This window comes from Momordica charantia, assembly GCF_013281855.1.
Source record: "Momordica charantia cultivar OHB3-1 chromosome 6 unlocalized genomic scaffold, Mcharantia_2.0 BLBB01000006.1, whole genome shotgun sequence".
Lineage (NCBI taxonomy): Eukaryota > Viridiplantae > Streptophyta > Magnoliopsida > Cucurbitales > Cucurbitaceae > Momordica > Momordica charantia.
The window spans coordinates 25515762-25654623 of record NW_028275164.1 but is presented as its reverse complement, the minus strand read 5'-3'; the positions used below and the strand labels follow the sequence as shown (position 1 = coordinate 25654623).

Genomic DNA, 138862 nt, shown 5'->3' with positions numbered 1-138862 from the left:
GCTGCCATCACCACCACGCACACAAGAAACACTGCGACTAATTTGTTGGCCATTTTCTCTTAATTCGTTGTTTGCGTCGCACTGCTTGCCTTGCTTCCTTCCTGTTTTGTGTCGCGGTGTTTCTCTCTGTGTGTGTGTGGATTGCCTTGGTGAAGGAGATGGATGGAGGAGGGTTTTATAGGGATTTGGATGCTAATTTTGGACGCCACCGCTCCTCAAAACCTGGGGGACCCTTTCAACTGCAACGCTACCATTGGCCGCCCTTGCCTGTTGAACTGTTCAAATTTACCCTTTTTTTTTCTCGATTTTTCTGTTTTGTTTATTTGTTTGCTGTAAATATTTTTACCTTGTTCGTCGTCTATTTAAACATTACATGTCATAGTTTTGTTGCGAATCACGGTGATTTTAAAATCTTTTCTACTGTTTGGTTAATAAATAAAATATGAAGGAGTTTAAAATCATGTTAAAAGAAAATTTTCATTTCCAAATAGGTTGGATTTGGAATAATTTGGAATTAAAATGTAACATATTCTAAATTTATCCAAAGAAAAAATAGATCTCGTTTTTTAAATAAATTTACTCACACCACCCTCCACCTTTGTTTTTTTTGGTAAATTGCATATTAGGTTGGTTTTCGATTTTTACCTCCCTTCTTTTACTAACATCTTTTTTGTCATCATTTAATTAAAATATGGTTGATTTTCTATTTTGATTGGTATGTCTTCCATCCTTTTTTCTTTTTATTTCAATTTTTATAACACTAATTTGAGTAAAAAAAAATTTAGTTTCAAATGGATTTGAAAATAGATGGGTAGTTTGGTACATTAAAATTTCTTCATAGTTTTTTTTTTTAACTATATATGGCTTTTTTTTTCTCATTTTTAGTTGAAGGATTGTTTTGCAAAAATAATACTAATTATAATAAATAAGGAAGCAAAGGGCACCACAATAAAAAAGAGACCAAATGGAAAAAAATGAAAAAAAAATTTAGATTATGATTTAAGTTTGTTTAGTTATCTTGTCAAAAAAAAAAAAGGTTTGTTTAGTTATAGGTCTTATTTTGGTTTAGATTTAAAATAATTAATTTTAAATTTTTAAAAAATATATATTTTCAAGAAACATTTACAAGTTATTTTTTGTCTTTTGTTTGTTCAAATTTCATCGGCAAGTTTTACTTTATTAAGTTAATTTGGTTAAATACTATTTCATATTAAAACATTATATTATTATTATTATTTATACAATATTAGGCAAATGGTATAACATTAAAATGTTATTATTTATTTTTATTTATCTCCAAATAATAAATTTTAATTTCAACCATGTTAGATTCGTCGCTTCTAAACCCAGGAATTTGAAATCATTTCTATATTTTAAAATCTTCAAATTTGCTCACATTTTGATGATTATACTGCTATCGTTGCATCGCATCTCGAGCTTCTAATTCAAAATAGATGAGTAAATTTGAGGAGTGACATCAAAGCTAGAATGAACGTGTAATTCGTGAATTTACAGAGTGACTCGAGGGAAACAAATGGGGATATATTAAGCACGCACAATTAAAAGAGGAACGGAAGCAGAAAGGTTCTCAATTGGAACTGAAAACCATTAGGGCTATGGATACGAGGAAGAGAAATGGTGGGCGGAAACAAGATGGAGCAGATGCGGATGGAGCTAAAACGGGTCGGATCCGGTGATGGGTTGCGGTTGGAGCTTGCGACGATTCCACAGGAGGATATGCCGGTGTCAGTTGCGGCGGCTGCGCCTGAGGCTGACTACTTTCCGCCGCCGGAGCCACCACTACTGCTTTGGAAACTGCCCAAACGAAGGACAATTTTGTATGTGCAAGTTGAAATTTCAAGACAAGTATCAATGCCTTGTTGGGTTAATTATCAGCTTTTTAAGAAGTTAATTTGTTGGGAATAGATCACCCATGTTCTAGGTTTTTCAACAAATTCTTGAGTAGAATATTTTTTATAGTGACTGTGAATAGTGTGTGAAAAGGAATCTTGATAGCCATTGTTATGGTACTTAGAAGTTGATATCTTCGTATTGTAATATTTCCAACAAGAGTAGAACTTGCTTTTTTTGTATAAGACTATAGTCTGAACCAATATAATATCCTTGTGTGTTAAGTTTTTCTATCCCTATATCTTATTCCTTATTACTTGCTTAAAGCTCGTTGGAGGAGAAAACCAAATAGTTCGAACTTATATATTTTTTCCGTCATAATTAAGGTTGATTTTGATGACATGGTTATCATGCAAAAGTACTAGAGACTGTTTCATGGAGTTTTCAAGCAAAATTACAGGTTACCTTGTGGGCTTAAAGGAGAAGCAGCGGCTGTAGGAGGCAGAGCAGTTGGTCCAAGAGAAATAGGTCCTGTCAAGTGTCAAGTACAAAAGGGTAAAATTTTAATTACTCTTAGCGGTGTTTAAGAATTTTGAGTTCGATCCTATCAAATGTCAAGTATAAAAGTGAGCATCGCTCAGTAGCAATTGATATATATCTCCAGACAAGAGGTTGGGAGTTTGATGCTCTACCCCACACGTTATACTAAAAAAAGAATTTTGAAGAGAACTAGAGAAGAGCAATCATACCTGGGGATGGCAGAGGAGAACCAGAAGCTGCAAGATATGATCAAAATCAACGCTACAACTCATAGAATCTAAGAGATTGTCAACAAAATGATCACAAATACGAAAAGAATGAGATGAGATATTTTACCTTTGCATTGAGCAGGCAAGTTGGTGATGTTACAAGAAGTTGGAAGGATGAGTGCGAGGGCTGCATTGATGGGCAGAGGAACAGGGACATTGGCAGTGAGTAAAAGACAGGCGCAGTCCATGCTTATACCTGAGAGAGATCTCAGAGTGGTGCAGCAACTTTCTTTTTGTGAAGAACCATTGTTGCTACTTCCAGTGATGACGTTGAAACATGGGGTGAAATTGTTGATCATTGAGGCAGTGCATGGAGAACGAATCTGTCCTTTAACTGAAGAACTGCCTAAAATAGTTGCTGCAACTGAGATGAATGCTAAAGCCTTGAAAGTCTCCATCATATCAGTAAGAAATGGGGTGCACAATGAAACAGAATTCACTCACTGCCATCTTTCATTGGGAGGTTGTTGTAGTTTATATAAGTTTGAGAATTTTGAGGAAAAGTCTGGTAGATTTGAAACTGGGTTTTGGAGTTCAACCAACTTGATAAACCAACATATAATTTACCATTGCAAGAGAAATTTTGGTTTCCATCTATCTCTTCCCCTTTAATGTGTTTGGACTTGGAGTTCTCATTGGGTGGTGTTTGGCATGTTGGTTATACCAAGAGTTGTATTAATGGATTTTTTCTTCCAAAACAAGAAACAGACAAACAGCTTCTAATACTCAGGAGGGTTTGTGTTAGGATCAAGTTTACAAACAGATGGAAGCTCTCATTGCAGAGGCAGACGAGCCAATTTGTTGTTGTCATTGTCAGTGACTTTCCTCATCAATTGTCATTAAAACAAAGGGAAGCTCGTTTGCCGTGATTCAGATGCGGAGTTAGGGGCACAAAGGACCGTGGAATGGAAAACTACTGGGCCAAACAATATTCTCGTTGTCACATAATATACTATATTCTATTTAATTAAAGTCCAGGGGCACGTGCCCGTGGTCCCCACGTGGATCCGCCCCTAATGGTTGGTTTTCATATTAAAAGAACTGAAACTCTACCCAACTGCAGGCTCAACGGTTGCTCTCGTACCTCCATGGACTGCCTTGTTTGCCGACTTTTCTTTGTCTAGATCACAAACCCACAATCAAAATGAAGGTGTTTTGCCATGCTGAAATGTGGTTTACTACACAAGTCATTGGGTCACACCTGTAGAGAAAATTTGGTCACCCACTACGACCAACTTGCGCATGTATTAATTCTTCTTCTTCATTCAGGTTTAACCTGTAAAACCCCCAAATTTCTCTCCTATGGAATAATGTAAATGTTTCATGCAAAACAGCAGCAAAATTGGCCCTGAAGGGATTCTGATAAGTGGCTCTGCAACATGTCAAGAGTTTCAGATAATAGAACACTGCTTACCAAAAAGCTCAAGTAAATTTAATTTTCTAAATTGAATAGTTGCATTAATGCACTCCACGTCTTTCTAAAAGCAAGAAGGGAAAAGTTAAACATGCCCTCTGGATTCATTGATTATCTCTGCTATCTATTTCCAGAAGATTTAGTTGATGTATGCTTTTTCAGAAACTAATATAATAATTGACAATATTAAGGAGGATAAAGAAAGACTGCCAAATGAAACCACCCGAAAAGGCTTTAACACCATTAGTTTGATCAGTAGGAGCATCACAAATAATTGAGTTCGATTGAGTCTCACATATATATATGTAACTTATAAAGTTTCAAAATCTTATAGTTTCATACCATTTAAGGTAATAGATGATCAGTATGATAAATTTAATTGTAATTTTCTTCTTTTAAGGACAGTTTTCAAAGTTAGAGGTAATTAATTTGTTCAGAGAAATTTGCATGTATGTATAAATGTATGGATATCAAAATATATGCAAATTTGTCAAAATTTTTGGGCACAAATCAAGTGACATTCTATGGGTGAGTGAACCACCATGAAAAATTGAACAATAAGGTTCCTCAAAGTGATGTAAGCTCATCTAGAATAGTGCTTAATATTAGCATTTTGCTGAAGAAATTAAATCAGCAAGTATCATAACTAAAATTTTGAGCAATAATGTAACCCCACTTCACAATTCAAAATTGAGAATTACCAAAAACCGTCTCCCATGCCTATTGTCTGCTTTAATTTAGGCATAAACTTCACAGTTTTGCTTTTGGTTTCATCCAAAGCCTCGTATCAATGAAGATAATTGTCCTCATTTATATACTATGAATCATGTTCTTTCCTAACCAATGTGAGACTTTTTTTGCCTTCACCTTACCAGAGATTGTAGTGTATGTTGAATGATGAAATTTTGAGGTGTTCATTTGGTCCCATTAATAAACTGAATATGAAGATTGAATATTCGCGATTTGTATTTGAAACATCATGACACATACATGTTTATGTATAGAGATAAAGAAACAAATATATGATAGATGATTATATGGCTTGATCCAATTGAAACCAATATATAAAATGTAGTTTTCTTTTAAGTTGATCTAATTTTTGGATTTGGATTAATTCTGGTTTGTTTAGATTTGGACATGTGTCCCTAGGTAGCTTCAGATTGAAGAGGTGTTTTGCTGTGAAATATATATTCTACCAAATAAGGAAGGTTTGGCCACCCACTTAAAGCTAGCTAAGATATGAACTTCTGTGCAAAATTATTCATAAAATTGAGTTGAATTAATTTGGATATAAAATGGGACATGGGGTATGGTATTTTTGTAAAGAAACCCAAAAGAAGTAGAAATTAGAAATGGGTATTATTGGATCAGTGGTAGTGGTAATTGTGGCGTTGAATATTCGGCATCAGAGCTTGGGTCAGTCACTTGGTTGCACCACGGCGTTGATAAGCTTATCTCCGTGCTTGAACTTCGTTACTGGAAGCTCTTCTAATTCTTCCACTCCATCTTCCTCTTGCTGCTCACGCCTTGCCAACGTGGTCCAATCGCAGCCACAGTGCCTTTGCTCAGCGCTTAACGGAGGCGCCGCCGGTGGCGGTGTCACCATCAACCCCACTCGAGCTCTTGCGCTTCCCGCTGCTTGCCATCTTCAAACGCCGCCGCCTAGCCGTTGTAACGGTAACCACGCTTTCTTCTCTTTTCTCTTGCATCAACATTGATCACAGCATTTGGCTAATGGTAACTACGTGATGTTAAATTAGTATTGAAAAATACTAACATCATAACTTTGTTAATCTCGTTTCTTGTTTCTCATTTGTAAATTTCATAAGAAAAGTAAACATTTTGTAACAAACTATATTTCTTGTTTTTCATTTTAGAACATTCTTAAAATGGTATAGAAACTTTTGTTTTTCATTAATTTGTTCTAAAATATAAATAACAAAATTGTTTTATCAAATTCTGGTTATAGTTAGATCATGCAATTCATTTTTCTTTATTAAAAATGAAAGAAATATAAATAAGAAATGGTAACTTTACCAAATGAGATCTTAACGACCCAATCTTATCTTCACCACCGTTGAAAATTTAATAACTAATTAATTTTTACAAAAAGTCTTTATTCTTGCATTTTATTTCTTAGTTATCAAACATAGTATTGACAAGATTTTTTCTCATTAGTATTTACAAGGTTGTCTTTAAATGACGTTATTCTTTGCTGCATATTCTAACTTCATTTTAAATATTATTATATCACCAATAAACTAAAAAATCTAAGTCAAATATTCCCGGTATAATATTGTCTGCTTTGGACACATAGCCCTCCACTTTTATTTTTAGCTTCATCCAAAATACTTAATAAGATAATTGTTCTCACCGATCAGGCTATTCTTTAACGAATATGAAACTTTTGTTTGCATTCTCTTCGCAAACCCAACGCTAGCGAGGGATACCGAACCAACACACTAACTTTTAACTTGATACAATGTGAGACACAGATGTTAGTGGATCTATGGCGCGCACGACATCTCCGGTGAGTTCGCCGGAAAGTTCCCCAACTGAATCTTTCGACGACAAAGAAGTTGTTGAAACTCCAACGACGACGACATGGGAAGGCAGTAATTTTGGTTCAGCAACAGCCTCTAGTAGCGTTCCCACAACAGAAGGAAACCCATCTAACAACGGTCTGAGCTTAATCAGCACGCCTTTCTATCTCATCATCAATGGCGGTGTTCTTCTCACAGCTCTGTTAATCTAAATTACCTACCAATGTTTATATGTGTACGTTTGATTTAGCACATGCATTATCCAACCATTTTAGTTTATAACCACATGGTAATATAATTAATATAATTGGAACGTACAGTTTCAGAAATCTTAATTCAACTCCTCTACAGATTATACGAGTTTGAATTTGTCTCTGAATTTCAAAATCGTGCAATCGTAAACTATTCTGTTTCGTCCCTGATTGAAGGTTGTCATTAACTCGAGAAATTGACTCAATTGACTTGAAAAAGTTTCTATTTTGCTCCAACGACCTAAATTATAAAAATTGACTTAACTGACCCAATTTTAACTTTTCTGACATTTCAGAGAGTCTGTAATTACGAATATACCTCAAATGAATTGAACTACAACAAATCTAGCACGGAATCACGTAGGTTGGTGTAATTAAAATCATGGGCGAGTTCCACCTGATTCATGACCATGGATTTATTATAGAGTCACCAACTTAATAATTCTCCACCAAATTTTTGTACTATCATTTATTATATACCCACACATTCTCACCGATTGCAGAGAATAAAAGTATGTTTTAGTCCGTATTGTCCAGAAGCACATCTTTCACGTGGTTTTGAAGAATTTCCATACCTTTTTCAACATTTTTCACATCTTGAATCCATTAAAGGAAGTCAATTTTTCATCTCTGACACCTTGAACGAGGTTAGTTTTTTATTGGTTCATAATATTGTTTTCGATTCGTCTAGAATATGATGTATTTAGTTGGAGTAAATGGAATTTCTGAATTTTTATCAGTATTTTTGTGGGTAAAAGAAGTTACGTAAGTCAATGATTCATGGCCGTGTTTATTCGTTTAATAGTCGTGGTCAATGGTTTTATGATTAATGGCCGTGGTTTTAGGTCGATTGCATACAGATAACCTTGATCGGCTCACGACCATGGTCCATTTTGTCGATTCGTGACCGGGGTGTTTAGGTAGGACCACGGCCGTGGTTGTGTGATTAATGGTCGTGGTAACATGCTACATCGGCCGTGATTCTTAATTGTTTGATTCATGGCTGTGGTTGCAAATTCCCTCGGCCGTGGTGTTTATCGTGTGATTAATGGCCATGGTAGCATGTTCCTTCGCCGTGGTCCTTTATTGTTTGATTCATGGCCGTGGTTGCAAATTCTCTCGGCCGTGGTGTTTATCGTCTGATTAATGGTCGTGGTAGCATGTTCCTTCGCCGTGGTCCTTTATTGTTTGATTCATGGCCGTGGTTGCAAATTCTCTCGACCGTGGTGCTTATCGTCTGTTTCATGGCCGTTGTGACATGTTCTCGGGGTCGTGGCCCTCTAATGTTCGATTATGTGCCTCCACTCGTGTTTGTGCTTTATATTATGGTCGTGTCTTGAAACTAACACGGTCGTGGTGACTTTGATTACTTATTACTTGTGTGTTATTATTATTCTCCATGCAGGATGCGTCGACTATTTGTGATCTATGGTGGCAAGTGGAACGAGGCTGGTACGATGTACGAAGGTGGCGTCATGGGTGGGTTAGATGTTGATTCTGTCAAATTTAAAGGTCACGACCATGGCCGTGGTACGACCGTGAATTTAGACAGAACCAATGTCGTGGTACTCTTTTTCATGGCCGTGGTCAAGCAATCATTTTAACCACGGCCAAAAACCACGGCCATGAAATTTGCGTTGAACCACGGCCGTTAACGCGCCCATTAATTTGCCCAAAACCAATGCATCGTTCAAAAACCACTGTTGCGTTAACGGCCGTGGTTCAACACAAATTTCTAAACCCTTAAACCTTCCATGTAGAAAACCCACACAACGATAACAAACGCAGCAGAAAACATCAACCCACACAAACCCACGCAAACACAACCGAAAACAAAACCCTGAAGCCCTAAATCAAAATTTCAACCACAAAAGCAAATCATAAACAAAAAACGCCGATTTCGAGCCCTACAAGTACCGAAAATACTAAATAGGCTGCCATGGAAGGAATGAATGGACGAATAACGAAAAAAATCGCAAATATAAGTAAACAAAAACTTATTTTCTTGCCATAAAAGGGACGCAAATACGAAATAAAATGTTCTAACCTCGAAGTTTCGGATATGGGAAGCGATTCGGAGCACGATATTGACTAGTAGAGAGTGAAACAGAGGAAATTGAGGGAGCGTAAATCGAATGGGCGAAAACGAAAACGAAAACGGAAGAACATAAAAGAAGATGGAATGAGAGATACGAACAGTTTGAATTTGAACTGAGGGGTATAATGGTCATTAAATTAACGGCCGTGGTACTCTTTTTCATGGCCGTGGTCAAGCAAACAATTTAAACACGGTCCAACCTAGCCCATTAGTTGTCTTTCATGAACACCACGGTCGTGGTACTAGTTTTCACGGCCGTGGTCAAGCATTCATTTTAACCACGGTCCAAATGAACACCACGGCCGAGGTCCTATAGTTCACGGCTGTGGTGAAGCAAAAAATTCGTGTTACTCTTCTACTAACCAAGGTCAAACTAACAATAACCACGGTCAAAACCACGGTCTAACCCTGCCCATTAATTTCCTTTCGTGTTAATTCGTTTGCGACTTCACTTGCATTCCAGATTGAGGCTAAAATAGTAATTTAATCCTTCAATATTCTATTCAAAATATTAAATTGGGTCAGTTGAGTCAAATTTTTTAATTGAGGTCAGTTGAGCAAACAACAAACTTTTTTAGGTTATCTATGTCAATTTCCCAAATTCACTAGCGGAAGAGACAGCTGCTGACTGGACATTTTAAAATGGAATGACATGGCATCACTAATCCGACTAGACACTTTTTATATTTGACTTGGATTCAAATTGATTTTCTTAGAAAAAAGTTCAAATTAAAATTAAAAAATAAATAAACAAACCAACCAATGTCAAGTTCTCATGGAAATATCGATAAAAAATGTGAATGTCGATGGATACTTTAATAAAAAATAAAAATAAATAAAAAATCATAAAAAATATTTAAATCAACAAATAAACATTTTTTATTTATATATAAGTTATAAATGATTAAGTTAATATTATGTATATTAGGATGGAAATAACAATTTATTCTCGTGTCGATGTCGAACTCATTGATATATCATTGATATATTAATATGTACATGGATCAATACATATTTAATATTATACACTCTACCTCTCCACCCACCTCCTTTGCCTTCGTCCAATGTCGCCTGTCACTCGCTACCATTAGACACGGTGGTAAGGCAATAGGCCATGTCAGAGAGTAGGGGCTGGCAAAGACACACCAAGCTCTTAGGAATGAGGAGGTAAGTAGGGTAGATAGAGAGGGGAGTAGATAAGCTATTTTTATTATTAAATATACCACATCATTTTTTTAGTTGGCTAGGGAAAAATCTAACGCTGGAGATTAAAATGAAGTATTTTTCTAAATTATCGAGGTAAAAGTATACAATTTTGAAATCTAACCCATGACCAAATAGCATACTACCTTCACCCAATTCTATTTCATATGGTTGCAAAGATTTTTTATTTTATTATTATTATTATTTGCAAAGATCAGTTGTAGAGGTCAAAACTTGTATGATTTTTTTAATACAATATGTGAGAGAGATGATTCGAATTCATGATCTTTATAACGAAAACGAAGATGAACAATAGAAAGGAAACAAGATAAATGTTTACGAAGGAAGGATTTGATTCATAAATGAGAACTAGTTACACGTATAGTGAACTAATAAAACCGATCACTAAGTCACTACCCTTGAATTTCTCCCGAATCAACACCATCATGCCACTAAACCATTATGCCCAAACTTTCTCCTCAATTTTACATCCACTCACCACTACTTCTAATAGGTAGGAAAGTAACTCCCCACTAATCCATCAACTCCTAAAAATTCTCAAGCACTAGCATAAATTTGCACTAATTTTTAACACTCTCCCTTAGTGCAAATGTACAGTCAATAACGCCAAGTGAACTTCTAAGTTCTTCAAACTTGTGTTTGCCAAGTGTCTTAGTAAATGTTGATGCAGAAATTTGGCCTCTTGGGATTCCGTCAAATTCGCATCAATCTTCTAGAATAAAAGAGATCGATGAGACCTGTAAAATATAATAGCATTAAAGACCGGTGTGACTCTTGCCACACGGGCTCCGATGCTTAAGTGAAAATCGGAGTAGTTGAATATAAAGTGTGGGGTGTTGTGAGCAATAGCAAAGAGTAGAGATTTGTAGCATACATTCATTATGAGTATTTACCTTTTATTTATAGAAGGAAAATCCTAAGGCCATCAGGATACTTATAGGATATATTCTCCTGAATCTAGGAGAAATCGTAAGGCTATCAGGATATCGTCTCTTTTCGTATATATGATATATTCTCTTGAATTTAGGAGAAATATTAATACCATCAGGATTGAATTGCTTAAATAAGGGGAATCCGAATAGTGGAAAATAGATATTTTCTCATTCATAACAGTAAATATATCTGCAACTTGCTCCTTGGAATGTATCTTCTGCAGTTGAATGTCTTGTGTCAAAATTTTCTCTCGAACAAAGTGAAAATGTGTTTCAATATGCTTTGTACAAGCATGAAACACGAGATTCCTTGCAAGCTTGATTGCACTTTCATTGTCACAAAAAATGGTCACTGGATAGTCCAAAATAGAGAATATTTCTCCCATAAGTCTTTTCAGCCAAATACACTATTGAGTAGCCATACTAGCAGCTACATATTCTGCTTCACAGCTTGAAAGAGCAACAAATGTTTGCTTTTTACTGCACCATGATATAGCCCCTGAACTTGTATAAAAACAGTACCCGATTGTGGAACGTCTGTCATTGACATTACCGGGACAATTAGCATCAACAAAACCACTCAACACAAAAGATGTAGCTTGTTTATACAATAAGCCAAAACTTAAAGTGCTCTTCACATATCAAAGAATCCTCTTTGCTGCAATTAAATGAGCTTCATATGGTTTCTCCTTAAACTGAGCAACGACACATATAAAGCAAGAGATGTCAGACCTTGTGATAGTCAAATAAATTAAACTACCAACAAGTTGTCGAAAATTTGTTGCATCTGCCAATAATTTATCTTCTTCGTTAATCAATTTCAAGGATGGCTCCATAAAAGTAGTCATTGGCTTTGACTCTTTCACACCAAAACGATTCAATAAACTTGCTGCATATCCTTTTCTGTGAGATGAAATATTCGTCTGGCCTTTCAACCTCCAAACTAAGGAAACACCTAGCTTTGTCCAAACTCTTCATTTCAAAACGAATAGATAAAACATCTCGAAGACTGTTAATTTCAACATTACCATCACCGGTTATGATCATATCATCAACATAGAGTAGAAGCATTGTACATACCGAGGTTGTCTTCTTAACAAACAAACTTGAATAAGCATTTGAAGACCTGAACCCACAAAACTCAAGATATTGAACCATCTTACGTACAATACCAAGCACGTGGAGTTACTTAAGGCCATACAAAGCCTTCTTGAGTAAGACACACATAATTTGGAAACTCTTTAGAAACAAAACACGAGGTTGATCCATAAAAATATCTCAATCCAACTCTCCATAAAGGAAAGCATTTTTCAAATCCAATTGCCATAATTTCCAATCATTGCAAGCAGCTAATGAAATAATAGTTCGGATGGTTACCATTTTAGCAACAGGACTGAATGTCTCCTCATAGTCTAGACCATATTATTGTGAAAAGCCACAAGCAACCAGACGAGCTTTATATCGGTCAATAGTACCATCAGGCCTTTTCTTCAACTTGTAAACACATTTACAAGTAACTAATTCTACATTGTTTGTTTGGCCTTGGAACAAGTTCCCATATGACGTTCTTGTTTAGAGTCGAAATTTCATCCTACATTGCCTCTTCCCATTCAAGAATACCTTTGGCTTCATTGTAAGATTAAGGTTCTTCTTCACAAACATCACCCATTAAAAAACAAGATACAAACGAATAGATATTTAACTGTACCTCATAATTAGATAAATAACTAGGTCGAGTTCTTTCTCTAGAAGAACTTCGAGCTACACTTTCTGTAGCTTAATCTATTCGAACATTCTCTCCAGAACTACCATTAAAATCCTTCTCATTTGACGCATCATCACTAAAGAAAGGTGATAGAGCATCACCGCTTTTCTTTGTACTCGTGTCCATTTGATGTGATCAAACCTCGTCAAACACCACATCTCGAGAAACAACAATTTCTCTTGTATTTGGATCCATACATCTCCATCCTTTCCTGTGAGTATCATATCTAACAAAAATACAACATCTTGCCTTTGTGTTAAGTTTAGTATGCTTACTCTTTGAAACATGAACATAATAAATTGACCCAAAAAACTTGAAGATAACTCACATTGGGTTCACGATGATATAGTACCTCAAATAGAGATTGATCTGACCCCGACCATGGAGGTAGGCGATTTATGACATGACAAGCTGTCTGAATAGCAGCTACCCAAAGCTCTCTTGGAAGGTTGTTTGCATGCAGCCAATACAAACACATAGATGTGAGATGTGCCAATTTACGTTCAGCAATCTCATTTACTGTGGAGTGTCAGGATACGTCATTTGGCGCTGAATGCCATACTCCTTGCAATACTCTTGAAATTCATCGGACATATATTCTCCCCCATTATCAGTGCGCAAACACTTTATTGGCAACATAAATTCCTTCTCCACCTGCTCCTTAAATTGAATAAATTTGGAGAAAGTCTCACTTTTAGCCTCCAAGAAATACACCCAAGTGAACCGATAAAAATCGTCCACAATAACCATTACATAACAACAACAAGAATAACTTGGTGTTCTAGTTGGCTCCATCAAGTCTGAATTAACTAACTGCAATGCAACAATAGCTCTATTGTCTGAATTTGGGAAAGGGAAATGATGTGATTTTCCAAATTGGCAACCAGGACAAACCACATCAAGGTGAATTTCTTTAAGTAGAGGAATGCCACCCAAAAGCTTCTTTGTTAAAATTCGCTGTAACTGTTGATAACTAATATGATCCAACCGAGCATGCCAAAGTGCTGCATTATCATTCTGACCTGTCTTTTCAACATATGCATCACTTGTAGATAAAAACATAGAGGGAATCTTTCCTCTTTCCAGTTAACAAAGTATCAGTTGAAAATTGCTTAATATTATAAACAATTTTCACATCATCTGGACTAAAAAGAACATACCTCCAAGAGTCGGTAATCTGAGACACCGAAACCAAATTCTTCTTCAAGCCTGGAACACGATAAGCATCTTCAAGAGAAACACCACCAACATTTGGAGCACCATTCTCAACATTAACTCGTCCTTCATCAACAACATGATGTAAAGAATTATCAGTCGTCGCAATGACTCTTCTTCCATGATGTGTACGTACCTCAGAGAGAAGAGGAACATTTCCAGTAGCATGATGAGAACAACTAGAGTCAATAATTCAATCCCCACTATAATATATAGAAGTATTGGCATGCATATTAATAGGTTGGTCGACAGATTCAATCGACAAACATTGATCCCAAGTATGTTGTTCAGGTTTGTTACTCTCCCGTACAACATTTGCTTCCGCTTCTTTGAGATTCACCCGACAATTTGGTCTAATATGATCTGACCTCCCATAATGATGACACAACATCTTCGCTCGACGATCACGTTTGATGTGTCCTGACTTGCCGCACCTAAAACATCTTTTTATATTACCTTTAGACTACCCTTCAGTCTTAGAGTCCTTGCCGTCATCTGAAGAACGTCTGGAATAAGAATTGTCTTTTCCTTTGCCTTTTGCATAAAGAACATCTTCCACCTGTGAAGTTTTCTTGTTGTTGCCAAGCATTTACTTCACAAAGCCTTCTTGATTTAAAAGCAACTTTTCCAACTCAATGATAGAAGGTTGATTTACCCAACCTTATATCGAAGAAAGAAATGGCATAAATTCCTTTCGCAGTCCATGAATGAGATAACGATGCGAACGAGCATCACTAATGGGCTCCTCCTCATCCAGTTCTGAATTTCATAACACAAAGATTTAATTTTTAGAAAGTACTCTGAAACTGACAAATTACCTTGATTTGTTCCAGAAAGTTCGTTCTCCAAATATTGCAATCTCATCATGTTCTTTTAAGTGAACAACCTTTCAAGTGTACCCCACACTTGTTTTGGAGACTTCTCGTCACGAACATACTCGATATACTCTTTGTTAATAGAAGTTTGTAAAGCAAATAACGTTTTGCCACACTTATCTTCCACTTCCTTCGCGCCTCAACATTCTCCAGAATATCTTTTGGAATTTCGGCATCATCACCAGAAACAAGATTCCACAGATCTTGACCTTGTAGAAAAGCTTCCATACATAACCTCCAATAGCTATAGTTGTCACTGGTAAGTTTGTGTACACAAAATTGCTTTCACCATTCATCTTCACTGAATACTAAACTCAAACACTGAGCACTAAACTCAATCAACGAGCACTAGACTCAAACAATGAACACTAAACTCAAGCACAAGAAAAAGAACTTGGCTCTAATACCATGTAACGAAAACGAAGATGAACAATAGAAAAGAAGCAAGATAAATGTTTACGAAGGAAGGATTTGATTCATAAATGAGAACTAGTACACATATTTATCGTGAACTAATAAAACCGACCACTAAGTCACTACCTTTGAATTTCTCTCCAATCAACACCATCATGCCACTAAACCATTATGCCCAAACTTTCTCCTCAAGTTTACATCCACTCACCACTACTTCTAACATGTATGAAAGCAACTACCCACTAATCCATTAACTAATTAAAAATTCTCAAGCACTAACATAAATTTGCACTAATTTTTAACAATCTTTTGATTGGAGATAAGTGTCAAATGACTTAACCAATTGAGTTATATTCACGTTGATAATTGAATATGAATATAACTAAAAAGCATAAACATGGAACATTTTTTTCTTTTTAACACAAGATGTGTTTTGAAGAGTATTCTTGCCTAATTTTACCTTAAACAAATCTATATCTATAGTATATATAAAAGCCACTATTAGGAGAAACTTTGTGTTCCATTTTTACCCTCTCATTTTAACTCTTTTCACTATTCTTTTGATTGTAATTGTGTAATTTAAATACAAATTTTCTCTCTCTCCATTTCTCTCTTCTCTCTCTCACGATCCCACCCCTCTAAATTCCCCTCTCCCTTCATTTATGCCATAATATCTTTTAGTGTTTCATCTTCCTATTTCAATTTTGCCGTATACTATGAATCAAGACTATAATTAGAAGATCATTAATGCTCTATTATCTTTATTCCATTTAACTTCTAAAAACTCTTTCATCTTCTTCATCTTTTCGAGAGATATATATATACATAGTGGGTGAGATAAATACAAAATGCAAAGGGGAGAGCACTAAAAAACTTGCGAGTGAGATTTTCGTTCTCACCATACTTAACCAAAGGGCATAGTAGAAGTCGTTACAGGGAAGACAGAGGGCATAACAGTTGTAGTCGAGGTCGCAAAATGTTGTTGCTTTAAACTTGTATGCTAGGGGTGCGATCGAGAGAGGGAATGGTAGTGGCGAGCCAGAAGGAGAAAGCTGTTGAGACAGTAGCAGTACTGGATAGAAGAAGACGACATATAGTGAAAGGCGATACACGCGTGAAGGGAGAGGAGAGAAAAATAGGATTCTATAATTTGTGCATTTAGGTTTAGAAATACAAAATCCTTGTAGTCGGGCTTTGTTATTAGCTGAAGTTTATGGTTGAGCTACATATGATAATATGGGTCGGTATAGGTAAAAATAGGTGAGAACTATAGTAGGTAATTATTAAGTAACTTTCCCACTTCTAATTTAGAAATAAAGTCCAATGTATTGTATTATATAAAACAATTATTAATTTCATTAACATGTTTAAATTGAGTTTCAATTTTGTTGAATAATTAATTATCCTTTATTTTTAAATTATAATTACAAAAAAAATTGTAAGTAAATAATATATTATGATATTTTCTGACGATAAATGAAGAATTGTAATTAATCCCGATAAAATATTTTTTATAAAAAATCATGATAAAATATAATACGTAGTTCAGCATTCATGCAACATCGTATGTATTGATTTAAATTTCAATAGAAAAATATTCATATGAAAAAAAAAGAATTATCTAAAATATTCACATAAATAAATAATTAGGAATCGTAAAAGGTACCATAAATAAATGAACATAAGACATGTTTAAATCAATATTTTGTATTAATTAAAATTAATATAATATAATACGAATACCTAAAATATTCATATAATAATAATAAAATGTTGAAACCAACCTCTTCAATTTTATAAAATTAGGTTATGTTATAATTTATCACTTTTTTTAATTAATTTTTTTGTACTTGAAAATAAAACTTTTGAGTTCCACGTGCATCACACGTGCTTCTTGCTAGTTTCTATAAGGGACGAGAAATATTCATACAAATATAGAAATTCAATATCAATATGATGCAAGTAGAGATCATAACTCATAAAATTACAGGCTATCTCATATATAAAGTTAATTTTATTTTGAGGTTGGAGGATCAAATTTTTATATTCACATTCATCGTTGTACAAAAATTTCGGAATTTTCATGTATCTATAAATTTGACATGAACATGATCAAGAGTACATCGACATTATTTCATACTATTCCAAAAAAAAATTGACAAAATACAAAAAATATCAACAAAATATCAAGGTTATAGACGTAATAATATTAATCATGTACAACTTATTCAAAAACCTTGAGAGGCTTATTTGTTAATTTAAATATTTTTTATGATTTTATTTTTATTTTTATGACATTTTCAGAAATATTCATTGATATCGACATTTACATTCTATCGATATTTTCATCGATAATTCCATGAAATTGAGACATCGATATCTCTATCGACATCAATATTTAAAATCCTGACTAGAGTTACCAAATTGTAATATTAAGTTTGAGAACAAAAACAATTTAAAATTGTACTATTTGTTGTATAGGCGCAAGATCCCGATTTGAAAAGTCTGGGACCATTTTAAATCTAACAGAACAATCTCAAACTTGTGGTTAAAGAAAATATTTGATTATTAAAATTTTTGAAATTAACAATTTAATTCTTAAATTTTAGTTTGTAACAATAGTCATTATACTTTTAAATTGACAACAATTTAATCCCTATATTTTATTACGTAACAATTTAGTCCATATAATTTAAAATTTGAAATAATCTAGTTCCTACCGTAAAAAATCTCATCAAAATTAAGTGTTGATTTTTATGATATAACGATTTGGTCTTTGTAATTTATATATACATTTAGTTTTTCATCAGTTTATTAGTCTACATATATAATACTTGACAAACAAATTTTACAATAGAGACTAAATTATTACAAATTCTAAACTATTAAATTGTTACAAACTAAAGTTCAGAGATTAAATTACTACCAATATAAAAGTACGAGGACTAAATCGTTATAAACTAAAATGTAGGGATTAAATCGTTACTTCAATAAAAGTACAGGGATAAAAAATATTTTCTAACTCAAATTTTTTTAGTACAACATATAGGAGTAAATATTCAAATTCACGGTCTTTTAGTCAGAAATAAGTGCCTTAATCGATTGAATTATTTTCAGATCTGCAACCATCTCAAGTTTACCTTGTTTTTATATTAAAAACTGATTTCACATAGTTTGCATCAACACTTTTATTGACATATATAAGTTTTTTTTATTATTAAAAATAATTTTGATCATGATGTTTGTTTTTCATAGATTCAAAGCATATATTTCCTACTCAATAATTAGAATGGAAGTAGTACTTAAAAAAAAAAAGAGTGAAAGTAGAATAAAAAAGCTATTGACATGTTAAAAAGATCGGTAACATAACAACTAAAACTCAAATTAGTTAAGTATAGCTCGACACCTATTTTCAAGCAAAACATCGTGAGTTTGAATCTCCACCTCGATATGTTGCATTAGAAAGAAAACAACTGAAATTATATAATTCTAATGAGAGACAATGAAACAAATCCATGAATTATATGTATTGCATAAATGAAAATGAATAATATTATTTATTTAGGAGGTTAAGGCCAGGTTTGGTGCATAGTATGTGTCAACTTGGATAGGAAGAAATGAAATTGGAAGAATTGGGGAATATCCGAATTCTCCAAGCGCCCATTCTGTTTAGGGTAAGCGTAAGTTGAATGTAATTGAAAATTCCAAAACCTGGATTCAATTTTCCAATCTCCCAACGCTCCTACGACTTACGACTTACAACTTACAACTTACCTTGAACACACACCATCATAAGCATCCGTTTCTTTTCTTCTTCCCTTTTGTTTTTCTGACTCCGCTTTTTCTTTCACCCTCCCAGGGCTTATAGCAATCCAACGCTACCCTTTTATGTCCTTCTCTTTAAATGCAATCTGAGCAACAGAGCACAAATTTCTCCTTCTTTCGTGGGTTATTTCTCCCAGGTATAATTACTATTTCTTTTTCTTTCTTTCTTGTTCGTGTACAATGCTGACTCAATACAATTTAGACCCATTTTGCAAAATTTCCTTTTTACTCGACAATTCTTGAATTTTCTTGTTTGAATCACGGCGTTCTTTATAACCCACTTTTCTTCTGTTGAATTTGAGACCGGTTTAACTTCGAATGCAAATTTCTGATGTATTTTATTCTCGTCTTCCCCCTTTCTGCCTTGGTTTCCGGATGTTTGAGTGAATAATACGATTTAGAGTTCAGTTGGGGTTTTCTCTTTTTCCCCCTCCATAAATCTCAGGTTTTGGAAGAATTTGTGATTATATAGGGATTAGATGATGGGTATGAATTGATTTGCATACGTTAGGTTGTTGGCTAGAATTTCCTTGATTTTCGAGTTGGAACAGTTAAATTCATGCGGATATAGCCTTGAAGTTTGAAGCTATTGAGGCAGTTTAGGTGCAGGGAACCAGGATCATGCACAATAGACGGGGCTCGTAACCGCATTATCAATACGAGTCATTTAAGTGAATACTTTATTCTGTTTTTGAGTTCTAATCTTAGATTGAGTATGAGAGTTTTTATCAGAAATCTCCTGCCTTGAGTGGCATCAGGACCAGCCCAATGAGCTCCCCTATTAATCCGATGGTCAGTTCCTAGCCGGCAAATCCAAGCTTGATTCTCTAGTCGATATTGAAGACCTGAGGTTTTATTTAGTCCTCTTCTTTTTCCTTTTCTTATATATTTATTTATTTCAGCACGAAGGCCAAGGGTTTGTACATTGATTTTCCTGGAACCTTCAAACAGACTTTCTGGAAAACTGTGGATTTCCTAACATCCCAAGTAATAATTTCATAATCATGTCGTGTTGAGTGATTGTATCCAGGTTTTCTCTTCTATAGGAGTTGCCATGTTTTGGAACGTTATACTATTTTTCTTCATACATTATTGAAGTAGACTAACAAAAGCTGACAAAAATATTTCAATTACATTGAAGAAACAGAAATTCTTGCTCCCGTTGTTCGAAATAAGTAGGAGAGTAGGTGAAGTCTTCTTCATTCAATTTGCCTCAATCTTCATTAGTTTTCTTAGTCATACAAAGGCAACTTTGGTCTCATCGTGGCCTTTACGCGTGTACAGTATGCTTGATTTGAAGGGTTCTTTGAAGTTCTTTTATTTGTAAAATGTGTATCTTTTAGTTTCAACCGTGAACTGGGAACTCCAATATAATTACACCATTGAGGATTCTGATTCCGTTCCTAGAATCAAAGAAACCTTCCATCTTGGAAGAGTTTGGCGGGGGGGTAGTGGATACAAGTTGCTAGAATGATATCATCTGATAAAGAAACATTTTTCAACTTCCATTAAGATGTAAGGTCTCAAAGATACATCCCTTTATAGTTTTTCTTATGTCCAGTTCTTTATCATTTTTCCACATTTGGGAATGTTTATTGACTTGAAATACGAACGATAAAAACCTTATGGGGCTAGAGCTATTGATGGAAGTGTTAGAGAATTAGGGTATAAAATCCTATGCTCATTACAGCTTCTAAATTGCGAATTCAACACCTTGTCCTTTGTTAAATTTGGTCTTTCATGTCTTCACACTAATCTCTTATTATTCTGGTCCGTAGCCTTACATTTTGTTTTCACAATTCTAATCTTATTGACTTAACTAATCTTTGTCAGTACAGACATTCATTAATTGAAGTACCATAGATTATATTTATTCTATGGACTTGGTAGCTAAAACATGTGGACAAGTTTAGTTTTTCTGCAGATTTTTTGTGTAGCTTTTACAGGTTAAGAGGTAAACGTGAGTACTAGGAACTCTGTACCATGTATTTCCTTGGGAATCTTCTTGTGTCTTTTCTCCTTATTTTTCCGAATGTCTTTAATCAGGAAAAGGAACGCCCCATTGTAACTGGGATTGCTTTTCTCTGATTGTTGGCGGTTTATTGGTTAATTCTATAATATTAGAAATGGAGTTTTCATTTGAGATTTGAATATTGATTGTATCATTTATCATTACTATCCACCTTTTCCCCCATATGCTTGTTGATTCAAACAGTTTTGCCTTTTTCTGGATGGTTAAGACTTACCTTTTTAGTTTTTGAATTTATATCCAACTATTATTTACAATCTGAACTAATTGCCTCTCATAATAACTCTGTTCATAGAAACCATATCGTAAGAGTACATCCATCACTGTGCTGTATCATGAATGTCATTTATGAGTTTAAAATTCAAATATTAGTTTTTGGATATCATTTTATCAGAAAGGACTTTCTGGTTATCAGGAAGGATGGAGATTTCTCTCTAATCAGTTACATGTATGCATGAGATAACATGCAGTAATTTTTCTCCTAGAGCATGCGATGGTTTGGTTATGTTTGGCGCTGCTGTTTGTATCCATATTGTCATTGTGTATGCTAAAAGATGCTTTCTTTTCATCTTCTAAAATGTTACCTAATGTTGGATAGTGATTCTTTCATTTTGCTCAGTCTAAGAGAATGTAATAATTGGTTCTCTAAACATTGTTCTTGTCATCTCAGATTACTTGCTGCCTGAATAAGAAACAGTCTGTCCTGGATAATCATCTGAAACGAATGAAAATTGATTATTATGTCTGAATTGATTGACGGTCTCCCAGACGCTGTTGCCCTCAGGTGCCTTGCACGTGTCCCCTTCCATCTATATCAGACGTTGGAGCTTGTTTCTCACTCCTGGAAAGCTGCCATTCGTAGTGCTGAACTGTTTAGAGTTCGACGGGAGATTGGATCATCAGAAAATCTATTATGTGTGTGCGCATTTGAACCTGAGAATCTATGGCAGCTCTATGACCCCCTCAGAGACCTTTGGATAACTCTTCCTGTATTTCCATCAAAGATTAGGCATCTTGCACACTTTGGTGCTGTCTCCACTGCTGGAAAGTTGTTTGTGGTCGGTGGTGGAAGTGATGCTGTTGATCCATTAACTGGTGATCAAGATAGGAACTTCGCAACCAATGAGGTGTGGTCATATGATCCTGTAATACATAAGTGGTCGCAACGAGCACCGATGCTTGTAGCACGTGCCATGTTTGCATGCTGTGTTTTGGGTGGAAAGATTGTTGTTGCAGGTGGTTTCACAAGCTGCAGAAAATCGATTTCTCAGGCAGAAGTGTACGATCCTGATAAAGATGTTTGGATTCCACTGCCTGATTTACACCATACTCACAATTCTGCTTGCACAGGGGCAGTGATTGGAGGGAAGTTGCACGTCTTGCACAAGGGATTGTCGACAGTGCAAATTTTCGACAATGTGCGGCCTGGATGGAGAGTTGAGGATTATGGTTGGCTCCAAGGTCCAATGGTTGTTGTCCAGGACTCACTTTATGTGATGAGTCATGGACTAATATTCAAGCATGACAAAGAAGTGAGGAAAGTGGTTATTTCAGCATCCGAGTTTCGTCAACGAATTGGGTTTGCGATGATCGGTTTGAGAGATGAAATTTATGTGATTGGAGGGGATATCGGTCCCGACCGTTTGAATTGGGACATCAAACCAACGTCTGATGTTGACATATTGACAACAGCAGGTGAGAGGCCTACATGGCGACATGCAGCTCCAATGACAAGATGCCGTGGGGCGATTCGGGGATGTGCTGAGTTGAGAATTTAGGACCCCATTCGTTATTGTGTTGCTTGCTGCCTTGTCATTGAATTGTGTTTGGCTGTTGAATCCCTCGTATTGGCATTTCTGGTGGCTGCCTCTTTTTGTAATCTTTGGTCTTTGATGTTTATTCTGGGAGTAGGAATATTTTATGTCTAATATTTATATCTTCAACAAGTGAACTTTTTTTCTATATGCCTAAGAAAACTGATAGAAAACAAACCCGTTGTGGAGTGGAGTTGAGGGGAGAGTGATATAAGAACCAAGGGTGGTGTTCTTATCCTTTCTGAAGTTTATAAAAAGAAGAAAGAGGATGACGTGTCACAGGATTAGTAGTGAGGTGGACTAATTGAATTACTTAAAAAGAAGGAAGAGGCCACGTGGATCGGAATGGTCTTAAAAAGAAGATAACCATTGTTTGATTGTTCCCTCAGAAGATGAGAAAAACCACTACAATAACAATATTTTTGGTTATGCAAAAAAAATCACTCCTACGTGTCTTGGAAGATCACAATGTACAAGCTTATCTACAGAAAACGACATCGTTCTTTTCACTTTGTACTTTGTTTGCCAAAAACTTCCCTCTGCACCTCCACGTATCGTGGCAACTTGTAAATAAAAACAACTTACAACTTAAGCCATTGATTAAAAAAATTAAACGGTAATCAAACAATGACGTGATTGGATTACATTTATTTGCAATCACTAATCAAATATTATATTGATATCTATACTAAGTCATCGCATTGCAATGTAACTATCAAAGGCACGTACAGATAGGCACAAACAAAGATTTTCTTTTGTTTATCAAGTTAAGAACACCGTCACTTTGTTCAAACATAAAAATTTATGGTTGAAGTTCTGACTACATCAGGAAAATCGATATTATAAATATCATAAAACACAGGTTGGCTTAAGGCAGTATAAAACTTGATTTTGTAATATTCCAATCATATTCTTTTCTTTATATAATTGGGAGTCGGAGCTTTCAACTCAAGACTTCTAGGTCATAGATCCCAAGACATCAACAATTTTTGTAATATTTCAATCATAATAATGTTTAAATAGCAGAAATTTCCTGAGGTCTCTCAACAACTAGCAGAAAACGTATGTGAGTGTGACAAATCTTGCACAAAATCCTATAGAATTTCACTTCCGTGCTACACAAACCATTCATACACAATCAAACATAGCCAACAGAATGAAATAACATTACTACTACAATATTGCTTCACTTTCCGGAAATGCAATAAATATTGCCCTTCAAAACAGAAAGTGAAAGCAATTACCATCCAAACTGATACGAAAAAGAAACTCCAACGACCAACAGCAGGACTCTGGGAGTGTACAGCTTTCAATACAAGGATAAACAAACAAACTGGACCAGGCCGAGAAGACTTCTCTGGTGACAAACTACGTCCACAACAAACCAACCAATACCAACCATACCACGACACCATCACTTGAACTGTTGTCCCCCAGGTTTTCTGCTCCATGCAAGATAACCAAAATGAACAACAAAATAATCATGTATACTGTTTTTTTTTTAAAAAAAGACCAAATAAGTTGACAATATAAAATGATTACCTCATATACCGCTTCATGGGTCAATGATCTCCTTGAAGGATGATGAACATTTCAAAAACCAATAAGAAAGTTCTATGCTACACGGGCACACATATGACAGAACCAAGAGGTACTGGAAACAGAAAATGCTACATGGAGTAATCCCAAAGAAGAGAAGCAAACTATAAGTCAAACTATCACTATCCCATCCCACCTTTTCATAAAAAAAAAAACTGAAAAGGCAGTGAAGAAGGAATATATCCCTCATAGTGTGCAGGCAAAGGAGAGAAGCTATAAGATGATTAGATGAGGTATGAGAAAGAGAAAAGGATTGAGGATATTAGAGAGCATTTAACTGTCGAATAACCAATTCATCAGGGATAAAGAACCCAATCAATAAGTCATCAGACTATCTATGCAAGAAGGGTAGCAGCTAGAACCGAGGATATGCAAGGAATGGAAGCAAAGAATGAAACAGAAACCTACAGTACTTAAGTGAAGGATTAGTTCAGCTGTTCAGGATCCTACAGTATGATACAAATTACATGACTACCTAAAAGTTAAAACTCTAGAATGGAATGGAGATTAAGGATATGATGGCCAGAACTAGTACTTGTCACAATGTCCATATCAAACTAGATAGACTATAGCCAGAAGATTAATGCAGTGCCCGTATGCAGGTTCCAGTCACTACAACATTAAAGTTCTCCAACAGCCAACTTCTTCCTTCTGAATATCTCAACTTAATCCGTGTTTAACAAAACCAAACCCAGTTCTGCATCCAAGCACAGATTCAAGGTGCAACATCTGAATATTAGTTGAAAGCATAAGAGCCCATAGCTGCGATCGAAGGATGTAAACCACTGAAAACTAAGGATACTCGTGACTTTCATCACTAACCAATTTATTAACTCTATATACAACCTGACACTAACCCAGCTCACAGAGTAAGCCTATTTACAGGAGCTTGATGCTCCCTGGAGTTCATTCATTGTCAACATCAAGGTTAAGAATGCGACGCAGAGTCTTGGTCGCAGAGTCAGCACTATGAAAGAAAAATCTGGAGGAAAAGTTTTGGTCCCTAGTTGGGGATGGTGGTGCAGACTTAGCAGATGGATGCATTTCAAATTCAGGGGCAGATCGAGGCAACTCCAGTGATGTGGTTCTTTTCGCAACTGAAAATTTGGGAATAGGTAATGAACTTGGAGGCGGGGAGTTTGAGTAAGTGGGTCCAGCCCAAAGCTCAGAGAATGAGAAACTCCGGTCATAGAATTCTTCATTTACAGCACCGTTCTTGTTTGAAAATTTGACTTTGATAGGAATTGGAGCACTCCGCATAGTAGCAAGTTGTTTTCCATTTCCGGAGATGGAACTTAAACAAGTTGGTGGTGTTTTGGGTGAAGAAGGGTAGCCCTGTTTAGGTTCAGACGTACAAGCCTTCAAGGGAGTTGGGAGTATACCAGCTCCAGATTGGAAACTCCTACAGTTCATCCCACTAAAGTCTCGGGACGGGAGTGACCCAAATCGAGCTGGCCCATGTGGCTTGACCCGACCATAATATTGGTTCCTATGCTGCTCAACAACGACCACTGCTTCCATAGCAAAAGAACTTCCAAGCCAAAAAGTCTGTATCCAGTTTTGAGTTAGATACGATTTCAGTTTCTCCCAGTAGATCCAACTTCTACAACTCAACACAGGGGCTGATAACTATACTAAAAGTCACAACTTTTCAGACAAGCCTAGTTTATCTCTTCCACTTTAGATCCAAGCCGAACCTCGACAAGTTAAACTAAAGAGAACTCCGGAAACCAACGATTCAACCAGCGTATCTGAAAAACAAAAAAGAAAAAGATAAAACAAAGATGATTTTATCCTTATCAACCAGATCTAAGAACAAAAGTTAACTAATTGTAGGGAAGGACTTGTTGAATCGCCACCAAAAAAAAGAAAAAAAAAAGTTAAAAATGAAACAACAGTAACGAGATCCAGAAACGGCCGAGGCCAAGCAAAAAGAAAAAACCAAGCCCTAACTCGAACACACATATAGTTAAAGCGTCGGCCATTTAAAGGAGGCAGTAAGAGATTAACGCACCGGAATAATTGATGAAGTTCTTCAGTAGGATTAAGATCTATAGAAGATAAAGATGAACGGTAAAGAAGGTCTGGACTGAGATTCTACGTCAACGAGCTCTCGCACTCGCAGTACTATTTTTTCCCTCTTTTTTCTTTTTTTGTTTTTTGTTTTTGAAGATTTTCTCCCGTTTGGATTAGAGTGCTGCCATGGAGATTGAGCCCCCAGCGAGGGTTTGAACCAGAATACACGGATCTGAAATGATTTCAGAGTTGTATTTAAATATCGTAGCCAAGGGTGCTGGCGTGCTCTCCTCTGGCTCCAGTACTGAGATTTAGCCCTATATTTCATCAAAATTACGGTAATGCTATTCTCGATTCCCAACTGGCAAGGCATCATAAATTGTAATCTGAACGAATGATTAATAATATTCTGTTTTCTTTTCTTCTTTAGAGGTTTGACAGAAGCAAATATTAATTACTATTAAATTAATCTCAATGTTGGCTATTAATAAAATTATGTTGTTGTCAAATATAGTTCTGCGATAATTGACATATACTTCAAACTAAAAGGTCTCACAAAAAATTAATTTTTATCTAAAAATTTATAATGACATGTGGATATGAAAACCACATCCAGTTGAAAGTTTGTGCTTACATAGTCTCATGCACGTTCTAATATTTGTAAAGCTATGAATTATGAAAGGTTGTATTATTGTAGAGAATATTTAAATGAAAATAATGGAGAAAATTGATGATTATAGTGGGCTCCACCAGGCCCAAATGGAAGATGGGTGGAGCCCTTTATTGCTGTGCATTGGGCCCAGTTAGACATGGAGGTTGGTTTGGTGGTTTCACCATCTGTGGATTAATACACTTACACGTTCACTTCCTCAGCCCAATAAATCTTTCATTCTCAATGTTACTGTAAAAATAATGTATAAAAAATATAAAAAATGGAAAAAAGTGGCGTCGCCCGGACTCGAACCGGAGACCTTCAGTGTGTTAGACTGACGTGATAACCAACTACACCACGACACCAGATGTTACACTTCAATTAGCTTGTTTTATATAAAGTAAAATTAAACGCCAAGCCTTTCATTCCCGTCTTTGCTTGGAAAGTATTCATTAGTTAATGGGCATGGAGTCTCGATCTTGAAAGAGACTTCCTAACTTGGCTACATATTTCTGATATCGACCTAATTTAGAATTCTTCTTTTTGGTTGAGATTATAAGACATGGGGAGGTCATCAGAAGCCCTGGAAAGAAGAAAGGATAGTTTGAACTGAAAATAGAGAGACATAGCAATAGCACAAATCAACACAATTATGAAAAATATTCCTGTTTCTTTCTTATTCTCCTTTAGATGAAACAGAGTTACCAAAACCCTGAAAAGTTACAAAAAGAGAAAAAATAAAAGCATGCACAAAGTAGGAGAGAAGCAGGTGGTAAATACATCTATTCTCTACATTAATCACTGAGTCTTTCTCACACCAAATGTGTCTTCGTCTCCATCTGTAACCTTTTTTCTTCGCTCCGCAATCATTTCAGAATAAGCCTGCAGGGCAAACACACAGAAACGTCTTATATATAACATATTCTTTCTTCCGCTAATTCGTTTCTTGGCAGTAAAAATACCATCAGCATCCGAACCATATCCACTTTTTAAATGGTTTTAAGTCATCTTCCATTAATAACATATGCAGAGTCCCATTTCTAATTCTATAAAAGGCAATTCTGTGTTTAATACTGACATCAAAATTAACCAAAGATGGGAAATAAAAGACAGTGATTTGATGCACAAACCTTCGGATATGAGTAAAGAAAGATGTACCACCATAAGATTATTACGGACAGTATTACTGCAGTCACTGCTATCGACTTTATAACAAACCAGCTAGAGGCAGTCAGTAATAGTCCTGTCAGTGTTATCGTCCATGGTTGACACCTAGTGACAAAAACATGGGTGACATCGAGATCATAAAGTAATAACAAAACTAAACTATGCTGCAACTAAAAACTTTAATGGCACTACAGAGAAAGTAGCCCATTTCTTCATCAAACAGATCCAGACTACAAAAGCCTGGATGTTACGGACAACAGCGAGTTCTCATTTCCCTTTTCCTTTTTCTATTTTGCCAGATTCAACGAGATGGGGATTGGGAGAAGCAACCGTTTGATTGTGCCCCTGAGCATGTATATAAACAGGTATATGGATCTACACTGAACAAATTTCTGGTCCATAATCATAATCGAGTCCCAGTTGTCTGTTTAGCACTGATCCATTTACTTTCTTTCTAAAAGCTACAAATCAATCAGTTCAGTTAATTTTTTATTCATTGGAAGTCAATGTGGAGTATACTATAATAGGACCAAATACGAAAAGCTTATCCAATTGCTTCATTCCATTACATTAGCCTTTAGGAATTATTCTAGGTGAACGTTCATGGAAGGAAAAGAAATTCTTTAATGAAAAGCTGTAGTTATAGAAATTGGAATAATTGCAAGCACAGTTCATAGATAGGAGGAGGATCATGTAGAGAAATATAATAATTTTTCTTAGCAGGATAGGATTCTCTACAGAAACATATTAATCATAACCAGATTTGTCAAGAGAAGGACATCAATGTCATAAACTATATCAGCATATGTTAGCGGATAGAAACAGAAGGCAATGGGTGATATTCCCTACAATACATTCTAGTTAAGCAATAAATTCATCATTAATCAATAGACTTTGCAACTAGAGTCCAAATGTACCTGACCCACCATGTCAAAAAAAGAAAAAAAATAAAGAAAGAAAGGCTTCCATTATTTCATATTGGAGAACACACAATTTCCTCTGTAATACCAACCAAATATATTCAGAATCCAAGATAGAAAATAATGCAAAAAACAGTTGCAGAAGTTCATAATTCCTTGATTCGTTAGCAACAATTCACAATATTGGGGTTTCCTAAAAACCTCAAGATCCGCAATTTGAGAAATGAGGAATTCTACACATAAGGAAAAAGATGCAATTTTAGACAGTTGCTCAAAATGAATGACGAAAAACAGGATAATAAAGCATGAAGAGTAGAAAGCGGGAATTAAAATGATGGAAAAAGAAAACCCCAAAATGGAAAGCTAACCATGAAGGTTTCGTATCCCAAACGGAGTCATATTCGAGAGAGAGATAATTTAAATATCCATCCATATCATCGACGACGCCATTTTCGTCTAAAAACTGAGACTCGTTCGCGTTGTTTGATTGCTTCCCAAAAACGACATTTTTCCTGCGGAATTTTGTACATCTGGGAGTCAAGGAAACGACTTGTGACGTAGCAACGAAGTTCGCGAGAAGAGTCTGTGTTGAAATTGAAGGAAAATGGTGGGAACGTAAAGAAGTTGCAAGGAACAGAGGGACAAGAGAAAGAGCTCCCATGGCCATGGGTTTGGGTTTTTGTACTCCAAATTCCAAGTAACTCGCCGAGATGATGATGGCCGAAGTTGGGGGACTCCAGTTAGCCTAACAGAAGACAGTTGGCCTAATTTGGATTTCTGACCCAAAGTTTATAAGTTTGGAATTTTTACCCATTTTATAAAAATTTGTATTTGTTATTTGTGACCCCTGATCGTTTTTTTTTTGACAAAATACATTTTTGGTCTCTGAAATTTGAGGTAGGTGTCAACGGATCAAGTAGTTAATTAACACTAAAAAAAATCAGTGACCATTTAAAACTATTTCTCAAATTTCAGGAAACAAAAGTGTATTTTAAAACTTTAAGGACCAAGTTGACACCTACTTTAAACCTCAATGACCAAACATATTCATTTTGAAACTCCAGGGACCAAATAGATAGACACCTACCTCAAACCTCAAAGACTAAAAATATTCATTTTAAAACTGTAGAGACCAAATAAACAACTACTTCAAACCTCAAAGACCAGAAATATATTTTGTCATATTTTTTTCTTACCACTTTTAAATTTTTGGTATTTGTGAAAATTCATCTTTGCCCTCGATTTCAAGAAATACTAATTTTTCCGAGATTGAGAATACCCTGTCTCCCACACATTCAATTTACTTCTATTCCTCTTCAATCTCAATCTCGAACTTCCACTTTACTTTTATTCCTCTTCAATCTCAGTCTCGCACTCCATCTCTCACTTCGATTTTGAACCCCCTGCTATCTCACTATCTTCCCCTTCAATCGCAATCTATCTTGGAACCCCGCAATCGGAAAATTGGGATTTTTTATCCCAACAATTTTTGAGATTGGACTTTTGACCCTTGTGTAAAAACTAAAATACCGTCATGTAAAAATAATCACCCCGTTCAATCTCAATCTCGGATCCCTATATCTCCTTCTTCAATCTCGACCAACCATCATAATTTATTGTTATTTGTTTTAATATATGTTAAGAGATTCGAATTTACAACATCTTGACGGGAGATATATACCAATTAGCATAAAATTATAATCGCTTTTGGTCAATCATCATAATTGAAATCAAATATTGCAAAAAAATTTTGTACTACATATGCCGGCAATGCCCCATTTTTTGTTTCACTTTACAAAAAAATTAATGGCCATAATTGAAATCAAATATTGCAAAAAACTTCTGTAATAAATATGCCGACAATTAAACTTATGCCCCACTTTTTTGCTTCGCCATACTAAAAAATTAATGGCCGTAGTCTCCATCTTTGCTCTTTGAGCTTAGGAAAAAAAAATATCGCTAAAAATTTTGGCCGAGCAAAATCCTGGCTCACGATTATTCAAATCTTTATTGAAATGGCATAATCCCAAATGGCATAATCCCATGTTTAATCCCGATTCGAGATTATGCAATCTCTGATGAAATTGCATAATACTAGGCACAATCCTGGCTTGAGATTATACAGTCTCGATTGAAATAGTATAATCTCAAAGTATAATCCCAATTCAATATTTGAAATTATGTTCACAGAGAGCTCAAACTAAATGCATTTTAGCTAGGAGTTTTAGCCACGATTTTTCAAATTAACCATAACACGATTTTTGTTATGTATATTTGATAACCATAACAAGTGCAACCCACCTCATAAAATTAAAATTAAAAATAAAGTTCCGACAATGACAACAACCGACACAGAAGGAGAGAGGAAATAGAAAGAGAGGCTAAAAATTGATTTTCATATTTTTCAAGGGAATGATTGCTTGTTTCTTTTGACTGACATAGGCAAAAGGATAGAAAACTTTATTTTTCAAAAGTTGGGCAAAAATTAAGTGACTCTTCGATATCCCGATGAAATTACCTAATGAAATGAAGTTAAGAATATGTAATTTTATCTAAAGTGAAAAACAATAAAGTTAAAATTAGGTTGGTTGCTAAACTCCAATCCATAAAAATCAAATTTATTCAAGGTTAACCCAAGCCAAATAAATTTATAACCCAACCACATACGGTATAGAGTTGATTGAATTTTCTAAGGTGAAAGTAGGATGAACAAATAAATTCCAAGGTGAAATTAGTAATTCTTTGTGTTTTCCAGCACCAAATATTGAAGGGTCAAACGATTGTCCCGTAAAATTAGTCGAGGTGTACGTAAACTGATGCGAAGACTCACAAATATTAAAAAAATAAAAAAACAAAAAAAAAACAGACGTAGTCCATCGATTTAGACCGAAATTCAGTTGGGATCGGCATTTAAAATAAAACCAACTCGTTGGTTGACTAGAGCGGTTAGAAAGTATCATTCTAATCGACCCACCAATTATTAAATCTAGGAAAAAGCTCCCTAACCTTTTCATGAATCACGAGAGAAATATAGAGCAGAAAGAAGAGGGAGGGAGGGAGAGGGGACAGTTCCCCTCCCATGACCCATTCTCTCTCTTTTTCTTTTCCTCCCCCTCCCCCTCCTCTTTTCTCTTTCCCTTCAACCCATCTCCCTTTCTTATTTTTCTTTCCATTTTATCCTTCACTCATTTCTTCAATTTTTCTTTCTCCATTTTCCCTCTCTTCTAAGTCTCTCTCATCTCAAGCTTTCCTGTGTGATCCGCACAGTGGCATCTCTTCCTCTCGACGTTCACAAAAACAACCGCCGGTTTTAGTACAAAGCTTATTTTTAGTTTCCGACTAAAACTGAATGGCTGGTTTTAGTCAATTTTGGCACAAAACCAATACTGATCAATGTTAGGTGGAAGCTGAAAGGATGTATATAACTAATCAATCATCTACACAAGGAAAGAGCTATTCTCATCCGATCATAAATCTAGAATGTAACAAGTACCTGGCACAGCATGTTTAAACTTTCTTCAGTCTAATCCAAATCTATTCACAAACAAACTGAATACATCAATCTTTTTGTTGCTAATACCACTGAATAGTGAAAATTTATGGGTATTTGGAAAATGGTACTCGAGCATAAGGCAAAGGAGTTTGGGACTTATAAGGAGAAAACTTGTCTAAACATAAACTAGAGACCTAATAATGCATTGTCAAGCTAATTTAGATCATGTGAGAGTCCTATTAGGGTTAGTTTGAGAATAGTATTAGTATATTAGTTAGGGACGTTATGATAATGAGTTAGAGGTAAGTTAGATATAACTAGAGGCAGTGGAGATTGGAGAAGGTATCTTTGGAAATAGTCTAAACTCTAAAGTGAAGAAATTAGTATAGTTATTTGAGGGAGAGATAGCCCTCTCGAAAGGCTATTGATACTTTAGCTATCTCTTGATATTGCAATATAGTTATCTTGTTTCGTTTAGTGTATTTGAGATCCTAATAGATTCATATACAGGGATGCATTACTGATGTGATAAAATATCCAACAATAAGGAGGAAACAGTTTAGATGCAGTTTTCCTGACCTGCTTTGTAGGCGCATCATATTTGTTAATCTGAATCGGCCAGTTCAAATTCCAAGATCAAAACTCGGGCATGCATCTATTTTTCTTTTACATGTGTTCTCCTCATAGATTTTCACTTCATCACTGACAAGGTCACAAGCCGCAGAGTCCATCAAACCTTGAATCCCAGCAGTTGAATTTCTGAGAGATCTACTTTCATTCTCCACGTTGTCTGACTGAAGAAGCTATGCAAACATTTCGGAGGGGAATAGAACCAGAGCCCATAAATGAGAAACTTAATAGAGATCTTAAATGATAAGTATCTAATTCAAAGGATACCAAATAGAAATATGACCACACCTGGCTGGAGTGTTCAATTTCAACATCTTCAGCCAATGTTCTGCCAGGATCAGTGAATGTTGCTGCAGGACAAAGTTGAATTAAAACTGTGATTTGACACGACAAGCTCATAGTGAAATTACAAAAATTATGAATAAAATTGAGTTGTCAGTGCATTAGATCACATTGAGTAAGAACAATGGATTGGTTGGTTTCTGCATTCTTAATTGAATCCCTCATGTCCACGTTTCCACTTGGTTCGTAATGAGATCGATCATCTAGTGAAACATTCGGTACGTCCAAATTGGAAAGTTCAGGAGCCTTGTATGACGAAACCGATACACTAATGCTTTCATCAGTATGACCTGAAGAAAGGTTGACTCTTGCCTTTGGCCTTTGAAGAATGGACAATATTTCATGGGCTTCATGATATAAAACAGACAAACATTTTAGTTCAGAAGGAATTAAGCATAAACAACTAGAGACTTCAGACAGAATTCATCAAATAACCATTTACAAACCATCCCGTAAAGGCTTTTTAATAGTCTCTCTGCCCAATCCTTGTTCATATTTGCCAGGAATGTAAAAGCTTGCGTCTTTTCTTGAATCATAATTTCTGTTGCTGAGCTCTACTGGTACCATAGGACCAAAGGATCCATAGCAAAGCCAGAGAAAATGTTAGATATCCACCATACGAGCATCGGTTAAAATCTTAAATAAGCATCGGTTAAAATCTTAAATAAGCATCGGACCAGACCTTTAACACTTTCACATGCCTCACCAACCTCAACCAAGTATTTTGGCAGCTCAAGTATATTACCCATCATCAAATCTTTAGATAAACTAATGTGTTTGCTGCTTAATATAATTCTATCTTCATTTAGTAAAGTAACCTGAAATAAATGTGAGAGTTAGACTCATAAAAAGGTAATAAGAAACTCCTGCACCTCGTTGAATCGCAATAGTAACAGACAGAAACCATGGTGGATATGATTAATATCCTACCCTAAACACTTCCATTTTTCTTGTATAGCTGCTATATAATCTAAGCTTGAAGATCATAGTCATCAACTCAAGAAATTTAGATCTTGATGGTCAATACCTATAAGATTTTGTTTTCCTTGATGCAATTAGAAAGCTACTCATTTGCCAATAAAGGATAATGATTAGCATGTCCCAGTAGCGATCAATCAATTGATAAAAGCTGAAAAAATCAGGTAGACTGCCTATTGTTATAACAAGTCATGTATCTCTGCATCCATGGCATCAAAAACATTTTGCTTCTGCAAACAGTTGAAACATAAAACTCATACGGTGTATTAAAATTTACACTCTTCTGGGGCAACTGCAAAATAGAGAGCATGTAACATGGTGTCTAATTCAAAGTAAAAATTAACCTGAATATGGTGAGAACCAGAGGAAGAAATTCTGATGATTCCATTCTGATATTTCTTAGACTTTTGAGTTATCTGACTAGTGTACAGAACATGCCATTCTGCAGTAAAAGACAGCAGACACTAAAGCAAACTTATTACATAGTAAGGCTGAAAACACTACTCATGCGTAGAAGCACAACAAGACCTTGCACCAAAAATATACGTACTTGATCACACAATCTAAGCCTATAAGGAGGAAAAATATGAATAATGCTGACAAATTTCCACTATGATCCTTATATGGTGGCAATCAATTAGCAAAAGCAGCTGACCTTTTCCAGTAGATATTTCATTTTCGTTATTTTTTTTTTTCTGTCCATGCGGTATCCTGGTTCCCCCATCTCCAGAATTGCTGCCTTGATTTAAAGCAATTTTAGGAGGCTTCTGGTCTCTTTCACATTCTCCAATTTCTACTAAATGAGCATTAAAGGCTACTGATTCTCCAGATTTTACTATTTCATCTTTCTTAATAAATCTGCTATCCAGTAATTTCCTGTTTTCATCAAAGAGCATGACCTGTAGAAAGACCAAGAGTGGTGTAAGCAGAAACTTTACCTTTAAATTGAATTATCATCACGATGAAATATGGTAATAATAATCACTGAACGGTTAAATAATAATAATCAAGAAATATGGTAGGCTTGGAAAACCGGATAATTTAAGTAGCAACCAACTTAACCTGCCTCCCAAGGGATCCACAAACAGAAAGTTTCAAGAAACCGTCATGATACTTCTTAGCTTTCTGAGTAATATTTGTGGTGTAAAGGACCTGCCACTCTACGGCCATCATAAGGTTAATCATGTGAATAAAGACAACAGACGAAACAGATAAAGGCAGAATGTAAGAAATTGGTAGGAGATATTTCTCTTCTTCTTTAGTTAATGTTTGTTACTATTTAGATGTGATTTAGTTACGCTCTATAGTTGTCTATTTTAAAATATTGTGTACCATAATGAACATTGATATAAGTGAACATATGACTATATGAGCACTCTTACATATTCCGAATACATTGTTTTTTCAACATGGTATCAGAGTGACGAAGGATTGCACATTTGAACATATGGGACTGCACATGCTGGTCTTTTCAAATTCATTCTCAGTCGAAGCAACATCATCTAATTATAGTGCAAAATGCTTTTGTTTCTAATTCTAGTTCGACTCATTTTCCAAAGTCCAAATAGATCCTTGTCTATATTTTATGCATGGCACAAAAAAGCTATGTCATCCTACCTCAAGTATCATAAAGATAGTTTTAAATTCTTGTAGCACTCTCTTTTCACATGATAAATTGTCCCCTGTTTTCCACAATTGTCAACTTGGGAAGTGTCACAAATTACCTTTTCTTCCCCACAATCTTTACATGGCTCCTCTTGATGTTGTGTAATCTGAGTTGTGGGGTCCAACTCATATCTCCCCCAGCAATGGCTCTCTTTAATATATAAGCTCTGTTTTCCATATGTTTACATTATCTTTTTAAGTCTAGATCCGAAGCCTTCCCAACTTCTTAAATCTCATATTGAATTATTCTTGAATGGTAGAATCAAACTTTTCTAAAACAATTGGGGAGGTAAACTTCACCCCTTCATCTCCTATCTTGACTCTCAAGGCATCAGTCATCACTTGGCCTGACTCCACAGTTCAAACAAGAACTGAGCAGTAGAGTGCAAACATAGTGTACATTGAAATAGATACGATCCTCCTATCCCACTCTTTCATTTCCTTTGCTCATGTTTTTTTAATATAGATTGGATCTTTTACCTATGGTAGGAAGTTTACCCTTGGCTTCTGTCATTCTGTATATTACAGGTAGGAACTTTAGTTATTTGGAGTTCACAGAAACAAAACCCTATTTCTACATCTAGCACTGAGGTTGAGTATAGGAGCTTTGCACAACTTCTAAAGTTATTTGGTACAATCTTTGGTATTGAGCTGTGTATTCCTTTACTTTGTTCACCTACTCTTTGGACTGATAACCTCAGAGTTGTTCATCTTTGCAAATCCAGTTCATTACTCATGATCCAAACACTTCAAATTTGATATTTTCTTTCTCATAGCTCAGGTGCTTGTTCTTAAGCTCTGACTTCTCATCTTCTACCTTCAGCACAGCTGCAGATATCCTTACAAGGTGCTAGAGCAGTACATTTTGATGTCTGAAGTCCGAGCTTATTGTTTTTCCATAATTTATATTGGAATGACAAAAGTGAAAATATACAGCATTTTTTTCATATTTCAAACATATTGTCTTCTCAAGAAGGCCAAACTCATATGCATCAACATTATACGCTAACCATTGCACATTTTCCCCCTCCTAAAGAAAATAAAATTTCATGAAGATTCAACAATCCAGGAAATAAGTCAATAACTAACCTGTCTCCTCGGTTTTTCTTGTGTCTGGACTACTTTGTGGCGATCCATAGCACTTTAATCTGCTCTTCTTAAATTCTGGAATGTAAATGGAATGACAGTGTTACAAAATACAATCTAATTCAAAAGCACATTGGTACATGCATGCTCACAGTAGCAAGTACGAATAACTAGTAATAACCAGTAAAACAATACCTATAGCCCCATGCCAGCCAAATCACGTTAAAATAAGTGGAAGAGAAACAATAGTAATAGATAAGGAGTATTAGTCAAAGAAAGCATGTTACCTCTGATTATTTTATGTGAAGGGCTGAGAGTCGTCCGAGTTTTATTCTTCTCCGCACTTGCTTTATTTTTTAAGTCAAGAACAAGAGAATAATAATAAACATAAACCAACCAATAAAAAAAATGAACTAGAGCATGGTTACATCAATTATGGCGAATAAAAATTAGGCCAATTACCAAAGCAACCAGAGTTCTTTCGGAAGTTTTTTCCTGGCAACACACCAGGTTTCTCGGATATCTCATCATCACCTGCTTGGGTGTTCAGACCAGACTCGGGCTTATGATCTCCCTGAGGAGTGTCGATGTCAACAAGGTAACTGTTGAATATAAGCGTTTCGCCGGAGCAAATTACTTCATCTTGCTTTAATAGCCTGCATTCAAGGAGCTTCTCGCATTCATCATAGAGCAACGCCTGTTTGCCAATCTAACCATTAGAGCAAATCGACTAGGCTAACTATTAGAATGCGACAATCCAATTTTTAAAGCATTCAACCAAGCTAGCACATGCACAAACCCTACTCCGAATCGAAATCAGAGCCAAACAATCCACTACTCCACAATCACCACTCAGCAATTCAAAGAAGCTTCTAAAACTCTACATGCAATTCCAGGATTTAGCGCCAATAATGCTAGTAATTTCATACTTTCAGTTCAAAATCGCAGAAATTCGACACGTCCTACTGAATTACATATCTACGAGCTCAAACAAAATACGTGGAGTGGAAAAAAGTGAGAAGAAATAGAGACCTTATTGGTGGAGCGGTGGATGTCTAAGAAACCGTCGTGATAAACTTTGCGCTTCTGCTTGAGGTGCTTCGTAAAGGTCACCTTCCATCGATTCACTTCGCCCATGGAGTCGAATTTCGTCGAGCAATTTCTTATGGCGGGAAATCCTCGCGTACGAAAATTAAGCTAGTGACCCGCTCTTGCGATTTCATGACAAGAAATCGCATCAGTTTGATAAATATATATAGACGCAAATTTTTTTATTTAATATAATTACAGTTTTTAATTACAGCCGAAGCATATATTTTTATGTAAAGTTTAATATCAAACTACAAATTAAATATTGAAAATACCATTCATTTTGTCTACATAGAAAGCATATGAGCGTTAGGAGCTAAATTAAATAAAGATGTTTAAGCTCTCACACTTGAATTAGCAAAATCGATGCGCGTGTTTGCAAGCAGACATACTAGCTAGGCCACTAGTATTTGATGAGTTGATAGCGTCGGATCCTCTGATTTCTATCCTGATCAAGTTTGTGTAGATAGATATATTACTTGGTAGGGTCGATAGTAGTACAATGTGTGGGACGGAATAGTAAGAGTCCTTCCCACCTCCTAAGAATATAATAGACTACAAAAATGTTCTATTATATTGTTTATTGTTATCCTAAATTAGGATGCCTTCTAATCACAAGTCTTAATTGTATGGAATGCTCATTAGTCAACAACTATATAAAGGAATATTTTAAAACAAAAGAAAGAGAAAAAAGCTACAGCAATATGGGAGGGAGAAAGTAATGTTATTTCTTCTCAAACTCTAAAAATTACAGCATTAGTTCAAAGTATTTATAGCTAAGCTTGTCAACACTCGTAAAAGCTTGCCACTAAAACAACTTAATGCTAAAATTAGAATAGAAAAAATCATTTCCATGTAATAAGAAACAAAACTTTGACTAGTAAACAATACTAAGAATAGTATGCACTAAATTTTAACAACCCTTTAGTGCATACTTACAACTAACAACACCAAGTGCAGTTCTAAATTCTTCAAACTTAGGCTTCTCCAATGCATTTTTGAAAATGTCAGCCACTTGGTTATTTGTAGAGATACCTTGCAGCTCAATTTCTTGGTTCAGGACCTTCTCTCGAATGTAGTGATGTCGCACTTTCATTATCATACTTAATTTGTACAGCATACTCAACTTTGCACGATATATCTTTCATCAAACTTCTCAACCACATACATTCTTGTGCAGCCATGGTTGCTGCCACATATTCAGCTTCGGTGCTAGATAGAGAAACCACACTTTGCTTTTTGCTGCACCAGGATATCATAGCTCAACCCACACTAAAACAATAGCCTGAAGTAGAGCATCTATCATTTGTGTCTCCCGCCCTATCTGCATTAGTAAATCCACTTAGGACAAAATTCGCACATCTACCGTACATTAAACCATAATCAACAGAGCCTTTTACATATCGCATTCTCTTAGCTACATCTACGTAACTACTCCTGGGACATTGCATAAATTGTGAGACCACTCCAACAGAATAAGCTATATCTGGTCTTGTGATAGTTAAATAAATTAGACTACCAACAAGTTGTCGAGACTTCGTAACATCTTGAGTAACTTTCTTTCATCTTTCATCAACTTGAGATGTGGCTCCATTGGAGTTGCTTTTTCCTTTGACTCACCCCATGTCAAAGCGTTGCAAAAGCTTCTTTGCATAAGTCTTTTGGGAAATGAAATACTCATCATCTAATTTTTCAATTTCTAGACCAAGGAAACAACCAACTTCTCCCAAACTTTTCATCTCAAACCGAACTGATAAATTACTTTTCAGCTTAGAAATCTCAACTTCATTATTTCCAGTAATAATCATATCATCCACGTACAACAGTACTAATAAGTGCAAATCTGACTCTAATTTAACAAATAAACTAGAATCAGCATCTGAGACTTTAAAACTACAAAAGATGAAGTATGAGCCACTTTACCATACCAAGCACGTGGTGCTTGCTTAAGGCCGTATAATGCCTTATGGAGCCTGCAAACGTGGTTGGGATAATTTTCAGAAACATAGCCTTTGGGTTGCTCCATAACTACTTCACGATCAAGATCTCCGTAAAGAAATGCATTCTTTACATCAAGCTGCCATAACTTCCATCTTCTAAAGGGTGCCAGAGAAAAAATTGTCCTTAGCGTTACCATTTTCGCAACTGGACTAAAAGTCTCCTCATAATCTAACCCATAGCTTTGTGAAAATCCACGAGCGACAAACCGAGCCTTGTATTTATCAACAGTCCCATCTAGTTTTCTTTTCAAGTGATAGACCCACTTGCAAGTAATTGGCTCACAATTCTTTGGTTTTGGCACCAACTCCCAAGTTTGGTTTCTATCTAAAGCTTTAATTTCTTCCATCATGGTTGCTCGCCACTCTGGTTGAGCTTTATCTTCCTCATAGCTGGTTGGTTATTCCTCATATATTGCTCCAATAAAGAAGTATGAAGTAGTGGAACAGTTGTTGATATTTACCTCATAGTCATTGAGGTGTTGTGGTTGTCTCTTCTCCCTTGTGGACCTTCTCTGGGTTTCTTGCTCATCACCTTTTACATCTGAGATATTGGATGTTGGAAGTTCATCATTAGTTAAAGCTTCCATGTATTCAGGTAGCAATTGTAGGCTTCTTTGCTCACCATCACGTACAACTTCTTGACAGTAAGATGACACTTCATCAAATACAACATCTCTAGAGGTAACAAATTTCTTTGTTTTTGTATCCATACATCTTCATCCTTTCCTACAGGGATCGTAGCCAACAAAGACACACTTCTTTGTTTTTGGATCAAGCTTGGTTCTGTTAGATTTTGGAATATGGACATAACAAATTGAACCAAAAACCCGAAAGTAATTTACATTTGGCTTGACATTATATGAAATTTCAAAAGGAGGCTTCCCTTTACCTGGCCATAGAGGTAAACGGTTGATTACATGACATGCGCACTGCATAGCTTCAGCCCAAAACTTTCGAGGGAGATTTTTGTCATGCAACCATGAGAGGCTCATAGAGACTAGATGAGCCAACTTCCTTTCTGAAACACTATTTTGTTGGGGCGTATTTGGACACGTCATTTGTTGTAAAATGTCATTGTCACTGCAATATTGGAAGAAGTCTTCGGACATATATTCTCCGCCATTATCACTTCGAAGACATTTAATCTTCTTCCCAAATTCATTTTCTACAGCATCTTTGAGTTCAGCAAACTTTGTCAGTGCTTCACTCTTCTCTTTTAGGAATTTCACCCAAGTGTACCTTGAGAAATCATCTACAAACACCATGGCATAGCGACACCCACTGAAACTTGATGTTTTTTTTAGTCTCATCAAATCTGTATGGATCAATTCAAGCATGGAGGATTTATGATTTGATGACTTCAAGAATGGAAGATGATGTGACTTGCCAAACTGACATCCTTGACAAATTACATCTTCACGAACATTTCGCAAGGATGGCATACCATCCACCAACCTATTTGATGAAATCTTTTGCAGCAATTGATAGCCTAAATGACCCAACCGAGCATGCCAAATTTCTGCACTTTTAATCTGACTGGTCTTCTTTACATAGGCTTCTCCTGTTGTCATGACAAATAAGGAATCTTTCTTCTGGCCAGAGGTAACAACATCACCAAAAATATTTTTCACATTATCAAGAACTTTTACATCTTTTGGCCCAAACAAAACATATTTTCCCGAATCTGTAATTGAGAAATAGAAATTAATTCTCTCTTTAAACCTGGAACATGGAAGACATCATTCAACTTGACTATGCTCTTGTCATCTGTTCCAATCTTCACAACCCCTTCTTTTGCTACTGGATAAGCTGAATTATCTGCTGTAAAAATAATCCCGTCTCCTTTGTGTTGTCACAGTTCTAAGAGCAGCTCATCATTTCCAGTTACATGATGAGAGCAACCTGAATCAATTATCCACTCCTCTTTGCAACTTTTCATGGCTCAGAAGAGCTTGGGTGGGTGGAGATTTTTTGTTACTACCTTCAGCAACTTCTACAGTGAAACAATGCTCCCATTTAACTACATCTTGCCTATCATTTTCGCTTGCAACATTTGCTTTGAAGAGCTTGACTCTACAATTCTTCTTGATATGCCCAACTTTACCGCACCTGTAGCACTTTATAGGGTTGTTATTTTGAGAGCCCGTGATAAGCCTTGATTAAAGGCTAAAAAAGGGTAGGTTTGCATCTTAAGTAACTTATATTTGGGATGAAAATGTATGTTCATGCATATAATTTAGGAAAAATGTGCATAATTTGTGATTAGGGACTTTGGAATTCAATTATAGGTAAATGAAGACTAATTTGTGTAAATATGCTTATTTTGTAAGGAAAAATGAAGATTTATGATCACAATGCGTTAGATACATTGTAAGGCCAGAATTTCTAGCTTACTAGAGGAATGAGCCAGCCAAGTTACTTTGAAAGTTTCAACTTCACAATGCTTCAGCCACATTCGATGTCTAGATTGTCAAAACGGGAATAACCACTTTTGACCAAGTAATTGGTCCAAGATTTGGTTTTACTCCTAATAGCTCTACAACAAGTGGTTGTCAACTTCCCTTGAATTTGTCAAATTCTTGTTACTTCCATGGCCTATAAAAGGAGCCTCCAAGCATCACTTATTCACACCTCATTTCCATGCTTTTGCTTTTCCTTTCTAAATTCTTGTCAACTTTAGCTTTTAAGTTTTAATTTCAGCTTTAAGTTTTGTTCTTCCTTTATTGTTTTTACAATTTTTCCTTGCTTATTTTATTGCAACTCTAGTTATTCTAATTTATGTTCTTCTTTCCTGATTCAATGAAAATGAATGCTTTTGTTATCTTCTTTTGCTATTGCATTTATTTTAATTTCATGAGTAGCTAAATTAATTTTTCAACCCTCCTACGAATGGTTTAGTTCCCATCATTTTAATTACTGGTCACTTGTTTAAATCACAACAGTTGAGTTTAATTCTGAAAAGGTTAGAGTCAACGAAGTTCATCAAGGTAAAACGGGAAGTTACTTAGAAATAAGAACTAAAACAAGATCCTAGACATAGGCTCTCTTACCCGTTAAACGTAGGTTGGAACTTGATTTATTTAGGATTCTAGAGTTGCATAGACATATGTAAACACTAGCCTAAACTTCTAAACAAACCAAAAGCGGTACGGAATAGGAGTTGAACCAGTTTGCATAAATTGAGCGTCATTACGGGCACATTTGGTAGGTGTAATTCATCATTTTAAAACTAAACAGAAGTAGGGGGTTGGCCTTTTAAATTCTATAACTTCCGTGTGTTTTTCATTTTCAACCAATCTCACCAATTTTCCTCACAAACCTAATTGCTCATTCTAACAGTTTTCAAATTCAGTTTCAAAAGAAAAGCTAGTCCCTGTGGAGACGAACTTGGAATATTTCCAGATTATTACTTGTGACAGTGTGCACTTGCACTTATCCTCTAGCCATTAAGCAGAGGCGCAACAGTCAGCATCAAAAAAATTTCCAGTACCTGACCGCTTTTCATTATTTTAAATCCATGCAAATGTATTTTTCTTGTAATGTTTCCCCTTTGAGAAAAGAGCATAATATGCATTTGAACTCTTAGCCATTTGCTTTGCCAAGGCCTCTTGATAAGAAAGCAAACTTTCTAACTCTTCAGCAGAAGGTTGTGTCGCCCACCCTTGAATGGAGGTTACAAAAGGAATAAACTCCTTCAACCCTCGAGTGAGATATCGCCGCAACCTTGCCTCACTGATCTTCTCATTCGCCTCTAGTTCTGAAATTTCAGCACAAAGACTTTTAACTCGAAAAAAATATTTAGAAATAGACATACCCCTTACGTTGACGAAGCCAACTCATTCTCCAACAATTGCAGCCTCGTTGTATTCTTTTTGGAAAATAGTCTTTCAAGAGTCTTCCACACTTCTTTTGGCAAGCTAATGTCCCGAACATGATCAATGAACTCTTTGCTCTAATTGAAGTTCTCAAAGCTGCAAAGAAAGCTTTTCCACATTTGATCTTCCATTTTCTACATGGTTCTAAATTTTCTGGAGTGTTTGCAGGAATTTCAGTACTATCTCCTGTAATTAAATCCCACAAGTCTTGGCCTTGAAGATATGCTTCCATACACATCTTCCAATACTTGTAGTTTGTCCCTACAAACTTATCAACACCGTCGTAGTATGTGTTCTAACTACCTCCTCCATTTGCTAGCTCCATCTCTTTCCACGGCTTTCAATCTCCTCCAACAAGACAAATAACACATTTGATAGACAAGAAGAAAGAAGGTATGAGTTTCAATCTCAAGAATAACAACACTTGATAGACTAGAAGAAAGAAAGAAAAGAGCTTCAACTTGGCTCTGATACCATAAAACAAAAGAAAGATAACAGAGCTACAACAATACGAAGGAGAGAAAGTAATTATGTTATTTCTTCTCACACTCTGAAAATTACAACATTAATTCAAAGTATTTATAGTTAAGCTTGTCACTAAAACAACCTAATGCTAAAATTAAAATAGAAAAATTCATTTCCATGAAATAAGGAAAAAAAAAGTAAACAATACTATTCTTAGTATGCACTAAATTTTAACATATTTAAATTATAGAGACTAAGGCATACAAAAAGGTTCAGAGTCCAAAACCAAAACCTTCCCGAAAAACATTCGACTAGCAAACTAAATTAACAACCAAACAAGATAGAGATTTGTGAGAGTCCCTACTCTGAGAACATTAAAAAATTACACAAATTTGAAAAAATTGGTAAATTATGATTGTCATTAATGACGATAATAAAGAAAAATACACTACAAGAAAATTGTTGTTCAACGACATTTTTTAGGGACAAAAATATAACTCGTCGTTAAAACTATTATACGTCGTTTTTTAAGTGACGAAATTATTGAATGACAAAAATTTATAAGATTGAGATCGTTGGTTTAAAAATATTTATTTACGTGATATGTCATGGAGAGACGATGAGTGACGTATGATTTTGTCATTTTACACAATCCTAGCTACTTGAAATTTTCATGTAGAGGGAGTCTCATTTTTTTCGATATTAAGTGAATCGTATGATTATTGCATATCAAGGTCAGCTCAAAGTGATCTACCACATGTACCACGATTCGAATGGTCTGGATTGATTGCTTTTTCGCTTGGACGGTTAGTTAGCGTTGCTCTTTTGGTATTACTATAAAGATATCTAATCCGATTAATTTCACTCGTGACAGAAAAAAAAATTATGGTTGTCTTTTGTCATTTTAGTTTTCTATTTGTATAAACTAAGGTTAGGTTAATGTAAGAATTTCTATTTTATTTTATTTATCTTTCTTGTCTTTTCTCTATTTTATTAAAGTTATGAAGTTAGGTTTGGATGATTTGCTTTTTTAAGCATGTTTGATGACGTTATTTTATGTTTACGAAAAAATAACAAATGCCACAGTAATGTATCATTTTTTGTCTTTTTCCTTTTAATGGCAAATTCTTTCTATTATTTTTAAGTTTTAATTTGTGTTGTTATTCATTCTACTTGTAAATCATGAGAGAAGCAATGGATGTCTTTATCTCATATTAAACTACGTTTAGATTGATATAACTTGTAAAATAATCTATTATATTAGTCAATTGATTATATTTTAACTTAAACTTTTGTCGGAGCGAGCAGTAATTTACATATATCTCCAACCAATAGGTTGTGAGTTCGATCTTCAACCGATGTATCGTACTAAAAAAATTAAATTTTCAAAAATACTAAATTAAATCTAATCAATTTTAAATATACCTACTATAATTAATCTCTAAACTATTAATTAAGTACGTAAACATAGGAACCATATATTCGTGTCCCCTGTTTGCTTCACGCACAAATATGTCACTGCCACCTGAATTCAAATTCTCATATATATATATATATATATATATATATATAATTCCTAGTTTTTAAAGTTTCTTATGTTCTAACCTCAACTTTCAAAAATTCAAACTTTCACATATATTTATTTGAGTCACCTCAAAGTTAAAAAATCTCATAAAAAACAACATATCATTTTTATTTTATGTTTCTTAATATGGTTAAAAAATCTGTTCTCCCCAAATCAATTTTGCACCAAACATAATTGTTTTTATGCTGCCAACGTTAAAAAATTTTCTACCGCAGAGATTGTTGGACTTTAAAAAACTTCCAAACTAGCTCCCTCCCCTGCAAAGAAAAAAGTTAAACAACTTTATTCTCATAAAATATTAGTTTTCTATTTTCCGAACAGACATTTCACCCTCCAAAGAAAAAGTTAAACCACTTAACACATACAAATATATAAACACTCTATTTTAGTAACCACAGCTCAAGTCCACAATATAATTAATAACTTACTAAAAAAGATAAATCATTCCAAATCTGAACAATTTAAAATTCCATTATATTGAGAGGTCCAAAATGGTAAAAACCAAAAGCGCCTTTTTCCTTCCTTTCTTTTCTTAAGGAGAAAAAAGACAAAAAAAAAAAAAGGCTACAATGTCTTTAATACCCTTGAGAAGAAAAAAAAGGAAAAACCATAATTATCATTACCTAGACAAAAAGTAACAATAATTATAGGTTTATTCATGTAAACCCATATAATTCCCCAAATCATGACAGTTAGCCACGTTTTCAACTCCCCAAAAAGTTATAAAATATTAATTGGGTTCCGTTCGGTTCGGGTACGGGTACGGGTTCGGGTTTACACATCCAACCCGTCGTCGGGCGATCAAGCCTTCTGGGTCGTCGTCGTGTCGGAAGCTCGGGCAATTTCAACTCCGGCGGCGGCGGCGGCGGCCATCTTCTCCGGCCGGCGGCCGCCGTTGACGACCACCTCGGAGAGACAAATTTGGCCTTTTCTTTCAGCTATCTGCCGCTGAGTGGACTTGTAGAAGGTGGCGTAGAGAATAAGCTGAATTAGGGCCGACAATGTCCCCAACCCATTTGGAACCTGAAACGCCATTAATACAACTCCGAGCTCAGTATTTTGTACAAAATATTTGATGATGATAATAATAATAATAATAATAATACTTGATTTCTTAAGAGCAGAGAGAGATAAGTGGGAAGTTTTACTGTGATGAAGGGATCGAAACGGATGCAAGCATAAGCAGTCCAAACGACGCCGTTGGCGAACGAAGCAAAGGAAAGAAAGAAGGGCATATATTCCACGCTTTTTGTCTTGATCACCAGTTTCTGCAACACGCACCACAACATCCATAAATTATTTACCTTTAAAATATATATTTCTAATTTCTAAACTTTAATAAACACAACTATTTTCATTATAAACTTTCAAAAAAAGAAAATAATTTTAGTCTCTATTATTAAAATAATAATTTCATATCGCATTTTAGTCTCACATTTCATTTGTTCAAAAACTACCATTTCTAAAGCTTTTGACCAATAAAAGAAATAAATCAGGCAAAAAGAGAGAGAGATCATTTTACTTTTTAAAACAAAATAATGAAATTATTTTGACCCCACCTAAAATTTGACAACTATTATCCTCACCAATACAAAGCGGAAAAGTAAATGAAATATATTCTCTTTTGAGATGTCCATAAAAAAAAAATTTTAAAAAAAATCCTCTTCCTCTTTTCGAAATTACCAATTTACCCCAACATCCATTTCAAAAACCTAAAATGATTATTCAATAAAATAAAAAGAAAAAATTAGTTGGAGATTTAAAGAGAGAGAATACCGGTAATTTCTTTTTTCTTTAATAATACCTACCGTGTCAACACTCACCATTAAATTATTTGTGCTTTTTGACTAGTTTTTTTTTTTTTTAAATACTTGACTATTAAGTTATTAACGGTAAGATCCTCGTTACATACTTGACAATTAAAACAGAGGGTGTACTAAAAAAAATTTAAAACGAGAAATGCAAAAGTAAATAATTATTTTAAACAATAAGAAAGAAAAACTGCGATACGCTGTAGTTTAGTACGGACGCATTTAAGTATTATTGGGAGGGAGACTAACCATGACGGTCAACGGGGAAGCATACATCATGATGTTAAAGAGGATGCAAATGGTGCCGACGATGGCAGAGCGGAGGCGGAAGGTGTGAGCCAAGGTGAGGACGAGGAGGGTCAAGAGAGCCACAAATATGAGCTCAAGCAGCAGCACCATCAGCACCTTCATCCGCTTCTTCTTGCCGTCGGAGTAGACCAAGAACAGTATTATGTAGACCAGCTCGATGGCGATCCCGGTCCCGTTTATGGTCACCACCAGCAGGCTGCCCGGGTGCACCATGGGCAGCCCGTACAGCGTCCACACCATGCAGTTTATCAGCGTCGCCAGGTACGGCACCGCCGAGTACTGCTCCACCGACCCCTTCTTCCATATTTGGATGAACGTCGGCCTGTAAAACAATTCGCAACCGCCCTAATTCAATAATCCACGTCATTTTTAATCTTTTTTTTTCCTGATCGGTCATAAAAGCGGCATGCAAGGTTTATCCATAAGGGAGCGTTAAAAGAACAAAACGGAACGGCGAAACTGACGAAGGGAGGGATCGGAGGAGATAAACTAAAGAAATAATATTGATAAAATTAAAACACTCATTTTCTAATTTGTCTTCTTTCAAAATTCTTAAAAGTGAAAGATTATATATAAAAAATGGTACATAGTAGTGAGTACAGATAGGGTGCGCTAACTTCTAAAAAATACTTATCAAAATCTTATTTTTATTACCATTAAATATTTCACAATCATAAAAGTAAACTTTACTTTATGTTATTAAGAGAGAAATGTGAAAGTAAACTTTTCTAGAGTGACAATTTACATAGAAAAATGTAAAAGTAAACTTTTTTTTATTTTTAATAGAATGAGCTGTAAATTTTTTGTAGGGAAGAGAAAAAAGAGAGACAACTTTTATTTATTTATTTATTTTTTTTAAGAATAAGTCACTGTAAAAAAATTAGTGGCCGCCTTACCAATTAGCAGAAGAAAATTTGCTTCTAGAAATAGGAGAGAGAAATATACCGAGAAGGAAAAAGAGACTATTAATTAATTTTATCCTATGAAGAACACAGGCTCTGTAAAAAAAAAGGGGCAGAAAATGAGATATTTTTCTATTTTACAAAAAAATAAAAAGTCAAATTTTCATTGGTAGTGGAATTGTGAGTCTGGCTCGGGCGACCAGTATTTGAAAATTGAAACCATTTTTTTGAAGGAAAAAAGAAATGGGAAGAAAATTAGATAGGTGTGTACTTACAGTGGGGAGAGAAACAAGATGAGAGATATAACATTTCCTGTAAACAAGAAATTAACAATTCAATATCAACGAACAGCTGACGAAAATTAAAGAGAGAAGGAAAAAAGAAAACGGACCCATGATTCCCATGACCGTACGAATGGCATCTGCAGAAACCATGGCCGAAACTGAAACAAAGAAGAAGAAGAGAAATTCAAATGAAGAATTCGGATAAGAGAGAGAGAGAGAGAGAGAGAGAGAGAGATGGTATTTTAAATTTTGCGAGGGCGTGTGGGGGTAGTGAATGAAGAGGGGGTTCTATATATAGAACTTAAAAGAAGAGAAATTAATTTACAAAAAAAAAAAAAAAAGTTTCATAATTTTTACTTGTAAGCAAGAAGGGTTGGTCACTTGTATGCCATGTAGTGGCCACAGTCACTTAAATTAATTTTAATTTTAAATTTACCCAACACAAGGACCAAATTACCCATGAATAACCAGTCACTCACAGATAAGAGAGAGGGGTTGGCACTGTCTTCGACATTATTATTCTCTCTCTAGCGTTACAGAGGAGAGAGAGAAAACAGATGGCGGAAGTGCATGCAGCAGGATAAAGATTCCCAGTACTGAATTTAAGTCCAGCTTATCCGAAACCTGGTTTTCGAAAGATGGGAAGTTGTTTGTTAAGTATTCTCTCTCTTTTGAGTTTTTTTTTTTTTTTTCTTTTCTGGCTTAAGTCAACGTGAAATGCCAAAAATTTTTCATTTCTCAGTGTTGACCGAATACCCATCTTCTCTTTAAATAAAGCTACGTTTATTTATGGGGCCCTTACATGCTATGACAATACTTTCTATTCATTACAAATGTGGTTGGGAATAACATTTGGATTTGTAAATTATATGCCAAAACATTGCAAAATAAAACACTCGCACCCAACACTTGTGAGAAATGGGAAGGATGATCCACGTTGAAAATATAAGCAACCGATTTGATATAGATTTTTATATCTACGAAGTATTTCTCTTATTTGTAATTAGTTTTGAGAAAAAATCTATGAATATTGATATAGTATCAAAGTCCAATAAATTTAAACAAGCTTCTGGCATGATTGATGAACCCAAAATAACTACTGTATATTAAGTAGAATGTTTAAGAATCTTATGTGAAAAGATAAGAGTCTAGTATATGTACATCTATAGTGATATATGTCCATGGTTAAATATAATTCGATGGTATATAAGGGTAAAAAGGAAATTACCTAAAAATATCTAAATATGATCTCGAGCAAACTTTTTTTTATTTATTTGCAAAATTATTATCACGTTGTTGCTATATTTACAAATATACACGGGTGAATTGACACCCATTGAAAATATTTTGCTTTTATTTATTTATCATTTTTATTTATTTTCAAACCTTTTGTTTTATTTATAAATTATTTAATAATATGGCTTGGCCGAGGTGTGTATATAATCCATTTGAGTCTATAGTAAAAAAATTGTTTTATTGATACCTTAATCAATTGAGTTATATTTAGATTGATACCATATGAGTATATATCTTAATATAGTGTTTATTATCATTGGTCTATTTTCTGTTACATTAAAAAATATATATATTTAGCGTATATCAAATAAAAATCAGCACCAACCTTAACCATGGTGTGGGCAAGTGTATATTTTTATATCTTAACATCGATATCTATAGGAACAAAGTGTTTGAAGAATGGTCACATATTAAATTAGGGTGTTGAGTTCCTAGACGAATTTACATTTCTATTTTTAAGTTTTTATTGGAAAATCAATAGTACACAGCCTAAATTATATTGATTATTTTAAGCAAAGTTTAGGGTTGGAAATAAAACATTTGAAATGTGGAACCTAAATTATAGCAAATAATTGCAAAAAGTTATCAGAACTATTTTTTTTACAATTATTTATTATCATTAACTATATATTGACAACATGTAATATTTGTAGTTTTCGTTTAGTATAATTATAATTATGGACATCACGATCTTTTGACCAGAAATAAGTGTTTTAACTAATTTAATTTTAGTAAAGTTGACATGTAGTATTCGAAGTTGTTTTTTGGAACATAAATATAATACATTCTCAATTTTCATATAGTTTAATGCCATTTAATTTTATGAGCTTATAAATGAGTAATTTGTCATCCTATTTTCTAAGCCAATTATCTCTATTAGATATATATTAAGCTCTCACAACTAATTAGTAATAAAATGCTTAACTTATAGAACGATAATATATTTATTTATTTGCAGAGTATACTCAAATTGATGCATGAACATAGCTCAATTAGTCAAAAATACTATTTACTTCCTTTAGAGATTAAAGTTGGAACCTATTATTAAAATACGCACACAACTAGAAAAAATAAATGCATACAATAAAAATCTCGTCCAAATTCAACTAGGGGAGTACTCATAATTGACTTAGATTATATAATTGATTGATTAATATAAATCATAACCATCATTTATTTATATAATTGATAGTTGAGGTAAATTATTGTAACCATTGATCGAGGTAGATTCTACTTTTTACTCCTTGTAATTTTCTTAAATTGATATTATATATATATTTTTACAAGGGGTATTTTATTATATTGACACAGCATTAAAACTGTGACATTAATATGATAATAAATACTTTAAATTGTTAATCTAAACATTGGTTAACCTTATGTCAAAGTTTAAACTAACAGAATTAAAAAAAAGGTTAATAACATTTTTTTTCAGAAATTTTCAAAGAATACTATTCTGATTAATTATGTATAATAAGAAACTATAGACGGTAGATCACAAGCAGGGAGTGAAGCGGTCATGGAGTTGGTGCTTTCCATCCATTCTACTAATTACTGAATGGGTGCCTTCTAACTATTTACGATTATTTTATGCCTCCAATCCAATCTTATACTGACACGTGTCAGACTGCCTTAATTTAAGTGCATTGGACCCATTTTAACTCATCTTCTCTCTTTGTTGTTGTTTTTTTTAAATAATATGATTTAATTATTTGGGTAAAAAAATAGTATTAGTCCATTACAATCGCATAAAGTAATCAAAGTAACGATTAAAATTTTGTTTTCCTATTTTCATTAAAAAATAAATTTCCTCCCATTAAAAACTTGTTAAAAAGATTAATTAGAAATGACGAGAAGAGTTGAAGATGCGTCCTCCAAATCTATTTTTTAGTTGTTTCACTATATATATTCGATCAGACATTCTAGAATTTTAATAGTTCGGAGTGGATAAGTATATATATAATATGGAAAGCAGAGAAGAATAAGGAAAGATGGTAAATTTATTAGTGCATAAATGGAATTTATTGAAATTTTGATGTAAAACTGATGCTAGCATAAAACTGAACACAATATTCACATGACACATCTTCCTAATTAACATACTATAAAAGAACAGATAAAAGAAAAATAATTAATATTTAATTGATGCTATTATATCTAATAGAATAATATGCAATCCTAAACCGATGAATGAAATGTTATGCTTAACTTTTTATTTGAATTTATAAAATTTCAATTATGTTTTAGTTTTTAAACCGTGTACTGGAAATTATTTTCTATATGTATGCAGTTAATTTGCTGCATTTTAGTAAATATATATTTGAAGAATTATTTTAAACATAAATGAAATTATCTGACTTCCCAGATTCTGGAACTTTTGTATGACGATGATTCTTAAAATTAACTATAAAAATTAAAGCACAAAATATTTTGAAGAAAATATATTCCAAACTAGCTTTTAGGTATAGGTTTGAGATTGATTTTGACATGGCTAAAATTATTTTTGTCATTATCAAAATCACTTTAATTTAAAATGATAATGTTTGACAAATTGATAAATTGATTTAAAGAAAATCTAAAACCTTTTCAAGTGTTAGTTGGTCAGTCATTTTTGTTCACTTAAATTTACCTTGATTTTGTCAAACCGAGCATAGCTCAAATGGTTAAGGCACCTATCTCTGACCATAACCACTTATCTCTGACCAAAAGGTCAGTTCGAACTCACACCCCCACATGTTGTACTCAAAAAAAAAAAAAATTTACCTGATTCGACTAAATTTTTTTTAGGAGTAAAACTACACTAGGCTAGAGAAATATTGTTGTTTTATGAGGTGGAATTAATATTTTCTTATTGTATGCACATTTACTTCTCATTTAATACGACGTCGTCAGGAGAAATTCCTCGCGTTCGTTTCGGATGCTCCCACCTCCCAGTTCAGATGGACAAGACACCATTAACATATGAACAATTCATTGCATCTTATCTTAACTGTTCCTTTTTTTCCCCCAAAAAAATTGAGAAAAAAGAAAGAAAGAAAAGACAGAATTAAAATGACGTCAAAATTTGATTTGTCTTAATAGCTTTCACACATATCTGTAAAGGAATAAGTTCTCAAACTATATGAAAAAATTGAGCTAAATATATTATTCCGTATCTAAAGTTTACACGGATGTCAACATCACAAGTTTGAAAAATTATTTAAAATTCTCCTATTTTGGAACGAAAATTATTTTTGTTCAAAAAGAAAGTAATTTAAGAAGTTTTTTTTTCTTTAAATAAGCTTTTAATTTTAATATATTAATTAAAATTAAAAAATGATAAAGATAAATAAATAATTTACCTTAAAATCCTGTGAAATTATGTCAACTCCAATATTTTTTTGCCATAAATTTTTTCATCTCATATAATTCATTTAAAATAAAACTTTTAATATCGTTGTGTAAAATTTTTTTATGGTTTTTTACACTTAGCAATATAAAAATAATTCAAGTTTGTTTTATGGTTTTTTAGTACAATACAACATATAATGGTAGGAGATCGAACCCATAATCTCTTGATTTGAGATATATATCAATCATCATTGAGCTATGATCACTTTGACTCTTCAATTTTGTGGTTAACTTAGAATTGATGGAAGAAATAATCATATTAACAGTTGTTTCCAACTCGCATGGAAGTTAACAAATATTAGGTGAGCGATTTGACAATTTTTTTAAAGTTTATTTCAAAACCCAAATTCCACTTCAATTTTGAAGGTTGAGACATTATTTAATTAATTTAATAATTTAACATTACAATAAAGTTCATACGAAAGTTATATATTTGTTTCGGTTCATATGGTGCTGTCACTTTCATGCACTCCTCGAAAATAGCATTTTGATGCCTTTGTAATCGAAGCTTTATTTATATTTAATAAATTAATTGGGTGTGATAAAAAAATATATATAAAAAATAAAATGAAAAAAATCACAATGGTTACTTTTTAGAAGTGTGGGACCAGATGTAGGGAGACATATACATGAACAAAAACCAAAAGTATAAAAACAAAAATCGATATTTTTATAAACATCAAAATAAACAAAAAACTGAAAATACACCGATTAAAGAGAAGATATTGATCTCTTTATTGTTCTATATATATAAGTTCAGCGACATAAGAGGTTGAAATTCTAAGTTTTGACTTTTAAACTTTCTTTTCTCGGAAGGAATTCGGTTTCTTAATTGATGCTACATGTCTTAATCAGTTAAATTACATGATACGTGACATCCTCCCTCATTTTTAAGTATCTCTTTTAATTTTTAATTATACTGATTTGTGACTTTTTTACCACCGTCACAACCTCAATTAAAGTTGAGTCGTGGACAAATATATGTTTTATAAGATATTTTGACTAAAATAAAATATTTATTAGTCGTTAAATATAACTGTTTTGATCAAAAATCTCTGATAAAGAACTATGAGTCTTCAAGAAGACTTGAAGAAGAAAAACCTGAAAAAAAAAAGAAAGAAAGAAAAAAAGAAAAGAAGTTAGCACTCCGGTCAATACTAAATCAAAATAATTCAATTATATTTTCCAATCACAAAGTTCGCGTATACCCTATCATTTCACCTAAGGATATTTATAGTGTCTTAAAGTAACCGTTGATATAAACAAATTTGAATTTGACTTCGAATTTAGCCGTTATTTCTAGAATTTCAGGTGAACTATACGCGTTTGATGAGGAGTATGGTTATGGAATTAACCATTGGAATGCTGGAGTCAAGTTCGAAACCGCATTGATCTCCGTGCACATGTCTGAGCAAGTTGTGGGTGACACCTATTTGAGACAGAATTTTCATCTTAAATCAACAACATTTCATGAATTTTTCTCATGGATAATTTAACCCCAAAGAAAATTGCTCAAATTCTTAAATGGAAAAAAATTTCTCACTGGAAAAATCAATCCCATGATAGAATACACGTTCTGCCTTAACACACTTACTTTGAGATAATAAACACTCACTTGGTAACATTTCTGATTCCTATATTTATGTTTCTTCTTCGTTGATAAAAGAAAAAATAATTGCATACCCAACCTTCATAAATTCAAGTATAATAAAATAATTTTTTTATTTATTTATGTTTTAGAAAAAATTAAAAATAGAGAATAAGAAAGAAAAAAACTTGTTTCGATTATTTCCAAAATTTATATACAATTTTGATAATGTTCCAAAATAATAATAAACAAGCATAGATAGTTGCAAAATGCTTGAATTCTTAAGAAAATTAGAAACGAAAAACAAAAAACAGTTACATTATCGAACAAGCCCTAAGTGACCAAAAACTTAACATGTTTACTTGAGAGGGAATGAAATCAAGTGATAAGATCTTACTTCAAATTTTGTAATTTCATCCCTTAATTAAAACTCATCAAATTTTATAAAACTTAACATCTTTATTTTCATTTCTTAAATTTTATAAAACTTAACATCTTTATTTTCATTTCTTATTTTGCGGGTTCCCATTTTGTTATAATTATTTTATAAATTTTACCATTTTTCTTTCATCCACAGTAGATCCATAACTTTTTAATTTTTTTCACTTTTATTATTTATTTTTTTATCCATACTACTAATAATTTTTCTTCTAATAAAATTTATATAACTTTTCTTAGTTGACGTAGTTTTATTATAAAATATTATAAATTTATATTTAATTTTGTAATTTAATTTTACTTTGTTATTATTAATTAATACCAATAATCTTTTTAATAATAGAATTAATTATTATTAAATATTAGAACAATAAAATTTAATTATATTTTATATTAAATGTTGATTCTTCTAATAAAGAATCATCTTAGTTGATTTAAATTTATTTTAATTCTTTATTATTTGTTGATACTAAATTAAAAAAATATATTTACTATCAATAAAATAGTAATTAAAAAAATACTATTTGTAATTAGCTACAAAGAAGGATACTAATAATGGTTATATATTTGATTCCTATTTCGATTTTAGATAGTTTTAGTAAATAACATCAAATGATTTCTGATTTTGATTTTAGAAAATTTCTAATAAACAACGTCAAAAGATTTATATTCTTATTTGGATGAATTTGATTCGGTGGATTATCATTCTAATTCCTAGTAAGTTAACGAAAAGGCCTTATTGAATGGAGCTCGAGGCTTGGAATGTGAACTAATAACAAAACCAATGCGATCAAAATCCCAAGTTGAAACTCTCTCTATAACCTGCTAGTAGTGAATCAGCCCATGGATTCACTGTAGCAAGAAAAAATTTCACATCCATTTATATATTATTCCAAATTTCTTTCAAGTTATTTTCATTTTTTCTTATGAACCATTATTGGTTTTTGAATTACATAGTGCTGTCAAATTTCTTATCTACAATAAATTTGTGCAACTGAATTTATACCATACTTCACTTGCAAAAAGCTATATATGATATCAATTTTAATTTAAGTCAACATAATTTTCTAATTATGCATATCCTTAAATAATAGTGTGAATGAGAATTTATTATTTCAAAGAGTAATTAAAGATATGTTTGATAACGTTTTTGTTTTTTTGTGTCTTTTTTTTAGAAATATTTTTTTTATTTTTTTTAGAAATATAAGCGTTTGGTAATTATGTTCCTATTTTTAATTTCGTTTCTTATTTCTAAGAAACACTTCTAAAATTGTGTATAAATTTCGTTTATGCTTTTATTTCGATTTCTAATTTTTTTTTAAACGTAAACAAAGTATTATTTTATATTATTGACTTAAAATGCAGTAATAAATATTTTTAAAAATAAATAAAAAGTAAATTTTTTTTAATATTTAATCTAAAAAATTCATTTTCATGTAAAGCTCTTACTTTTTCTAATTAAAAATGGTACCGAACAAGAAATAATAAAGAGTTACCAAATAAGTTATTGTACCTCTTTCCATTAAAAAAACCAAAGAAACAGTCCTCATCAAATGCACTTCACTACAAGGTTGTGAATTTGGTTCACATCTTCACATATCGTACTACTATTTTTTTTTATTAAAAAAAACTGAGAAACAAGAAATAAAAACACAAAAAATAGCAAACAAGAAACCTGATAAATTCTCACCATTGACTTTTACAACTAGTTTTTACTGTTTAAGGAACTGCAATTGTGAAATGAGAGAACCAAAATTCAATACTCAAGGAAACTAATTCGATATTTCAGGTAAAATTTTATCTCCAAATTTGTGAGCCATTTGATGGTCAACAATGTTGATAAGTTTTATTCTCAAAAACCTCCTAAACTATGTTAACAAAGCATAATCAACAGTAGGAAAGGGAGAGAATAATCTATCTAACCACACACCCATCAACATTTTTAGAAAGTCTAGTATGGAAAATGTTAAACTATAAGTTTTCAAGTTATTTCTAATACGTTCTTAATCTATAAAGATGGTTAAATAGTTCTCTAACTTTCGATGATGTTATGTCTAACAGGTCTTTAAATTTTATTATAAAAAGTCTAACAAATCTTTATTTTATATATTTTTTTTAATTTTGTGACCAGTAAATTTATTTGCTTTAAAATATGTCTTAGAAATTAAATAGATATTGCATTGAAACTTCAGAGCATTTTTCTAAAGTTCAATAGCTTATAAATTTAAATGTTTAAAACACCAAGTTTTAGATTTTCTCGATGTGTTATAATGTGAATATTATAATAAACAGATTAAAGAAATCAAAATAAATATTAATATTGGAGTACACAATGAGATAAACACTGAAAAAAGAGAGAAATTTCTACAGTGATCGATATTCATCCATTGGAATTTTGAAGTTTAGATTATAATATTATTGATGACCAAAGTTATTGGAGAGACCATTTGAAATCCAAAAAAGTAGACCAATGGTTGATTTACAGCACCCTCCTTTGAATCATGAGTGGGCAGAAGTTTTGAGTCATATTATTCTTTCTTTTCACCAAAAGAAATGAAACCATATGGCACATTTTTATCTAATGAATCAATTCTCCATTGGAATAAAACTCCCCCTCAAAATCTAATGGGATAATCACCTTCCAATTAATTATATTCCATCTCCTTTTGCTTTTCTTTCTCTTTTTCAAAATAGAAAATAGGAGAAGCCAAATGTTAAATCACGATCAAGTTTAAAGTCCTTTTGGACGATAAATTGATTTCGGGTGTCAAAATTGATATCGGTTCGAATTGATATGTTGGATCACGAAAAACTTGCAATGGCAACTAAACACATTTTGGTTTTAACTTGCAACTCTAGTGGTATGTTTGAGAACGATTTTAGTAAAGCTAAAATTACCTTTTGTCATTATTATCTAAAATCACTTTTATATCTGATTTCTCTTGTTTACGAGGTGTAGAAAAGAGTTCATTTGTGTCATTTTCAACTTTGTTTTACTTAGAACAAAATAGTTTTCAAAACCTTACTTTCTTATATAATTTGTGCGTAACTTTTTAATTCTACATGGTGGCAATTGGAGTGAAAATAAAATGAAATTTATAATTTTATATATAAATTACCAAGGGAGGCCATGTGCCAAAAATGTCCTTTCATGAAATGCATGTTTTAGTTGGTTTTGACGAATTCCTTTCTACCCCATGGAGGTTGATCTTTTATGAGAATTAATATATTAGTGAGAGGGTTACAAAGCAATGGGAGCCTCAATCTTCTCAACTTCTCCAACAAATATACGAGCTTTAGACCTATAAGTTCCGCTTAAGTAGCCTAGACAACAAATACGACCTTGATTCTTGATTGCTCAAACTAAGGCTTTTTATTAATAGACATATTAATAAGAGACTTAGAATTTTGAAATCTCTTAGACATAAGTAGGTTAGAAAACAAAATCGCTCAAAAACACAGGGAGACACGTGGTGCCTAGTGCTATTCCTATGATATTTTTCAGTTAATTCGAGGTAGAAGGGTTGGATCCTTTAAACTTGGGTTTCCAAAACCCAAACCAACATCATTCTCCTTATTTGATCCTAAAATCAATTACACTTCACTAATCATCATAGTTTAAAAAATATACTTTTTGTTCGTGAGGATATTGATCTTGGAATACTCTTACATTTATTAGTTGTGATGGATGTGCAGTTGCCCTCTAATCTTTTTGCTGTTAAGCAGAGTTGTGAACAATATCATTATAAAACATTACTATTTTAAATGGAAGTAATTTTGGTAAAAAACAAAAATGATTTTAATTTGGTAACGTCGAAATCACTCTAATATTTTTTTCCACCTTTGCAGCTCTCATGTGTAAGCTCATAGTATTAAGTTCAATTTACAAATATAACTTATCAAAATATTAAATGAAGAATGATAATATTATGGTGATTCAAGACAACATTATAATACTCCTTCGGTTAAAACGTATATAATTTTCACTCTCACATGTTGTTGAACTAAACAAGAGAGAGACTAAACAAGAGAGAGCATATATATATATATTAAGGTGATTTGAACTTATAGACCACATGCTCAATTATGGTTGCTATACTAAAAAGTTCAAATTGTTAGGTTGGAATAATTTCTCAATCTTCTTAATATATTCCCCTAATTTGAATATATAGTCTTATCGATCGGGTTGCTTTATTTCACGTTAATTATTTTAATATATTCCTCTTCGAGTATAAAGTCTTGTCGCTCAAAGCTACTTTATTTCACTGAATTACTCGGGTTTATTAAAAAGCGTTTATCAACCACCAACATGTAAAAGTGAATAATACGATCAAAACAAACTAATCAAACACATTTCGGGTAAGTTTCAATTTCATACGAAAATCGGGAAACCCTAGCAAAGCAAGCTAGATACTTTTTGGAAGGACCAAAATCTCACAGCAGAAAAGAAACCGTACGTGAAGGCATTTGGGACAAAGAAATGGTCTCTGCTTCAGAGATGGAAGCATCAAATGCTTATTCTATACTCTCTAAATTAGAAAGATCAATACCACTTCAAATTGTGCAAGTAATGATATTTTTCTTGACTTTGTTTTTTCTTATTATTATTATTATTATTATTTTTTGGGTTTAAGAGTCAATTTACTTTTGACCTAATAAAAAAGTGCTGTTTGGTTTTTGGGGTTTTCTGTCTTTTCCTCTTGCTTTTTGGAGTGTTGGTTTTTTCCAGCTTGCCAAACATGGTGATACGAAAATGGGCAAAAGTTGAATAGATTGGCCCCAATGAAATTTAAATTGTCAAATCACAAGAGAAAAAGAATAAAGGGTTTGGTCTTATGGATCAATGATTGTGTGCCCTACTTTTGGTACTTTGAAACTTCTAAATCCACGTGTCCCTTCTTTGTTTAAATTTTATTTTAAACTTTTCTTTAGAATATTACTATTGGAACACAAGGACTCGAATTTGAACTCTTCGTTTCTAAGAATAATGGTTGTTAATGTCTTAACTAGTTTGAACTATCATCCATTTGGATTTGTCTTGAACTATTGAATTTATATATATGGAGGACGGATTCGACTCACATGTTGGATTTAAATAATGTAATTAGAGTTATAGAGTTAAACTTTCATTTACGGGGCATTTGGCGCATGTACTCGACATTTTGAGCCTGAAATATTAAGCTTGGGTTAGATATGGGGTTGTGTAGCCTTCAGGAAAATGTTTTTAGGATATTTTATATATTTATTTAAATTTTATTGTGCTATACTTAATTTCTTATTTAATGGTATTACATCAATTATTAAATCTAATTCATTTAAGTTTTTATATTTTTATTATTTACTTTTGAGTGTTAGTTGTTTAAAATATATGGATCTTTTGTGTATTTCTCTAAATCTAATATAAAATTGTAAATATAAACCTAGACAAAGAAAATATAGTTAAACTAAATAAAATAAAATAAAAATTTTATATAAACTTGTGATATATGTGCTAAAATATTAGTTGTGTTTTGTTATAAAATAAATTTGTTAAAATTATTTATTTTGGATCATATAATAAAATATATTTTACTGTTTTATTATTTTATTTAAATAAAATCAAAATTAATGTATTATATCATTTTCTATTTTTTAAATAAAAATGTTGTTAATTTATGAGTTTTTTCAATTGCATTAATATTATAGTTCATATTACAATTTTTAATCGTTATTTATTAAGGCAGGACATTAGAGAATCATTTTTGAAATTGGCTCTTCAGTTGATATAATTTCAATAATGTAGTGTAATTTTCTTTTAATTTTGTAATAATTTATTTAATTTAACTTTATCTCTACTATATTAAAAGGCAGTAACAGATATATTTTTAATCATAATTATAAAATAAAATGTAAAGATTTTTGTTTATAAAATTTTGATTGTCAAACTTTTTGATTTTATAAATCTTTCTATTTTAATAATAAATGTAAAATAATAATGGAAATAATAGATACAGAAAAAAAGGCAGAGATTTATTCTAAAAATAATAATAATAATAATAAAGGCAGAGATAAGAAAGAAAAAGGACAAAAAGAAGAGAGGACAAAAAAGCTTTTCCAATTTGCGTGTGGAACCTACCTTTTTAATAAACTAGAAAAACAGAAATAAAAAAAAAACAGTAGCAACGAAAAAAATCCAAATACTAAACTATACACTCATCTTTTAGAGTAAATATGCTCATTCTTGATGATTGCTTGACAAATAATTATTTAACTTTATGAAATTGTAGAATGGTAATGTCACAGACCTAGTATTTGAGATATGTAGATTCAACACGTACATCCCTTACAACTTGATGAATATGCTATCAATATGTCGAGATGTTTTCAAGATTGAATCATCTTTGAGAGATGTTTGAAGGAACTAAAAATAAAGAAGTATTGAAAATTGTTGTGAAAAACATGTGGAAGAAAGCCTATTTCTACGGTAGTAGAGGGTAAAATGTTATAAAAGTTTTTCAAATTCTAAAATTCTTGAAATTGTAGCATGAATTATAATTAAAGAAAAAAATAAGTTTATGGGATAGGAAAACTTTTTGCATTATAACATTTTAAATTCTATGCATTTATTAATATTGATAATTAATAATTAATAATTAATTTTATATTTATAATAATATATTAATGACATAGTTGGTAAATTAGTAAATTTAGTAAAAGATAAAAATGTCCAAAAATATTTGTCAAACCTCCTCCCTTTTTAATATAGTATAGATAATGTTATTTTAAATATAATCAAATATATCAGATATTAGATGAATGGCTAAATGCCTTTTTTTTTTTTCCTTTTTTTAATCTAACGAATCATCTTTTAAAGCTTGCAACAAAACTTACTTGACTTTTACTAGTTTGAAAAAATTACTTGACTTTTACTATTTTGAAATTGAAAAAACTACTGCGTTTAATTATTTTTTTAAACTTGCATTATTATTTTCCTTCCTTGGATTTATGCATATTTACCTCTCGTTTTCAATTTATGGAATTATTTTTGTTTATGAATATTTACACTCCTCATTTTTTAGATTTATGGATAGAGGAATAAGCTTAAGTAAACCCTTGTTTGAATAATTCTCCATGAATTTACTTATAATTATTGACTCTCGATTTTTTATTTGTTTTGTTTTATGCATATTTAGTTAGGTGCAACTATCATGGAGGTAGTTTGTCTAGATTTATGTAACTATTTCTATTTACATATGTGGCTTGTAATTATGACAAGATTTATAACATGTTCATGTGAATGCACATTCATCTCTCGTTTCTAGATTATGAAATTTATTTTTTGTATATAGACCTAATTACCTCAATAATATTTACCTCTCATTTTATTTAAGATTTACTTATGATCATCGACTAACCTTTAATACATGTTATTGTTTGTTTTATGCATATTTACCTAAGCGTAAACTCATCGAAATAGTTATGTATATATTACACATTGGTGAAATTTGTGCAGATAATTAATCAACGGTAAATATGCAAGAAACCAATATAAATATAAAACTAAATACGCATTATTTGAATATAAATGCAAATATCATTGAGGTATTAAACATATATACACATTAGTGAAAATGTGTGACAATAATCAAAGGTAAATATTCCATAAGCAAATAAAAATATTAAAATTAAATTAAGATGTAGATGAAAATCTAAGTGCAAACTGCTATTGCAACCCATGGTTTGAGATATATCTTAATTACTGTTGATGACCAATAGACTGACCAATAGACTTTTGACGCGGTTGACTTCAAGTAATTTTTTTTGTTTTACCTTCTGTATCTATGTTTAGACTATGCCTAACAATTTTATTTTAAACCACCCAATCAAATTTTCCTATGCTTTTGAAATTTGTTAAAACCATCCTATTGAATTTTTCTATATTTTTTTGTTCAATATCTATCCATGAACTGAATTTCTTTTGTTTTAAATAAAATTTGATTTATTTTGAGATATTAAATATATATATATATATATATATATATAATTAACTATAGATATTATTTGTTGGATTCTTCTTAGATCTCTGTCTTGATATAATCTTTAATTTGTTTGTCAAATTTTTCTTATAATATATTTCATGTTTTGTTACATTGACACAGTGAAGATTTTTTTGCATGTTTCTTTCAGTTCCAATATATCGACGGCATATTTAGCAAAAACTATAATATGAATTCCTTTACTCGTTATGTTATACAAGTTTTAAGTTTATATTTACTTTTCAACTCACTCTATTTTCGTACTCAAAAAAAAAAAAATTTACTCTATTCTCTAGTATATATTGGTTTATGTGCAATATATTAATGGGTTCTTTCGTGTATTGTCATTATATACGTTAGTTCATTTTTCTTCTTAATTGTTTTATCTCTTGTCATATTTATAAATTACTTTACTATCTTGTTTTACTAAAAATCATCAATCTTACTTTGCTTTATATAGATTACCAAATCTTCTATTTTTCTATTTACTTCATTCCCGTATATCTCTTAATGACATGTTTTCACTTTTACCACTAGAGAGTACTTTTTTTAGTACAATATGTTGGGGTCGGTGGAGGATCGAACTCACAAATTTTTTATTTGAGATATTGCTCAATTACTATTGAACTATGTTCGTTTTGGTTACTATAAGGTATTTAAATATATATATATATATCTTGTAAATAACGTAATTTAAAAATAATAAACTAACGTAAACAATTTTTTCTTTTTAGAATGTTTAGAAGCTTTTAGATGTCATATTTCAAAAGAGGGGTTTATCCTCGGATTTTTATTCTGAATTGGATTATCAATAAAATCGTTGACGATATGTTTATCAAAACGAAGATTTGAAATTTGTTTATTTAAAGATGTAGGTATTTTAAAACCAGAACATTTAAAAAAAAAAAAAAAGTTCCCAACATTTTTAAATTCTGCCTTCTATATTTTTATAACATCTCCACAAAATTAGGTAATCACAGGCAGTGTTCAAAGTGTCGATGTCGATGAAAATATCGAGGTCCCGATTTTGTCGATGTCGATGGATATTTCGGGAAAAATAATGGAAATTGTGAAAATTGATGAAAATTTTTTGAATTAACAAATAAAACTTGAATTGTATCTTAATTAGCTTATAATTGATCACCTTTAACGGTAAGAATATGACCATTTTACTTATGAAAATGTCGATGTCGATGAAAATATCGAAAAAAAGATTTTTTTCCTTTAATGAAGATTGATGGAAATTATTTGAACATGTAAAGTAAACTTTACTTATAAACTTTTGACTACTTGTATTTTTCATATAATAGGATTCATTTGGAAATGAGATAATTACGGACTTGTTTCCAAACACATTTCTAAATTCTAATTAACTCTAAATTCTAATTGACTCATACCTGTTTACTTTTTATCTACTTCTCTTTTCAAATTTGAATTTACATATTTTTCAAACATATTTTCAAATAAATCATCAATCCAACATTCCAATCAAATTTACACAATTTTCAAACACCTCAACCTCATGATTGTGTTATTCATCAAAATTATCTACCAATGGGATCCATATGTGCTTCATATTCTACTCATTTGAGCAACTACCTTCAAAACTTTCCATTTATGATGACTTGGGAGAACTATTGTAATTTATATCAAAGTTATCAAAATAGTGCATTAGATCATCTGAGATCATCTTTTTGGTATCAATTAAGTTACCTATTCTACTTCATGTTTCACTACTATTTGTAAATAATAATATTTATATTTTTTAAAAATTCTAAGATTATTTCAATCTCTATATATGTCAATATTTCACATATATTGTTCAATTGTATAACTAGGGACTATATTGGATTAAAAATTATCAATAAAGCAAATTCAAAATCTTATTAGTTATACTTTATACAGTATTAAAATGCGAATGTTTCATTGAACAAACTAAGATTAGAATCATCGAGGTTGTGAGAAATTATAGACTGTAGTGACATAGTAAGAAGAGTTCGAAAATAAAATAACCTTAAAAGAAGAAGAGAAAAAAAAGAAAAAAGACATGGGCATGTCGACATTTTGTTGATATTTTGTCGACATGTCGACATGTCGACGACATGAGAAAAAATCGACTTTTCCCCCTATGTCCATATCGAGCATGTCGACATTAGAGACGATATTTTGAACCTTGATCATAGGTCATCAAGTATTGTGTTGTTCTTTTCTTTTTATGACATTTCTGACGAAACTTTCCACAAAAATCGAGAATGATTTAAAAGATTTTTTAATTTAAGTTCTCTTATACTCTAGCAACAAAGTTGTTATAACTAGGGGTGTTAAAAAAACTCGATAACCGACCAACCCATGGTTCGATGAAGCCTCGAGAGTTGGGTTGAGTTGTGATTTTTCCAACCCAATCGGGTTGGGTTGGGTATCGGATTCAACCTTTAAAAAATCAGATCAACCCAACCCAACCCAACCTGAATTTATGAATATATGTGTATTTTTCTTAATTATATATATAATAATATCTTTATCTTCAATGTCAACACTCAATCGTCCATTTAATGTTAATCCTAGCCCTTAATTCATTTAAGGTTTTCATATTATCTTCTTTCATTTTGTATCTTAATTTCAACTGCCAATTAAGTTTTAATCCTAACTCCTCCTCCTCCTCGTCGTGATAATTATAAAAAAAAAAAACCGACAACCTAACTTGACCCGACCTAAAAATATTGGGTTAGGTTGACCATCCAATTCAAATCTGACGGTTCCTGTATATGGCCAATCGAAAATTCGGGTTGGTTCCAAAACCCCTCCTAACCCGACCCAACCCAACCTGTAAACACCCTTAGTTATAACTACTGGCCAAACAAATACGACATATTTCTCTATTACTCGAATTTCAACACTCTTTTAACCACTGTTTAGAATAACGACTTATCAACTCAGTTTTTAGCTAGCCATGTTGGGTGAGGCTTATCTCTAAGTACTCACACTCTATACTCGAATGTAGATCTAACACAAGTTAAAAATCACTCTCCCTCTCTATTACAATCTCCCAAAAGTAAATAAAGAGCTCATTCAACATGATGATCAAGCATATTGAATCTATGAAATGCAAAGCAAGCTTTAACGGTTGGAAAATTTAAACAAATCCTAATTCATGATTATTCTAAAATAAAAGCCATAAAATTCCAGAACAATCAAGACCAAAGATCTAAGCATAGAAGAAAACCAAAATCTATAAAGAGATTAGAATTACCTTGAACAATTAGATAGATTGATCATGATCTGCAAGAAGTTGTTTGGTTTGTGATCTTCCCCAACTATGCAACCCAGACAAAATATGGGCAATACTCTCTGTTTGATGGGGAACATGAGGTTCAAGAAGCATAGTATATTGGGACCATAACTATATATTTATAGGTTAATCCTAGGGTTTCCCATAATCCCCTAAGATTAATGAGCTGGTTTCTACTCAGTAAGTCATACCACTAAAGGGGAAGTCATGGGTCCATAATCAAGATCACTCATATGCCCATTAAATAGCCCAAATATAATAGTTCTTTAATTTGTTACCCACATATGAATTAATTATTAAATTAATTCCAACAATCTCCCACTTGGGTAACAATTTTCTTTACTAGCAATTATATTAATTTATTCTTTAGTGCATAACTCAATGCTATTAAAATAAACTTCCTTTTAATAACAATCTGGTCCATCTCGCATATCGATGAGGAATCAAAGCGGCTTTTGTAACATGTATAGTCGCAACTCAACTTTCAATGATCACCACACCAAATATACTCAATGACATGGATCAAGAGTGAAAGAGCATCATGAGAATTACATGTAATGTGATCTAAACATGTCTATTCTCAACTGGTCCAACTTTATTCTTTAAAGAGATCAAAATTTATGCTTTCTAGCTTTATGTTAAACTATATTTAGAAAGAAAATCATTTAGAGTGACAAAATAAACCATTTTCTTTATTCTGCAGAAAAGAAAAAACCACATGTCTAATTTAAGAAAACACAAACTCCCACTCAACTGACGTACCATAATTTCACATCTATATGAGCATTATGCTCGTAAAACTTTTGTGAAAGTTCTTAATGAGCGGATCCGCAATGATGGAGTTGTATTTCTTTAAACAAAAATATTCCGAATTTTCTTTATCAACTAAAACTTAAATATTCATACAAAAGCTTTTGTTGCTATAGTATGGAAAAATACAAATCTTTGTCAAAATAACCTAATGACAAAATTTGACAATCATATTCTTAAGTTTGTTGCCACATACAAAATGCTATGAACACAAACTTTAGTGGTGAAAGGGACTAAAGTGACTCTCTACCATGAGATAATAGTATCCTTTAACCTATTAGTGATTATAGCCTCAAAGGTGGATCTAGATGGCAACTCAAATTATCAAAATCAAATAACCTTATGATCTCTAATTAATATGATTTTGATGAGTGAGCATGCAACTTTTTTTGTTAAGCACCTTATAACTCTTTAGATCCAATTAAAAGTTATCAAAAATTGTCTTTCATTCTTGATATGAATACAACGGAAGCATATTGACTTTAAACATGAATTTTTTTTATTTTACTTTATTATTCAATGGACCTCTATTGACAGTAAGCTTATTTCCACTAGTGATTTCAATATCCCCTAGTGCATAATCTTTATGCTAGAGAACTTGCAATACCTTTCAACATAGTTCTTTTGTGAATTCTCAATGTTACTTGAGATTGATCTTACAATATCGCTTCACAATATAAAAGAGTTATGTTCATTCAAGTTTTCATCCTCTAACAAAATCTTTATTATGTCGCAGACATATTATACTAGGAAAATAAATGTATTCCCACTAAATCTGTAATTCATAATTATTATTCTTATTACCTTCCGATATTACATGTGATAATATCACCATGTAATGAATATTATGAAAACACAGATAAAAAATTCTTCATTGAGATCACAGATGAATATAAACCTTTTGAAACTTTGTGTTACTAGATAAAAAGTCTAAAAAATATACAAGATTATTGATTTCATAAATTATACAATTAAGAAACCAATTTTTATATTCATCTAACACAACTCAAAAAAGTTATAAATATTGTCATTTACTTGAAAGAACTTTTCAAGAAGCCACTTAAGAATTGAAACCAGAACAACTAGATGAGTCTTATATTTGTTAACATTGTCTTTTAAAAGCAATATAACAAAATGTAAAATATCTTTGTTGTGTGTTGTTTCAACACATTCTTTGTGACATTCATTTTTCCTTTTAAGAGATAAGATTTTGTTTGACGGTAGAGAATATATTTTTTTTTATCAAACTTAAATCTTTATAATCATATTTCTCATATCTCTTCTACTTACTTTAATGACAGTTTTGATGATGTTGAGTTTGTTTTACTAAAATGAGGAGAATTTTTATTCTTTACTAATATTGTTATAAAGAGAAATAATTAAATTTATCTTAAATACAACATTCTTTACTTTATCTCCCCCCAAACTCAACGTCCTTAAGAAACTTTAAGATCTCATCCACATCAACTTTAAGCGGGAACTAACTTTAGAAATTATATATATTGAAAGACTACTGAATATAGAGTGACAACTAAAAACCTTAAGTCCAAGTCTCGCAAAATCTTGAATTGCAAGTGATTTTAGTTGTTTCTTTATTTGGTACATCACTTAAACTTTTTTATAACAATCTTGAGTGTTTTCTCCAAATAGACTTAGGGTAAGGAAAAATGATTTGTTATATTTCTTACCACACCTTTTAAATTTTGAATCATTTTATAGGCAACATACATCTCAGGTTTGCTTGAAAATATATATTACTTATTAACTTTATAAATCCTTAAAGGAGTTAGCAAAAGTGCTAAACCTTACCTTCTCAATCCATCATATTTCATAATGATGTCATTCACTATGAATTGATAGATGATGACTTTTAAGATATACAGAAATGAAGACCTTTCCTATATCAAATATCAGTGCCTTTAACGAGAGTAAAATTCTTATAACTGTATGCAATGTTGTTAAACATTTAAAGAAGCCATATTGAATAAGCTACAAATTAATGTTCTAAAATACTAAAGCTCTCAATAGCACCTAATTTGACAATTCCAGGTATGGCCCCTTGATCATTTCTAATACAGATTTGAATGTCTATTTAATCTTGAGAACCAATAAGCAATGAATAGAAATACCAAAGTCTATTCAACACAGAAGATAAGCTTTCATATGCAAGTCTAGCTTATTAAATACCAAAGTGAGAAGCCATATTTCCTTTATACTTTATGTGGCGATGTATTTGGAACATGCTTTTTTCTATATGTTAAAATTTCCTAAAAAAAATATCAAAAGAATTTTTAAGCTGGATTCTTTTGTGGTTTAGGCGAACATATGTTCCAAATAAACGTTAGTACCAACTTTAATTTCTTTCTTTAAGGAAATAAACCATTAATGAGTACCATTTGTATTTTCTTACTTAACTCATTTTCCTAAAAAACATGCGGTCGGAAATTAGGTTATTAAGAGTTCAATATCTACCTTTATAAGTATTATAACCCACTACATACCTACTGTATAACGTCTCAAATGGTATCAAATCCACAAGTAAATCCTTGAATATTTTAAATTTTGTGCATTGGATCATTTAGTGTACTCACTAGCGTTCATTTATTCTTTATTAAGAAATAGTCAACAAAAATTTAAAGTCTATTCATTTTGTAATTTTCAAAACAATCCTTAAGGAACTTTCCTAATTATTCCTCATTAAACATAATCCTCTTAAATGTTGCAAAACATTGTCATAATATTTATGTAATTAAGGTTACTACTACTTTTCAAGATCCCAATTAAACCTTAGAGGGATATTGATTTGCAAAAGTTGAAGCGTTTTCTTTCTTTATCAAAAATTCATGCAAATTTGAATAAAAAGTATTCTTAAATACACAATAAGGCAATTAAATAATATTTAACAATAACTAATTCAATAATAAAACATGCTCGAAATTAACCTTAAATATTTATAAAAATACTTTATAATTAAACTCAATGAGGATAACAAGATACCTAACACAACATTGATATCCTTCCTTTAGGTCGACAATATCAACTTGCAAGTGGTACTCTCAATGTGGTGATTAAACATTGATAACCAATCCTATCAAGTGAAAACCTTCCTTTGGGCCGACAATCACTCACATAACATAACTTTATATTATCCATGTTTATCACCATCTAACTATTGTGAACCTGTTATTTGGCCAAATTGAAGTCTTCCTTTGGGCCAACCACAGAGCGCATAAACACACAGACCCACAAACATCTGATAATTTTGAAAGATATCAATATAAAAAATCAGAGACTACTTTGGCAACATGATTCATCAAATTAACACCAACCAAAAGGATCAGACAATTATACAACATATGTAACTTTAATTATTATTAATTTTATCTTTATGAAAATAATACTACCAAAATTATTTTCAAAATTAATAATAATATCTTTATATTCATAATTTAGTAATGGGAAAAGTCCTCTAAACAATTTACTAAATCCGGAAAGAAAAATAAAAACTGGATTTTCCTAAAAGAAATATTATTGATATTTTAACTCATCAACAATTCAACATAGGCTATGTAGCACTAATTGTAGCACGCAATAATCTAATATCAATAATAAATTCTATAATTGTGAGTGTATTTGTTATTTGGTCAAATTGTGACCTTCCTTTGGGCCGATCACAATTCGCATAAACAACAACAATACTCAAATCTCACAAAATTATTACTTAATTATTCTTAATTGTTTCCATATGAAGATAAAATACCTTAAGTTATTTTCAACCATTAACAATAATATTTTCATGCATCACAACATACATAGGAATTTAATAATTGTGTCAAATATTGATAAATTGTTAATTTATTCACCATAATCAACAATATTTAATTAGCACAACATAAAAGGAAAATTAAACCCACCTCCATATTTAAATTCGCCCAAAATATTCACAACAGAATAGTAACTCAATAAACAATTATTAAAATAATACATACATATATATATATAATAAAATTAGTGCTAGGGAATTAGCCCTAGAACCATATGTGCAAGCGGTGGAGTGCCACAACCTTCTCATGGCACAGTGCCTTTAGCTATTTTTTTTTAATTGGAACATTATGATTCATATATTCGTATATTTGAAAACTAAATACATATTAAACTTATCAAAATATTCATGTACAGATATTTGAACAATTTTAGACAATTAAGGATTCTAAATCATGCAAAATTGTTCAACATCTTATCAATCCAAATAATTGCAACATAAATAACATGTCAAGTAATTCACCAAGATCCAGTAATCATCCATGCTAAGTAACGTATATTCATCTACTAACTAAATAGAAGCAACTTTATCATCAGAAAATTAGCATTTACAGTGATGGTCCACAACCCCCTTAACGTTTTTAGCTACTCAACGCCGTAACAAGGAGAAGGAAAAGAGGAAATACAAAGTTCATCAACAAAGGAGTACAAGAGAAGAAAGAAGAAAGAAAAACAATTAAAAACTCCTCCTCCTTCAGGTCTTTCTCCAAGTACTCCATAAATCTCTCTCTCACTTGCTTTTTTTTTTCTTTTTTACGTAGCCTGTACATTTGATTAAAAAGGTAACACATTTTAAATAATAATTATTTAAAAATTATTAACTCTTCAACACAAACGGACCAAAATAATTAAACTCATTCATTGTATAAAATAAAAACAGAGTTTGATAATACTATGAATTTAAAGAGATGAACTTGTTAGATTGTATCACGGGTGTTTAGTTTTTAATTTAAAATAAAAAAGTTTAGATTATTTATATATATGGGATTAAAAATGTAATAATATTTATTTAGTAACTAATATTTTAAGTACTAAAAATATAGTATGAATAATTTATTTTTAATAGAATAATTGATCTAAATTCTTTTTGAATAATTATTGTGTAGTTTTGTTATTGATTTTTTAAAATATTTTTCCAAGTGTGACTGCAGGATGTAATCCTATCATCATAATTCCTCTAAAACATGAAGTTTATAACCGAACTAAATTACCATTATGGTTGCAACCGATCAAATTAACTTGATTTAGCTAATTTCTTCATCTTCGATTTTAGCTTTCACTCGTAAAGTTTACCATTAAAATTTTTTTATTGATATATGAATTAATAATTTACTTATTTATTATTAAAATTATAATTAATTAATTTATTATTCCGCTCATATATTTTATTAAAAATTTAACGCATTTTAGAAAAGAAACGAAAGACAAAATATTCAATATAGCCCGTCAAAAGAAAAACGATAAAATACTTAGCAACTTGGCATAGGGATAAAGTACTGTAGTATAGTGAGAGCACGAATGATATTTACTGTAACAACCTACTTGAGGATAGAATAATGTTTACTATAGGAAACCTAGATTTTGCTTTATATTTTAAACTATGGAATAAATATGAGTTTGACTCAACAAATCCTAGTCCCATTTTGAAAATAGGAACCAAAAACAGCGTAAATAATTACTTGTGAACGGTTGAAAATTCCAACATCTTGGCGTGTTTGATTTGATTAGGTTTGTCGTGGCAATTTTCTCGTAATATTTCGTGTTTGATTTGAATAGTTTTGTCAATGGCAATTAATTATAAAGGTGTGATAACTAGAGAAGAGAAGAAGAAGAAATTCATATTCCACGCGATCGAGATTCGAGAGAGAAGCATTTGAATATGGATTTGTTTTGGATCTTCTTCCTTCTACTTTGCTTAGCATGGTTTTCCTTTTCAATCTTAACCCTTAATTTCAGCGCCGCCATTTCCAAGCTACCTCCCGGACCCAGACCCTTGCCGGTCATCGGAAACCTTCTGGATCTCGGCGACAAGCCCCACAGGTCTCTGGCCAATCTGGCCAAATCTCACGGCCCCATTATGACCTTGAAACTCGGCCACGTCACCACCGTCGTAGTCTCCTCCGCCGCCATGGCCAAGGAAGTTCTCCAAACCCACGACCAGTTTCTGTCCTGCAGAACGGTTCCGGACTCAATGACCACCCACAACCACCAAGTTTTGGGCCTCCCGTGGATTCCGGTTTCGCCCCTCTGGCGAAAACTCCGACGAATTTGCAATACCCAGCTGTTCGCCGGACGGATTTTGGACGGCAACCAGAATCTCCGGCGAGCCAAAGTGGCGGACCTCGTTTCGGAAATTACCATACGTGCTTCCAAAGGTGATGTTAAGCTAAAATATATGGAATCTATTTTTTAAGTTTTTCGCAATTTGATCCTTAATATTTTAAAATTCTCGACTTTAGTTTATATTAAAAAATCTATTAATTTTCTTAATAGAAAGTGAAGTTGTGTTATGAAAATTGTTTTATTAATATATTTACTTAATGCATTTTGCAAAAGAAAAAAAAAACTAACGATAAAACTTACACCAATTGCAAGTCATAAGACAAGATTTAGAATCTTTTTAAACTGTTATTGAATTAATTTTTTCTTTCACTTTTCGTGACAGGATGCCATAAATTTATGAACTTTGGGAAGCCACTGTTTTTTCTGGCTAAAATCACACCTCCTGCGATTTATGACAATTTTTTTACTCAACATTTTTTACTGTTCATAACACGGTGGGGCAAGACAAAAGGTCTTCAAAAGAAGGCGTCGTTCCCGACCCACCAAGCCAAACTAATGGCCTACTTGTTTTCGGATTGGGTTTAAAGCAAAAAAGTCTACCCTTAAAGTTTTCATCGACAGCAATCTAAAAAGTAGTTGGTAAAATGCATCTATCAACGACAGACGTTGATAGCATATCATAAACTTATAAGTGATAGATAGTAATACACTACCCAACCTGCCAACTTGAGCATCAACCAGTTAAAATTGTAAATAGGACTTTTTTTAGAGGTGGGTGGTCGGACTTTCTTTGTTTTTTTTTTTTCCTTTCTTGAGTACAACCTGCAGTCTGATCACTCACCTTACAAAAAAGTAGTATTTACAATTTTCCTTGTATTATTGAGTTACTGTAAATAAGGTTTTAAACGTTAATGTCAATGGAAATATTAAAGTTTCAAGTTTTTAGAAAGGTTGTCATCGATGTTGATGGATATTTATAAAAATAAAAAAATATTTAAATTAACAAATATCCATGGATCTTAACCTTTTCTAAATCAAGTTAAAAATCTTCTTATCTTTTTTGCATTATTTGTCAAACAAATGTGAACATGTTGACGAATATCTAATACGTGACTGTAAATAATATGAACACAGGTGAGATGGTGGATTTTGGGAAGGTAGCATTCATGACATCGCTGAATCTGCTTTCGAACACAATTTTCTCGGCGGATTTTTTGGACCCAAATTCTGAAATTGGGAAAGAGTTCAAGGAAGTAGTGAGAGGGATTGTGAAAGAAGGTGCGAGGCCAAATTTGGGGGATTATTTTCCTCTACTGAAGAAGCTAGATCTTCAAGGCATAAAGAGGAGACAAACGATGAATTTCGACAAGGTTTTTAATGTGTTGGAGCAGATGATGGACCAGCGGCTACATCAGCAGCAGGCGTCTGCTTCTGCTTCTGCGCCCAACAACAACGATTTGTTGCACTACCTTCTCAACCTCACCCACCAAAATAGCGACATGAAAATTGACAAAATACAAATCCAACACTTAATATTGGTGAATACTCACTTCACCCTTTTAAATAACTTCTCTTTAATATTCCAATTTACTCTGCTTAACTTTTTTTATGGACTTAATGATAGTTTATAGTATCATGGTAAAACGTTTTTGCTGTCATTCTCACTCAATTCTAGATTAAAAAGTTTTTGCTGTCATTCTCACTCAATTCTAGATTGATAAGCAGATATTTGGATAGTAACACTGCTTAAGCTTTCCCTCTTTTGCTTATTAAAAATTTGACAATTATTTTTTTTTAAATCTTAATTAAAATACTTTTTTGGTCCCGTAGTTTCAAATTAGATTTATTTTGGTCCACGTACTAAGTGTTCATTCAAGTCTTTACCGTTAGTAAGATAACAAATTGATAATTAAAAATTAGGTATTTCTTGTTTTTTTTCTATCTATGTTTATGGGTTTCCATATGTGGGATCTTTTAGATGCCCCTCGAGATAGACGAAATTTGTTCCCCTCTGGAATCATATCAATATTTATAGTTATATCTCAAAACCAATGGATAAATACTGGATTCTTTAACAATGAGGAGAAACTTTATCCTCTTCACTATTAAATATTTGACAACTCATTATTACTTTTAAAAAGTCTATGTTTTTTGCATTTTTCCCTCTTAATTGTCTATTTAGTGGTGACGAGGACAAGGTTTCTTTGAGGAGCCAAGTATTCTCGACTTTATTAGGTTTTGTATTAATTTTCAAAACTTCAAAGCTAGAAGAAATAATCAAACTCATCGACTGAATATCCTAAAAGAAAATTGGTTTTTATGTTGATGTATTTGAATTAGGTTCTATTCGTTGCTGGGACTGATACAAGTTCTGCCACACTGCAATGGGCAATGGCAGAACTCCTAAGAAACCCAGAAAAGTTATCCAAAGTTCAAGAAGAAACCAGGCGGGTGATTGGAATAGGGAACCCCATCGAAGAGTCAGACATTTCGAGGCTGCCTTATCTACAAGCAATCGTGAAGGAAACTTTCAGATTGCACGCACCAGCTCCTTTTCTACTGCCCCGTAAAGCGCTACAAGACGTGGAAATTGGAGGGTTCACAATCCCAAAGGGCGCACAGGTGCTGGTAAACGCGTGGGCTATGGGCAGAGATTGGGAAAACCCAGAGTCGTTCGAGCCAGAGAGGTTTATGGGGTCTGAAATGGACGTCAGAGGCCGAGATTTTGAGCTGATTCCGTTCGGTGGTGGGCGGAGGATTTGCCCTGGTTTGCCATTGGCGATGAGAATGCTGCATTTGATGTTGGGTTCGCTGGTCCACTTGTTTGATTGGAAGCTTGAGGATGGATGTGGACCTGAAGATGTGAACATGGAGGAGGAGTTTGGCATCACTGTGGAGATGGCTTTTCCCTTGAGAGCATTGCCTCTGATCATCCCCTAATTACAATGAACAAAAGAAACTTTGTATTTTTATTGCATTTATGAAGTTAAAATGTGATGCACCCATCGACCATGATATAAGAATGAGTTGAGGTGCTTTCTTAGTTTAATTTTAGAAAAATAATTAGGTCCTAAGAAAAATAATTAGGTCCTAACTAAGGAAGATGTATGTTTATGCTCGATCATTGAATATTTGACAATTAAAAGAGAGAAATGCAAAAATAACCCAGTGGACATTTCTTCAATCCAATTTTTTAGAAAGGTGGCAAGAGTTTTTAGAATATAGGTTGCTAAGGCGTAGACAGGTTAACTACAAGTTCATCCTTCAGATAAGAATGAAGCTTTCAACAACTTTCCTCAGTCATTTCTCATGGATTTCATCCATATTGAACTAGATTTCGATCTCATAAATCTCGTACCCATGTGTCAAATTCGACATAATGGGAGAGTCTTCTTTCAAAGCAATGACTTCAACAAACACCACGGATCCCATAATCAACTAGTGAAATGTCTAGGCAGAAGCTATTACTTAACAATTTGAGTCGCTGATATTACAGCCGTCATACCAATACTCCCATCTATAGCTAGCTCTCATATTCACCCAATTGACATGATTAGAGTGGAAAATTTTCTAGTACCGTAGTACTATTGAGAAATGATACTCCTTGGTTAAAATCTTATCTGAAAGTAATATGAGGTTTAATGTCATTAAAAAAGTTGTTTACGAATTTATATTGTGAACGGAGGAAACTATAATAAAATAGTAGTATCGTTAACATGAGTTTAACTCAGCTGTTAAGATACTTGCTTCTAAAAATATAATGAAATATTGTTTCTTTTGCTTCTAAAAATATTATTGTTGAAAACTAATGAAACATTATAACACTTACAAAAAACATAGTTCAATTAGGGTAAACGGCATGCAAAGATTAAACTATATACACTAGAAATCAAACTAAGAAAACAAAAATTAGGTTTAATTAATATTTTGGTCCCTTCATTTTCAACTTTTATTTGTTTTATCCCTATATTTTCAAAACATCTATTTTTATCCCTGTAATACTTTTAAAGAGTGATAATTTTAGTTTCTATTTATAAAATTTTAATGCAAATTTTATACACCAATAGAGACCTTTTAATACAAATTTATGACTATATTTTAATAAATTAGTAAGATAAAGTGTCATATTAAAATCTTCATCGAAATAAATGAGATAAAAATGAATGATTAAATTAGTCACTTCACAAAAATATAGAAACTAAAAACTAAAACGGATGTTTAAATTATATGGACCAAAATAAATAAAAATTAAAAGTATTAAGGACTAAAATAATTATTTTGAGAGGGAGTAAAATGAATGAGACGTGGAGGATCAAAATAATATTTAACCCTAAAAATTAAAATGGTAATTTAAATATACCCTTAGAAAAAGTCGGAAAAAAAAAAGAATTCCTTAAAATTAGCATTCTTTTCTTCGCTTTCACTAAGCGGAGGACTGGAGACTGGAGCACATTCAAATACAACGGAGGGAGAAAAAAAATTCGCCGGCGAGATTTGGCGGGAAAGCCGAAACCATGAGCTCGTCGGCGGTAGATTCAGAGACGCCCGATCTGGTTTGCCACCTTGACAACGTCCAAGGCCTGGTGGATGCCTTCACTGCTGTTAGATGGAAACGCCATCAGGTAACGCCCGTTCTTTCTTGTTCATTTTCCAAAGAATTTTACAGATTTTCTCTCTGCTTGCTTGTGTTGGTATCTATATTTGTTCGTTAGGTTATTGATTTACTTGTTTATTACTCAGGACGCCGTAATCGAACTATCAGAGCATGGCATCGTTTTGATCGTTGAAGAATCCGGCTGTCTTCAAGCCAAAGTGTATCTGCAGCGTGAGGTTTCGAATTTTGAGTTCGAAATTTAAATCTCCTAGTTATAGTAGCTTGCTATATTGGTGCTAATCTCAAAGTTTGGCGGCGAAAAAAAATCTTTGCTGTGCTTCCTTTTTTCACTGGTAACTGAATTTGAAAATGAAGAAAAATTATGATTAAATATGAACGAAAACTTGTTTAATTGAATTGAATATATTAAGCACTACATAGAGAAGTTGATGTTCGAAGAAGGAAATTTGTTCTTATAGTGACTGAAGTTCTGCTGCTCTTGTATATGCTACAGCTTTTCATTCGTTATGAATACAGTGCACAAGCTCGGCCAAGATTTGGAGTGAGCTTAGGCACTTTTGTTGATAGTTTGAATACGTTTTCTGTTCCTGGACGTTCAAGCACCACTGAAATCAAATACCCGGGACCTGACATGCAACTTCTAATCAAGTATATATTTGTTTTGTCTCTATTAATATACTACCACGTTTCTTTTTATATTGGCAAAAAAGCCAAGTATATGAAGCTTTCAAGTATCCTGATGTTAATTTAATTTGACTGCTGGTAAAGATAAGTGTTGAGAATTTGTTTCTGGTTTCCAGACTTGCTACATGGGCGACGAAACGAACATCTTAGGTTCACCTAAATTTTTATGTTCTATCAACTTGTTAAACCCTTTTAGGATAACTTGAGAAGCTGGAGAAACCAATATAAATGAACCAATGAGAATTATATTCAGTTCATTATACCATGATGGAAGGATGCACTTCAGTTTTTATGCAGACCAAAGAGAGTAAATACAGTTCACATATGTTAAAATAAAATACAACACTAACCATATCTAGAATCTTCTTGAGATATCTACACAAAAATAGTTATCTCTAGATTTATTTTGAAGATCGGAAATAAATATGTAAAGAAAAGACTCTGGAAGTATCTTAACTTTTCCCGCTCCAAGGAATTCTAGAGAGTTCCTTTGGATAAGAATAGATTAAGAAGGATATAGAATATGTAAGATTTAAGAGGAGCCTAGAAAGATCTTGATGTTAAACATTTCAAACAGCTAAGACTGGCCAAGAAAATATTGATTGCCAACCCCACATCTAACTCTTCATCCACTGGAATGGAACAATGATTCACGAGCTCGGCGGCCTTTTGCTTTAGTTCTTCGGGCTGAGCCTCAAAAAGCTTTATTTGTCGTTCCACCCCGTAATACTCCTTGGAACACATTAACTGGCGAAAGGTCTCCCTTTCCTGTTCACTAAACATTTCTCTGAGGTTGGCTCTTCTAAAAAAAAGGTAAAAGAAAAAGAATAATATTTGGATTCTATGGACCCCTTGGGCTCTCATTTCAACTTTTTTTTTTATTGGAATTCCTTGAGGTCAATATTAGCAATGCAGTTCATCCAATGAAAAACCTATTTTGCTTGGGCTCTAAAGACCCTTCTCCTAGAAATAGAAGAGATGTCTCCATAGTGAATCAATCAAGTGAAGTGAGGGAAGAAAGTGAGGAAGGTTAGTATACTTTCCTAATAAAAGTTTCCTTCTTCAAGCAATTGTCTCTTTCTTTTTGTACTAATTTCTTCTAGAAGTGGTATGAGAGCTGCGCTAATTTAATTGTCTCTTTATCTAAAAAAAAAGAGCTGCGCTAATTTATTCAACAACTTATATGTTTGTTTTCCTTTCAACAGCTCTAAAAATGGTAATAGTTTCTTCTGGGGTTTACGATCAGGTCAGTCGATTCATTAGATGCGTGCATTTATGCGGAGATCAGAACCAGAATCCCAGAGACAATCTCGTGGGATTACATTTTTGAACCTGCAGGAAGCAGTCCACTCAGTTTCACTGTCAAGGTATGTTCATATTGTAATTAACTTTGATGTCTATGGTTTTATCATTTATGTGGATATCAGAAAAATTTAGAGGTACATTGGAAACTTATTTACAAGTTATGTATTGTTAAGTTGCATCAATGTCGCTCATGTTCTTTTAGCAGATACGATAATTTCACATTTGAAATCTTTTAGATGTTCCAAAAGATGATATCTGATATAGTTATAGTAAGGTTTTCCCTCGTCCAACGCAAATAGTATTTTGTCTCTATCCCGAAGACTTCAATCTGAGAGTAGATCTTTGCAAAAGAGAGAGAATCTGAGTATGTGTGCTGACGTGTTAGTGCAAGTATTATTCGAGCTGGGAAGAGTAGGTAAGTGGATATTATGTGACAAAATAGTATTGTGAAGACCGAAATAATTATTTTTAGAAAGTTCAAGGGCGGGAATAAAACAAACCTAAAAATTCATAGGCCAAAATAGACATTTTGAAGGTTCAAAAACCAAAATATAACAAATCTGGAAGTTTAGGACCAAATCAGATTTAAACCTATATTTCCTATATCTTTTCCACCTATACTTTAACTATTGAAGGAAAGGTAAAAAGATGACGGGATGAAGCATGTGAATCTGAATATCGTATTACAGATCATCAAATAAAATGAGATTAAATATTATTAGTGATTAATTTCAATCAAAATAAAGCTTGTAGTTTTTATACCAGTCTGCAGCTCTGAAGGAAGCTATTGATGATCTTGAATGGCCTGGATCAAGCATCCAGATAGTTCTCGAACCGGCTCCCCCTTCTGTCACCTTCAAAGGCGAAGGCCATGGAGACTTGCAGGCATGGTTTGTCATAAGCAAGCTGAAATGTGAAATCCTTGTAACATTGTGACAATGCCAATCCAACCTATCCTCATTTCCCTTGCAGGTAGATTTCATGTACTATGCAAACACTGATCTTCTGATCTCGTTCCATTGCGATCGTCGGGTATCATACAGGTAGCATGCTTCCTCCATAAAGTTAAACACATCAAATCCTAGCACATACTTCACTTCCCTGCAATTTTCGGTTTCGATTTGTTGTTCGATGCACCAGGTACAAGTACAAATTTCTACGAGCGACGACTTCCAACATACCGAGCAGCGTGATTAGAGAAAACAGGGGAAGCAAGTTGACTATTGGGAGAGGAGGAATGCTAAAAGTTCAGCACTTGGTTTCTGTGGCAAGACCATCCACTTCGCATATAGATTCTGCTGGTTATCAGCAACCCAGCAGAATTGCTTTCATTGAGTTTTTTGTGAAACCAGAGGAGGACACCACAAATGATTAATGGACTTTTCCAGATATTTCGCCATCCATGACTGCTCTTTCTGGTATCAGCAATGAACCTCACATTCCTAGAGGACCTCTGTAAACTCAGCACTATTTAATGGCAGAAAGCAATCAGATTCGTGCAGGCTTCTCTTTTTTCAACAATGCATACATGTTACTGTAAGTTTGAGTTGTTGCTTGATCAACTCATATTTCCAAGAGTGTAATCCCTCAACCACTAAACGAACATTTTGCTTGTACTTCCAAAAGAAAAAAAAAAGGGAACATTATGTTATTAATAGTTTTTTTCCCCTTTTTTAAATTTCTAAGAATATAGGATTTTTCATTTGACATTTCATTATGTTCTCGTTTTCCAAACTTGGAGGTAAGCTTTTCTAATCTTATCATCTAACCATAAATAGAACATAAAGTTGTCTAATGTTTTAAGAAAAATTGCAAAGGCATGTTTAAATTATTGGATTAAAAATTGATTAAATTGGATAGGTTTGATAACTATTTCATTTTTAGTTTCTATTTTAAAAAAATATAACAAAATTAAAAAATTAAACCTAGAAATACTCCTTCAACCTATTTAATTTTTGTTTTGTTAGCTACTTTTTAAAACTGTTTTCAAAATTAAGTCAAAATTTAATAATTAAAAAATATATAGTTTTTTAAAACTTATTTTTGTTTTTGAAATTTAACTAAAAATTAATTGTGTTTTAGGAAGGTAAAAAATATAGAAATGGTGAAAAATCAAGCATAAATTTTAAAAACATAAAATAAAAGCAAACAGGCTTTAACTTTTAATGGTCAGGAATTACACTTCCAAACTCATACAATAGTTATAATTAAACTGTATATTATAACTTAGTGTTAAAATTTCAATTACATCAATTTCTTTGTTTTCCGATCACCTAAAGGGAGAAAAGAAAATATCTTGCTAAGAGAATTGCAAGGATGAGCTACTCTGAAAACTCATCCTCAGTTAAAGATCGCAGGCTCAGTTCAAATCGTAAGCTGCAACTCGCTCCATGAAGTCAGAATTGCCGTGGCACCATTAAAAGTTGGGAAGATTTATATATAACAACTTCTATGGCTCAAGGTAGTTTCTGCATTTAAAGAAGAAAGAATTTTGGATTGGAAAAAATAAGGAAATTCCTTCACAATGGATTTCTTGCTTTTGTAGTCTCGTTGGCCATGTAGAACAAGACCATTCCAATCTCAAACTGCATTATGGATTGAAGGTCAAACTTCTACACGTCTCTACTCGAGTCACATTGAATTAGCATCACGTGGACTGGGACATAACACAACATACCTCTTCTTTGAATCTTATTGACTCAAATTATATGGCGTAACCATCAACCTCCTCTCAAACAACCTTTTCTGACTCACATAACCACTTGATTCGAGCAAACTAATGTTCTTCATCCGAGCAACTGAAAAGGTCTCCAACCAACATGATATCGGTGGGCAACTGCCCCTGGCGCAAGCTCTATAACAGAACACTTGTTCGGATAACCTCTTCCTAATTCACATTGGGCTAACGGTCTTCCATCCTTCAGAGAGCAGTTGAGACACCAGAAAATCAGCAAGCTAGCCCAAAGTAGGAACCATGAAGAGGCTCTGTTCATGGCTACCCTGGTTCTCTCAGCCAATCTATCCCACTATACCAGTCGTTAAATGAGATCATACACAGAAAAGTAACACTCACTTCCATGCCCCAAAGTTAACAGATTGCAATGAAATGTGACCCAGATACAAATCCTTCAAATGTTGCTTGCATAAGCCAACTCGCCGTCGATTCAAGCTAGGATGGATGGAACTCGAGAATCCAGTTTTCCATCCTGGAAATTTTTGCCTCTCCATGACATGAAGAGTATAAACACTTGGTGCAGAAGCCAAACACCCCATGACAAAACAATTGCAAGGACGAGACTGGCTGACCATTCTAGCAAGAGATAGCAAACACAAGCCACTATATGAAATTCCATATGTCGATGCCTCATCATGGCCTAAACCATGAGTATCTGATGCCTCCTCCTCTTCTTCTTGCTCTATTTCAGGGGTAGAGCAAATCCTACTCAGTTCTAAGTCAAACTTCTTTTCAATTTCACTTTCATGCGTACGATGCTTTGCTGCTAGTGTTCGGATACAGGATTTCCTAACTTGATCACAAATTAAGATCACCTCGCTAAAGTTTGAACAATTGCTATACCATTTAAGCCAACGACGATATACTCCTAAAAACCAGTCGATAATTTGAGTGTTATCATGTAGGATGAGGAAAGGAGAGGCACACGGATACCCTTTATTTGTGATTAGCCTATATCTCAATAGTCGTTTCCTGATAGAATTCACTGGAGCAATAATCTCAGTTATGAAAGTAGATTTGACAGAAGGGTCATAATTTGGTAAAAGAGCAACAGTAGAAGCTGTCTCGGAAGAAACATATTCTTCCACACGCCTTTGAAATTCATAAAAGGAGTCTCTAAGTTCCAGAGGAAGAGAAGGTTCCACTACATAATTAGATAAGATAGTTTCTTCAGTCTCTGCAGCCTTTGCGTTTATATCTTGCATCCAAATTTTCAATAAAACTTTGTACCAGTGGTCGGTTTCCATCCCAACTTTACGAAAACTGGAAATTTGATTTAAAGAAGGGCTATTTTTAGCCAAATGCTTGATCTCTGACTCTTTCACCTTCTTCAAACCATGAGCAAGCCATTTCTTCCCCAACCACACTGTCCAATCATTCCAAGCCTCCTGCTTCTGTAAAGCAAATAACTCAACTTTTTCTTTCAACTTGTGGACAGCTTTTACAGCAGGACTTTCCTTCTCACTTCTTCTAACCAAACAACCAAGAAAACGAATTCCACGAGTCTCCCTACATGATACCATTTCTTCTTGATGATTAACATCCAAATGCAAAGACTTCTGAATGAAATCCTGAATCTCAGACCTAAAACTAAGAGCCACATCTTTGGAACCTGAAACTGCCATAAAAATTTCATCCATATAGCGACAACAGTATACTCTTATGTTATCTTTCTCCTGGGCTGGATATTCAGAATCATTTCCTTTCAATTTTCTTCTAAACCAGCTCCGCAGCTTTGATTGGGACCCATCTTGAACAGCATTACCATATTTATTGATAGCTTCATATTTCATAGATAATCTGAAAAATTCTTGGTCAAAGAGGTTTAGATAGATGTTCATTAATATAGGAGACAGAACTCCCTCTTGTGGAAGACCATGACCTTTTGGGAAACCCCCGAACTCCAAATTCAGTGCCCCCGCCTCAAATATACTTCTGATGATAGCAAAAAATTCGGGGTCTTCTATCTTGTCCTCCATTACTGAAATGAGTTTAGCCATCTCAAGCTCATCCATCTTTTTGCTTATGTCAACTGTGAACCACCAGTCAGGATTATTGATCTCTTTTCTGATGTACTTCAATGCTGTTGAGTGCCCTCTTCCACTTCGGCAGCCATGAGATATCTTGGAAAAATGTGGCCTAAAAACACACTCCAAAACTATCCTAATAGCCTCCTGAAGAACCTTCAACTTTAGCTTGGGTAAGATGAGTACTTCTTTTTTCGAACTTGATATGGAGAAAGTATTGGCGTTGACATCGAAACTACCATTATGAAGTTCTTCAGCCATAGATTCAAATGAAATTAAATGATCATTCGATGCTATATCTACATTTGAGTTAATTCTAACACAATCATAGGCATTCTGAAGAGTTGGGGGGCAGGCAATCACTTTCCCCATCAAGTCCATAAACTTCCCATTCACATATTGCGCCTTCACCCTCTTCTTAATCTGGATTTCAAGGGATCTCTTGAGTTCCATTCGACTCTTTGGTCTTCTTGAATCAACATCCAGAGATTCTTCAACAAGCGAGGCCAAGTTCTCAGCCAATTTCTTTTTCTCCATTCCCTTGCAAAAATCATCATCAGCACATGCCAGAGCTGAATAATTTTCAGAAGTCTGAACTCTCTGAACACATTTACCTGCTATAAACAATTAAGGTTCAAAAGCAGTCGCGTGAAAGTAACATATTTTCCACACGTTAATGGAATAATTACAAATGAAATGCTTGAGTTTACAAACTTTGAAGTGATTATTCAACAAACAAAATTACTGAAACTTCTATATTCAGATAAACTTCAAATTTTCAATGTTTGGAATTTCTTGAGGCTTTTTTCCCCCTTTTGGAAGGAGCAGGGATTGGGAAGGTTCAATAATGATAATTATCTTGTAAAACTGTGAAAGTAGAGATCAGTTGCAGAAAAGATAAGGCTTTTCAAAAGGTTCTTCAACATATTTTATCAAATTCTGAACATCCTACAGAAATAAATCAAATATTTCGTAATATGAACATTGTTAAATAAATTATAACATCACTAGGGAGCAGCAGAGCAGATTGGAATTTTACCAATGTCAGACACAAAGGATGAATTGACTTTGCAAATTCGCAAAACTGCAAAGTTCCGCATATTCATCCGGCAAAATCTTTGAAATCCCCCAAATTGCATTTCTCGTATATCTGTAAAGAACATTCAGAGTAAGTTAGAAATTGCTGCGTTAACCTCAGTTACTTCAGTTCTGACTTCAGTTCTTATCAGACGAGAATGATGAAATCTCTCGTAATAACACAGATATTCCCGTAGTAAAACCTCCACCATCTGAAAACACCAGAGTTTAATAACTCCATAAACATGTCATGGATGAAAGAATAACAGTCAAAATAGCACATGAAGTGTTAAGATATCAAATTGCTAACTGAGGCATTTTAACGAACAGATGGTGTGCATCTTCGAAAAATAAATGCCAAACTAGAAACTGCTACTACAAATTCGGAATTCGAGTTAAACAGAGACATTATAACGAAATAATGGTGTACTTTAAGAAATCCACTTCCGACGAAGTCCCGTTACGGTTCGTGGGAAAATTGCAAAATCCATCCCTCAATTAAGGGTTTGTGAGGTACCACCCTCAACTTTTTGAATCTACTACCAATATTTGTAACGTAATTTTCCAAAGAAAAAATAAGGAAAATGTGTAAATTGTAATACTCATAGTTTGGGGCTAGTTCTTGTAATTTTATATTTAATTAATTAGATGAAAAATATACATATAAATATGTAAAAAACTTTCAGTAGAGGTGGGGGAGGGAATTCAAACTTACAAGCTCTTGATTGGAGTTGAGCTATACTCGCTTTTACAAATATCTTAAGACTTGAATGATCATTACCTAAATTTAAAAAATCTTGAATTTGATTCTAGTTACTTATAGAATTTCTATCTAATTGTCATATATCTACAATCAAGAGATTATGAGTTCGATCTTTACCCACTTAATATTCATTTTATGGTGTCGTGTTGAGGCGATAATCGCACATTCTTGATAGCTCATATTTACCACAGTGGAGTATTTCTCAAATTTGTCCTCTACTTTTAGTTTCCCTGCATTTTCATTCTATAAAGTTATATACTGGTATTTGTCCACCAATTATTAAGCAAGAGTTAAATCTAAAAAAGTTATATATAAACACGTCTTAATTTTCTTCTTTTGCAACTATTTTTCTTTTTCCTTTTGTAATTATATTTTTTTTATTGTTCATGTTTGGATTGGCCAATAAACTCATTTTTATTAGAAAAGTAACATGTTTATTAAATCACAATATTACATTTAATATTATTTATGGGGTGAGGTTATATAGTACTTGGTGATGCATGGATTTTGACCCTCCGGCTCTTCTTCTAGCACACACATAACTCGATAATAAGGAAACCGATACCTGCAAAATCAAATCGATCTAAACCGGTGTGACCTTAGTTACACGGGAGTTGAGAAAATAGTTAGCTAGGGATAAGTCACTTACCTCCTCAAGGTTGGATCTTACTGCTACTTATAGCCGTAGCCAAACCCTAATTCAGCGTTGCCGATCCAGAGGGATTGTTGATCGCAGGCGGGAGATTCACGGGCTGGGCCGTGAGCCAACCAGGGGTCAGGACCTTCTTCGTCGGTCACTTTTCTCGTTCTCTGCCTCGGCACTAGGTCGTTCTTTGGGCCGGCCCGTTACGTAGCGGGCCGGTCTCCCCCAATCAATGATCTCAGACTTCAACTCCTTTTCCATTTCGGGTCGTTTAACAGTACTCAATTTCATGACTATATGAAGATATATTAATAGTGTTATACTACTTTTAACAATTCGTTTCATTAAAACTATAATTAAATCAACTAAAAATATATATTACACGCATAATATAACTAGGGTGTATATATAATTGTGTGTGTGTATATAATTTTTTATATGAAATAGGGAGGTTTAAATACTATTTCTTCTACCGTATTTTATGTTGGTTCATGTAATCAAAATTTGATTCTTTTGGGATAAGAGATCGAGCTCACAACCTCTTAGTTCGAGATATATGTCAATTACTATTGAGCTATTGATTCATTTTTTGTCCAACTATTTTTTAATAAGTTTTTTTTATCTTTGTATTTTCAAATTTTATTAATTTTAGCCATTCTATTTTCAATATGTTCGGTATTATATCTTTAAAAAGTTACTAATTTGATCTCCATTTACACAAATTTTAGACTAGGCAAGTATGGTTACTTTTCAAGAAATTTTGGTGTAATTTGATAATCATTTTGTTTTTAATTGTCAGTTTTTTAAAACGTGCTTGTTTTTGTACCATTTCAAAAAACATATTTGATTTTTTAGTCAAATTTAAAAAACAAAACAAGTTATTAAAAACCACTTTTCTAATTTTCAAAATGGATTTAAATTTTCAAATCTAAGTGGAATTTTGAAAATTAGAAAACTATATAACATGACAAAAAAGCACCTACGTGAAATTAATATTTCTAAGTTTAATTCTTTTAAAACAAAAAAAATTTAAAATGAAATGGTTATCAAATGAGACCTTAGTGAGGAAAGTATCATGCTAAAATTATAATCGAAAAATAAATAAGAAAAAATGAAAAATGAAGGATATCAACCTAGGCCTAACTCAATTAGTGAAGACATTTATCTTCAACCAAAATATCGCTATCAACTATCGATGAGTTAAGTTCAGTTTACTCACAACTTTTTATTATTATTATTATTATTAAGTTGTTAGTGACAACTTTTTATTCTTTTGGAATACAACATAAATTTGATATTTCTTAATGTATTTTCTATGAAGTTTGATTTGGACTATGCTTTTGTTTTTTAAGTAAAAATTAAAACTTTATGATTTCATGCTATTTCCGTAAATACTTCAAAATAATTTTCTATTTTTGGTCGGAGCAATTTAACTTGAGGAACTATGTAGAAGCGTCTTCACAAACAATTAAAACACGAAAAAGAAAAAGAAATTAAAAAGAAAACAGGGAGAGATTGATGGAGCATAAAACGGGTCATCATTTACGTATAACCTCCAATAAAACCCCACCACCTGTACATCCGAAGGAAATCAACGGCAAGGATCGCCCCAACGCTCCACGCAATATTATTGGTTGCAAACACGTTACACGAAATTCTATTGGTCCACGTCATCATCAGTGACATGGTCCTGCGCAAAACGTAGAGGTCGTGGCATATCAGAACTTGGCTTGATCTCACTATAAAACTAGACCTCGCGAAATTTCACTTCCCAAATTCTCAACCAAAAAACGTACCCGAAAATTCCTTCTTCTTCTTCTTCTATACTAACTCAACTTTCAGAGAACTTCTCTGTAGTTTCCGACGCCGGAGGAGAGCGAAGATCAACGCCATGGCTGGCTCCTGGAGAGCTCGTGGGTCTCTGATCGTGCTGGCAATTGTTTTCTTCGGTAATGTTTTTTCTTCTAATGGATTAGATCTGGGTTGATGTTGTTTGTTTGGTTTATGGAACTCTTTAGATCTGCGTGATGTGGGTTCTGGTTTTGAGACGTTTTAATGTTGTAGGAGGTCGTAGCGTGTAAATCTTAAGCGTGGTTTTTTTAGAATACTGTAATGGATAATGCTAGTTTTGAGGTGGTGTTTGTTATGGAGATTTAGTCGTGGATCGAAGAGGGCTTTCTTGGCATTTTTTGAGTTGGTTAGTTTTAGGATGGACAATGGTGGCTCTATAGATCTTGTTTTCTGTCTTTTCACGATGGCTGTGAGATTCAATGCGATCTACTGGGCATTTGTGTGTTTTATTCTGGGTTAAAAAGCCTTGGAAAAGTTTTTTCTTTGTATTCTATCTCTATCTCTTCCCTTTGGTTGTTGATTAGGGCATCGAGTGAGCGTGCTTAATCTGAAAACTTTGTTGTTGTGGAATCAATATTAGTGATGGTACTTCATAGATGTGAGCATTACTTTTTATAATGTCTATACGCAAACGAAATGTTAGGATAAACAAGATTGGGCATTTCATCGCCCGTTTAGGCTTTGTAAAATTACATATTTCCGGATTATTATTTTTTTATCTTAGAGTGTAGTCTGTGGGTTATATTCATCGAACCAACGGTTAGAAATTGTCTAGTTAAACGAAAGAAAACATTGGAAAGCATTTGGTTTTATCTTTGGGAAGAATGCATGGGTATATTAGTATTAACCTTGCGGAAGTTGAATTGCAGGATGCCTGTTCGCAATTTCCATTGCGAAAGAGGAAGCAACGAAATTGGGGACTGTCATTGGGATAGACTTGGGCACAACTTATTCTTGTGTTGGAGTCTACAAGAATGGACATGTAGAAATTATAGCCAATGACCAAGGAAATCGTATTACCCCTTCTTGGGTCGCTTTCACTGATAGTGAGAGATTGATCGGTGAGGCTGCGAAGAATCAAGCAGCTGTCAACCCCGAGAGGACAATCTTTGATGTCAAGAGACTTATTGGTAGAAAGTATGCATCAGTCTCTCAACTTCTTGATGATCTAAGAGGGACAACGAATCGATTATTCAAACAGGTTGTCTGATCAAATTTGTCCTTTTTAAACAGGTTTGACGATAAAGAGGTTCAGAAGGACATGAAACTCGTTCCTTATAAGATTGTGAATAAGGATGGAAAGCCCTACATTCAAGTGAAGATCAAGGATGGTGAGACCAAGGTGTTCAGCCCTGAGGAGATCAGTGCTATGGTTCTCACAAAGATGAAGGAAACAGCCGAAGCATTCCTCGGCAAGAAAATCAAGGACGCCGTTGTCACAGTTCCAGGTGAGAGACGATATAATGCTTATCATTATTCAATCAAATAGCTCTCTCGATGTTTTCCGTTTCTTGTCTGCTAACTGAGTTTTGTTATTTTTTTGTGTAGCTTACTTCAATGATGCCCAAAGGCAAGCAACCAAGGATGCCGGTATTATTGCTGGCCTCAACGTTGCCAGGATCATCAATGAGCCCACCGCGGCTGCCATTGCGTATGGTTTGGACAAGAAAGGTGGCGAGAAGAATATCCTTGTTTTTGACCTTGGTGGTGGAACTTTTGATGTCAGTATCTTGACCATTGACAATGGTGTTTTTGAGGTTCTTGCCACAAACGGAGACACTCACTTGGGAGGTAAGAATTTATTGATGATTTAATATTTTTATGGTTGTTTTCATAATATTGTTTTCAAGAAACTAATGGAATATTTTTTGAAAAACCATCCTAGGTTGTTCTTTCTTTATAGAAACTGTTTCCGTGGAATCTTTTGCTTTTCTTAAATTCTTTTATTTAAACAGGTTAGAAATTAGAGTTACTCGCCGCCTGAAGTTTTTATGCATCATCATGCATGAATAAACTACTTTAAGAAAGAGCGACAAAAGGAAGTTGAAGTTTTGGGTACTGTTTTAAATACTTCTCAACCAAATTTAGTCATAAATGGATTACACTGTTAAGAGAAGTAAAGGGTTGTTTATTAGGCTCCAAGATTTTCATCTCTCATGTATAATAATAGGAATAACTTTGCCCGAACAAATTGCTTGAAATTGTTGTATGGAAGTCTCTGTTAAAAAGAAGTTGGACTAGAAAGAAATTTTGAAGGTAAATTTACTAGTGATCTAGTTTTTTAATACTGGAATATTATACCATAGGAGCTGTGAAATGGATGGCTTCTGATTGCACATCATTATTTGCCTTGAGTTGAAGTGCACACATTTTCTCAGGTGAGGACTTTGACCAGAGGATTATGGAATACTTCATCAAATTGATTAAGAAGAAGCACGGAAAGGATATTAGCAAGGACAACAGGGCACTTGGAAAGCTAAGAAGGGAAGCTGAGCGTGCCAAGAGGGCATTGAGTAGCCAGCACCAGATCCGTGTGGAGATCGAATCCCTCTTCGATGGAGTTGACTTCTCTGAGCCACTGACCCGAGCTCGATTCGAAGAGTTGAACAATGACTTGTTCAGAAAGACCATGGGTCCAGTGAAGAAGGCCATGGATGATGCAGGATTGGAGAAGAACCAAATCGATGAAATAGTCCTTGTTGGTGGCAGCACCAGGATTCCCAAAGTTCAACAGCTCCTCAAAGACTACTTCGACGGCAAGGAACCTAACAAGGGTGTGAACCCTGATGAGGCCGTTGCCTATGGTGCTGCTGTACAAGGAAGCATCTTGAGTGGAGAGGGTGGTGAAGAAACAAAAGGTAAAAGTTCTTGACTTCTTGCTCCAAATGAAGGATCTGTTTATCTTTCTGGTATCCACTTGTTCACAAATCTCTTCACTTTGGATGCAGATATCCTTCTTCTTGACGTTGCCCCTCTTACCCTTGGAATTGAGACTGTTGGTGGAGTGATGACCAAGTTGATCCCCAGAAACACTGTCATCCCAACAAAGAAATCTCAAGTCTTCACCACCTACCAGGATCAGCAGACCACCGTCTCCATTCAGGTACACTTCTTCCCTCTTCACTAATCAATAAACGGAAAAAATGCCATCCCGTAATGCGATTATCATGTTCTTGGTTGCTAATATCCTCCTCAATTCAGGTCTTTGAAGGTGAGAGGAGTCTCACTAAGGACTGCAGGAATCTTGGGAAATTTGATCTAACTGGAATTCCTCCAGCACCAAGGTCTATCTCCTGTCCTGATTCTTGATAAATTTATGCAACTTCTGCAAATGTTTGAACTAAGTTTGCTTTTGCAACTTAACAGGGGTACCCCACAAATTGAGGTCACCTTTGAGGTTGATGCCAATGGTATCCTGAACGTGAAGGCCGAAGACAAGGGCACTGGTAAATCCGAGAAGATCACCATCACCAATGACAAGGGTCGGTTGAGCCAGGAGGAGATCGACCGGATGGTTCAGGAAGCCGAGGAGTTTGCAGAGGAAGACAAGAAGGTGAAGGAGAGAATCGATGCCCGCAACAGCCTGGAAACCTACACCTACAACATGAAGAGCCAGATCAACGACAAGGACAAGCTTGCTGACAAGCTTGAGTCTGATGAGAAGGAGAAAATCGAGACCGCGGTGAAGGACGCCCTCGAATGGCTCGACGACAACCAGAGTGCTGAGAAGGAAGACTATGAGGAGAAGCTCAAGGAGCTTGAGGCTGTCTGCAACCCCATCATCACCGCTGTTTACCAACGCTCCGGTGGCGCTCCTGGTGGTGGCGAGTCGGGAGAAGATGACGATTCTCACGATGAGCTTTAAACAGAATCTTTGTAATTTTTATTGATCTTTTTCGGAAGCAGCAGCTGCAGTGCAGGGATGAGGAATGAGGAAGTATAGAGTGGTGCTAGGCCATGGAAAACTTACTGTAATTCTTTAGATAGAATCGTTGGAACTTTTTTTTTTTTCTTTTGCGAATGATGCTTTGCTTCTTCCTCATTGTAATATGGGGTGGTGGAGGTCTCTTCGAAACATTTTGGATTTTGTTTCACTGTTATTAAACAAACTCCCTAGTTGAGTTTTCAATTATGTGACTCCAATGTCTCTAAAAGTTCAATGTTTGTTCATTGCAATCACACACCCTTGAATCCTCACTCAACTCAAATAAAGTCTTTTAAACTAAGCTGAGAAATATTACTTTCAATTTTATTCAAATCTTTAAAATTTTGCCTGACAAACTTACTACTATATACCGGTATAGATTTCAAAAGCCCCTCAATTTTTTGTTTTAGATTTTGAACTTTAAATATTATATTTTAGTTACTTTTGTATAAAGGAAATTATGTTCTTTTATTCAGTTTTATTAACCCTTAAATAATAATTCAAATTTTGTTTGGAAATAAGCATAAGTTTAGAGTTAAATTAAAACCTTTTTTCTTTCTATCCAATGTGAAATTAGAACAAATATGATAAAAATGTTTTTCTATTGTTATAAGTAAATAAGACAATAAGACGCATATTACTATTAAAAAGAAAACCCTCTAACTATAACTATAATGATTATTGAACTATGGGGGAGATGAACCTATCTAGTAGATAGATATGTTTATCTTTTTCTTTGATAAAAAAATTAAGGACCATATTTAGTATTTGATTTAGCTGAATTTGCATATTTAGTATTTAGTATTCTATCTTTAACTGTTTAATTTGTTGTTGAATTTGAATATTTCTCAATTAGATTTTAAATGCATGAACTTGGTATTGAAAGGTTTGTTGGCTAATCTTCTTTGAACTGGAGAAATTTCACACTACTATCACAACTTTTCAATTTTTTTTTTTTTTAAGTATAGTACAAATGTGATTTTTCATAGTTTGAAATATAGTATAGCGCAACTTTTTTTTTAATGTGTTTTCCATAACATTAGTCTAGTTTGAATTGTATTAATTTTATAAAATTTTCAACTTTATACTATATTTAAAAATACATATTTATTTTGAGTAAAAGCTTCATCTTCTTTTCCAGATACATTTTGAGAATTTTTCCTCAATTTCAACTTAATGGAAATTAAAACTTATTTAACAATTTCACTTTTAGTTTATTGTTCTTAAAAAATATGTTTAATTCCTCTCTATTTCTTTTGTAGATATTTCACCATACTTACAACACACATGATTTCTTAGCCAACTTATAAAAAACTATAAAAAGTAAATAACAAAACATAGAAATACAAGTGGGAGGTTCACAAGCTAAATTTTAAAAAACTAAAAACAAAATGGTTTTTAACCTGAGACCTAAAATCATCCTACTCAGCAGAGAGAAAAAAAAAAATTACTTTTTATTTTCATATTTAAATGGGTGAAAGAATATACATTAATCTCAGCTTTTGCTGCAGTATGTGAAATTTTCTGTTTTTAAGTTACAAAGCATTCCTTATTCCCAAAACAAAACAAAGACAGTATGAGCAAAGTCCAATTCCTTTGCATCCAATTTGGCAAAAACTAAAAGAACTCAAAACTTACTTCTACCTGTGAACACTAAAGTCCAACACTGGGATTTCCTGAGCCTGCTGCCACAACCCCCATACCATCTGATTCTTTAATAGCAATACTATCTCCATTCAACTCTTTTACAAGGTTATCGATCTTCCGAAACTGATACGGCCATCTCGAATTGTAGAGAAATTGACGAAGATCGAACCGATTATCCTCTGGAGAATAGCTCTGCAATGAGATTTCCATTAGCTCTCAAAGAATGAGATAACGCACCAGTGCACATCATAACTTCAGAACAATCAAAGACACCTACCTCGGCATGATAAGACGGCGTAAGTACAGTCATTTTGTGGCGGTTTATGGAGTAGTACTTGAAGAAATGTTTCACTTTCTCGGCCACCTCCGACGGAGTTAACTTAGTGCCCCACCGGTAGCAGAGATTCTGATATGAGGGCAAAGAGTTACTGATGGTTATGAGATTACTGATCGGAGAAAATTGAATGAACATATTTGACAAACCTTAAACATTGAGACCGGACCGCAACGGAAAATTTTTCGCAGCCTTCCGTAAACTGAGAGTTCCTCATATGTCATTCCCATGTCAACTTCATCCAACTGTTTCACAAGCAAAAATAATAATAATTTAATCAGAAATGCTAGCAAGAACATATTGGATCTACCTATTACCTATCTGCAAACTTTATTTGATAAAAGACAGAAAAGCGCATATGCAGTAAGCATGGTTTGGTCCAAACCGACCTCCCCGATGTATCGATTTTGGTTAGGGGTAAACCGACCAGATCAATGGTTTTCACAGTCACAAGACTGACCTAAGTTACAACCTCAGGGAAAATAATTTGTTTATAAAACTGGCAGCTCTAAGCCAACTCTAGGATAAAATGCAGAAGAAAACTTCAGGGGACAAGAAACATGTGAGATGTGGAAGAACCTGACTGTAGTTGGAACGAATCGGCTCCAGCTCAGCTGTAGGTGGAGCTGCTTCGATATCCGCTAAGGATGAGTAGCCAAGATGTGTGGCAGCCCATCTTAAAAATGCTCGAAGATCCTGCTTACTGATGCTTCCAATTGGATTTATATCAGCCGAACTGCAATCGTACTGTGCCAAGAATCCAGACACGAGATAGTTGTAAAAAGGAAACGTGGCAGTTTCAACTGGTAGCGTCTAAAGAAAATCAAGAAGGGAAAAGAAATAGCTTGAATAATATTGAACCTTTGTTAAGTAACCACGCAATCCTTCATCCACGTTAGAGCTACCCAGCACAAGGTAGAATCCGGATTTGCTATGAACCCAAGGCAAGAGCGATGCAAACATAAAAGCCAGAACCATCCTGATTCGAGCTTGAATATTCTGCAGACCTAAATTTTCAATGTTAGATCCCCCATCTACCTGCAAAACGAAACCGTGATGAAGCTTAAAACATAAATAAGCAGGTACATGAACAGTTAAAATATCTTGAAGGTAGACATTTCAACGTGAAGAAAATATTTTTTGACAGAAAAGCGCCTTTCCCGTCCTCATATACCAACCCAATAAAATCGAAAGGAAAAGAAAACTATTTTCACCTTGTACCGTGGACGTTTTCCGGTGAGAGTTTGGAACAAAGACAGAAGTGCTGAGACAATCCCATCTATGGAAACATCAAGATGCCATGAACCAATCTCATCAGCTAGAACCTTTGCTCTCGACCGTGTCGCTTCAGAGCTACAAGGAGCAACACAGACCACGCTTAGTGAATGATACCAGAGTTTTCGAACTATAACAAAAAGATCAAGTGTATAACCTTGAAAAAGATTAAAATATATAAACTGTGCAGGACTCTGAACTTGGCTTTTGAGTTCAAATTCGTGCTAAAATGCAGGCAATAAATCAAGTTTAATTTATAAATTCAAGGGTTGGTATATTTTTGTAAGGTCAAGCGGGTCTCCCATAGGGTCCAGTTGAGGTTCATGTATTCTAGTTCAGACACCTACAATTATTAAGAAAATGAACTTAAGCATTCTACTTACCTATTTTCAGAGCCCATGAATACAGTGTAAAAAATTCGTCTGGCAAATTCTCTGCTATCAGTTGGGAACTCTCCGTCGGCATAATGTCCGATCCGTATCGCATCAGCTTTCACTTGTTCATCTCCATTTGCAATTTCTGATTGCAAGTGCATAAAAACAACCAAGAGAATACAAGTGTGATGGAATGGTGGGAGGTGTAATTAGCAAAACACCATGCTTCTTATTGGGTTCCTATTGACAGAGATTTCTATAACTATACTCCATTTGTTATTAACAGAAGGTGGGCTTTTGTAAGGCCTATTATAAGGTTCTTTGAGGTAAAGATTTTGTTTTACTTAATACTTGGCTCGTCCTTGTCATTTATTTTTAACTTTTCACATATTAATGAAAATTTTGTTTTTCGTTTAATAGAAAAAAATACATGTGAGGCGTGAAAGCACAAAAGAAAAGAGTGAAGGTAATGTTTAGAACACTTGATAACTTCCATCCTTTGTTCACTTTCTAACCTAACCTAAAATTGTTTTTTAGACAGTAAAGCAAGTAGAAATCTGTACCTTTTCTATCCCTTTTCTTCTCTTCCAAATATGGACAATCACCATTCAGTCACCTCTCTGTTAATGTTCTACATGGATTCCTTAGCAAATCCCTTATTCACCATTGAAAAGTTGCCTGCCCTCTAATGTATTAGGAATAGTGGAATACTATCAATTATGAAATATCCAGTGACTTAATCTATGGTCGCTTGTTAATTTTAGTCATCTTAAATGACAGGTATTTGATCATAGAGACAGCTTCCAGCTCGTAACCTAATTTAACTGAACTTGCAAAATAGAGGTACCTGAACACAGCAACTCTATCTATGTGCATGGCTAATAAAAAGAAAACCAACCTTTTACAACAAGCTGGCACATGCAGCCAACTATAGCTGCAACAGATGAGCTATCAGCTCCACCAGAAAGAGGAAGCAGAAATCCAGAAGCTCCGCTTCGTCTTAAATAGTCCCATAACCAGCATCCAGGTCCATAGGCTATTTCCTCTTCCGCACAGTGATAGTTAATCTATTGATCATTGATCACATTGGACTTAGGAAAGATCAGTATTTGACACAATGAACTAAAATGATACAGAAATGATACTGAATAAATGGTAACTAACCTCCAGTGGACTTGAAAGGGAAATTTTGAGGTTAAATGACTGACATAGACTGTATGGGGCTGCCACAGAAGGAACTGTAGTTTTATAGCTTGCTTGCTCTTGAAAGCTGCTTATAGATCCTCTAAGACTAGCAACCTGCCAGAAAACAAACTTCTTAAAACCAAATGTTCAGCAAAAATGAAGAAAGAAAGAAAGAAAAATGAAACACCCATAAATGTTACAACAAGGTAAAGGAGGCTCCACTCATTGCAGTATGGAACACCCGACTATTTCCCGGGCAGGAGACCGCACAAATTTTAAATTATTGAGTTTCTATCAAGGGATTCAAACCTTGAAGGTATCTCTAAAATCTCAAGCCCTTGCCACCAAAGACACCCTTTGGGGTAAAAAATACACCTTCCCATTCAAGTGATACTAAATTGTGATAAACCTTCCTGGTTATTTGCCTATAAAGACTTCACGGTTCCTTCTCTTCTCTTTACCCCCGAGGTCGAGGGAAAAGGGAGTGAGTAACTGGTATTAAGCAATATAAGAGACAGGGATCAAGTAAATCATCCAATGGCTCACACCGTTTGAAGATGTCTAAGGATATTAGAAAATATATTTATACCGCGTCAAGATCTACATGGGCAACCACAACCTCAACATCCTTCAAAGAAAACTGCGAGCCTTGAGCTACGAGATCACCGTTTATAACAACACAAGCACAGCCATCTGCCAAAAAACAGGAACTTCAATAAATCCTTTGTCTTTTCCCCCAGACTAGAAATGTCAATGTGCACAAGAAACATTACACACCATATGCTACACGTTAAGACACAAGAACATTCAAAATGGACACACAGACTACCTATATAATAATTAACACTGACAAAATTTGATGCCACCAAAAGCCTGTTTATGCAAGAGAATGATATATACCATAGTAAAGACGGCCACCATCACAACCCTGGTGGTTACTGTACATGTAAACTCCACCACGAGTATGAGTAGCACCTATAAAAGCACGAAGACGAACATCAAGTTTTCTTAATTGGTGATGACTTCCACTAGCATTCATAAACACTTCAACCCCATTCAAAGCAAGTTCAGCATGAGGAGGAATAGGTGTAAAAAGCTCTTCACAAACTTCAGCAGCAACAGCTCTAACAAGAAGGAACAGACTAGGCATCAGCTTAGGTATCTTTAAGAAAAATGTAAAACATACAAATTCAATAGCCAAATAAGAGGTACGACGTCCCATGAACAACTTGTCAGTGCAATCAAAAGTTACAAATGCATATGAATTTTGGACTTGCAAAGAAACAATAATTGTCTAAACCAGTAATTTTGGCACTCACGTATCTAGAAACTGAATATATCCATAGCCAAAAGGCACGGATGTTTGAGACAAAGCCTCGGAGATATCTCTTGGCAGCTGAAAATCCACAAGTTTGTCCTTTAGCTTCCATGCTGTGAACCAGCGGAGCTCCCGGTAATTCCCATCATTTGCAAGCCACATCTTTGGGCGTATCATAATAATTTTCCTATTATAGCACAGCACTTGACAATTATAACGCTCTGAGTCTTTAATAACTGGCATACCAATGCTGCATAATATGCCATCAGTCCAAGGACCCAGCAGTATATCTTTCAAGCATTCCCATCTGCAGGTGAAAACAACAAATTTGAGTATACCCAGAAGCTTGACCATTAAATATGGGCTAAATATATGTTTTAGTCCTGATGTACAAGTGTGTTTTTCAATTTAGTTCCTATTATTTAAAAATTTCAATTTAATCCCTTATATTTTAACATTTTCCTAATATACCCTTGTCTCAGTGGATATTAAATAACTGATTGTAAACTCACATGGCAAAATACTTAGTGGTTGAAATATATATGAGGAATAAGAAATTTGTAGAAATTTAGATTTTTTCACTCCCAGGTGTCTTATTCCCTCCTTCAAATATCTCCAACTCACTAAGTATCACACCACAGAAGCTAACCATAAGTCAAATTTAGCATACACAGACGCAAATGTATAATTAAAAATTGTTACAATGTAAACCCAGTAAAACTAATCTTTCATTGAGAAATATGAAATAATATCCAGGGCATACGTCTGAAAGCACAGATACGGACCCGAGACATGGATGCAACACGACACATACACAGACACATCATTTTTTTTAAATCTATGACACAGACACGGCAATAACACGTTTGTTAAAATATACAAGTGTATATATATGAAGAAAATTTAAAGTCAACAAGCTTATACATTTATATGCTTTAAAAAATAATTTTGATGTATTTCGCTCTCAAAATTTATCCTCTATTACTATTTATGTCTATTTATCAGCTTAACAAGTGTTGGAACTATTCTACCACTAGTGTATCGTCTATTGGGCTAACAAGTGATCGATACTGTCCAATAAGCGTCGAAGTGTTACCCAAATTGAAGTGTTCATGTTTCTTAGGTACGTTGCAATGTGGCTAAATTAAATCCTTAGAGACTAAATTTTTTTTTTTTTAATTCCAATTAAAACATATGTTTAACCTAATGTATTTCCAAATACGAAGTTCACAGAAATGGCGTTAACAAAGGACCCGCAAATTGCCTATTGTTGGAAAGGGAGAAACAATAATCCATAATAAACAGGAGATACTTTCGTAAAGAATAAAAGAATTGAGAATTTAAGTCAAAACAAGTAGAAATTTTACGCATGAGTGACAGTGTCGAGCTCTAAGAAGTGGTCTTCACAGCCATAACCAGTAATCTCGAGCTCGGGACCAAGTCTAATGACGGCCCCAGCACGTTTAGCCTCGTCTATGGACTCTTTGATGTGCTTCACATTACAATCGAAATCCATAGCCCATTGGTTCAAATTACACGTCGCCACTTTCAACAGCCTCATCTTCTACGATTCCTCAGCCTCCCCACTTTACAATTGCAAACCAAAATCAAATACCAGTGAACCCATTTGGGCAGTCACCAGAAAATAAAAAATAAGAAACTAAAAAAGGGTCAAATGAAATGAGCGAAATCGAGGGCTTGTCTGGACTGACCTGGCCTACTTCTACGGAAATTTTGAGAGCCGACCTTGTGATGGGGAGCAGATGAGTGGAGGTGTTGTTCTTGTTCTTGTTTTTTGATCCTTCGATGCGTTGGGAAATTCTTCTTGCTCGTACTGTACGGTGGGGTTGGATTGGATTTTGGGAAAATCCACAAATCGCACTTGGAAGTTGGAAGTTGTTCGGTTCGACAGGCGGCGGCCCGACGGGTAAAAGGGTCCTGGATCCTGGGACGGGTTTGGAGTATGGGTTTGACAGGTCCAGTCATGACTCCTGGGTTGGTCATTCTTTCAAACGTGCGTAACGTATTTGGTGTTTTTTCTTTATGCTAATTGTATGTTTCTTCCTCCTTTTGCATCCGGCTACTAAAGCTTTCAATTTGCTCACTCTATAATCGATTGATTATCACTGTTGGGGTCTTACTGCTGGCGCCCGACCTGTTCAAACGAAACCAAAGAGGCTGACCAGCGGCTACTTAGAGAGAGAGGCCACACACTAGAGTCCATGTGTCGGGAGCAGGAAAAGGACTGGTCAAAAGTAAGGACCAAAGTGGTTCCGAGGAGTCGGGAGCGAGTAGGGAAATACTCCGATGGGACGGCTATTTGCTCCGTCAACTGCTATAAATATACAGCCACACCACAAACTCAGGTACGAAAATATGTGATCTGTTAAGCTCAGACTACTTACTGATTGGGCGTCGAGTGGCTTACCTCATCGCAGGTACCCCAAGAATCGTTCTAAGTAAAGCCGACCGACCTCTCAGGTCATCTTCCGTGCCTTGGCATATTTTTGCATCAACCATCACTAATCAATTGAAGCAATTTGAGCTTAAGAGAATCATTTTCCAAAATTAAAATGTGTTTTTTGAAATTTTTAGATACCAAATAAACACCAGCCTCGAGCCAACATGAGCTTAGTCTAATAGTAATCAGGTTTAAATTCTATTTTTATAGATATGCTATTATGTTTTCACTTTTGGTTCATTTAAATGTTTGTAGTTTCAACTTGGCTTAATTTAGCTTTTCTAATTTCAAAATGTTTGTTTTTTTCTTCTAGGGATCATTTTAGTCCCTATTTTCAAAGTCATAAAATAACTTCTACACATAGCGAAAACCTTTAACAAAAAGTAAATGTTAGATTCTAAAAAAAACAAAAACAAAAAGTAATATTATTGAATGTAATTTCGTGTTAGAATTGTGATTAAAAAAATAAGATTAAAAATAAAATTAAGGAATCAAAATAGTCACTTTTAAATACTATTTTGAAAGCACTTAGAGTGGTGAACAAGTACTATGACTGAAATGAACTAAAGTTGAAAGTACAATAACTAAAAAATAGTATTTTAACTATATATGTTTTAGTCTTTTGATTTGAGAGTTTTTTTTTCAAATTAGCCATTATTGTTTAAAAAGTTTGTCCATGTATTTTTGTCGTTGGTATATGCTAAAATTAGTAAATGATAAACTTGTATAGTATAATACTTAATAAATTTGTGAAAATTCAAGCAAGGAAAAAGGTTGTTTACATGAGAAATGAAAATTTATGATTACACCTTTAATTTTAGAATGAAGTTTTCATTTTTTTATTCTCATGTGAGAATCTTCTTTCTCATTTACGTTTGTATTGATTTATTAAGTACTGTATCATGTAAGTTTATAATCTAATATTAGACTATATTAAAGGTTGTTAAAATATAAGGGACTAAATTACAAATTTTCAAATTATAGAGACTAAACTGAAAAAAAGAAAAAATTGGCTTAGACTAATACATATGTTTCGTTTTTTTTTCTCTCTCATTAAATTATAAATTTCTTATTATAAACTTTCAATAGAGTTTCTAATGGATTTCAAACTTGCATGATTATTTTTGTTTGGTTTTATGTTTAATAGGTTCACATCGTTAACTTCATTAGTTTAATATTTATGTAATCGAATACCTTAAATTATTTGAGATCGTCTCATTATGTAACCACTAATGCGACATTTACTACCATCCCAACTCGATCTCTTACTAAGAGTAAGTTTAATATAGCTTTTAATTTAAGCCTATTTTTTGCACTTATTTTTGTGTTATTGTCTTTGAATGCTATTATAAAAAAACACCATTAGTTGGTTGGGAATAAACATCTTAACCACTTAAGTTATGTTCAGGTTGATTATCTAAAACTACTTAAAAAAAATATAGTAAAATATACTTTTTGTCAAAATAAACAATTTTGGTCCCTTAAGAAATGGTTTTAAATGGCCCATGAATTAATTGACCATTAGTCACTAATGAAAATATGACAGGATGATTATTTGTTGATTGGTCACAAAATATGTTAATTTTATTTTATAATATATATATATATTCTCAAGCCTTTAATTATTGTGGGTCTCGTACTAATTATTGGTCACGAGATTTAATTTCATAAATTATTACCATAATCCCTTAATTATTGTTGTGCGTCCATACTAATTTTCAACACAAATCCCTTAATTCACTCATTCAAAACTTTAATTTACCCTTAAAAAAATTGATTTTCCCTTAATTCGCTGCCAAGGCAAGCACTCGGGTCAGCGGATCCGCTTAAGAAAGCAAATCAAACAAAAATGTCTTCAAGCTCCCTTCGCCAAACAAAGAAAAAGGCTGATAAGAAAAGAAAGACGGAAAAAAAAAAGTAATCAAAGTATAGCCGATCGAGTACCACATAAGGATAAAAAAGGCATCCTCTCAAAGCGAACAATCCAACGACTTCCCCCCTTTTTTTCGCTTTTTCCGGCCCTTTGGCTAGTCCGTTTTCTTTGACTGGCATTGTGCTCAATCTTCAAGACAATTTAAAATCACAAAAACATCTTTTGAAGTCTCAATAAACATATATCCGCATATTCAAAAAATATATTCAAAATCACAGTATATATCCACTTATATATCCGCACATATATATTCAAAATCACTATAGTATATATATGCATATTCGCATATATACAAGTTAAGTTATAAGATATATCCACTTATACATCCGAATATATACATTCAAAATCACTATAGTATATATCCGCATATATATAAGTTGAGTTATAAGATATATCAAAATCAAATCACTATACTATATATCATCACATATAAAATATTTCAAACAAAATCAGAAATTGAAAACGTCGGTTGGAATGCAAACATTTCAATCTGGAGATGAACTATTATGAAGATTGAGAAAAATGGAGGCGGCCGGAGATGAAGGCAGACAAACATCGGTCAGAAACAAAGGCAGGCAGAAACGCCCAGAGAATAAGAACCGGCAAAAATAGGAGTCGGCCGGAGAGGAAGGCAGACAGTCGGAGAAAATGAATGGATGGTCTGAGAAAAGGAACAGACAGTTGGAGGAAGGAAAACCGACGGTCGAAGGAAGAAAATAAAAATGAGGAAGAAAGGGTGGGTTTTGAAAATAGATGAGTTTTTAGGATTTTGAGATTTTTTAATTTTTGAAAGTATTATTAGCATATTTTAATGGATTTGACCTCCCAATTTACCAATTCTAAATTTTAATTATTATTTAACATTGAGATAGATCTTAAGGATATACTAGTAATTTGTGTTATCCATCGGGATTGTTTCATGACAAAAGTGTAAATTCTATACTTTTTCATTCTTTTATGTAACTATGATATCTAAATAGACCATCTATGTACTAATTCCTAAATTTCTTTTTTCTCCATTCATCTAAGTTCTTTTAGGGGTGTTCAAAAAACCCAATAACCCAACGAACCCAACCCAACCTAGGATTAAACATTGGGTTGGGTTGGGTTGGAAAATTCCCAACCCAGCCGAGTCGGGTCCGGGGTTGACCCTCAAAAAAATCGGGTTGACCCGACCTGAAATACTGATTTAAATATAAATAATAATAATAATAATAATAATAATAATTATTATTATTATTATTATTATTAATTGATATTTTTCCTTTTTATGTTCAATCTCAGCTTTAAGATTTAATCTCAACCATCCGTTTTAGGGTTTTACTTTCTCATCTCTCTCCCCTACTTCGAACCTTCTCTATTATCGTCCTCTCCTCCATTGTTACACAACCAAACTTTCTCTCCTCCTTTGTTACCCAACCAAGCTTTCTTCTCTTCTATTATTGTTCATCCATCGTCGTCGCCGCTATACCGTCGTCGCACGTTGCTGTCGCTTGCTGTACCATCGCCGCATGTTGTCGCTGACCGTTGAACCATCGCCGCACGCTGCACCATTTGCTATAATCTCTTCCTCTCCTCCATTTCAGATCTTTTTTTTTTCTTTCTGTTGTTTAGTTTTTGTTTATTTCATGGGTGAAAGTGAAACTAATTTTTGGGTTGTACTGATATTGGAAGAACTTTACTGATTTTGGAAGAACTTGTATTGATTTTGGGTTGGAAGAATATGTACATGATTTTGGGGTTGAAATAATAAATTTAATAAATTAAATTAAAAAAAGAAAAGACAACCCGACAACCCAACCCAACCTGATTTTTTCTGGGTTGGGTTGGGTTGGCCATCTATTTTCAACCCACGGGTTTCCACATATGACCAGCCCGAAAATTCAGGTTGGTCCAAAAAACACCCCTAACTTGATCCAACCCAACCCGTGAATACAAGTTCTTTATTAAAATTATCATTTATTTAAGTTTATTAAGAGTTTGTAAAGGTGGAGGGATAGTATTTAAAAAGAGAGAAAAAATTAGAGAATATTTTGTAAAGATTGAGAGATAGTATTTAGAAAGAGGGATAAAATTAGCGGAATCGAAAGAGAAATTCGTTTGAATGACAAATTTGCTCTTAAAATAATAGTAATAAAAAGATAAATTTAACATGTTGCTCACTAGTATATAAGAAATTTAACGTACTTAAATTATTACAGACTTTATTATGTTTAGAGACTAAATTATTACTAATTTAAAGTATAGAGACTAAATTATTACTTCATTTAAATTAGTATATTTTAACTTTGATTTTTTTTTGTCGAAGCGAGCACAACTCAGTAATAATTAGTATATATATCCAGCTAAGAGGTTATGAGTTCGATCCACATCTACTAAAAAAAAGTCTCTTTTTCTTTTTATTTATTTATTTTTATTTTTTAAAAGTTTATGATTAAAATTAGACAAAGTAATCAAATTCAAGACTGATAAAAAAAAAATAATAAAAAAAAAGGAAAGGGGAAAAAGGGAAAAGGAATGAGCTACGGCATATCGTCGCAGGCTGAAACTCTATAGCCCTCTTGGTTTTGCAATTGGCGGAACGCCGACGAGTCTCCTGCTGAAGGAGGGCAAAGAGCGCAAAAGCCCTAGAATCAGCTGCCAATCCTCACCTGCTGAAGAGCCTCGCTCAAATCTGGGTTCTTAAGATGACAGAGGTGGCGAGCTCAGTGGTGCACGAGGTCCTGGGACCGAGAACTCAGGACGTGGATCAGCCCATCATTGACTACATCATCAATGTCCTTGCCGACGAGGATTTCGAGTTTGGCGAGGATGGGGAAGGAGCTTTCGAGGCCCTTGGTGAGCTTCTCGTTGGTGCCGGCTGCGTTAGCGACTTCGCCGAGTGCCGCACGGTTAGTTGAACAGTGGTTCGATTGATTACTCTAAAAATGTAGGAAGAGTGTTCATGTTTATATATCGTGTCTCTACTCGGGGTTTATGAATTTGTAGTGCCTGTATTGAGGTTCTGATGTCGTCCAGTGATTGGTTTGTTTGTAGAATGAAGGAAAAGTGAGATGAAGACAGTAAAGGTTACAATGAATTTTGCATTATGTAGTCAAATAGAACTTGTATAAACAGGGTTAATTTAAATTTCACATTAGCCATCTGCTTTGAGATGATACTTCCATGGAGCACTGGTTACTTTGATCGTTACTATGTTGGTAACTTGATACGATTGTTTCTTTTGAAAATGTATTGTTCTGATACCTGGGAATTATGTAGGTTTGTATTAAAATTTCTGAGAAGTTTGGAAAGCATGGAATGGTCAAAACTAAACCGACTATGCGCAGTCTTGTGACACCCTTGAGAATGAATGAAGGAATGGATGAAGTGGAGGTTCCAAAGAAGAAGCCTGAAGTTACTGATGGTCCTGTACTGACCGAGCGCGACCGAGCAAAACTAGAGAGGAGAAAGAGGAAGGAGGAGCGTCAAAGAGAGGTGAAGATTTCCACTGATGTTTTACAGCTGCCTTTGTCAAATACGGTCATTTCTGTTCAGAAATATTTGCTAGCCATGAGCAGCGGTGGCTGATATATTCATAATACTGGCACACCAGAAAATTAAAAAGAAAAAGGGGCATAGCCGGACCTTTTCACTATGAATAAACTTTGTAAATGGCTCAATAGGTTTATTTATGAACTAGCTTAAAATGCTCAATAGGTTTATTTATGAACTAGCTTAAAATGCTTTTCTTTAATCATCAGGCGCAATACCAAATGCATTTAGTTGAAATGGAGGCAGCCAGAGCAGGAATGCCTGTAGTATGTGTAAATCACGACAGTGGCTCTGGACCTGCAGTCAAGGATATTCATATGGAGAATTTCAATATCTCTGTTGGTGGTCGTGATCTCATTGTGGATGGTACAGTTACACTGTCATTTGGAAGGCATTATGGTGAGTTTATTTTTTCTTTTTCACTCTTTGCGCAATTGGATTTTTTTAGAAGGTAGAAAATTTACTGGTGAAAAATCTCAACATGATATCCAACCATGTCAATATGACGTTAACATGGTTGGATATCATGTTAAAAAAAGATCTTAACACGATAATTTATGATAAATATAAACATGCAAAAAACCAAGCTGCACCAAAATCAGAAATATTGGTTTTTTAAAAACATAAACTGAGGAAACTGATGGTTTTTAAAAACCAGATCAAAGAGACTGGTTCAACTCGGTTCAGTTTGATTTCTCAGTTTCCTGCACGTCCTTAATTCGGAGGATGAGCCCTTTTATTAGGTAGCAATTTTTCTCAAACCCAAGCCCAATGAGATTCCATGATAGGAAAATCATTTAAAGACCTTGTGACCCCTACCATATTTGCTGCAATCAACTTTGTCATAGTTGACAATTGATTGCAACTCGAGACTCTCCCTAATGCCTTATTGTGCTTAACAAAAGTTCGAAAGTGTGTCCTACAAGTGTCAAACTCATAAATAATTCGTTCAGCTAGTGTGGGGAATGTGTCCTTTGGGCTTAACAAGTATTGGAGTGTTTGGGTGCCCAACACGTGTCGAACATGGTCAGATTAGTAAAACTTGAGTGCTCATGCTTTCTAGAGTGTCTAGAGGGGCAGTCACTTTGTGGCATCAGATGAAGAACATCCTTGTAGGAAATGCTATTAGAATAGAATTAGGAATATTATTAGGGTATTAGGGGTATACTAGTAATTAGTTAAGGAAGTTGTTAGAGCCAGAGGGATTTGTTATAAATAGAGTGAGTGAGAAATGGTTGAGGTATGCATTGATTTAGTTGGTTTAGCTTGAGTAAGAATACTCAAGAAAGGGGAGGGTCCAAGTGCCTTGAATTACTTGGGGATAATTGTAGTTCTTTTGTATTTTATATTTCAATATATTTCTAGTTGTTTAGGATCTATCACATCCATAATGTTGAGGAGTGTATTGCGATCAATGTCAAGGACTCAAGGGCTTCTTACTATGGGGACTCCAAAGGGGACCATCATAAAAAATATAGGGTAGGAAACAAACCATAAGGAGAGGGGACTCCAAAGGGGACCATCATAAAAAATATAGGGTAGGAAACAAACCATAAGGAGAGGGGAGTCAGATATTAGATTGAGAAAGGAGGTCCATCCTTTCTTGTCTCCTCTAGAGTGAACCGAAACTTGAATCCTTTACCCCGATTGGTATCCAGCATTGTGGTTGTGGCGATAAACCCTTTTTTTCTTTATATCTTTTCCACCCAAAAGATGTAAATGTAATTGTCACTCTTAGACTCTTTGAAGATTTTGTGGTTGAGGGGAGGATTTATATTGTAGCAGTCAAGCAAGCGAGCGAAGTCCAATGTATGAAAAATGAGAAAGAGTTGTCTACGATTGTGGTTATCCTGGCTTTACTACCAGTTTTCTGCAATCTATGTCCATGGTAAAGGATTTCTTTTCAACAGTAATAGACCAACACTGGCCCTTACATCCCCTCAAAGGGAGGGGAGGGATAATTTAAATGGAGAGAAGGGATGGGGAGACATATAGGGGAGGTTTCTGTCGAGGAAGAGATGAATGACAATGTTGAGTGTGGGGATAAGAGGCAAAGGAGAGCATTGTAAGAGAAGGGACAAAATGTTAAATTATCTAATAGAGAAAGATGAAAATCGTGTATTTGGAATTGTGCTGCGAGGGCTCTTTAGTGGTACTTATGGCGGGAAAGGAATCATTGTATTTTTAAAGATAAGACCTCTACTTTTGAATTTTTGTGTAGAAGTGTACAGCAGCTTCATGTGGTGTCTCAACTATACTAACTTCATGTGGTGTCTCAACTATACTAAATTCTTTTGTAACTGCAATCTCTCCATGTTTTTGAACAATTGGAAAGCTTTTGTATGGGTCTTTTGGGTGGGGTTCCCTCCTCCCCAGCCCTTAGTTTGTCTTTTTTCTTCATTTTTTAAATACGAAGTTTCTTATCCCCCCCCCACAAAAAAAAAAAAGTAAGAAAGATGAGCAATTTTTTTTTTTTTTTTTTTTTGATAATAAACAAAGAGAATTCATTCATCAAGACGTGGAGCCCAAAGAAAAGGCATACAACCTAGAGGCAGAGGGTCGAGGAGACCCCTCCAAAGAACCTATACAATCAAAGTATTCCAACTCTGGAGAGTCAAAAGAAAACCGTAGTTACCAAAAACCTTCTTGTGGATCGAAGCCCACCAAGAAGCAGTGTGTTTAATATTCTCACAAAAAACCTCTAGAGAAGCCTCTTTCTCTTCAAAAAGTCTGTAGTTCCGTTCCTTCCAAAGTAGCCAAAGGAGAGCTCTAGCGCCACAATTCCATAGAATGTAAGACTTTCCTTTGAGCAGCAAACCACCAAAAACTTCCTCAATGAAGTCATCTATCTTCTTAGGGAAACAGAAAGATGAGCATATAAACATTATGTGCACGTATACACTGAAACATTCTTAATTAGTAACTATATTGGAGGATATTATTTGTAGTTTGCAATACATTGCCTCCGTGTGCAGGTCTTATTGGAAGAAATGGTACGGGGAAGACAACTTTTCTTAGGTACATGGCTATGCATGCCATTGATGGCATTCCTAAGAACTGCCAGATATTACATGTAGAGCAGGAAGTTGTTGGTGATGATACTTCAGCGTTGCAGTGTGTTTTAAACTCGGATATTGAGAGGACCCAACTTTTGCGAGAGGAAGCGCATCTTCTAGCCCAACAGGTTAGATAAATATCCCTTTGAATAGGAGTTTTTCTATTTTTGCTTAGCCTTACTGTGTTATTCCCTTGTGTGGTTCCATCCATATGCAACATGCTGATCTAATTGAGTTCTATTGTTTGAAGAGAGAATTTGAGTCTGAGGATGGAAAAAGCAATGCAGCTACTGACAAAGATGGCATTGCGCAAAGGCTTGAAGAGATATACAAAAGACTTGAGTTTATTGATGCTTATTCAGCAGAGGCACGTGCTGCTTCCATTCTTGCGGTGAGTTCAAGACATTTGCCTTTGTGGATTTAAGTTCTGTTATTATTGTGTGTAGCATTTTTTATATACAAAAGGCCCCAAGGGCAATTACGAGAACGCCTTCCAATTAGTGATAAGGTCGTTTAGAGAGTAGCTATTGAAGGATGGATAGAAACATTTACACCAATCAAGAGCTAAAACGGTAACTCTATAAAAAAAAGAATCAAAAGGGAGGGATTTGTGTGTAGCATTTTATAATATTCCATCAACTTCCCATGCATAATTGCCGCTTTTTAGATTGCTTATTTAGCCATGATCCATATTCCATGGTATGCCTTTTTCATAGAATTCTGCATTAATTGGACCTCTTCTCCTCCTTGGTTGAGTGCATAGATCAGCTCTTGTGCAGCATCTGTTTTAAATCCAAAGAAAAGGTTTTGCGCACCAATGCGATTATAGGCTACTATTTCGGAGATTTGATTGAAATGAAACTGAAGGGTTTTCAACAATAGTTGCAGAGATTGGGTTATGTCTGGCCTCTTTCTAGGTTCCATGCTTCTTCTTGGTGCTCCCTATCCAACTTGGCCTGTGACTATAGCCCTTCTGTAATTAATTCTAATTGAAGCAGTTGTTCTAAGCTTGGCCTATGGGCTTTTTTTGTTTAAAGTTTCCCTCGCGTCGGTGGTTACCATATAAAACTTGAATTTCGTGTCTTCCTAATTCTTTTGCCTTCCATGTTCCAGTTATATATTGCCTTCCTGTCTTTGACTTAGTTGCTTCCTTGTACTCTGCGTGAAAAATGTATATGTCAATCTGCCCATTGAAATTCACTGTAGAAAATAATATCATGGATTCTGATATACTGTTTGTAAAAAGAGAATAAAGTTAATATAAATGTTATTAACCTATTTATCATAATTGATGCTTCTATTGAAATTTTTTCAGGGCTTGAGTTTCTCCTCAGAAATGCAGCGGAAGGCAACAAAAACCTTTTCAGGAGGTTGGAGAATGCGTATTGCTCTTGCACGTGCATTGTTCATAGAGCCTGATTTGTTACTACTTGATGAACCAACAGTATGTGGTGCAAATTTTTTATGTGGATTCCCCCCCTATAATTTGTATCTTTTATGTGGCCTCTGTCTAATGTTTTAATCATTTTATCATCTTTTCCTTTCACAGAACCATCTTGATCTTCATGCTGTTCTCTGGTTGGAATCCTACCTTGTGAAATGGCCTAAAACATTCATCGTTGTTTCTCATGCTAGAGAATTTCTGAACACGGTAAAGTTATTTATTTACTTTGTTTCTTGCTTTAGACCTCTTCCTAAATACTACTTTGTGTGATTTCAACATTACCTCTTTCAGTTAACCAACTAACGTTTTCTCAGGTAGTCACTGATATCCTTCATCTTCAAGGGCAAAAATTAACAACCTACAAAGGTAACTATGATACGTTTGAGAGGACAAGAGAAGAACAACTTAAGAACCAACAAAAAGCATTTGAGGCAAATGAACGTACACGATCCCATATGCAGGTTGTACCCAGACAATTGACAGCTACATTAATTATCATGATTATGTGTTTAAGTATCTGCTTATTTTCACTATACCACATCATGCTGCATATGAACGAACTTCTTGCTCACCACTTATAAGTTAGAAGTCTGGCTTGGATGCTATTATGCTGGTCTTCATAAGCGAGACTTGCCTTGCTTTGCTTGATAGTGTTTTCATCTGTGGGCCCATATTTTGTTCATTGCACTTGCTCACCTCTTGAACTTTTCAATATGATTTTCGTGATCTGGCTATTTTTTTTGCTAGATGTGTTAGATATTTAAATGTTTCATGTATGTCTGCTCTATTTCGTGAGCAAAATAGAGGCTGTTAGAATTAAATGAACAACGTTGCTATAATGCTTCATTTACTTGGGTCTATCTGCTAATGTACTTGCTTTTTCCAATTCCACTTATTCTTCACCTTGTCAGCTTGACTTGACATTGTTTTCAAAGACTAGGGCATGGTACCTTGGGTGACGATCTTCCAGAAATGTTATGTGAATTATGAACTTTTCTTGACATTATTTACTCTCTGTTGTGACCTTCTTACTAAATAAAATTAATTTTTTCCTTATTTGCAAGATGTTCTGTCTCTTTGCTTTGCTGGTTGTTTTTAGAATGATATTGATCTTTTCTAATTCCTGGATGTATTTTTCACACTGCAGTCGTTTATTGATAAGTTCCGATACAATGCAAAGAGGGCCTCTCTTGTTCAATCAAGGATCAAGGTACTGCAGTTGTATTTGAAAGGTTTAATGTGAGGTCAACTGCTTTGATATTTAGGTTCTTGATCTATGAAATTGAATTATTATGCATTGAGTAATATCAATATAGTTTAGCATTTCAAACTTTTGAGGTGTTCTAATGGTATACTGAAGTCGATTATGATTCAACATCTTATGAGTCACGCTCTAAAGCCTCAAACACTAATCTCTCTCAGGCTCTGGAGCGAATTGGTCATGTGGATGAAGTTATAAACGATCCCGAGTATGTACTAATTTCTTTTAGTGATCAACTTACCAGAGCATCAAATACCATTTTCTTTATTCTGGTCCTAATCATAATGTAACTGACTTTTTGGATTCCAGCTACAAATTTGAGTTCCCAACTCCAGACGACAGGCCAGGTCCACCAATAATAAGTTTCAGGTCAGACAGTTGCTGCATAATATTGACCTTTTACGTTTTATTTGTTAAGTGGTGGCATTGTTTAACTATAGTCTTTTATTATTCTTGTTTAATTAGCACCAACTCTAAAGCTATAAGCAATTAGGTTTTGATTATTTCTGGATGGTCCTTATGTGTTGGCTTCAGCTTTACTCTGAGTCCAGCACAAGAACACGTTATGGAAGCCCCATGTGCTTAAATGGAAAACGAAACCACACCTCAATGCTAAAAGCCTAAGCAATTCGGTTATCATTAGAGAGTTGCCTAGAGTGTTTGAAATTCTTAACAATCATGTTATTTTTCCTTTAACAATTGATAGTTGAACTAGAAAATTTTAAAAAATGTGATTGCATTAATTGTTGGAGTTACTTTTTTTAGACACAATCCTTGAAATGCGATTGAACATATTCCCCCTCCTGTATCTCATTTGTTCAAAAGATTTTAGAAGAGGATATCAATAAGGGGCGGTTTGTTTGTTGGAGTTTTGAGTACCCAACATTACTAGATGTTGGGAACTTTGATGTTCAACATTTTATTATTATTATTATTTTTTAATATTTGTGAGTATTCGGGTCAGCTTAGTGCATCTCGATTCATTTAACGAGATTAATTTAACGGAACAACTGCATGACCCTACTACATTTGATTGCCACAGAAACTGTAAGATATTAAATCTTAGGTAAGTGGTCACTACATGATTTGAATTCATTCTCTCTAAGTCACTTATTTTCTCATTGGCTTCATTGACCACTAGGCTAACCCACTACGTTCAACATCTTTGAATAACTATGTTTATTTTGTAAGTTTTAATGAGGATGCTTGGGAATAACTGTATAGATGTTTGTTTTGTAGTATTTGTGCATTGGAAGCATTTAAATCACATGTAATTTTAATAATATCCTTGTTTTTTATAAGAAAAATACCTTTATTATACTCCGTAAGTTTATTTTAGTTTATATGCCTAATTGATTCATATTAATTGAATATTTTATTTATAAGTTTGGGGGAGGGTTGTAAGACGTACTTTTGGGAGGATACTTGGATAGGAGATAAACCTTTGTGTCTTGCGTTCCCTCGGATATACTTTCTGTTTGATAAGAAGCTCCTTTCTGTGGCCGAGGTTTTGAGTCGTGGGGAAGAGGGTTCATCCATTTCATTGGGGCTCACCCATTCTTTGACTGATCGGGAATCGTTAGAGGTTTCCGCGTTACTTGATCTGCTGTCTGGAGTTTCCTTCTCTGTTGGGTGGGAAGATGTGAGGGTGTGGACCCCAATCCCTCGAAAGGTTTTTCTAGTAATTCCTTTTTCCATGTCTTGAACTCCCCGTCGTCCCCGATGACCCCTTGGTTCACCTCTCTTTGGAAGATTAAAATTCCAAAGAAGATTAAGTTGTTTGGGTGGCAAGTCTTGTTTGGAAAAGTCAATACCTTGGATCATATTCAGATGATGTCTTCCTTTTGTTCTGGCCGTAGTGGTGTGTTCTGTGTAGGAATGCTTCAGAAGATCTTGAGCATTTGTTGTGGACCTGTCAGTTCGTGCAGGATTTATGGCTTCGTTTCTTAAGATGTTTTGGGATTGTTTGGGTCCGTTCCAGAGATTTTATGGCGATGATGAAGTGTTGTTATTCCCCCCTTTTCGTGACAAAGGGCGTTTTCTGGCTACTTTTTGGGGTATCTGGCTGGAGAGGAACGATAGATTATTTAGGGGGGTGGAGAAATCTGTGGATTATGTTTGGGACCTTATTAGGTTTAATACTTCTTTATGGGGTTCGATCACTAAAGCGTTTTGTAATTATCAGTTAGGTCTCATCCTTTTGGACTGGAGCCTGTTTCTTTAGGGGCTCCCTTTTGTAGGGCTGTTTTTTTTTGTATGCCCTCCTTGTTTTTGTATCTATTTTTCATTTCTCTCAATGACAGTGTAGTTTCTTTTATATATATAAAAAATTTATTATAAGTTACATATTTTAATTATTTCAATTTTAATGTATAGTAAATAATATATTTTTTATTTAAAATTTAATAAATACATTAATTTTATTTTGGTTCTTAAACTTTTAAATGTTTTTCTATAACTCCTAAACTACCTTACTATTAATTTTTCACTAATTATTTTACATAAATTTGAATCCATTTTAAAACCTAACCAATGGCCTTATATATGTAGCTTTAAGTACTTGTTCCGGTAAACGCCTACTCCTTAGGTAAATAAACACAATACATGCGTATAATAGGTATGTATTAAATGATTTACAAAATATTAATGATATGGACTAAAGTGGCAATCTATTCAAAGTTGAGGGATTAAGATAGATTGTTTGGAACTTCCAAAATAGAATAAGAATGAAATTTTAGGGACCATCTAATCTATGTTCTACAAAAGAGACCAATTTTTTTGTTTCGGGCCAAATATATGTTTTAGTCCCAAATGTTTAAGTGTTTTTTTTAATTTAGTTCCTAATGTTTTGAAAGTTTCAATTTTGTTCCTCATGTATTGTTTTCTCCATTAAGCCCTTAAATAACTAAATATTAGAAGAACAAAGATATATGAATTTAAAAATTGTAACTTTTATGAGTTTGCTAATCATTAGTGTACCGACATTTTAATGGGTTAATTTTCAATAACAAACAATTTTGGGTATAGTAAGTTACTACATACGCAGTCATATAAAGTTAGTACGTTTTTAATTTTATGGGCCAATAGTGTGTCTCTTTTATCAAATTAATACAGGGAGCACTTTTAACTCATTATTTTCACATTAAATTGTCATTTTATCAACTAATTTTGATGTTTGGTGACAATAAGGACTTAATTGAAAAACATTCAATACATTAAGAATAAATTGGAACTTTTAAAGATTAGGAACCAAATGGAAAAAACACTTAAACATTAGAGGCTAAAACTTAGTTTTTTTTTCACCCAATATCTAATGGTATATGAGTGATAGCTATATATATATATATATATATTTTTTTTTTTAATAAGAAACTGAGACGTATTAATCACGAAAGGAAGAAACAGCTTAGGACAAAGGGTGGAGATCAAGGAAGAAACAGTATAGAAGTATGTTGTACTCGATAGCTATAATGTATCAACTAAATTGAATAATTTCTCAATGATATGAGTGCAATATCCGACATTTTTTATTTATGAAATATAGCTTGTGTGTTTTTATGCAGCTTAATGATATGGGATGGTGTAATGTTATTAATTCTTCTAACGTTTCTTGTTCATGACTGCACTGCAGTGATGCATCATTTGGCTATCCAGGTGGACCCATATTGTTTAAGAATCTGAACTTTGGGATTGATCTTGACAGTCGAATAGCAAGTAAGGGAATGAGTAACTGGATTGTTTCACATGTAAAAGGAGCTTTATTCTTTTGAGTTGTTTTGTATGTAAAGCTGTAGAAATTCTGCTTTTGTGTCTTGGATTTCATGTTCCTACTGTTTATATGCCTAGTAAACACTGACTTGTTATTTTTCGTTCTATCATTTACTATTTTCTATATCATAGCTGTACCACTTCTCTTATTTGGACTTCCAACCTTTTGTGCAGTGGTTGGCCCAAATGGCATTGGTAAATCAACCATACTCAAATTAATTGCAGGGGAACTTCAACCGACCTCTGGAACTGTGTTTCGTTCAGCTAAGGTATTTTTACCTAGGGGTTCAGTGTTGGATGCTAATGAAAAATGTAAATTTGATGCTTCTATGTCATATATCAATATTATCCCTGCCCTGGATTTTTATTGCATGATGAGTCCCTGACTCTTCTAGATAAGATCCTACCTTTTGATTGATGTCTACTCAATTTCAGGCTTGAGTATTCTTCTATCAAAAACATTTTTTTTTTATGAAAGAATCTTCTATCAGAAACATCTATAGCCTGAAATGCACGAGGGAGTAAAAATCTTTCATTTTTTGTTTCAAACTTCCAACATAAAATCAGAACCATATGTTCCTTTATTGAAGTTTTTCTACCAAAGTGTGTAGCCTCGATATCCAGAAACTAGCAAGCAATACAATAGAAAAGAGTTTGAGAGCTGTACTTCTCTCTCAAGGAGGCTATCCAAAATGGCAAGCGCCCCCCCCACCGCCTTAAACTCAGATGCCTCAGTTTCTTGGCAGTAGCAGTACCAACGTGAGCCTCAATGTTAATTTTAATAGAATGGAATGGGGTTTTGATATTTTCCCTTAATGTTAGTTGGGAACTAAGATATTTTGTATGTTTTAATGTTTATAACTTTGTACATCTTTTCATATTTGATGTTTAGAAATTATGTGGCTGTTCTTTCCCTCTAAAAGTATAAATTTTTCGTATATTGTTTTTTGTTTACTTATTATATGCACCCCACTCCCACTCTAGCAATGTCTTTTTGACGCCTCTATCTTTTGAGGTTAAAGGTAATATATAGTTTTATCAGAAAAAAAGAAATGAAAAAAATTAAGTTCCATGGAAATGTGTTGACTAACTGATTGTCTACAGGTTCGAATAGCTGTCTTTAGTCAGCACCATGTTGATGGGTTAGACTTGTCTTCAAATCCTCTTCTGTACATGATGCGTTGCTTCCCAGTGAGTTCACTTGTCACATCACATCTATCTTATTTTCTTTTTGTTGTCTTTCTTTTGTACTGTCACGATGTTTAAGTAACATTTTTATCATGAAAGGTTATGATTACGAATTAGTCAAGCTGCAGTTCTACATTCAGTATTGTTTTTAACTTCTTGATGAACTTCGACCTTGTTGATATCCTTCTCTAGATTACAAAAGAAAATTGGTTCATTCTCTGCCACCCTTTAGTCTCTTTGTTGATATTGCTTTAATGCCTGTTGAGAAATAGTTATACTACAAATTTGTTTGGCAAATTTCTTAGTCATAAATTTGCCCGACCTTGTCTGGAGTGCAGAAGTTCGCTGTTGGTGATATTAGACTCGTTTAGTTTGTAATGTAAACTATGCTTGTAAGTGACAGTGAAATAATCTTCAATCTTCATTGATTGATGTAAACCATGCTTGTAATTAATAATGATAATATCATCCTATATTGATGTTTAGATGGATTTACAGAAGTGCATATGCCCAAATACAACCTTTGAGGTCAAGGGTTAAAACTATCAGTCTAACTACTTTCAATATTAAATATCTTCCCCTTGTCATATTATTTGTCATTGGGTGCTTGGAGATTGTCATTTAGTCCTTGAAGTTTTCGTCTCTTCCCCGTTCGAAGATTCGTTTAAGTTTCTTTTGCCGAGTTTCTTGGTCAAGCCTCTGCATTTTCAAAGATCGTTATTTCTTTATTTTGTATTGTTCTTTTGTTTATTCTCTTTTGTATCATTCTTATGGTTTACTTTCACTTCTTTTGGGAGTTTGTATCTTGGAACATTGTATTTCCTTTTCATTATTTCAAAAAGTTCGTATCTTGTTCCAAAAATATCTTCCATATTTTCTCCGACTCACGTCAAATATTGTAAGGTCAGGTGGGGTATACTAACATTGGTTGAGATACCATAAATTTGACCTGAACACCTACGGTCATCAAAAGAATCCAAGGCTTAGAATGGAGAACGACTCTGCTAGAGAGACATTGAAACACATTTTTATGTTTGATTCCTCTATTGCTGCAAGGGAAAAGATCAAACGGATCCATTCACCATATCTTCTTGCAGGGCGTGCCAGAACAGAAGCTCCGAGCTCACTTGGGTTCATTTGGTGTAACTGGAAATCTTGCACTTCAGCCGATGTACACGCTCTCCGGTATCTTTCCTTCACGATGTCATGTAGTGCATTCTAGTCTGAAAGTTTCTGCTGCTAGGAACTAAAAATTACAAGTAGAAGCCAAAAGTTATTCTTGGTCATTAAAGCAAGTCAAAATTATCTGAGAAATTATAGCTGAACTCTATAATCTAGATGCCATGTGGAATTTTTACGTATCATAAAAATTTATGTAGGTGGTCAGAAAAGCAGAGTTGCCTTTTCCAAGATTACATTCAAGAAGCCACACATAATATTGCTTGACGAGCCATCCAATCATCTGGTTACTTCTTGTTCTCTTTTCTTTTTCTTTGCCATTTAGATTGTTGATAAATCAATTATACAAAGAGATTGCATCTGGAGAGAGATATATATATTTAACCATTGTTGGTTAAATGTTGTAAAAAATGTAGGATCTGGACGCGGTGGAGGCTCTGATTCAGGGCCTTGTTTTGTTCCAAGGAGGCATTCTCATGGTATACTCCCGCCCCCCCCCCCCCCCCCCCCCCCCCCCCCCCCCCCCCCAAGTTCAGTTCATTTCAGTCGATCTAAGTTATCTAGCCACAAAACTCAACATGGGGACTTTAACATCGTGTCTCTACATTGACTTCTTTATATCGACATCTCTGCTTACAGGTTAGTCACGACGAGCATCTGATATCAGGAAGCGTTGAGGAGCTGTGGGCGGTGTCAGAAGGTAAAGTAAATCCCTTCCGTGGCACATTCCAAGATTACAAGAAGATATTGCAGTCCTCGTAGAGAAACTCAGCGATTGGTATAAAATGAATTTGGTTCCTTCTGGTTGTGAGATAATATTAATATATGAGATGATCTGTGCGCTTGATGAGTTTCAACAGTTCTGCAGTTTTATATATGAATATACATGCGGGCATCAAAATTGCCTGGAAAAATGCCATTTTGAAAGTGTAGCACAGCTTTACAAACTTTTACAATTTAATATATTCTTTTTCTGACTTGCCAACTCGAGCATAGCTCAACTGGTTAAGACATATATCATTGATTGAAAAGTCTAAGGTTCAAATTTTCATCCCAAATATTCTCTTCCATTTTCACTTTATGATAAAAAGATTTTTGGTATTGGATATTTGATGAGAAGTTACATATTTCTGTTACTGTTACTTGGTACGGTTAGAAGGAAGGCCAAGAAGGGCTTTGCTTTGGCAGGTGAAGAAACAGTTAACAGGGAAAAAGTCTTATTAAAGAGCTCCTTAGGAGTTTTTAAAACGATATATCGGTTTATAGAAAATAATATATCAAATTATAAATAAAGTTGCTAGAAGTACTTGCTTAACAAAAATAGAGGGGACGGGTTACCTACTCCAAACGGTGTAAGTGAACCATTTTACGAATGAATGGGGGAAGCCAATGGAAAGATTTGATTTTGACCTATGGGTTCTATTTTTAAAATTTAAAATGTTTCAATTACATTTATTGAGCTTTTGATTTAAAATCTAGTCAGATGTGTTACTAACAACATGATTCAGAATTAAGTACAATTTAATTGGTTAAGATATTATCGATTAAAAGGTCAAGATTTGAATATTTTTTAGATAACAAAAATCAAATAATCCTAATTTTTTTAGTGAAATTCTCAATTTGGGGTTTTTTTTCTATCTTTTTTGAGTTCTCAATTTTACTTTTTAAAGCATAAAAAATTCTCAATTGGGTCATGTTAACAAAAAAGTTTAATGTACATGAAATTATTGTTTTATTAATATATTTGGACATGTAAATATGCTTACTTAGTAAACTCAACTCATGCATCAACAAATTTAATTTGATTGACTCATCGACGAAATACATTTTTAAACTGGCACATCTACCTATTGAAATATGTTAACAAAACAGTAACTGGATAGCATATTAACTTTCATCAATTAATTAAAAAATAAATAAAAAAGTTGGTTATACGTAAGCTACTTTAATATCAAAAGATATCAACAATATATCTAAATATATCGCTTATATATTTATTTAATGTGACTAGAAGACATGCTAGTAAATTTTAAATAAATTTGAATTCTCACATTTAAATTTGCCGTACTATATTTTGTTTTAAAAGAATCTAAGGGTTGAAGTAACTTTTTTGGAATTATTCTCTATAATTGGTTTATTAGTTACTACTCCCTCTATAATGCACAAACCGTAGAATTTGAATAAGTACTTCTGTTGGTTTTGGGTTGGAAGTAAAATAAAATCCAAAATCCAATCTCCAAACTTTGTGGAGTGTAGTGGAGGGAACCAGAGGGGAACTATATATTTGATTTTTGGCAATGGAAGAAGAAGAGAAGGATGCCATTTTTCTTAATTGTGGCGGGAAAATGTCGTAAGAGTCCCTCCTCTTCCACACCCATTTCCCATTTACTATCCCTCCTTTCTCTCTCTCCTTTATCAAATCCCCAAAATAAACCTCTATTTCTCTCTCTATCAATCAACTCTTCTTCTGCTCCAATTTGATCCCCCTTCACGGTTCCTCTATTTTCTGGGTCTCTCAACTGTGAATGAGGTATTTTTTTTTCCCTTTTTTCTGTAAGTTTGGTGGATACACGCCTTTTGTTCTAGGGCATTTGCCCAGCGGTGTTTCTGCAAATTTTTGTTGATGGGTTCTTGAGTGTGACTTCTATTTTTCTGGTTGTTTGATTTTTCAGATTCGGATCCTGAAAATTGGTGTCGACTATCGGAAGTGGAGTGTTGGAAGGATACTGTATAGTTTGATTTCGAATGGCGGAAGTTTTCGATGATGAAACCGAACAGACGATTTCTATTCAGGAGTATCTGAAGGAAGTTGAGGAACAGGAGCTGGTCTCTCTCTCTCTCTCTCTGTCCTTCTCTCTTTTTTTGAATTAGGGTGTACGAGTATTGGTTGGTTTTCCAAGAATTTAGCGATGTAATGGCCTGCAAACGTTCTGGGTTTTCTATAATTAGGGTTCGTGGCGTGTAATTCTTGAAAATATTCGTTTGTGTGCGCGAGTAGTGAGAGTATGAATTAGGAACTCAGTTACAACTGTAATCAAAACATCTTAATCTCGACTGTCCTAAAATTTTCGTTTAGCGGAGGTCATCCTGACTTTCTACAGAGAATATCACTTTACTATCTTTTGTTCTTGTTTCTGTATCTTCTTTGTGGGTGCATGGGATCTGATTATTGTTTTTTATTATAAAGGAAGCGGATTTAGTTTTGGGAGGTGACGAAGGGAAAGAATGTACTTACAGCAAGGGCTATATGAAGAGACAAGCCATTTTCTCATGTCTAACTTGTACCCCTGATGGAAATGCTGGAGTTTGCACAGCATGTAGCTTGTCATGCCATGATGGGCACGAGGTATACATGTTTTGAAAAAGAACTCTCTTTATTATTTGCAGTGATTTAAGTTTCTTTTGTCCAACGTTTGCTGCTGTTGTGCCAAGCTATAGACCGTGTCTCTGATTGCTTTTGAGCAGTATAATTTGTAAAGTATGGAACATATATTTTGTCACCATATTTTACTGAGTCTTTTTTGACACACCAAGTTTTTGGAGAAGATCCAGCCTGCTGTATGTGGCTCTGAAGAAGCGTTTAGTGGATTTTTCATGTTTAAACTCTAGGTTATTGCGTTATGAACATAACGTTTTGTTATTGATTGTTATTCCCAAGTTGCATAAATGAATATCAATAATTTATTTAAATTGTATGACTTCATTCCAATGATGTTAATTTCTCTCCGAGGACTTTGCTTACTAACCCTTCTTATCTTATCATGGGTATTGTTTTCTTGGGAAAGATTGTGGAACTATGGACCAAAAGGAACTTCAGGTGCGACTGTGGAAATTCAAAATTTGGAGATTTCTTCTGCAAGCTGACCTCAAACAAAGCTGTAGAAAATGCCAACAATTCGTATAATCATAATTTTAAAGGATCATATTGCATATGCAATCGCCCTTATCCTGATCCAGATGTTGAAGAGCAGGTGGAGATGATTCAGTGCTGTTTGTGTGAGGATTGGTTCCATGAGGAACATCTTGGTCTCAATTCCATAGATGAGGTGTGTTAGCATGAAAACCTTCCGTGGGTTTTCAGTTCTTGTCTTGTTTCTCCATTTTTGTTGTTGATAATCACTAGAACAGTCTCCTCGAGATGGATAATTAAGCAAGATCTGCAAGTGATAATCTGTTGAATGTGAAGCTGAGTAAATTTTTATCCTCACAAGAAAATTACCTTGCCTTTTCTCTGTGATGATGGAACTTTCTTACCGGTGGATTTAAAATTCCTACTTGTTGATTGTTATTTAACTGCATCGATTATCTATCTATCACTTGTTCTGCAGATTCCAAGGGATGAAGAAGGAGTGCCCCAGTATGAGGATTTCATATGCAAGGCATGTTCTGCAGTTTGTTCTTTTCTCTGTCAATATCCTTCGTCTATTTGGGCAGTGGGAAGGCACCCTGATATTTCCTTGGACGTTAGCGTGAAGAATGATGTTCCAGAACAGACCCTTTCAGTTTGTACGTCTGTAAAGCATGATAATGATGGTAATCCCGATGATTCTGCTAACGCAGACCTTACAGTAGCTCCAGAAGAATCTGCTGGAAAAGATAGCTTTCTTAGTGAACTTCCTGAGAATAATTCTTGTTCTAATGAAACTATTAACGAAGTCGATCAAACTGCTAGTTGTGTGCTTGGAACTTCTCAGTCCTCTGCTTCCGTGGTTGTAGAAAACAAGCCAATGTTTCTTTCAAAGAACTGGAGGGGTGCTTTGTGCAGATGTGAGAAATGCATCAACAACTACAAGCTGAAGAATATTAGTTTTCTGCTAGATGAAGAGGACTCCATTGCCGAGTATGAGAAAATAGCAAAGCAGAAGAGGGAAGAGAAGTTACAGCAACAAGAGGGTGCTGAGTTGAAGATGTTTGATAACCTTGGCCATGTAGAGAAAATTGAGATTCTAAGTGGCATCGCGGATATGAAGGACGAGATTCGTACATTTCTGGTATTCTCTCAGTCACTCGTTTTCACATATACAATGAAGAACCATATCAATGCATGGTTGCATGTTCTTCGTATTTTGCATGGTTATATGTCTTTTCTTCTTTGCAGGAATCGTTCGACTCGTCAAAGCCTATTACATCTGCTGATATACACCAGGTTTTCGAGAACTTAGCTAAAAAGAGGCGTCGTACTGAATGAGGTTTTCTTAGGATTGTCAGTATATTTCATGCATCTATAAAGGAAAGTAGTCTACAGTTGGTCTAGGATTTCTCAAGTAGGCTGAATACACATCTTGGGCTGCTTTCTTTAGATTTCTATGGTGTTAACGATGGGACTTGATTTTCTTTGAGATCTAGATTATGCTTTTCAGAAAAAAAAGACTTGTTTTGGTAACCATGTTAAACTACAGGAGGTGCCGGCCCCGGTGGTCTAAGTTGTAAAGTTTCAGACCCTGTTTCTAATATAAGACCCTGTTTCTAATATATTATGCTAGACTCAGATTTCTGATGAATTGTTCTCCTGACTCTCTACATGTGACATCTTTTCCTTGTTACATTGGATTTTATTTGTATCAAGTAATTGCCATAATACCCCAATGTCTTCGCTCCTTAGTTAACCTACTAATGGTGTGTTTGGGAATGTAATTACTTTTGTCACTGTCAAAATTAAACAATTGATTTTAGGAAACTTCAAATTGATTTTTAAGGTATCTACCATTGAAAAATCAATTATACTTATTTTTTTTTGAAATTGATATTTGAGATGGAGATAAACTCATGCATTGATTCTTCAAATGAGGAATAGGTCCACGATTTTTAATGGCGAGGGTCTTGCTCTTCCTATTTAGCCCAAAACTAATTTTAACGTTTGTTATTATACTCCCAAAGTAAATGTTAGTCTAACATAACACATTTTACATATTCTAAGTTAAGAGCTTGGTTTGATGACTAATATTTTCATTATACTACAAAAGTATTCACAAAATTCATGATTTTTAAACTTATTTATGAGAGTTGAATCATGTTTATTTATCCATTTAAGAAAATGATTTTTTTTTTTTAATTTCGCAACTTTCATAGGAAAATCTATCAACATTGATCTGATCCATATTTTAGTTTTGGCGTTAATATTTATATGATATATAAAATCAGTGTCCGCGTTGATATTTAGATCCTTCTAAGAAAGCAATAAGAGTGTTGTATGGGAATTTGAAAAGCTTAAAGCCCATTTAGTAACATTTTTTTCCTCATCTCTTTTCCTCCTTTAGAAAAGAAAAACAAAATTGCAACATCTTACTTGCATATATAAACATCTTCATTATTAGCCTTCTCAAGAATGGAGCTCTTTCCTACAATCCAGCAATTGGAGCTCTTTTCTTCACATTTTCCATTATTTTTCTTGTAAAAGACTACAATCCAAACCCATCATACTACACAATGATATTTGACAGCTGCTTATTCAACACAACCATTTCATGAGTTCTTCACATTATTCTTTGAGATACCCTCTGATTTCCCAAATTATTTCAAGGTACTGAGAAAGGACCGGACAGAAGAAAGGAAAATTTCCATCCATGGGTTGCAGGAGATGAAAGTGATCCTCCACAACAAAGGATAATAAGATTCTACATTCAGAAATCAATCGACCTAATTACTAAATCTGCATTCTTCTTAGACTTCATTATGAGCTCGGCGTTGGGTCGGTCGTTGTACTCTATCTGTTGTATGAATATAATAGGTTAGGGACATGCTTATCAGGGAGCAGTCAAGTGCATACAGAGAAGGAAAACATGTGCTCTATCAGTTAAAAGGAACTTACACGCCATTTGGCGACATCGAGAGGTTTTCCTGCAATTGATCATGCATGAAACAGTAGTATAGCATATGTTAATATGAACATTAGTTTTTTCTTCAACTTCAACAAATGTTGATGAGAAGGATAAGGTGGAAAAGTCCACCAAACATAAAAATTGACCAGACAAGTCTAAAGTCCAGCCAGAAACCATACCTGTTGAAATATGTCTTTTAAGAACTCGTTGCATTGATTTGTTGATATCTATCTCAATAAACCTGGACAACCAGTACCGTTCAATTAATCAGAATGCAAATGGAACAAACAGTTTCATCATCTTCTTTGTTTACAAGCTTGATATACAGGTAGTTTTGCAAACCAACGTCCAATGGGTGGGGGGGGGGGGGGGGGGGGTGGTGGTGGGTGGTGTGTGCTGTTACCATTCTCACTGGGTATTTTAGAAGTAGAACAGTTCAGGAAAGACAGGCACCAGAACAAGCACGTTGATGGAATTAAGAGGTAAGACATAAAAAGCCCCATGACTTCTTAAGCCTGTATTTCTCGGTTAACAAGGTCTAAAATATCATTATTGGCTTAATAAATGTTAAAAGATTCTAATCTAAGATATTAAGCTACTTATTGCATGGACTTGGATAATGTACGAACCGTATATGATTCATTTTCTATTTATTCGCAAGACTTCTTTTGTTTTTAACTTTTTTGTTTTTTCTTTTCTTGGAAAAAGTTTACTTGTACCTTTAGGCCAAGATCAGTGAGTCAATTTTAATTTTATAAAATTAAATCTTGAACTTACCTTTAACTTAATTGAGTTTCTTTTTCTTTGTGAAGATGTGTGACTAGTTGCAGGTTAATTTGCGGCTGGACAAAGGTATCTTTGTAGTTACTAATTCTTCTAATTGTGCTGGTTGTTTTTATCGGGTTCGGGAATTTTGGTGTAGAGTTTGATGCCTTTTCATTTGTTTAATATTGTGGCTAGGTTTGAGTATTTTTGTGATTGGGTCAAGTACAAACTTTTTTTTTTTTTTTGACATACCTATTGATGTGAGAATTCAAGTTGAATGAGACTTCATGATAAATACACACTCACATACAGATGTAAACACGTGTGATTGATGAGCATAAGACCATGCACAAATGGTTAGGTAAGAGATGCGGACCTTATGTCTAAACTAAATCCTAATAGAGGTGACCAATAATACTTGGTGACATAAGTAGGCTTTGCCAGTTGCCACTACAAATAACTTTTAGCTCTAAAACCATGCTAAGAGAACTGTCACGTAATTGGAAGGTATACTTTCCATTTTCCAACTCAAAAAGTTGTTTCAAGGTGGTCGAGCTGAACTAGTTTTCAAGACAGGATAAATTCTTAAAGAATCATTGTAGGATAAGATGAGGGTTCAATTATTGCTAATACTTTGTGCCCGACCTACCAGGTTCGACTGAGAGATTTGCAAATAAATATGTAATAAATAACCACAATTCACTTTACGGCTAAGTGCCCTCGAGTCCGTTCTCATCTTTATCTTAAGCTTTAAAGAAACAAGTATTATTTAGCCTTTTAAACTCACGAACCATTAGACCATACCAATTACCAAGGAAAGAAAAAGTAAATTTCATCCCCAAATGAAAAGGTAGTAGTAAAATTTAATTTACTGACAATTTTGTTACCAACTAATAGAAGCCTAAGGTAATATGTACTTGCCATTTCTCATCGAATATGGATGAGATCTCTTTCCAAACCCCATCATCCAGTAATAAATAATTTCCTTCTACTATAACGACCTTATGCCTGAAAGTGAGAGAATATAATTATATAAATATACTTTGTAAATATAACGAAATAAAACCATTTTCAGAGTCAGTTTTTTTTTTTTTTACCATTTTCAGAGTCAGGACAAAACGAAAATTGCATCTCAAAATCAAAGAAAGGTCGAGCTGTCAGGGTAGCAAAAGAAGGATATAAACAATGAAGCAAACGATCCATGAAGGTTTTTCAAAATAATATCACATGATTTTGCAGAAATCGGACTGATTAAATCTTCATTTTGATACAAGTTTTCAACCACTTTAACAAATTAGTTGAGGTTTGTATCAGCTCTCCACCTTAGTCCATTTATCTTTTATTGGATTGTAATAGCTTTTCCTAGTTTATGTTGGGTGTATCCAAAATAATTTCCATTGGTTACAATCATGTCAGACAGGGTAATGCTTGCGATCCGCCAAGTTATTAGCAAAGATTGACTAAATACACTAGTATCCACGTAAAAAGGAATAAATCACTTACTGAAGGCTCACAAAGATATCATCCTCAACTGGATCACCGACACCATGATCAAATGATGGTGCATAAACTGATCCCTGGAGAAACCATGATTTCAAATTGTAACAAAAAGAAAACAATTGAAGACGAAGACATCTATACTACATTAAAAAGGTAGGAGGTAGGAAAAACATTTTTGGACACGTTTGTCCTTTACTAAATATTATTACAAATATTAAATTAATTATTAATTATTAATTATCCATACTATAAATGCATGAAATATAAAAGGTTAGAATGCAAAAAGTTTTCCAACAGCATAAAATTAATTTTTTCTTTAATTAAAATTCATACTAGAATTTCAAGAGTTTTAGAATTTGAAAGGCTTTTGTAACGTTTTATCCTCTACTACTATAAAAATAGGCTTTCTTCTACATGTTTTTCACAAGTTTCAATACTTTTTTATTCTTAGTTACTTCAAACATCTCTCAAAGATGATTCAATCATGAAAACATCTCAAGATATTTGTGACATATTCATCAAGTTGCAAGGGAGACATATGTTGAATGTACATATCTCGAATACTAGGTTTGTGACATTACTATTCCACAATTTTACAAAGTTGAATAATAGTATATGTCAAGCAATCTTCAAGAATGAACATATTTACTCTAAAAGATGAGTGTATAGTAAGTATTTGGATTTTTTTTTTGTTACTATTGTTATTTTTCTAATTAGTGTGTTTTTTATTTGGAGTGTTTCTTTTTTTTAGCAATTTTATTTAGTTTAGGATTTGGATTTTTCTTTTTGTTACTAATGTTTTTTTATTGTTCAGTGTACTTTTTTTATTTGGAATGTTTTTTTTTTTGAGCAATTTTATTTAGAATATTTGTTTAAAATATAGATAATTACAAGCTCATGTTCTTATTGTTGAAAAAAAAAACAATTATAGAAGTCTTATTGTTGAAAAAAAAAACAATCATCGAAGTCGATACATAAAAAAATGTTTAATTAATAAATTAATTATAAACAATAATTTGTATAGAATCTTAAAAGGTGAAATATAAACTTTTGGTCATTTTATTTTCTAATAATATAATTTGAAGAATTTTTCTTTAATAATTTTAATTATAATATAAAATTAAATCAATAAAATAATTTATATTTAGTTAAAAAATTCAACATATATAACAAAATGTCAGCTCTAAACAAATATTTAATAAACAAACAAAATATTAAAAAAATAAAATAAAGAACCCATATATTAGGTTGAAATAATTTAAAAATAAAAATATTAAAATATCTATTTACTTTTTTATTAATATATAATTTTTTCCTTTACTTTTAATTTATTTATTTACAAAATATATCATTAACAATTAATTATAAATAGTAAATTAGCTGTCAATAATAATAAATATATATAAAAATTAATCTTAATTATTTTTAAAAATAATTATACTTAAAATATTTTACGTGAAATCATATAAAATTTAAGTTACCTTATAATTAAAAAAAAAATTACGTGCATTGCACGTGGTAATACACTAGTCTTACTAAAGCATGGAAGCTCAAACAGAACAGAAAATTAGGGATACGAAGAAAAAGCTCTTTTTGATGCAGAAGTAGTTCGTGATGATTGCAACTCCACAATATTGAACTTCAACATATCAATAACATTCTTAAATCCTCAGTAACTAAATTACCTGATTCCTTAGTGTCTTGAGGCATGTCAATAGTAGCTGAGGATTAAATGTCCAAGGAGCTGATTCATCGATTAGAAATCAACCCCCTGATGCTTGCAAGGGATGAAATCAACAAATAATTTAACTAGAGATCTCACCTCCCCGTCTTGCATGTGCTTCTTCTGGATTCTGTTGAGATGAGAACACATCTTACAGTTAGCAGTAAGTAAACCACCATACGTAACAGATAAGATATACTTGTGGATCTGAGCTCGAAGCTTGGTGCGCATGACATCGACAAAAGCATGTAGGTAGCATCTTGTATTGAATATAGAGATAACATCATAGTAATACAACATGAAAAGCTTATTAAAAAGATTTAGATCAAAAAGACCACCCATCGGATGGTAAGATGTATCATTTGTAGTGCAAGAACTGGCAACATAAAATACTTGAATATTACCCTAATAAACCAATGACAGCCTCTACAGGAAAAAGAAGTGCTGTAGTATGCTGAATAAAGTCCTACTAAGATCATGAATAATTAAAAGATACAGTCACAGATAGCAGAATTTTACTGAAAAATGATAAAAGATGGCTGGAATGGCCTGCAGGCAGAAAGCGCCCATTTCAAAAGTAACAAGATTCGAAATTACTTTCCATGTACTCAATATCTCAAGAAAATGGAACTGAATACCAAAAAAAGAAGGAAAAAAAAATCTCCTCATGAAATCTATCTTCCTATAAGTCAAATCAATCTGATGGTTTGTGCATTAATGTGAAAATTATTAAAACAAGAAAGGCAGTGTGAACACTGAAAATCAACAAATACAAACTCACCTCCATTGCATCAAGCTGAGAACGATAAAGATGGAAACCATCCATAGGGAGAACGGCAGCAACATCGGCAGGTTCTACCCGAGAATCCATTGAAGAAGCTTTCTGGGGCCATAACATATTGATACGCCGCACAACCTCAGAAGCTATAGTGGTTTTGCCAGAACCAGGAGGACCAGCCAACCCTACAATATGCCTGTATCATCACATAAATACGAAAAAAAAGGTGAATAATAGGCAGGATTGGCAAAAGTATCAAATATACTAAGGAAAATTGAAAGAGGGAAAAGAAAGGCAACTAGGATTCATGAAATTTATAGGAAAACAAGCTGCCTTATTCACTGCACTCGAATATAAATGGACGTCTTTTCTTTATATAAGTATAATAAGACATTCTCAATTTAAGTCTCATATAGTGATATAATATAACATCAGTTGCCATTTATGCTATCGACAATACCCCCAGGGCCATTCATGTTTAAGCAACTAAAGCAATAAAACCAAGTGACATGTTTTAGACGAAAGATGACAAAATTGGAAGCCTTATTGGGGATTCAAGGTAATAGCCATGCTTTGTAATAACAGAAGATCACCATTGAAATCCTACAGAGAAGATTTTCTCATCGTCTATCAAAATAACGGCTCTGGTTGGAGTAATAAGATTTTAATGTTTTTTATGGAGCAATAAAATGAACAATGCTAATAATGTGCAATTTAGTTGACATGCAATGATGAATTTTCTTTAAAAAGTATTGACTATCTATTGTGCTGCCCCCACCCCCTATTTATTATTTTTTTTTTTTTGACATCTGTGGGTGTCCGACCAGCTTGTGTCGATTAATCTCACGGGACAACCGACCCTACTACATTTGGTTGCCAAGATAGCTCGTAGGATATTAAATCTTGGTAAGTGGCCACCATGGTTTGGACCATTCCCTCTAAGCTTTTTGTTATTTACATTGGCCCTTATTGATCACTAGGCCACACCATGATGGTTGCCCCCACCCCCTATTTTAACGGTCTTGAAAGGTTTGACTTACTTAAGATTGGGATCTGAAGCTGCTGCTGCTGTTGGAAGAATACGTTTAGCTAAATCATCATATATGTCATCTATACACCTTGAGAGATAATTGAAAGAACGTCAAAATGGACACAAGAGAAGTAGCAACAGAAAAATGATTAATTATGGTAAAATATAGATTATTATGTGTCAAATGCTGAAATCATTCTATTCAATCATGTGTAGAATGCAGCTTTAAAGCATTTACATTAAAATGATCGTTAACCATGCAAGAAACCAATAACAGTAATTTTGCCCATTGATCCTCATAACCAAAGAATTTGTTATCGAAATGATGAAATGCTGGAAGGCTGCCGCATACTTATTTGTAAGACCAAAGCCCAGAGGCATCCCTCAACTATCATGAAATCTATATTTAAAAATAAGATGCATAATTCATCCTCTGCAATTGCACAAAAATATTCTTTTTTTTCCCCCAATATAATTGAGCATTCGTCTCCAATACTTCTAGGTTAAATTGCTTAGAATTCCTTTAACGTTTAATCTAAAAAGAAAAAAAGAAAATTGATGCAGGATGGAAGGTTTCTAAGATATTAAAAGCAGCATCCTCAAGTCTGCAAGTTAAATATCCCTTCCTAGAGTCAACAATAAAAATTGAATTTTCCTCTTATTGAAGTCCTATTTTTCTTTCACACTTTTAACGCCCGGAATATCAATTGAAATAGAAATATAGCATATTTAAATATGGTGTGTAGCGTACCTGCCCTCTACAACAGAAAATTCTCTCTTTTGACTGCAAAAAAACTGGAAAAAGGGAAGAGCCAACAGTGACATTTCAGAGCTCATATAAAAAGAACTGAACAATGAACATAACTATTTGAGACAGATAGAGAGAAAGGAAGAGAATGTACCGTGACACACTTATTCTTCCTACACAAACCTCTAGTCTGACCATAGAACAGTGGTCGATATTTATAGGCTGAATTGAATGACAGAAAGTTATGATCTCTGGTTACACGTTTTTCCTTTCTGAAAGACAGCAATTCTGCAGATAAATGTATTTCTGAAATGAAAATACAACAAGACGTTTCAGTTGACTACTATTGAGAAAAATGATGAGCAAAAGAATTTTCTGCTAGAGAGCAGGAATGCTCAAATCCTTTACGCAATTACACGATTACATCAACACGATCGATTTGAGGATAAAATTTAACAGGCAAAAGTATTAAGGCACGAGTGCGAAAGCGATGAAATCATCTGGAACTCCTCTATTCTACTAGCTCTAACGCAATTAGTTTTCTCAATAAGTACCATTAGTATTGTCGGACGAAAGAAAACTAGTGAAGAAGAAGAACAGATATGCATTATCCAAAGAAGAAAAACGATTACAGACCTGTTGGGGCAGCCGGAGATAGGGAAGCTTCCATGGCGGAATCAGGAAGAAGAGGAGAATGGCAAGTGCATGAAATTGTTCAAATCAAAATTAAGAACTTCATGGAAACTGATCAGTTGGAGAAATAGTGGAATAAACAAATGCTCGAAGCACCAAACACTCCTCAAATATTGACCGTAACCATGGAAATCCAGTTCTGAATCTCTGATCGAAGCCAGAGCTGACGGATCGGGTCAACCGAACCGTTAAATGTGGAACCAGTTAACACCGCACCGGTCGAGAAAAAGGAGACGTGTCGCTCTAGAAACAGCATGATCTGGCAACCAATCATACTGGACTTTAATGGGCCTGGTTTTTGGGCTTCTCATATGTTCATCAGAAGTAAATTGGGCCTCATACAAGTTTTCATTTTTTTTACCTTATTTTTTTTGGAACTATCCCATGTAAATAAAGATGCAAACATTGTGGTATGTAGAGTGAAAATTGGTAGTTGCTGGTTCTATATCATTTACCTCCTTGGTTGGAGGCCTTTTGCAAAACTTGGTTGGCCTTGTTTTAATATATTTTCCTTTTTCAAAATTTTAAATGAATGACATTAAAACATTCGTTTAAAATTGTAACTATAATTTTTTTCGATGTCGTGTGGCTTATATTAGTAGACCTCTATAATCGAAATTTGTTGTGTGGATTGAACAATACTGTTACCAGCATAGAGCTCAAACGTAAGTGGTACTTCAAGGTCTAAAGTACTTGCCATTGTGTCATCCCAAGAGATAAATTGTGATTGTAATTTCAACTTTTCAATAGTGATCATTTTGATCCACATTTGTAAAATTTTTACACAAATTATATATAATCAAAACCTTTCAAAATATAAAGTTATATCTATATTTCAAAAAATATATTGAGTATAATTTTAGGTTGAAATTATGATTAAAAAAAGAGATAAAAATGAAAATAACGAAGGAAAACGACCACTTTTAAAAGTACAAGGACAAAAATAGTATTTTACCTCATTTTTACCATGTTAGTATGATTTTGTTTATTCTTTTGTATAGGTATCCATCCTAGATTTAAGCATATTTTCACTATTCACAAGCACATTTATTCTACAATATTTAAAATTAAGCAATTGAGTAAAACATTTTATATTTTAAGTAGGAGACCACCCATAATTTAAATCTATATGACTTCAAAGGGATCTTTTAAAACTAAGGGCACATGTTAGTAGGTCCAATATTTGATCAAAACCCCAAGATGAAGTTTTCTTTTAATTATTATTTTTTATATAAAAGGAAAAAAAAAAAAAAAAGACCATCCCACCCACATGAAAATCTGCCACCAAGCTACCCCACAATCCCCCAAAGTCCAAAGATACAATACGCCGTCGTTTCCCTTTCCCCTAAACAAAAGCATGGGTCTTTCAAATAATTGGAATACCACCCATTTGCTAATTAATTTAAATTTCAAAAGAAGAAAAAAGAAAGTAAAACCTTTTTTCTTCCTTTAAATCTGACCCTAGAATCATAGTACCATCATGATTAAATGATCTCACACACAGCCAAATCCTCCAATGCTTGACTGGCCCAATGATATAATTAAAGTGTAAAGAGCACTTAACTTGGCTCATATGTGACAACCAGAATTAAATTTCAAAAACTATATATTATACACATAAAATAAAGTTAACTATTCGATAATATCCATTACCATATGATATTCTCCAAAAAAAAAAAAAAAAGAAACTATAAATTACTATTATTATATTTGTTGTTAATATATTCCTCCCCACTAGCTAGCTAGCTTCTTGCTTTTTGTCTACCTACCATCTACCATTATATTTTATAATTAATTTCTTGACTAAGATTTTCTCTCTAGGTTTTTTTTTTCTTTTGGGATTTGACTGATTTTATCTAAGGCGTTGTTTAGATCAAAAACGAGTTTTGGGTCTGTGGAGACCATGATCTCGGCGGCGGACCAGAGGCGGGCCGCTTCCGCCGGGCTGCCGCCGAGTTTCGACGGCGACGCTTCGTTGCAGTCAGCGAAGTACTTTCCGGTGACGTCGCGCAGCCTCGGGCTCGTCGCCACGTAGCATGTCGTTGCCGCCGCCTGTGGAAGACGAACGTCAGAACCGCCTCTGTCAGTCTATTTATTATAGCCTTTTTCTGCTTTTCTCGGGAAACAAACAGAAAACGAAATTTTGGAACCATAGAAAAAAAGTTTTTGCCCTTTTTTTTCTTTTTAATTAAATTGCAGTACCTGAGGGATTGTCTTCAACAGCTTGGAAGCCATAAAGAACACCAAATCTGCCAAAAAAAAAAAGTTAAATTCTCAATTTTCGTATTCAGATTACGGTAAAGAAAAAAAGGGAAATTAATTAAAGAAGATTCATACCTGTGATGAAGCCTTCACGATCTCTGGTGAGTCGAGTTCTGACAATTCCTGGATGAACGCAGTTTACAGTAACGTTGGCTTCCATTTGCTAAATCAATCAAGGGAAAAAAGAAAGTAGCAACAAATTAGTCCATGTTTAAACTTCCAAAAAGCTAGCCATATAATTTTACGAATCATACAATAAATATAAATTCAACTCTTATCTTTTCTCCAGCGTTATTATAATGATAATTATTTTTTATGTAGCATAGCAGTGTCTTAGCTAATTGGAATTAAGATTTAGGATTGAATTAAAGAAAAAGAAAAAAATAAGTAAAATTTTCAAGTGGTAAAAAAAATTTAACTAAAACTAAGCTCAAACTCGAAGTAGACCAAATTAAAACTGAGTCCAAATAATCATGATTAAAACGAAAATTAAGATTTGAAAGAAAATTTAAAATAGAGAAAACAAACACCAACGTTTTAGTTAAAGAGTAGTTATTAGATAATATTATAATGGAGAGGAAGGTTCGTTGATTCACCTTCAATCTGCGAGCAAGTTCCTGGGTGTGCAGAACGTTAGCGAGCTTGGAGAGCGCGTAAGCACGTGTCGCATCGTAATTCCTGCACGTTAAATAAAATATTACAATAATACTCCCCTCCCCTGGTCAAACTCTAATTTTACTGTTTCATTTTTCTTTTCTTCTTATTTTATTTTATACCGACCTTCCGTTGCGGCTAATCTGGGCGAGATATTTGATGATGTCGCCAGAAAACCAGCCGTGGATGCTCGACGACACGTTCACTATCCGGCCCTCAACCCCCGTCGCTTTCGCCGTCTCCGCCATCTTATTCACCAACAGTTTGGTCAACAGAAAATGACCTGAAATTCAACCCCCTTTTTTTGTTTTTTAACAACTTCAGAAGATTGATTATATTTTTAAAAATTAATAATAAATTACCGAGGTAGTTGGTGGCGAAGGTCATCTCGAACCCGTCCTCGGAAATTGCATGATCGTGCGAGAACTTCCCGGCGTTGTTTCTAGAAGGAGGAAAAAAACCATAAAATTAATTATGGAAATTAAATTAGAGAGGAAGTTGAGAATAAGGAGTAATAATAGTACATGAGGAGGTTGAGAGGGAGATTGAGAGAGTGGAAGTGGGCGACGAAATTAGCGACGGACGCGAGGGAGCTCAAATCGAGAGGCATGATTATGATTTGGGAATGGGAGGAGGATTGGGATTCGGAGAGGATCCGGGCCTTGGCTTCGTGGGCGGCCTTGAGGTTGCGGGAGGGGAGGATGAGGCGGGCGCCTGCCTTGGCGAGAACCCGGGCGGTCTCGGCTCCAATGCCGGAGGTGGCGCCAGTGATGATGGCGGTGATGGGGAGGTGGAGGCCGAGCGTGACTTGGTCGGCGGTGGATTTGGAGCCGTAGCCGGAGGGGCCGCTGGAGCCGCCCAGGTACTTGAACGTTTCCAGCATCGAATCGAATCTGGGTGTGGGATCGACGGGAAAGAAAACAACAAGTACAGAAGAAAGAGAGACTGGAAAAGGGGGGGCAGTGGGGGGTTTTGGTTTGGGTTCTAATTGTCAGAAATTGCAGGCCACGCCGCTCTTCATCTGTCGCCTTCACAACCAGAGAGAGAGAGAAGCTTGGTGTGCGGTGCGGCAATGGAGGTGAGCCTGTGACTGGAACAGGAGAGGGAGAGAGAGAGAGAGAAGCGGTTAATTAAGGCAAGCCATGGCTTCGGGTATGGACCAGAATTTATAATGGGGGAAGGGAGAGAAAGAAGGCGGATAACATATTTGTCATTTCAGTCGAATGGGGGATCAGATGGCCAATTAGCACCTTCCATTCATTTATTACAATTTTCTGCACTTTGTCTCGGTTAAAATATCTTTAATAAAAAAAATTCTCAATTTACTCCTTCTTGAACCAAAAAAAAAAAAATGGTTTGATTCACGACAGCTAACTGAATGTATATATTTCAAATCAAAATATTATCGGTTTGATCTCACACTCTTACATTTATATTAAAAAAAGTTGATTG

At 34.0% G+C, this 138862-nt stretch overlaps 17 protein-coding genes, 1 long non-coding RNA gene and 1 other non-coding gene across 32 annotated transcripts in view; 8 read left to right on the top strand and 11 right to left on the bottom strand.

Moving 5' to 3' along the window:
* LOC148211013 (major pollen allergen Ole e 6-like) overlaps positions 1–248 on the bottom strand; it is a 580-nt gene extending 332 nt beyond the window's left edge. Inside the window, exon 1 of the mRNA XM_088125864.1 lies at positions 1–248. This exon is cut by the window's left edge and continues 332 nt beyond it. Within this exon, the coding sequence (XP_087981990.1) occupies positions 1–53 (53 nt within the window). The 5' untranslated portion in view covers positions 54–248.
* Positions 249–1151: 903 nt separating this feature from the next.
* Positions 1152–4126, top strand: LOC148211012 (uncharacterized). The gene is made up of 2 exons (XR_015791241.1): positions 1152–1838; positions 2312–4126. It is a non-coding gene; the product is annotated as an uncharacterized LOC148211012 (long non-coding RNA).
* LOC111015233 (non-specific lipid transfer protein GPI-anchored 16) lies at positions 1485–3058 on the bottom strand. Its single transcript, XM_022290190.2, has 4 exons — positions 2728–3058; positions 2601–2627; positions 2317–2382; positions 1485–1815 (listed from the first exon to the last, which is right to left on the bottom strand). The coding sequence occupies exons 1-4, from the start codon at positions 3056–3058 to the stop codon at positions 1589–1591; spliced, it is 651 nt and encodes a 216-aa protein (XP_022145882.2). The 3' UTR covers positions 1485–1588.
* A 1252-nt stretch (positions 4127–5378) lies between the features above and the next one.
* LOC111015341 (non-specific lipid transfer protein GPI-anchored 15) lies at positions 5379–6970 on the top strand. The gene is made up of 2 exons (XM_022290340.2): positions 5379–5751; positions 6570–6970. The coding sequence occupies exons 1-2, from the start codon at positions 5427–5429 to the stop codon at positions 6827–6829; spliced, it is 585 nt and encodes a 194-aa protein (XP_022146032.1). The 5' UTR covers positions 5379–5426; the 3' UTR covers positions 6830–6970.
* An 11958-nt stretch (positions 6971–18928) lies between these two features.
* LOC111015334 (Galactose oxidase/kelch repeat superfamily protein) lies at positions 18929–23207 on the top strand. Of its 4 annotated transcripts, none has more exons than XM_088125431.1 (4): positions 18929–19065; positions 19251–19353; positions 19949–20066; positions 21916–23207. In XM_088125431.1, the coding sequence occupies exon 4, from the start codon at positions 21986–21988 to the stop codon at positions 23021–23023; it is 1038 nt and encodes a 345-aa protein (XP_087981557.1). In that variant the 5' UTR covers positions 18929–19065; positions 19251–19353; positions 19949–20066; positions 21916–21985; the 3' UTR covers positions 23024–23207. The 4 variants fall into 4 exon arrangements, with proteins under 4 accessions (XP_087981557.1, XP_087981556.1, XP_022146023.1 ...); XM_088125430.1 differs by having other exon boundaries at positions 19768–20066; XM_022290331.2 differs by lacking the exon at positions 19949–20066.
* A 919-nt stretch (positions 23208–24126) lies between these two features.
* On the bottom strand, positions 24127–26910 carry LOC111015298 (flocculation FLO11-like protein). Its single transcript, XM_088125432.1, has 3 exons — positions 26673–26910; positions 24602–26409; positions 24127–24501 (listed from the first exon to the last, which is right to left on the bottom strand). The coding sequence occupies exon 2, from the start codon at positions 26177–26179 to the stop codon at positions 25565–25567; it is 615 nt and encodes a 204-aa protein (XP_087981558.1). The 5' UTR covers positions 26180–26409; positions 26673–26910; the 3' UTR covers positions 24127–24501; positions 24602–25564.
* A 707-nt stretch (positions 26911–27617) lies between these two features.
* TRNAV-AAC (transfer RNA valine (anticodon AAC)) lies at positions 27618–27691 on the bottom strand. The gene has a single exon. It is a non-coding gene; the product is annotated as a tRNA-Val (tRNA).
* A 285-nt stretch (positions 27692–27976) lies between these two features.
* On the bottom strand, positions 27977–30196 carry LOC111015275 (spindle pole body-associated protein). The gene is made up of 3 exons (XM_022290235.2): positions 29782–30196; positions 28457–28598; positions 27977–28208 (listed from the first exon to the last, which is right to left on the bottom strand). The coding sequence occupies exons 1-3, from the start codon at positions 30078–30080 to the stop codon at positions 28125–28127; spliced, it is 525 nt and encodes a 174-aa protein (XP_022145927.1). The 5' UTR covers positions 30081–30196; the 3' UTR covers positions 27977–28124.
* Positions 28460–39063, bottom strand: LOC111015274 (uncharacterized). Of its 3 annotated transcripts, none has more exons than XM_088125622.1 (13): positions 38640–38966; positions 38070–38304; positions 37895–37954; positions 37611–37685; positions 35919–36016; positions 35512–35755; positions 35201–35298; positions 34561–34696; positions 34325–34435; positions 33989–34225; positions 33825–33886; positions 33486–33709; positions 28460–28598 (listed from the first exon to the last, which is right to left on the bottom strand). In XM_088125622.1, exons 1-12 carry the CDS (start codon positions 38742–38744, stop codon positions 33530–33532), a joined length of 1641 nt encoding a protein of 546 aa, XP_087981748.1. In that variant the 5' UTR covers positions 38745–38966; the 3' UTR covers positions 28460–28598; positions 33486–33529. The 3 variants fall into 3 exon arrangements, with proteins under 3 accessions (XP_087981748.1, XP_022145925.1, XP_022145926.1); XM_022290233.2 differs by lacking the exon at positions 28460–28598 and adding an exon at positions 39046–39063 and having other exon boundaries at positions 33254–33709; positions 38640–38817; XM_022290234.2 differs by lacking the exon at positions 28460–28598 and having other exon boundaries at positions 33254–33709; positions 34325–34432; positions 38640–38963.
* Positions 39064–47074: 8011 nt separating this feature from the next.
* On the bottom strand, positions 47075–50204 carry LOC111015366 (bidirectional sugar transporter SWEET4). The gene is made up of 5 exons (XM_022290385.2): positions 50035–50204; positions 49919–49955; positions 48682–49063; positions 47770–47889; positions 47075–47644 (listed from the first exon to the last, which is right to left on the bottom strand). Exons 1-5 carry the CDS (start codon positions 50075–50077, stop codon positions 47423–47425), a joined length of 804 nt encoding a protein of 267 aa, XP_022146077.1. The 5' UTR covers positions 50078–50204; the 3' UTR covers positions 47075–47422.
* Positions 50205–74370: 24166 nt separating this feature from the next.
* On the top strand, positions 74371–78050 carry LOC111015245 (geraniol 8-hydroxylase). Its single transcript, XM_022290206.2, has 3 exons — positions 74371–74950; positions 75993–76396; positions 77199–78050. The coding sequence occupies exons 1-3, from the start codon at positions 74455–74457 to the stop codon at positions 77796–77798; spliced, it is 1500 nt and encodes a 499-aa protein (XP_022145898.1). The 5' UTR covers positions 74371–74454; the 3' UTR covers positions 77799–78050.
* Positions 78051–79254: 1204 nt separating this feature from the next.
* On the top strand, positions 79255–83179 carry LOC111015362 (PCNA domain-containing protein). Of its 2 annotated transcripts, none has more exons than XM_088125687.1 (7): positions 79255–79480; positions 79599–79688; positions 79967–80121; positions 81404–81524; positions 82216–82347; positions 82435–82505; positions 82603–83179. In XM_088125687.1, exons 1-7 carry the CDS (start codon positions 79373–79375, stop codon positions 82835–82837), a joined length of 912 nt encoding a protein of 303 aa, XP_087981813.1. In that variant the 5' UTR covers positions 79255–79372; the 3' UTR covers positions 82838–83179. The 2 variants fall into 2 exon arrangements, with proteins under 2 accessions (XP_087981813.1, XP_022146070.1); XM_022290378.2 differs by having other exon boundaries at positions 79258–79480; positions 82228–82347.
* Positions 83180–83601: 422 nt separating this feature from the next.
* On the bottom strand, positions 83602–87899 carry LOC111015360 (Intron maturase, type II family protein). Of its 4 annotated transcripts, none has more exons than XM_022290377.2 (3): positions 87731–87899; positions 87263–87373; positions 83602–86840 (listed from the first exon to the last, which is right to left on the bottom strand). In XM_022290377.2, the coding sequence occupies exons 2-3, from the start codon at positions 87360–87362 to the stop codon at positions 84532–84534; spliced, it is 2409 nt and encodes an 802-aa protein (XP_022146069.1). In that variant the 5' UTR covers positions 87363–87373; positions 87731–87899; the 3' UTR covers positions 83602–84531. The 4 variants fall into 4 exon arrangements, with proteins under 4 accessions (XP_022146069.1, XP_087980855.1, XP_022146067.1 ...); XM_088124729.1 differs by having other exon boundaries at positions 83602–86837; XM_022290375.2 differs by having other exon boundaries at positions 87263–87899.
* A 2568-nt stretch (positions 87900–90467) lies between these two features.
* LOC111015251 (endoplasmic reticulum chaperone BiP) lies at positions 90468–94689 on the top strand. The gene is made up of 8 exons (XM_022290212.2): positions 90468–90655; positions 91427–91694; positions 91791–92005; positions 92106–92348; positions 92936–93415; positions 93506–93660; positions 93759–93841; positions 93924–94689. Exons 1-8 carry the CDS (start codon positions 90598–90600, stop codon positions 94420–94422), a joined length of 2001 nt encoding a protein of 666 aa, XP_022145904.1. The 5' UTR covers positions 90468–90597; the 3' UTR covers positions 94423–94689.
* A 1228-nt stretch (positions 94690–95917) lies between these two features.
* On the bottom strand, positions 95918–102558 carry LOC111015310 (carbon-nitrogen hydrolase family protein). Its single transcript, XM_022290306.2, has 14 exons — positions 102328–102558; positions 101983–102201; positions 100617–100922; positions 100198–100421; positions 99887–99990; positions 99277–99411; positions 99011–99179; positions 98122–98257; positions 97678–97816; positions 97325–97501; positions 97043–97210; positions 96613–96708; positions 96407–96535; positions 95918–96321 (listed from the first exon to the last, which is right to left on the bottom strand). Exons 2-14 carry the CDS (start codon positions 102174–102176, stop codon positions 96136–96138), a joined length of 2163 nt encoding a protein of 720 aa, XP_022145998.1. The 5' UTR covers positions 102177–102201; positions 102328–102558; the 3' UTR covers positions 95918–96135.
* A 4956-nt stretch (positions 102559–107514) lies between these two features.
* On the top strand, positions 107515–121424 carry ABCF3 (general control non-repressible 3). 2 transcript variants are annotated; one of them, XM_088125475.1, is made up of 18 exons: positions 107516–107900; positions 108271–108486; positions 108753–108942; positions 111519–111727; positions 111850–111990; positions 112915–113043; positions 113149–113250; positions 113358–113504; positions 114191–114253; positions 114466–114512; positions 114614–114673; positions 117936–118018; positions 118247–118341; positions 119177–119263; positions 120358–120445; positions 120640–120725; positions 120856–120918; positions 121079–121424. In XM_088125475.1, the coding sequence occupies exons 1-18, from the start codon at positions 107697–107699 to the stop codon at positions 121199–121201; spliced, it is 2133 nt and encodes a 710-aa protein (XP_087981601.1). In that variant the 5' UTR covers positions 107516–107696; the 3' UTR covers positions 121202–121424. The 2 variants fall into 2 exon arrangements, with proteins under 2 accessions (XP_087981602.1, XP_087981601.1); XM_088125476.1 differs by lacking the exons at positions 119177–119263; positions 120358–120445; positions 120640–120725; positions 120856–120918; positions 121079–121424 and adding an exon at positions 118677–119129 and having other exon boundaries at positions 107515–107900.
* A 1244-nt stretch (positions 121425–122668) lies between these two features.
* Positions 122669–125940, top strand: LOC111015345 (PHD finger protein-like protein). Its single transcript, XM_022290347.2, has 6 exons — positions 122669–122969; positions 123112–123265; positions 123627–123785; positions 124225–124485; positions 124768–125430; positions 125538–125940. The coding sequence occupies exons 2-6, from the start codon at positions 123185–123187 to the stop codon at positions 125625–125627; spliced, it is 1254 nt and encodes a 417-aa protein (XP_022146039.1). The 5' UTR covers positions 122669–122969; positions 123112–123184; the 3' UTR covers positions 125628–125940.
* A 916-nt stretch (positions 125941–126856) lies between these two features.
* Positions 126857–134710, bottom strand: LOC111015348 (P-loop containing nucleoside triphosphate hydrolases superfamily protein). Of its 3 annotated transcripts, none has more exons than XM_022290353.2 (12): positions 134438–134710; positions 133985–134107; positions 133805–133848; positions 133064–133141; positions 132027–132219; positions 131345–131375; positions 131208–131266; positions 129526–129599; positions 128944–129030; positions 127437–127498; positions 127248–127276; positions 126857–127146 (listed from the first exon to the last, which is right to left on the bottom strand). In XM_022290353.2, exons 2-12 carry the CDS (start codon positions 133997–133999, stop codon positions 127060–127062), a joined length of 759 nt encoding a protein of 252 aa, XP_022146045.1. In that variant the 5' UTR covers positions 134000–134107; positions 134438–134710; the 3' UTR covers positions 126857–127059. The 3 variants fall into 3 exon arrangements, with proteins under 3 accessions (XP_022146045.1, XP_022146043.1, XP_022146044.1); XM_022290351.2 differs by having other exon boundaries at positions 133956–134107; positions 134438–134695; XM_022290352.2 differs by lacking the exon at positions 128944–129030 and having other exon boundaries at positions 133956–134107; positions 134438–134699.
* A 1322-nt stretch (positions 134711–136032) lies between these two features.
* LOC111015257 (short-chain dehydrogenase TIC 32 A, chloroplastic) lies at positions 136033–138638 on the bottom strand. Of its 2 annotated transcripts, none has more exons than XM_088125512.1 (7): positions 137935–138638; positions 137773–137852; positions 137537–137693; positions 137353–137434; positions 136832–136919; positions 136697–136743; positions 136033–136605 (listed from the first exon to the last, which is right to left on the bottom strand). In XM_088125512.1, exons 1-7 carry the CDS (start codon positions 138291–138293, stop codon positions 136363–136365), a joined length of 1056 nt encoding a protein of 351 aa, XP_087981638.1. In that variant the 5' UTR covers positions 138294–138638; the 3' UTR covers positions 136033–136362. The 2 variants fall into 2 exon arrangements, with proteins under 2 accessions (XP_087981638.1, XP_087981637.1); XM_088125511.1 differs by having other exon boundaries at positions 136033–136546; positions 137935–138634.
* Positions 138639–138862: the final 224 nt, after the last annotated feature.

What these genes read in the sequence shown, in the direction of transcription:
- LOC111015233 (XM_022290190.2), bottom strand. Translation starts at nt 3,058, where the DNA reads ATGGAGACTTTCAAGGCTTTAGCATTCATCTCAGTTGCAGCAACTATT. An exon ending in CTTGCCTGCTCAATGCAAAG is followed by an intron (nt 2,628 to 2,727) that starts GTAAAATATCTC and finishes CATATCTTGCAG; the next exon opens with CTTCTGGTTCTCCTCTGCCA. An exon ending in TTCTCCTTTAAGCCCACAAG is followed by an intron (nt 1,816 to 2,316) that starts GTAACCTGTAAT and finishes TCGTTTGGGCAG; the next exon opens with TTTCCAAAGCAGTAGTGGTG.
- LOC111015341 (XM_022290340.2), top strand. Translation starts at nt 5,427, where the DNA reads ATGGGTATTATTGGATCAGTGGTAGTGGTAATTGTGGCGTTGAATATT. An exon ending in GCCGCCTAGCCGTTGTAACG is followed by an intron (nt 5,752 to 6,569) that starts GTAACCACGCTT and finishes TGTGAGACACAG; the next exon opens with ATGTTAGTGGATCTATGGCG.
- LOC111015334 (XM_022290331.2), top strand. Translation starts at nt 21,986, where the DNA reads ATGTCTGAATTGATTGACGGTCTCCCAGACGCTGTTGCCCTCAGGTGC.
- LOC111015298 (XM_088125432.1), bottom strand. Translation starts at nt 26,179, where the DNA reads ATGGAAGCAGTGGTCGTTGTTGAGCAGCATAGGAACCAATATTATGGT.
- LOC111015275 (XM_022290235.2), bottom strand. Translation starts at nt 30,080, where the DNA reads ATGGCCATGGGAGCTCTTTCTCTTGTCCCTCTGTTCCTTGCAACTTCT. An exon ending in TGGGATACGAAACCTTCATG is followed by an intron (nt 28,599 to 29,781) that starts GTTAGCTTTCCA and finishes TTTTGTCACTAG; the next exon opens with GTGTCAACCATGGACGATAA. An exon ending in TTCTTTACTCATATCCGAAG is followed by an intron (nt 28,209 to 28,456) that starts GTTTGTGCATCA and finishes TTTGCCCTGCAG; the next exon opens with GCTTATTCTGAAATGATTGC.
- LOC111015274 (XM_022290233.2), bottom strand. Translation starts at nt 38,744, where the DNA reads ATGGGCGAAGTGAATCGATGGAAGGTGACCTTTACGAAGCACCTCAAG. An exon ending in GTGGATCCCTTGGGAGGCAG is followed by an intron (nt 35,756 to 35,918) that starts GTTAAGTTGGTT and finishes GTCTTTCTACAG; the next exon opens with GTCATGCTCTTTGATGAAAA. An exon ending in ATCCATTGTTCTTACTCAAT is followed by an intron (nt 33,887 to 33,988) that starts GTGATCTAATGC and finishes TTTGTCCTGCAG; the next exon opens with CAACATTCACTGATCCTGGC.
- LOC111015366 (XM_022290385.2), bottom strand. Translation starts at nt 50,077, where the DNA reads ATGGTTTCTGCAGATGCCATTCGTACGGTCATGGGAATCATGG. An exon ending in ATCTTGTTTCTCTCCCCACT is followed by an intron (nt 49,064 to 49,918) that starts GTAAGTACACAC and finishes ATTGTTTTACAG; the next exon opens with GCCGACGTTCATCCAAATAT. An exon ending in GTTTCGATCCCTTCATCACA is followed by an intron (nt 47,645 to 47,769) that starts GTAAAACTTCCC and finishes ATGGCGTTTCAG; the next exon opens with GTTCCAAATGGGTTGGGGAC.
- LOC111015245 (XM_022290206.2), top strand. Translation starts at nt 74,455, where the DNA reads ATGGATTTGTTTTGGATCTTCTTCCTTCTACTTTGCTTAGCATGGTTT. An exon ending in TACCATACGTGCTTCCAAAG is followed by an intron (nt 74,951 to 75,992) that starts GTGATGTTAAGC and finishes ATATGAACACAG; the next exon opens with GTGAGATGGTGGATTTTGGG. An exon ending in AAATCCAACACTTAATATTG is followed by an intron (nt 76,397 to 77,198) that starts GTGAATACTCAC and finishes TATTTGAATTAG; the next exon opens with GTTCTATTCGTTGCTGGGAC.
- LOC111015362 (XM_088125687.1), top strand. Translation starts at nt 79,373, where the DNA reads ATGAGCTCGTCGGCGGTAGATTCAGAGACGCCCGATCTGGTTTGCCAC. An exon ending in TTAGATGGAAACGCCATCAG is followed by an intron (nt 79,481 to 79,598) that starts GTAACGCCCGTT and finishes TTTATTACTCAG; the next exon opens with GACGCCGTAATCGAACTATC. An exon ending in AAGGCCATGGAGACTTGCAG is followed by an intron (nt 82,348 to 82,434) that starts GCATGGTTTGTC and finishes TTTCCCTTGCAG; the next exon opens with GTAGATTTCATGTACTATGC.
- LOC111015360 (XM_022290375.2), bottom strand. Translation starts at nt 87,386, where the DNA reads ATGTTCTTTACAGATATACGAGAAATGCAATTTGGGGGATTTCAAAGA. An exon ending in ATCCTTTGTGTCTGACATTG is followed by an intron (nt 86,841 to 87,262) that starts GTAAAATTCCAA and finishes AATTGTTTATAG; the next exon opens with CAGGTAAATGTGTTCAGAGA.
- LOC111015251 (XM_022290212.2), top strand. Translation starts at nt 90,598, where the DNA reads ATGGCTGGCTCCTGGAGAGCTCGTGGGTCTCTGATCGTGCTGGCAATT. An exon ending in GGGTGGTGAAGAAACAAAAG is followed by an intron (nt 93,416 to 93,505) that starts GTAAAAGTTCTT and finishes CTTTGGATGCAG; the next exon opens with ATATCCTTCTTCTTGACGTT. An exon ending in AGACCACCGTCTCCATTCAG is followed by an intron (nt 93,661 to 93,758) that starts GTACACTTCTTC and finishes TCCTCAATTCAG; the next exon opens with GTCTTTGAAGGTGAGAGGAG.
- LOC111015310 (XM_022290306.2), bottom strand. Translation starts at nt 102,176, where the DNA reads ATGAGGCTGTTGAAAGTGGCGACGTGTAATTTGAACCAATGGGCTATG. An exon ending in TGGTGGCCGTCTTTACTATG is followed by an intron (nt 99,991 to 100,197) that starts GTATATATCATT and finishes GTTTTTTGGCAG; the next exon opens with ATGGCTGTGCTTGTGTTGTT. An exon ending in TTCGTTCCAACTACAGTCAG is followed by an intron (nt 96,709 to 97,042) that starts GTTCTTCCACAT and finishes CTTGTGAAACAG; the next exon opens with TTGGATGAAGTTGACATGGG.
- ABCF3 (XM_088125475.1), top strand. Translation starts at nt 107,697, where the DNA reads ATGACAGAGGTGGCGAGCTCAGTGGTGCACGAGGTCCTGGGACCGAGA. An exon ending in CGCATCTTCTAGCCCAACAG is followed by an intron (nt 111,728 to 111,849) that starts GTTAGATAAATA and finishes TATTGTTTGAAG; the next exon opens with AGAGAATTTGAGTCTGAGGA. An exon ending in TTGTTCAATCAAGGATCAAG is followed by an intron (nt 114,254 to 114,465) that starts GTACTGCAGTTG and finishes AATCTCTCTCAG; the next exon opens with GCTCTGGAGCGAATTGGTCA.
- LOC111015345 (XM_022290347.2), top strand. Translation starts at nt 123,185, where the DNA reads ATGGCGGAAGTTTTCGATGATGAAACCGAACAGACGATTTCTATTCAG. An exon ending in AAGTTGAGGAACAGGAGCTG is followed by an intron (nt 123,266 to 123,626) that starts GTCTCTCTCTCT and finishes TTTATTATAAAG; the next exon opens with GAAGCGGATTTAGTTTTGGG. An exon ending in ACGAGATTCGTACATTTCTG is followed by an intron (nt 125,431 to 125,537) that starts GTATTCTCTCAG and finishes TCTTCTTTGCAG; the next exon opens with GAATCGTTCGACTCGTCAAA.
- LOC111015348 (XM_022290351.2), bottom strand. Translation starts at nt 134,471, where the DNA reads ATGGAAGCTTCCCTATCTCCGGCTGCCCCAACAG. An exon ending in AGCACATGCAAGACGGGGAG is followed by an intron (nt 131,267 to 131,344) that starts GTGAGATCTCTA and finishes TCGATGAATCAG; the next exon opens with CTCCTTGGACATTTAATCCT. An exon ending in TCAAGACACTAAGGAATCAG is followed by an intron (nt 129,600 to 131,207) that starts GTAATTTAGTTA and finishes TGGTTTCTCCAG; the next exon opens with GGATCAGTTTATGCACCATC.
- LOC111015257 (XM_088125511.1), bottom strand. Translation starts at nt 138,293, where the DNA reads ATGCTGGAAACGTTCAAGTACCTGGGCGGCTCCAGCGGCCCCTCCGGC. An exon ending in CAGATTAGCCGCAACGGAAG is followed by an intron (nt 137,435 to 137,536) that starts GTCGGTATAAAA and finishes TTTAACGTGCAG; the next exon opens with GAATTACGATGCGACACGTG. An exon ending in AACTTGCTCGCAGATTGAAG is followed by an intron (nt 136,920 to 137,352) that starts GTGAATCAACGA and finishes TGATTGATTTAG; the next exon opens with CAAATGGAAGCCAACGTTAC.